This window comes from Phlebotomus papatasi, chromosome 3 (assembly GCF_024763615.1).
Source record: "Phlebotomus papatasi isolate M1 chromosome 3, Ppap_2.1, whole genome shotgun sequence".
Lineage (NCBI taxonomy): Eukaryota > Metazoa > Arthropoda > Insecta > Diptera > Psychodidae > Phlebotomus > Phlebotomus papatasi.
The window spans coordinates 67,720,544-67,864,722 of NC_077224.1; the positions used below are offsets into that span (position 1 = coordinate 67,720,544).

Here is a 144,179-nt window from a genome sequence, read left to right on the forward strand (position 1 = left end):
TGTTTAAAATTAAAATTTTGTACTTTTATCTTTTAAGTTTAAGTCCTTGAATTAAAAAATAAATATCATGCTGAAAAACAAATAGAGAGATTATGCTTTGGTGCTACTTAAGAAATTTTGACTCAAATTTTGAAATTTGCAACTGAGAAATTCATCTCATTTGCATCATAAAGCCTTAGAAAGCCCCAGAGAAGATGATTCGAACGAACCTAGCCCCTGCCTAGACTTTTTTATATGGAGTTGTTTGAAGCCAACTCATAAATTGCTTCCAAACTCAGCTTACACTTTGAGTTACGAAAAACTTTTTAGATGTAAATATAGAATATTTATCCATCTTTACAAGGCACAGAGTCCTGTGTACAAGGCACACCTCAATTTTGACATATATTGTGTAACGGTCACGAGTGCAGAAAAATTCCCATACGCATTTGTATGTGAATGTAAAAAATTGGCTTCCACGTTGAAGACCACTTGCTAGGGGGTAGATTCGAATCTTTAGAATTTAGAGATATTCATAAGGTATCAAAGATTTCGGAAGAAATTTATTAATACAATTTATAATTTGTTTAAAAATTGATTTAGAGGCGTGACCTAAAATTTTCTTTTGGGCGTGGCTTATTACAAGGAATATTAATTAATAATTATTAAGGGATTTTAATTACGAGATCACATAGTGATATAAAAATTTATGCACGTTTTTATACAATATGAAGCACCTTCTGATCTTGAAGATGGGAAATTTGTAATTAGTGGACGAGGTGAAAGAATATCTTGGAGCAGGAGGTGCGCAGAGGTGATGTAGAATTTCTAGCCATTCAAATGGTGAAAATAGGAGGAGTCGACCAGGGAAGAAAATTTATACAAGTGGTGATCGCCAAAGATTCTTCTTGAGAGATTAGTCTCTCTCCTGATGCCACAAGGTTGCGATCATTAGAAATACGGGAAGTCCATCATGTGTCAAATGGTATCATCGGAGTCATTTAGTGGTTTTTGATTTATACTGACATATTAGAATTTTTCCTCCCATCCTCCAACATCGATCGTGCGTTATCGGGGGGCTTTCATCATTCAAATGCCCCATCGGAGTGGCGATCGAACTAATTGTAGAGGCACTAAGAGCAAATTTTAACCAGGCACACGCAAATTTCTCAGCACGAGGATTAGTGGGCAGTACGGACTTGTGGTGAAAGCATCGTGAAGTGGACAGTGTTGGCAATTTGTGCGAGAATCCCTTTTTCAATAAGGATACAAAATCTAAGTGTGGGAAATACCTTTAAGATCATTTTGTAAAGTGTTAGAGATCATCAAGATCAAATTTATTGCCCAGGATCATGGCCACAGAAGCTAAAGTTCTATCTGGAACGCAAGTTGCCAAGTGAGTGTCTTCTTTCTACCATAATATATTACAATTTTCTTTTCTTGCCACGACGATCGTGATCGTGAAACAGGTGATCTCTCCAAATTCAGACATGATCGTGAGAGTGATAGATATCCTCAAGCACAGAAAAGTCTCATGGATCTCAGCCAAAAGGGAATTTTATCATATTGTGGGGAAGATTAAGAAGTGCTCTCGAGATCATTCATTTTAAATTATCCACAACGGTTTACCCAGACGCTCGTTGGACAATTAAAATGATCACTCATCCCCCTTGGCTTCTTGCGGGACATTGTGAGATCTTGGAAAATTTGTGCCCTCAGTGAAATTTATCAGTGACGGCTGCAATTAATTGTGGGCCTCTGTGAAAATTAGATGAGAAAATTAAGATGAATTTACCATGTTAATCCTCATTTTTCTCATTTTAAAACCAGTTAAAATCTGCACTTAAGTAGTTTCAATCGTTTTCTCACCCAAAAGTGCTTCAATTAATTCGGACCTCTTTGTCAGGTGTGAATAATGAATATCATCTCATTAGAAAGGAATTCAATAAAATTAAATTTTATGAAAATTCCTGTGCAAAGATTTTCCTTTGAGAAGCAGAGCTCAAATCTACCAATTTTCCATTTGGAAGACATTAAAATCATAGTTAATGTATTCACTTCATAGTCTGATAATTGTAGTGTTTAGTGGTTTAAATTGGTTTCTTTGGCGCGGGGATGTTTGTACGATAGTAATTAATAATTATGATTTATAACTGCAAAAATTCATGGCAATAAATATCTGCAGATGCTAAGAAATTCACAATATTTCACATATTTTCCCCCCAAAGAAACTCCTCCCATTGCTATTTCTATGCTTCTTGGCAATTTTTGTCAAATAATTCTCATTGGGACCTTCCAGAAATAATTTTGAATTGAAAAAAAATACGCCTTTTATCAAAAATTATCTCAATGTTCTGCGTTTGCGAAAATTCTCACACTCAAAGCACAATTCATGAAATATAGATATTGTGGTGTCAAATAATTTCAGCTGCAAAACGCAAAGTGAAATGATATTTTCAAAATACTAGGATTAATTGTGATAAATTAATATATAGGTATATTTCTGATTAAACTTAATGGATTCTGTGCGGGATTTGTGCGAATTTCTTGAATAATTTCCGTCCTTATTTTAATCTTGTTTAATTAATAGAATAATTTGTAACTTTGTGAAATTTTCTCGTACGAGATATCTAGGGGAATGTAGGCATGGTTCGGACTAAGTGAACCTTCAAACGATGCGAATTTTCTCCTTGCTTATAAAGAGTTGACTTACTTCGTTTCATGAGCTTTATGATTATCTATCTTATGGCTAAGAAATGACGACCTAGCTCTTTGCAAACAAAAAGAAAATTTGCGTTGTTTGAAGGTTCAGTCTGTGCAAACCATGCCAACATTCCTCTAAATGTGTTTAGTGGTTCAGGATTGTAAAAGCTGAGGATTTCAGTGGTTTTAATCTATTACCATTCGCTAATAAGACTATTAAGTGATTTTATTTTGACCACGGAACTTGCATTGTGAGGCGGGAAATAAGAAAAGTTTATCGGGAGCAATTAGGAGTTAGAATACAAAGAACTGCATAATCGTTGATAAATAGTATATTCTTTGGTCAAATTTATGTTTCAACAAAAAGAAGCTCTTTGAAAAAATAAATCTTGATAAAATTTTTGATGTAACACTATAATTTTTATACCTTAATTAAAATTCTTAAAGTATTTTTAAAAAGAATTTGTTTTATGAAACACTTTTTACCAATAATATAACACATTTTATTATTTTAATAGAGAACATTTATAAATCTTCAACTTAGTTCTGTTTTCGAGACTATTTCGAGTAATTTTCTAAACTTTTTTATTTTTAACGAAATAAATTCGATATCGAAAGATATTCGAAGAATTTTGTACACAAATATTGATTGATTGATTTATTGTCGTCTCTGTTTTTTGTCCCCCCCATTCGGATATCGCTCACTTTTAGAAAAGTTTAGACATCATTAATAGTTAAATATAGTTCTTATAATATTAAAACATTTTACTCATAATAAATTTATTAGTAGTGTGAGAACATAAGGCAATATTTACGTGGATAAGTTGCAGCAATTATTTCATATAATTATATTTGCTTGTGTTAATTATTTGAAATCGATAGCCCAACTAATATTGGTCACTAATTCCTTTTAGTTCTCACAACTAAAGCAAATAAATGTGCCTATATTTTCATAAAGTTCTGACAACTTTTTCAATAGTAAAGAGTGGTATAGCTATATAGTAGCCACAACTAATATGATATTGTTATTGGAGCCAATAAGATGGGTATCAACCACATTTATTTAGTTATTGGAACTAATATGTTATAGTACCCGTTACTAATCGAATTTAGTTATGATAACTAAATGAATAAGATACTGTAACTAATATTGGTTAACTTTTTCATTTAGTTACCCTTATTTGAATGGGTCTATGCTTACTATATTTTATAGTTTCCATAACTGTATATGAGTTAGCTGGGACTAAATTTTTCTAAGTATGCCGTCTTAGCGTTGAGTCCAATCTCCAGGACTAAAATGATGGAAAGTCCCTGGGTATGCTCACAGAGAGAATTGAAAGAAAACCTAGCCATAAAAGCTGTTTGGCTTCTTGCATAGTACGTATGGTGAGGCTGGAGGATTGACATGGATTAAAACGATTAAAACTTGTAGCGCTAATCATTACAAAAAAAAAACTCTCCATAATTTCCTTATACTACTTGAGAGTAGATAAATATCATAATATATCTCTCTATTCTTCTCTATTCTTTCTGTATCGAGTGGCATCGATCGTTGCGGAGATCGGTGGTGTTCCACAGAAGTTCCGGTCCTTTCTAAAATACGCTTCTGCTTTCGTCACAAACTGTTTATAGACACGGTATAAAACACGAAGCATACATCGACTTCAGGGTTCCCTCGATATCCTCAGCACTCGCAGCATCAATCCAGGATCTGATATTCTCCATTGAGAGCACAGGAAATCTCAATGCCATATTATTGATAAAATGAATGGGGTTGAAAAATTCACTGATCGCACACATTCTGTAAATCTTGGTTGGGGCATGACACAAAGCACATATAAAACATTTTTGAACGAACTTTTGCTTCTTTTCACTCATATAATTTCAATATACATTTTTTTTATGAATGTTGTATGATTTATAGTATTATATTTAGCACAGTTATAAATATCATCAAATGCAATTTATTATTTTTAAACTGCAAATCTTTTAGAAAATTTTCCTTTTTGCATTTGAAGTATGCACAATTTCTGCGAACTAATATACATAGTAAATTCTCAAGGGGAAAATGAGGTAGTTTCCGGCAGCTGGCATTTTTTATTGAATAATTTGCCAAACGTTTATAAACTATATTTAAAAACTAATTAAATCCAGCTAGTTTTTCTTGGATGTGTTATTTTAAAATATACAGCGCATTTCCAGGATAAGGTGATTTCAAGCAGTTGAACTTTTTTCAGGATTCATTTGCTAAACAAATATTAGTTAGTTTTTCTTCGGTAGAAATCAACTAAAATAGGTGTGATTAGAAGGAATCACACCTAATATACAGAACAATTTCTAAATAATTATATTTCGTCATAAAAATCTCTATTTTCGAAAGTAATGCTTGCGCGAACTATCTCAGCCTGCCCTATTTATTATTTTTAAAAGTCATTAATTCCTGAAACTTCATTATCCTTCTAACATATTTCTAATGATTTACATTGCTACATTCTGGTATGTCAAATGTATCAATACATTTCAATCAAAGAATAATAAATTAGAAAATTCATGAGATGTTTTTAAGGCTAAATTTAACAGCTCTAGAAAACGTATTTCTCAACCAAACTGAATAATAGTAATAGGGGAAACTGGGACAGCTCCAAACACGGGGAAGAACCAACACTAATTTTTATTTCTAAACTACTGAGACTGTCTTCACTATTTCTTCAGTGGATAAGCATAGTGCCTATAAATTTCTATAAGTCTTATGCCCTGGACCCTGGACACACTTACGACTTAAGTAAAGAGACGACTTAACGTAATTATATTCAAAATAATGATTTGACAAAATTTCCATCAATTTCCCACTAAACCGTTTCTCGGTTTAAGCTGAGCAACGGTTTAGTCAAGAAACTGATGGAAATGTAATCTAAACATTATTTTTTTTTATAATACGTTAAGCCGTATGTTGGTTTAAATCGTAAGTGTGTCCAGGGCCTAGTCCTCCAAAGTTGAATATCTGATTAAAAAATTGCAGTGTTTGGTGTTACTCTCTGTTTGGTGGTTCCCCAATTTCTACTGATTATAATCTGATGATTTCCCGATTAAATATCATTTTTACCCGATTTTATTGTGCTAATATCATACTAGGATTTGACAAATTAAATTATTAAATCTTATTGCTCATTAAAATTTCTAGAGCAATACTTAAAATTTATCACAGCCATTATACACATTTTGCTGGAAATTTACTCAATAACGCGAGGAATGAATGACTCCGGAGTCTGGAAAAATGGGTATATTGTAAACAATTTGTTTCTGTTGTAGAAGAACCAAGCCAAGAGTTGTATACAACTTTGCCTATAGGCAAAGAAATGCCTTCTTATAAAGAGTCTATTGTTGAAAGTCTTTAGGAAGTATCTCCTATTAGAGATTGTTGATTTTCTCTCTCCTTCCCTAACCCCCTACCCCCGTTGTAGGTCATAAGACCTATTTTTACCAATTCCTGATACACAAAGCGATCATTTATAAAACTCAAGTCGTTTGACAAAATAAATAAAATTATATCATTCAGCACATTCACTGTCTTGTACAAAAAAAAACTGAAAAGAGAGTACCGACACAAAAACCTAACATATGATTTGCTGTACTCATTCGAGATTGTCCGTATAACTTTGGACGAAATTAACAAATTACTCCCGATACCCCTGAAACAAGGGCCTCACTTCCAACAAGTTTATGTCTAATTAAGTGCATTTCTTCTATTTCTCCTATTTCTTGATTACAAATAATACTCATTATGAGTAAACAAGTTTGATGAGAACAATTTGATTAAAAATTGAAATTAATGAGCAATCACATTTATGCTATTTTAGCATATTGTCGGCTTCAAACTAGAGCAGAGGTGTACAAGAACCGTTTGAAACCGAAAAAACGTCAAATCTAACTTGTACGTCAGTGGTCAAAACGCTACCTGAACAAACTTATTTTGACGTTTATTTCAACGGTTCTTGCACACCTCTGAACTAGAGTATTGTAAGACTAAAATGCAATTTTTCAGGAAAGAGGTTCATAGTTTGACAGCTGATATTGAGTTTTATTAATTTCACTGCAATTAGTATACTTTCAACTTTTAAAACTATTTTAACATTCTTAAGCCTTGAATATCTTCTGTTTGGCTGCTAAACTAAATTATTTAGGGGAAAGTGAAGAGCTACTGAATACAGAGGGTAGCACCGGACAATGTGATTTTTTTATTATAGATATTAGACTTCAGAGAACGAGACTTGCATAAATTGATAGATATACTATTAAGATGCTTTCCCATTGAAGAAATGTCCATTATAGTCAATAGTTTAGGGGTAAAAATCAGTGTTCTATGTTACCCTATGTTCAATGGTGCCCTAGTTTCCCCTACCCAGTAAAATTATGCCGTGTGATGTTCAATATTGTCCTCCTAACTTTTAGTTAGTTTATAAAGTTCTATTAGAATATTTACAGTTTTTTCTTTTAATTAATTAATTCAGTATAAGGAAAGAGCACCAGCGGTCGGCAGTGTTCCTCGGATCGTCAGGTCATTATCATACTGTCGCACCAATTCAAAAGAATTTTTAAAAATTAATAGCTCCTTTTTACAATTTAACTCTCACAAAAATGCAAAGCATTAGCTCAGATTTAATTTATAAAACCAATTTTCTGCGAGACACCTGAATAAATTTGTGACGATTCGAGGTATAGTGTACATAGTTGCAATTACATCTATTTTTTATTAATTTATTGTAAAAATTTAAAATTTAAATACGCAGATATAATTAAATGGATCACTAATATATCGATTAGCATTCAGAAAAATACCAAATAGTATTTTGAGGCTTATATTTTCAACTAAATATCGAGCATGTCTCTTAACATTCCGATCCGGGGTACTCTTCCCTTATTTCAATAAATTGTGAAGTGCAACTTCATTGTTCTGATGCCTATTTTTTGACTGTAAAACTCTAGTATATTATAATTTTTGAAGAAAAAGAAATATTAAGCGGAATATCATCTAATGAAATATTTTCTATAGTGTAAGTTAATCCCAAAAAGATAATTTTAAAATGAAAAATTGCAAAATATCCTGAAAGAATTTGCAATTTCCAATTATTTCAATTACAATTTATAAATGTTCTTAAAAACATTGGAATGATATAGTCCATGTTTTTTTCCTTCTGATCAATAAATATATAAAAGTGATGATATATGATACATCATTTATACCAAATTTTCTACTCGTAAGAGTAGAATGAATAAAAATCAAATAAGTAAAATGCATTTACAATAATTACTGATACAGCGACTTATTTTAATCAATTTTAAAATATTTAAAATAAGTAAGAAAAACATTTGAAATAAATTTTAGGTAACAAATAAATAGCGAAAATTGATCAGAAACAACTTTAAAGTTGCCAGGAAAACTTCTCAAATTTCCCTTTGCCTATCATATTTTACTATTTTTGAGTTTTTTTTTAATGTAATAATTTCCGTAATTATTATCCACTTTTTCATATTTATATTCTTATTTTTTTTTCTAAAAATACTCCCAAATTTTGTGTGGTCTGTTCTTAATATTTTTATATATCAAGGCTATAAAACTTTTAGTCACTTTTAGGTTGTTCTCTTCTAGTAAAATTCTAAAAGACAATGTAATATGTTGATGATGCAAAAGTCTGCCAAAAACATCATGCCTTCAGCCAGACACGCCTATTAGAAGAGTTATCCACCCCAAGAGAAGTTCAGTTGAGTTCTCGTGGTAGATTTATGTTGATGACAAAGCCCACACTTATGAGAATCCTCAAAGAAATTACATAACAATAAAATACACGATTGAAACGTGTACAAAAAGACTTCGTTGAGAAATCTTTCCTTCTCAAACAGCCAGAAATTTGTGATATTTTCCGTCACAATATTATTGCATTTGTAGAGATAAATTAATGTCATAGGTCATCACTTTTCGTCTTTTCATGTTGATTATATTTTCTTAAGTGTCTGAAATAATATTATTTTGTGTTGCATAACACAAATTTAGCGAGATTAAAATTTACAGCTTCATCGTCAACATCAACACTGTTTTGTCACAGCAGGAATTTTCTCAGTGAAATTTACGGTACTTTATTGAAAGGAAAGTCAGTCACATTTTGTGCTATTCCTAACACCCACTACACAAAAAGAATTATGAGAATAGCACGGACATTGCTGAGATTCTCCAAGGATCTCTCTGTCCATTTAGAAAGGTATTTGCGAGGGTGGGCATATGCCATAATATCATGATTGTGCTATGAGGAAGAGAATTTTATCTTAGCTTATTATTACCTAAAATTCGGTGGGCGTTTGTGAGTTAATTTCGGTTTAATCGTCTGAACGAGGAGAGATCATAAATTGATTTGTGTGGCCCCCTCATTGCCGCCATATAGTGAAAACATTGGTTGGGAGTTGGGATAAATTTGCCTTAATGTGAGCGTGTGTCTTTTCTTCCGCATCAGAGAAATACGGGATGCTCTGTGTCAGAAAGTGAGTCAATTCACCAAGAAATTGCCCGCCTTCAAGCCACGTCTAGCCATCGTTCAGGTGGGCTGTCGGGAGGATTCCAACGTCTACATTCGGATGAAACTGAAGGCCGCATCGGAAATTGGTATTGATGCTCAACATATTCAATATCCAGAAACAATAACAGAAAGGGAGCTCCTGATGAAGGTAAGATTTTACTTTTTTTTTACGTTTTTCCAAGGAATGACTCATTCGAGGTAACTTCAAACATTAATTTTAAACATTTTTGCGATCTAAAACAAAATCAATACACATTTTTTTTTAATTAAGAAGATCATAAAAATTTTCAGGAATTCTAAAAGTTTTCTAAACCTCAAAAAAAAAAACCTTATATTTTTTTCAAAATCCAATAAAGTTTTCGCTAAAAACGGGAATACTTAAAAAAAAAGTTTTGTAAAACTTGCGAAACCCATTGATATTTTACAGGACCTGAACATAAAGTTTTTACGAAACCCGAGAAACACAAAATATTTTAGAAGACACGGAAAATTCGTGAAAAATATTCAAACGTTTAAGGAAATCCGAATAGGGGAAACTGGGGCACCACCAAACACGGAGTACCACCAATCACTAATTTTTATTTCTAAACTACTTGAACTATTTCGACCATTCCTTCAGTGGATAAGCATCCCTATAGTGCCGAATTTATAAATACTGTTGAAATCTCACCTAATATCAGTATGTTTTCCTTGAAATTAAAATTGTTAGATTATTTTAATTAAATTTCCCCGCTTCACACATCTGTATCAGCCTATTGATCCAAATACTTACTTACTTACTTATCCGGCGCTACAACCAATTACTGGTCTTGGCCTGACTCAGGACCCGTCGCCACTCGAGCCTGTTACGCGCCACTGTTCTCCAATTCCGCACCCCTAATGAGTTGGCGTCCTGGTCCACGCCGTCGGTCCATCTGAGGCTGGGTCGGCCTCGTCTCCTCGTAGCATAAAGTCCGCCCCTAAAGACTTTCCAGGCTGGGTCGTCCTCATCCTTGCGAACCAGATGACCAGCCCACCGGAGCCTATTGAGGCGTATTTGCTTGACGACAGTTACCTCTCGGTAGCGCTCATACACCTCATAGTTGTATAGGCTCCGGAATCGTCCCTCCTCACATATGGGGCCAAAAATCCGTCGTAGGATCCTTCTCTCAAACGCGGCTAAGAGTTCGCAATTCTGTTTGCTGAGGACCCACGTCTCAGACGAATACGTGAGGACTGGCAGGATCATAGTCCTATACAGCAGTAGCTTAGTCTTTATGCTTAAGTTTCTGGACCGAAACACTCTTGATAGACTGAAATAGGCTTTGTTGGCTTTCAGCAGCCGTGCGCGGACTTCTGTTGAGATGTTGTTGTCGGCTGTGATTGTTTAAAATTGTTTTAAATTATTTAAATTAATTGTTTAAAATTAAAATTGTTAGATTATTTTAATTAAATTTCCCCGCTTCACACATCTATATCAGCCTATTGATCCAAATACTCATGCTAATTTTCTCAACTATAAAAAAAATTAATTTATACAGCCCAAAATAATGTACTTACAAATTGTACTGGGACATGAATCCATTAATAAATAATAATAATATAATAATAAACTCCTATCGGTCTTATCTTTTGATATCCAATATCCGATTAAAAAATCGCAGTGTTTGGTGGTACCCCGTGTTTGGTGGTACCCCAGTTTCCCCTAATCCAAAACATCAGAGAAATCTTTCATCAAATCTGCAAATCCCAAGAAAATCTTCGCGCACATAAAAAAAACTACAAAGGGTTTATTAGTGAAACTGAAGAAACCAGGATCCTTTGTCAATGAATTAAAGATAAGAGTAACCCCTTTATTAACTTTTCTAAAGGAAAATATGTAAAAATGCATTTTAAAGCAGTTTTACAAAACAAGATTTGATAAATCAGAGGATGTATTTAACTCTAACGAAGTTCTTAATTAAATTCCTTTTTTATCTTTAATGTTTTTATTTTTGTAGTATCTCACGGGCGTTTTACTTTATTATTGGATAAATTTAATTGCCCTATAATAATTGACCATGTCTTTTTAATTATTCGCGATAATCTATCAAAAACAATTTAATTGCATATTTTTGTTTTAATTGTAACAAAGGATTTTTTAGTTATTATACAACATTTTTACAAAATTATCACAAAAACTAAAATAGAGGTATAAATAGATATTAATTAAAAGATATGAATCAGATAGACAACAATGGGCTAGTAATTTCCATTTTTTTTAAATTGATATTGGTTTCTGATTTTTTGAGTTTCGCAATGCAGTTTTCGGACAATTTTGTGTTTATAGGATTTTACGATAAAATTTTCGGGTTTTTTGATTTCCACGACGGAATTTTTCAAGTACCTCGGGTTTTGTAATGCAATTTTCAGGTTTTTCGAATTTCACCGCGGTGTAATTTTTTGATGAGCCGAGTTTTGCGATGTATTTTTTGGGTTTCTCAAAAAAATTTGGGTTTTTTGGGTTTCTTGCATCTCATAAAGGTGCAAGTTTTAGGTGGGCATTTCGCAATGGAATTTTCAGATTTCTCGGGTTTCTCAATGCATTTTTTGGGGGTTTTGAGTTTCGCAGTGATGGAATTTAAGGCTTCTCGTATTTCGCTTTTGAATATCTCAAATTTTGCGATGGAATTTTCGGGTTTTGTGATAGAATTTTTGGGTACTCTGGTTTCCCAATGCAATTTTTGGGTTTTTGAAATTGTACCGCAATGCATTTTTTTTTTAAAAGATTTCTCGGGTTTTGCCCTGAAATGTTTGGATTTCCCGAGTTTGTCTATGCAATTTTGAGGTCTTTTCTTTTGAATTTCGTGATAAAGTTTTTAGTTTTTTCGGATTTTGCAATGGAATTTTCTAGTTTCTCGAAATTTGTAATGCAATTTTTGTAATGCATTTGTATTTTGTAATGCAATTTGTAATGCGAAATTTGTAATGCAATGATGATTCGAAGCGGTGCAATTTTTGAGTTTCTCAGATTTTACGATGGACTTTTTTTTGGATTTTTAAGATTTCTCAATAATTTTTTTTTTAATTTTTGAGTTTCGTAGCGGGGCATTTTTTAGGTTTCTTGAATTAAGCGATTTTTCCAATTTCGCGATGGTATTTCTGGGTTTCTCAGTTTCACGATGTTGCAATGCAATTTCTGGGTTTTTCGAATTTCACCAAGATGCAATTTTTGGGTTTCTCGGGTTCCAAAATGAAATTTTCAGATTTCCCGGCTTTTGTGAATCGGTTTTTGGTTTTTTAATATGAGCCGCCGAAAAAATTTAAAAACAAGATTTAATATTAATGCTGAGCATTTTAAGCGATAACTTCTGAAAAACTTCTCTTAATTTAACGTGACTGTGTGTAAAAAATGGATATTTGTGTATAGATTTTCATCTCGAGGGTTTAAAAATAGAAATGAATTATCCGAATTACCCCTTCTAAAAGCCTAAACAGACGCAGGCTGATCCTCGAGAATATTTAGCCTGTAAAAGTCAGCAGTAAAGATCTATCCCAAATTGTCATACACTGTGGACTTAGGATCATCAATTCGAACTCCTTTGTATAAAATTCCTTTATCGAGTCCTTTATTCCCAGATTTCGTATACTAAATATTCTCGAGGATCAGCCTGAGTCTATTTGGGCCCTAAGTGATCTTAACTATTAAAAATGGTTAGCCACATCCACCTTTCCATTAAAATTATGAAACTTCGGATATAAAAAATTTAGATGTGGGGCGATTACGTATGATTGGTCGTAACTTTAAAGGATGTGATATCTTTTGCTTAGGAATTTCTATTACTTCATACCCAAGAAGCATATTCTTCTCAATATTGTCTTGTACAATTCTTTTAGTAAGGCATTATAGAACGAAAATTCTTATAATCTGGCTTATACCGCCTTTGATTCCGTCTCTGTGACAACTAAAAGTAATGTGACTCACTTTTAAAGAGCTTAAGAGTTTCTACAGGAATTTATACTCAAAATTTTCCTTATAAGCCTATTAAAGGAGTAATAAAGGGCTTGTCTAAGTCTTGGTTCTATAAAGGCCTCTACACACTAGGAGCAACTTCTTTAAAAAATGCTTTTTTAAAGATAATTTCCCCTATCCTTGGGGGCAGAAACGTAAGATATTTTATTAAAAGGCAATTTTTGACGAAAATGGTTTCTAGTGTGTAGACACCATAAGGCAGCTATTTGGTGATCCTACCCTTTTATACAAAATTTCTCAAAATTTTACAAAAATAAAAATTAATAGTGTTTTTTTTATATATTAAATATGTACTATGGGGCGTGGCTATCGTCAGCTTTTAGGCCACGCCCATCAAAGCAACTTGCTAGTATTATTTTGCATTGTTTGCAGTATTATCAACTGTCTTTCTAAACCTAAAGTAACGCGCTAGGCAAAAGGATTCAGCGTGTTTCAAAAATTTTTGGACTATGTGAGATACGATGTTGCCCGTGTTCTCAATATAGGAAAATAGAAAAATCCTTGCTGCTTTTATAAATAAGGAATAAAATCTACAAATTTTCGATTTATTTTTTAAATAAGAAGAAATAATAATAGGGGAAAGCGCGCTACCTTCGGACGACTCACGCTTCGAACAATTCATTTTTTTCAATATGTTTTTAATGAATTTGACCCATTATTGTAATATTACATATTAATAGGTAGTCCAATTCCTTAAATTTCCTGAAAAGAGCCATAGATAAAATCCATTAAGAATATAGAAAAAAATTAAGTTGTCTGAAGCTTCAGTCGTCCGAAGGTAGCGTAGTTTCCCTTACAAGAACAGTTACATGCCTCCCATGTCTCTATTATAAAAAGTCATTTGGTATAAGGAGGAAATGAGTATTATTATTAGAGAAACAACTACTGTTTATATAAAATACCTTTTTATTTATATACACAACAAAATCAGTGATATATATTGTGTTGAGTATAACTTCCCATTGAGAGAATTTCTGTCACAATAAATCTCACACTACTAGAAACATTAAAGAGATTCTGGGCTGTAAGGCCGAGAAAGTGTTACTCCTGATAAAATTTAATTTACTGATCGATTTAACAGCTGCAACGGTTGAATAATGATCCAACGATTCATGGAATTATCGTGCAAATGCCACTAGACTGTGTCAATGAGATCGATGCTCATCTCATCACGGATTCTGTGTCCCCCAGCAAAGATGTCGATGGGTGAGTTGTGCGGGTAATGTTCTAGGCCCTGACCATGTTACTATATATCCAATTCTCATATCCTCCACAGACTCAATACAATCAACGAGGGACGCGTTTGCGTTGGCGAGATGACGGGCTTTCTCCCTTGCACACCAAACGGATGTATCGAGTTGATCAAGAGGACAGGTGTCCAGATTGCTGGGGCCAATGCTGTAGTCCTGGGACGCAGTAAGATTGTTGGCACTCCCGTGGCGGAGCTGCTGAAATGGAATCATGCCACAGTCACCGTGTGCCACTCCAAAACTGTTAATTTGAGCGAACAGGCAAGTCTGGCGGGCATAGGCTCGTCTTCATGCATCAACACTCACAGGAATGTCTCACTATGATATACTTAATTTATTGCATATCTAATTAGGCACCTTGAGGGATTTGTTTTTCAATTATGATCTTAAAGAATGTCCCATATTTTCAAACGGTATTTCACTAAGGCGGTTACTGTACAGTGTACACTCTTAACCCATTAGACATTAGACGAAAAAATTAGAAAGATACATTTAAATAAAATATTCGAACACTATCCGAATATTTATTTTTATAAAATTCTATCAATAAATAATTATAAATGAATTAAATAACTCAATTTGATCATGAAATACAGGATTTGTTATTAAACAATATTTGAATGTAATACGCACAAAATTTGGACCAGCGCAATTTGATTTCAGAGGGATATCTCCGGTGATGGACAATGACTTTTAGGGTAACCATCTTTTCACTGGCAATCACGGGAGATATCTTTCTGAAATTATTTGAATGAATTTGGAGTTCGATCTTGTTCTTAATCGGATGAGAAATATGGCATAGAAAAATCTGACCTTGTTGGACCTTGCAAGTAAAATTTCATGAAATCTAAATTCGCGTCCCTTTCTTTCTATAATGATTCGCATAAGTCTGTCCCGCTCTTTCAGACTCAAAATTGGACTGAACTAAATTTAATTCGGTGTGATGTTCAAAAGAAGAAGAAGAATGCGATTGAGTTTTTTAAGAAGCAATGAGTTTAAGAGTTTATGAGAATTTTTAAAGAAAGAAAGAGATGTAAATTTCGACTTTATGAAATTTTCCTGATCTACAAAGTCTACAGGAGCTATTAATATCTGAAGTGGTTGCAGGATTAAAGAAAAAACCTATTTATTTTCTTGTATCATAGTTTTACTGCTTTTAATGCCTCCTGTACACTGTGCACCTTTCAGATAATGAAATCAAAATTCACATCTCTTTCTTTCTCAAATGTTTTAAATACGTTTATCCAAACTCTATCACACTAAAAGTTCAATTGAACGAAATTGAATTTGTTGTGATATTAAAAATAAGAAGAGAGTGCAAGAAATGGGATAAGTATATGCAAAACGTTTAAGAAAGAAAGGGATGTGAAATTTGATTTCTGAAATTTCTCTGCAAATAATTTGATTTTTTGTTTGGCAAATTTATTTATTTTTTGGTTACAGCACATCTTTTAGTTTAAGAAAATTTCATGAAATCAAAATTCGCATCTTTTTCTTCCTTAAAGGATTGCATATATGTCTCTCACATTCTTTCGCACTTAAATTTAGATTAAATTTCGATCTCATTAAATTTTCCTGCTCTAAAAGGTGTACTGCATACCCTTACGTCAAAACAATTTCATCAAATCAAAATTCACATCCTTTTCTATATAAAAAGTTTGCCATTATAATTCCAGTCTTGATGGCTTCGGCACATCTTTTAGGTCAGGAAAATTTCATAAAGTCAAAATTGACATCCCTTTTTTTCTTAAAAGCTTTGAATATGTTTATTCTTCTCTTTTGCACGTTACTCCAAATTAAATTTAGTTGAGTTCAATTCTGGCCAGAAAGAGTGAGATAGACTTATGCAAAGCTTTTGAGAAAGAAATAGACCCCGATTTTAATTTCATGGAATTTTACCGATCTAAAAGGTGTGCTGGAAGCGTAAGCACTCAAATTGAATTGGAATAAATTGGATTTGGTGTGATATTTAAAAGAAGAAGAGTTCAAAAGAGTGAGATAGATATATGCGAAACATTTAAGAAAGAAACGATGGAAACGATGTGAAATTTGATTTCAGGAAATTTTCCTGATCTAAAAGGTGTGCCGGAAGCGTAAGCACTCAAATTCAATTTAGAATAAATTGGATTTGGTGTGATATTTAAAAGAAGAAGAGTGCAAAAGAGTGAGATAGATATATGCAAAACATTTGAGAAAGAAACGATGCGAAATTTAATTTCATGACATTTTCTTGATCTAGAAAGGTGTTCCGGAGCCAAGACGGACTAAAATAGCACAGCCTGCGAGTAGGATAAATCTGCGTAAATTTCAGAATCCGGTTTTGTCTTATAAAACGAACCTTTTAAAGTTTTATTTATTCCATTTCTGTGACCGTTAGTTAATTGATTTTATTTTGGCTAAATTTTACCTTTCTACACAAAAAATCCTAAAATTGTACGTAAATGTTCGTGAATTGTTCGTAAATGTTCGTGGAGACTACGAAATACTCATAAATTTTATAATCCACTAAAAAGTTCGTAAAAATTTGTGCTTTTCCACAAACATTGTTGGTAACATAATTAATTGACAAGCAGTTTTTGTTCTTTTACAAACAATTGTTCGTAAATGTTCGTAAAGATTTTTTCATTTGTTCGCAATATTTTTCCAGACAAAAATGTACGAACAAATGTTTGTAAAAAAACAATGGTCATCAAGTGATCAGGTTACGAACAATGTTTTTGAAAATATTACAAACTTTTACGAACTTTTTAGTAGGTTATACAATTTTCGAGCATTTCGTAAGTCTCCAAGGAATTTACAAACAATTACGAACAATTTTACTAAGTATTTTTTCTGTGTAGGGGAAAGTACTCTCCCTTCGAACGTTCATGCCTTTGAATAATGTGAATTTTCTTTTATTTTTCCTAAGAGACTTACACATTTCTATTAAATATTAGTTGGCGTATCATCAATTGTTGATAATTCCGTGGTAATTTTTTAGTGTAAGTTTCTTACGAAAAACACAAGAAATTCACATTATTCGAAGGCATGAAGGTTCGAAGGGAGAGCACTTTCTCCTACATCTTTGAGTAATAAAAACTCTAAGTTTCTGAGTGCTTTAATGAAATGTTTCTTCTTTGTATTGTCTTTAGACCAAAAATGCGGACATCCTTGTGGTGGCCATTGGGAAACCAGAATTCGTCCGTGGAGACTGGATCAAGCCGGGTGCCGTAGTGATAGATTGTGGCATCAACGCAGTTCAGGGTGAGACTTTCATTAGAAATTTTTTCCTCTCATCATTCCTCACAAGACACTTTCTCTTTTCATTTCTATTTCAATCTGTTGTCTCTTCTGAGATTTCCCAATTAAATTGTGCCCAGAACTGAAAACTCTTTCACTTTCATTCAGATGAGGTAGATGACGATGCACAAAGTGAGTTTTATGAGAAGGATTTTCTCACTAATCCCACTATGCTTGGCACTTTTCCATGGTTTTTTGGAAGTAGTATATTTACACAAAACTTCTTATCGCGACTAACAGAGTTATTTATTTGTATGTTTATTTTTCTTTTTTTTTAATATAATAAAAGAGTCCCAAACTAATTTCAACACACGAGATTATCACTTCAAGTATTCAGATATACTCAAGCAAAAAAAAAACATCAGTTAACGATGATTATTATAATTTAAATTGGTTCTTTTGAGGCTGATACTTGCCCTCGAATTCCTTATGCATCGTGCTGTAAATCCATGAGGAAAAATGACAAACAGATGGATGCACAAGAAGAGAAATAAAATAGATAACAGCAATTTCACGGCTGAATTTATTTTAATAACTAAATGTGCTACCCAAAGTCACATATTCGTTAAAATTGCACATTTTCGATTTATATTACATAGCAAATTTTCATGTTTTAGTACTTTGCCTAATTGCATTCACTTAATTGCCGTCAATATAATTGGAAGATGAGTGACGATTTTTCGTGCGTGATTGAAATCTTCCTGTCTTGTGGATGGTTGCACATTCCTAAACAGAACTGGTGCGATATATTTAGAATAATCAGTGACAAAAGCTGAAAAATTTACATCCCGAAATGTTTATTTAAACTAAATTATTCAAATAGCATCTTGAATGATTTTCATCGACATTAATAATGATTATTTTGGCGCGCAATAAAAAAAGCACTAATAGAACATTGATTCAACAATTTATCTTACCAGCATGTCGCTTTTTTACATACGCTATTATATATATTTTTTATGTACAATATATATTCTTCATAGTAAGATTAATTGGTGAATTTTTATAGAACAGAAATCCTCGAGTTGTTGGAAGTCTTCTGACTCTAAAATATGTTTTACAAGAACGTGTAGTCAATTGTATTTGACGTTAATTGTTATGAACTTGTTGAAAATGTTTTCTAAAATACATTTTTAAACCACAAAAAAATAATATTTGAAGATTTTCTTGTGGACTACTTAGCACTTTTAAGTTGGATCAAGTGCTAATCACAAAATCAAATTGTTGTAGGTTTATTGTATAGTTAAGCAGCCAATCATTTATCGCCGCTTTATCATTATTTGTCACCTTTCCTGTGAGAGATACATACAATTTTTCACAAAATTTTAAATTCCACTGAAAGAAAATTTGCAAAGTTTTCAATGGAAAATTAAAATTTATTGTCTCTTAAGTTACTTAGGCCTTTGACTTTTGACTTTTGAAAAACTGTTAACTTTTAATGCAATTTTACAAAATAAGTACCGATACTTTACTGATTCATTACCTATTGAGTTCTTTGCAGTCTGATTTGAAATTTAAAGACCTCTATTTCAATTTTATATAAATTTGATTAAATCCGTAGAAAAGTGGATCCTATAGGACCTAATAGGACCTTTACTTCATACAGTAGGTGTCAAAAGTTTATTGCCTCATATATGTTCGGGAAACCAGATGCAAAAAATAATAGAAAAAATTACTTTTTAAAATTTTTCTTTATGTAGATTAGTTGTCTGTAATCCGTCTATCTTATTTATGCATTTCGAAAAAATTATTTCATTTTACTTTATATAAAAAATAATTATTTCCCAAAAGTTGTTCAGTTTTCAAGCGTCAAAAGTTTGTTCCCTCATTTGAAAAGTTACTCACAATGGTCAAAAACATGCAACTAACTTAAAACAAACCGGCTATATTTTTAGTTTATGTCATTTGAGAGGTCAATGACGGGTTTGGACATTTCTAAAGTTATCTATGGTAAATATTATGTGTATAAAAGTTATGATAAATAACAAGAAATAATCTGTTTCTTGAAAATTCATTATTTAAGTTAAAATAGCAAGTTAGAAGAAGTGAAAAGGAGGGAAATCGTTTAGAGATACTGTCGGAATGAATCTTCGACGTCAATTGATTAATTTTAAGGAAAATCATGTCAAAATCATCAAAAGTTGTAGCGATGTGGCACGACCACATATAAAAAACGCTACTGGCAGGCCTAGGGTATCAACTCAGAGGTTCGATAACAGCATTATAAATATCTCTGATAGCGACCCAACAATGTCTGCTTCAAAAATTGAAAGACAGTTGGTTGCTGAAGGGACACAGGTCCCTACTGTTACAAAAACATGCCCATATTGAAAGAAAATGGTAAGAATGTTTTTGTGGCTCGCATTATAACCTATAAACTATAACCTTTTATTCAGATTAGACTAGTCAACCAATGGGATATTGCGAGCCACCCAAACATTCCAAGCATTTTCTCTTGATTTTTATAATAGTAAGGACCTGTATCCCTTCAGCAACCAACTGATTGTGAATTTTTGGAGTAGACATAATAGGGTCACTATCAGAGATACTTATAATGGAGTTATCGACCAGGAGTTGATAGTTATTGACCATGGAGCTGTTACCCTGGGTCTCCCAGTAGCGTTTTTTAGATATGGTTTTGCTCTATCATCATATAATTTGACGATTTTATGTATATCCTGTAGAGATTTTCCATAAAATTAAACAATTGATGACGAAGATTCGTTCCGGCAGTATATCTGGACGATTTCTCACCTTTTAAGTTTTTGTAATTTGCAATTTTTAACCTAAATTATAAATTAACAAGAAATAGATTATTTCTTCTTATTTATCAATACTAAAATGACATAAACTCAAAATGTAACCGGTTTACATAAAGTTGGTTGCATGTTTTATTACTTTTTCAAATTACGTTTTCAAATGAGGCAACAAACTTTTGACAAATCGACAATGATCAAGTTTTGGAAAATTATTTTTTTATATGAAATAAAATTAATTATTTTTTTTAATATATAAATAAGATCTATGGATTACAAGGAATTCATTTGCAAAAAGAAATATTTTAAAAAGTAATTTTTTCTATCATTTTTTGCACCTGATTTCCCGAACATACATGAGGCAACAAACTTTTGACACCTACTGTATATTTCGAAATGGCGATTTTTCTGCTAAAAGGCGTTAATGGACGAAAGGTCCAATTCAATTCAATAATATAGGGGAAAGCGCGCTATTTTCGGACGACTCAAGCTTCGGACAACTGTTTTTTTTCCTATGTTATTTATGGATTTCACCAAGACTTTTTTCTGAAAATCTGAGGCATTGGACTAGCTAATAGTGAAATAGACTTTGAAAGCATTCCGGAAGGGCAAGGAACTATGAGAATTAAGGTGGTCGAAATAACCCAAAGCTATATATGTATCTACATTTTTATTCATTATAAAATGTATTAACCATGATTTTAGAGAAAACAAAGACGATAACCTATGCGTAAGGTTCCAAGAAACACTCCTTAAAAAAGGGGTGGCAAAGCGTCCAAGGCTTTACGAGCTGCTCGAACTCCCAAGAAAGAGCTCTGTCTTATATTCCTTGTCGCAAATCTTTCTGGTGCTTATAAAATTATTGTCGAATTAAATTTGTCTATAAATCACCACAAAACCAGTTTGCAGTTGAAAATTGTTCAAGAAGAAGGGTTTCAAAAAATCATTACCATTTTAATTACTTAATTAACCAAATCGGGTGAAAATTAAACCTTTGACCTTGAATAATTCAAGATGGCGACTTTTCCGGTGAAAGGTGTCTAAGGACGAAATGTTCGTCTGGACTAACTACAAAAAATGTCCAAAAATCATTGAAATCGTTAGGGCTAATTTTCTGCAATGTTAGAAAAACCTAATTTTTGACGTATTTTAGGTATATAGGGAACGCATGAAAGGGGAGGGGGAAAAATAGAGAGATTACTTTCGGGATAATTTCATTTAAGGAAGGGTTGTCGAAGACCGGAAGTTGATATCTCTTACCGTTTGAATTTTATATGGGTCAAAAGACTGAAAATGTGCGAAAAACAGTATTTTTAAAATAGAACTATTACCGTTACTTTACCGATCCATCACCGATTGTGACCGATGCAGTTGGGTTCAGAATTAAAAAATCTTTCTAAAATGTCTAAATTTGTCCAAATCCGTTGAAAATCATGTTTTTGGAGGGGATGAAAGGGGTGGGGGGGTGATTCGGGTAAGTTCAATTTTCAATTCAATTTGAAGTTTACTTCATGCCTAAAGGATACAATGTTTTCCAAATATAAAATTCTGGGGGGGAGGGGTCACCGAAGACCGTAAGTCAATATCTCTTAGCGTTAGTAGCCAAGATGGTGAGAATTTGAGAAAAAAAAATTGGATTGTGAAAACTGCTTACTCTTACTCTAAAAGTAGCAAGAAAAAGTCAATGTGTATTAAAAATATTGCATTTTAAAAGTTGAGATTTTGGCGCTTCTATGCCGAAATTTAGTAGTTACCGTAAAAGTGACACTTTTGAAAAGTACATATGGTAAGTGTACCAAATTTTGACATAGTTGCATGCAAGCACCAAAGTCTTATGTACATTTCAATAATATTTTTAATACAAATTGAATTTATTTGTTACTTTTTTATGAGGAGTGTTCCTTGGAACCTTGTAGGCAGTCTATCTTCTTTATTTTCTCTAAATTCACTAAAATGCATAAAAATGTAGACATTACATTTGTGGCCTATTTCGGCCACCTTCATTTTCACAGTTCATTGCCCTTCTGGAATTCTTCTAATGTCTTTTTTAGATCATCTTGTTCGTCGAAGCGACATATTTTGTTATTTTTCTTTCATTGTATTATTTCTAGAGTATGCAAAAACTAAAAATTCAATGAAATTCGAGGAATAAAAAATGTGGCCGAAATTACAGGCTGGCCGGAATTTGGCACACTTTCCCTATACTCTGAAAAGCTAATCGGAATAATTTTTTTTAATTGTTATGAAAATTGTCAAAACAAGATAATTGAAATTTTTTTTTTTACAAATTAGAGTAAGTTTTTGGGAAATTATTAGTACAAAAAAATGGTTAATGTGATTAAAAGTTAAAGTGGTCAAGACCTTTACAATGATATCATATTTGTCAAGATCGGTTAAGCCATTTTTGAGAAATTTCCATAAACCTTTGAAAAAAAAAAATCTTTACAAAGCCACTATTTAACTATTTAGCAATCAATGACCATTTTTCTCTCTTATTGAAATTTATCTTTACTTTCTTTGCCTTACCTTCATTTGGAGAAGCAATTAAATTGGTTATCTTGGACCCAAAATTATCATTGCTTATTTTAATAAAAACATTTCAGGTAGAAATGTCTTGTGAAAGATGCTATTTGAATTTGAACAGCGGGTCAAAATATGGTACCTTTCTATTGTTAAAACTTGATGACGAATCTACTGTATTTTATAATATTTGTATTGGTATAAATTTAAGCTTTTATAATCAGTAAACCCCTTTGATATGTAAATTTACTATCTCAATTAATTCCACAAGTGTGAGTGATCTTCTGTCTCTAAAATTTATTATCGTTGCAAGCTTGAGAGCACAAGTTCAGTGTTATTGCCATTTGATCGATTTCTTTGCGTGTTTGTCTCAAGAGTGGCTTTATTAATGGAAAAAAAGAATCCCAGCACCAAGACGCTGAAAATTCATTGAGAAATTGTGGTCAAAGTTCGAGAGTAAACTAACCGGAGCAACGTCTTATGTAGATCCGACCAAGATCACAGGGCAGCGCCTGGTGGGGGACGTGTGCTACGCAGAGGCTCGTCAAGTAGCTTCTTACATCACTCCAGTGCCTGGTGGGGTTGGTCCCATGACTGTGGCTATGCTGATGCAGAACACTGTTCAGTCTGCTGAGAACGCCTACAAGAAGCTGTTGAAAATGTCTTGGGATCTCCAAGTGCTACCACTGAATCTCCAGAAACCCGTGCCGAGGTAAAAAATATCTTCTATATCAGTAAATTTTTGTGCTAAGTTCCTATCTCTAATTTCCATGTGATATTTGAACAGTGATATCGAAATTGCGAGATCTCAAGTGCCAAAAGATGTGTCTCTTCTCGCATCAGAAGTTGGAATTATTCCAGAAGAAGTCTCACTCTATGGCACGAAAAAGGCTAAAATCTCCTTGAGTGTCCTGGATCGTCTCAAGGTAAGATTTTTTTAATTTTATAATTTTTTTCAGGACATGAAACGAAGGTATTCTCAAAACAATTTGCTTGAAAAAAAAAGCTTGAAGTTTTTGCAGTTGTAGAAACAATCTCTCGGAATTGTAGTAAAAAATAAATAGGAATATAAACGAGTTAATTACGTCTTGTAAACACTTAAAGGGGTAAAGCATTGCGGAAAATTAATGATGATTTGTTGTCTTTAATTTTTTTTCAATGAAAACTTGTTATTTGTTCTATTTTAAAGGTGTTTTATTAAGAAATTATAATCTTTTTCCAGTGAAAAAGTAATTTTAAACCGTTTTTTAATGAACTGTCTTTCGAAAAACGTGTATACAGAAGTCAATCAAAGTTAAAAGTGGTATTTGACGCAATAATTAAAATTGAAAAGTTGCTAGGAAATTAAAGTTTTTTTACAATATTTTCTGGTTATATAATTCTGTTTTGATGACGATCATTCAACGCTTTTATTTCAACTTTTATTACCTACATTAATCTCTAAAGGTTCAAGAACATTATTTTAGAATTTTGGGTGTTTATAAAGAAAATAAAAACTAAAACTATTAAATATAATTTTTTTCAAAATACTGGGAAGACTTAGTATATGACCTTATTAATCGAATTCATGATAGAACATTATATTTATTTCCAGTTCTTTAGCGATGCATGTGTGACGGAATGATATTTGATTTCTTGTGTTTTTTTGTTAATTCTTTAATAGTTTTAAAAGATATCTTATATTAAGTGTCTAAAGAACCCCGAGAACCCTAATAGTTGTCAGTGTTTTTTTAGTCTGAAACTCTGAAACTTTCAGGCACATAATGGATAGTTGCAATGTGATACAAGTATCCTGGGTTCCAATCCCCTTTACGTAAAAATACAAGGTTCACCAGAATTTGTCGAAAAGAACCTTGACTAAAAAATTATGCCTTCCATTAAAGTACTTCAACAAAAATTATCCTTATTTAAAATACTACATCAGTGATCCGGATTCCAAACAGTGATTCTTCGAAAGATTTTTCAATTTAACCCTTTCAAAGATATTAACACGTTAGCGTATAGTTCGGGAGAGAAAACTATAAAGAAATAAGTGATAGTCTGTGAAGAGAGAAATTAATTGCGTAGTTTTCCATGGCCTACTAAGGACTATAAGAGTATACGGTAAAAACTTTTGGACACTGACCAAAATATTGGAACAAGTTTTCCTTGGAACAATTTTTTTTGGAATAAATTTGTACCTAGAGAAAATATTTATTTGTTCCAAAAGGTTTTCTTTACAGTTTTGTTACGAAATATAGTTACAATTTTGTTAGAGTTCTCAATGGGTCAAGTGGTAGAGCACTCGCTCCATGATGCAAGTGTCCCGGGTTCGAATCCCCTTTAGGCCACCAGGAATTTTTCTGGCTTTAAAGATGTTCGGATTGCATTCAGTCAGCTTCACTCACTGCACTTGATTCCACGGGCATGGGACTGACAACCTCATTCCGTACAGGAAAAAATAATAATGCATGTCCAGAAATCCCCTTGTGGGAAGGCCTTGTTTCTTCATGGAATGTTGTGCCAGCATTATTATTATTATTATTTCTTTTAAAACCGTTTTGATTTGGAACAGAATTTGTTGCACTCGGCTGTTTAGTTCCCACTGTCAGGAACAAATTGGTACATATTTTTTATATCAATATTACTCCTACAACTGTAACATATTTGTTCCGAAAATTTTTGGTGTCCGTGGACGAGTTAATTTTTGGAACGAAATTGTTACTCGTATGGGGAATCTTTTTGTTCCCATTCCCGAATTCGTGTGATTTCGTCTTACAGTTAAGGCCTATACTTCAGTCGAGATGGATTTCGATGGCGAAAGTTCATAAGGAACATCAAATAAGAATCAACTTAAGACTGTTCTATACAGACGCGTGCATGACGAAATCATATGCGAGTGCTGGCAGCAGGAGAGGAAGGGAAACTCGAATCAAAAAAGTGAAACCATGTAGAATGAAAATTGCCACAGATTTGGCGTCCTCTTCGCTGCGGTGACGGGTGATTGAGTGTGAGAGGAGGGATACGATTTTATACTAGACGAGCTATTTTTTCACTGAGAGAAATCCGAAAAAGTTAAAATAACATTCCGTAAATGTTAATTTTACCCTGCAGTATTGATCTAAAATCGGTGTAAATATTACCCTTTTTAGGTGTATTAGGAGTTACATTTACCCTTTTTCATGTTAATTTTATCCTTAAAAAGGTGTAAAATTAACATTAAAAAATGTTGATATATTTTTACACCTAAAAAGTGTTAAAGTTCTGAGGAAAAAAGTTAATCGCACCCTTTTTCTCAGTGTTGGAACAAATTCGTTACTAATATTAGGTATCTTTTTGTTCCTCCTAGAAGGTACAAATTTGTTCCAAAAATTTTCGGTGTCCGTGGACGAGCTATATTTTGGAACAAATATGTGCCGAAATTTTTTACCGTGAGATAACTGGTCACAGCAGACCCAGGATCTTGTTAAAAGTTTGTCAAAATGGTGTTTCTTCATATAAAATGTAAGAAAAGTTTTGTCAAACTGAACAAATTTGAACAAGATCTATTTGCCCGTTTAACAGGACATTGTTTTTTAGAGTATAACGCAGAAAAACTCCTATCAGTCCAATACATTTTCTTATTTAGAGATCAAAAATCTTTTAAATAACAACATGATAAGGAAAATGTTGCCAAATTACATCAATGTTGGTGGAGCAGTGGGCTAGATAATGATATCTGACCGAAATGTTTCTGGTTCAATCCTAGTTCAGTGTCATTTTTTTTTCTTTTTTATTATCATGATAATGATTTTATAACGTGCACGTTATAAAATTATTAAATAACAAACCCTGCCTTTTCCAGAACAACGTCGATGGCAAATACATCGTTGTGGCCGGAATTACTCCGACTCCTTTGGGAGAAGGCAAGAGTACAACTCTCGTGGGTTTGGCTCAGGCCTTAACAGCCCATAAGAAGAAGAAAGCATTTGCATGTCTTCGGCAGCCATCCCAGGGCCCCACTTTTGGTATCAAGGGCGGAGCCGCTGGCGGTGGATACTCCCAAGTAATCCCAATGGAAGACTTCAATCTCCATCTTACTGGAGATATTCATGCCATTACTGCGGCTAACAATCTTCTAGCCGCTCAGCTTGATGCCAGAATCTTCCATGAGGCTACGCAAACTGATGCTGCTCTTTATGAGAGACTCGTGCCAAAGATTAAGGGCGAGAGGAAGTTCTCAAAGATTCAAAGACGTCGTCTTGACCGTTTGGGAATCACCAAGACAGATCCGGACACCCTGACGTCAGAGGAAGTGGCCAAATTTGTGCGTCTCAACATTGATCCGACAAATGTTGTGTGGACACGTGTAGTGGACATCAATGATCGCTACTTGCGTAGGATCACCATTGGTCAGGCGTCCACAGAGAAGGGCTTTATGCGCGAGACTAGCTTTTCGATTTCCGTAGCCAGTGAGCTTATGGCAATTCTGGCCCTCTGTACGAGTCTTGAGGACATGAAGCAGCGCATTGCCAAAATCGTTGTAGCCTTCGATAAGTCCGGGAATCCCGTGACTGCTGACGATTTGGGCATGACTGGAGCAATGATGGTGTTGTTGAAGGATACTTTGGAGCCAACTCTAATGCAGACCTTGGAGGGAACACCAGTTTTTGTCCATGCTGGACCCTTTGCCAATATTGCTCACGGTTGCAATTCCATCATTGCAGATAACATTGCTCTGAAACTTGTGGGCAAGGATGGCTATGTGGTGACCGAAGCGGGCTTTGGATCTGACATTGGCATGGAGAAATTCTTTAATATCAAGTGTCGTACTTCCAAGAAGGTTCCCAGTGCTATTGTCCTTGTGGCGACTGTTAGGGCTCTCAAGATGCACGGAGGAGGGCCACCAGTGTCAGCCGGAAGTTCCCGCAAGGAGTACACGGAGGAAAATCTGGAGTTGCTTAAGAAGGGCTTACCGAATCTGCTGAAACATGTGAGCAATGGGGTCAAATATGGAATCCCAGTACTAGTGTCCATCAATGCTCATGCCTATGATACTCCAGCTGAGCATACGATGATCCGTGAGGCTGCCCTCAAGCAGGGTGCTCTAGCAGCTGTAGTTTCGAAGCACTGGAGCGAGGGAGGGGCAGGAGCAGTGCCTCTGGCCGAAGCTGTGATCAAAGCTTGCTCCAATAGGTCAAAGTTCAAATTCCTCTACGATCTGGGAATCTCTATTGAGGAGAAGATCATTCTGATTGCCAAGGAAATGTACGGAGCTGGAAGTGTGGACTTCAATACAAAAGTCAGGGAGATGATGAGACTCCTAACTGAGAAGGTAAGTCCTACAAAATTGTTTTCTTTTCATGGTTTTACTGGTTTTACTCCTTTATTTTTTCTTCATTCCATCCAAATTTTTGTTTTCGAATCAGATGCATTTTTATTCTAGATCTAGATCTTTTTTTATCAACCAAAATTTCCACCTTCCACCCCCCAATGACTAATTTTCTCAGCTTATCTTGGCTTTTCTAAGGATTTCTGAGAAATTACGTTAAGCTGTTTGTCCGTTCGTCTGTATGCTACTACATCTCTAAGCTAAACGGTTAAAGATAGAGACTTAGGACCTTCTGGTGACCCATAAGTCGATCAAATTATCGTTAGCAGGCTTATCATTTTCCCCCTACCCCTCCCCTTTTCTGTTTTGGGGATTATCAGGCAGACATTTGGCCAATATACGAAAATCCCGTTGAAACATTCCTAGTCAAGGTCAAAAGTTAAAAAGACCCTAGAGGACGTATTTATTAACCAAAATGGTTCATAAATGGATTCGTTGGAAAGGTCTTGGAAATCCAAAATAAGACTAAATCGGTTTCAATCGGTTACGAACCGATAACAATATGTTTATGAACCGTTATTTAATTTTTATTCGAAATTCAATTGTCGCTTCTTAAGCTTTTTGGTTGACCTTTTGAGTGATTTATAAATTGGTTCAAATCGCTTGTGAACCGAAAATGATGCGAAAGTGCTTTTTGAAGTATAGCATCTAAAAGTGTAGGAAGCCAGAGTGTACGAAGCTTGTAAGCATTCCCCTACATATTGGTACAGTAGACTCTCGCTCAATCGGGCGCAAAATTTTGTTGACAATTTTCACGTTTAATTATGAAGCAAATTTGTTCAAATTCGCTGTATTTCCCCTTGTTTTATCATGATTCTTAAAATTTGAGCACTTTTTGTGGAATTTATAATGATTTTGATGCCCAAATCTCTTAATAATTTGGATGACATTTTGCCCCATATGCCCGATTGAGAGAGAGTCTACTGTACTTTCTTAATCGTATATAACAGCCATAACAGCTATGAAATGGAATCCAATGCCTTTGATGGCATTTATGACGTGCTTTAAAGTTTGGACTACCTCTTATGCGTTTGCTTCGTTGCCGTAAAAATTCACGCTTACTTCCAGATTGTATTTAAAAATACCGCAGATGCATTAGGGGAGACTGGGGCAAAAAGTCACAAATCGAAATTTTTTTCCAGATAGCTTCCATAGACCTTCTTCGATGTTGTATGTTTCTTAGAATTTGAAGATGGAATTGTATGTAATGTATGGTTCAAATTTAGAAAACAAAAAATATCAAAATTTTTAGAGCTATTTTTGAAATATTTTCCTTGGAGAATATATCAATTATCACCTACCTATTATTCAAAATTTATCAACTGGTGGATATTTCCTAAATGATTTGGATTCTTTGAATTCGAAGCCGCTATCTATTTTAGAATTTTACAAAGATTCTTCTCTCAACAAATCTTTTTACTAAGAACGACAATTTGGGGTAAAAAGTAACAAAAGGTATGGAGCAAAAAGTAAGAAAAACCGAAACAATTTATGATGAATTTTAGTTCGAGTTAGGAATTATTTGCAATGACAGGGATCTATGTATGTAGGGGAAAGTGGCCTGCCTTTGAATGCGACAGACTTTGATTGCTTCAATTTTTCTCTTATTTCACAAAGCTAAAATTCCATTTTAATAATCGAAGTTAATAGAAAATAGTTAATAGTATTAACTGTAGTTCGCAAAATAGGATTTTTTTTTGAAAAATAAGAGAAAAATTGAAACATTCAAAGGCTGCCGCATTCAAAGGTAGACCACTTTCCCTTAAGTGTTAAAATAATACTATTCCGGTAATATTAAATTTATCAATTGGATTAGGGTCAAAAGTAGTGTACAGCTGAAAATGAAGTGTTTGGAAGTCTTTGGAAGTGGGAGTGCTCAAATATAAAATATTTTCTATCTAATTTCGCAAATTTCAGAAGACTACGTTACTTTTAGTTGAGATTTTTAATTCGAACCGCAGTATAATTTTTAAATGTTTGTTGACATTTTCAAGTTTTTTTTATGACAATGAAATTGAGTAAATACGCTCATCTTAAATTGTGTTGTAATTTTTTCGAGGAAATATTCAGTTGAATAATAATTTTCCTCTAAATTTTACAGTAAGTTCCAATAATGTAGTGCCTTTTAAATAATGACATAAACTTTTGCAGTTGACTTTAAATCAATTTGATATTTTTTTTCTCTAAATTATCTTAAATATGTGACTTTATCGCGAATATTTTTAAGGGGTTAATTGTTACCTCCACCGCTTCCACCATTTTTTTTTGTTTACCTTTTTGCATATTACTGGAAAGGTTTTAGTGACGCAGAAGTGCATTTGTAATATTTAACGTTAGACTAATTTTGGAAAGGTTTAAGTGATGGACTTCCAACACTTTCATCAAAAAAAACATTTTATGAGTTTATTTAGCAAAATGTTAAAAATGTGTAAAAAAAAAATTCGTGAGATTTTTTTCAAAGTTATCCTAATATTAAATTTTTCATCAGATTAAATAAATTATTGATTTCTAAGTATGAGAAATACAGGAAGTGCTGGAAGTATTGCAACATTTTCGAGAGTGTTGCGAAGTTTTTGAAGTGTGAAGACTTCTTCCATACAAATATTGGAAGTGCCTGGAAGTGGTGTACACATTTTCACCCAAATATCTCCCCCTTGAATTGGGTAAATTTTGGAAATTTTACCCTTTATGAAGGCTTCAGACTTAAGGCTTATCCATAAGGCTTAAAACTTCTTTAGATTCTTATAGGTCGACAATTTTTGGATAATTTTGACTTAGAAATATACTATTAAGAGGATTTAATCTATTTGAATCAGAAGAACGAATTAAATTGGATGCCATTTAGGATTTTGAGACCTTCGGAAAGTAGGCTAAACCAGAACTAGCCCAGTTCCCGAGGGTCTCAAAACCTTAAACAGCAACCGATTTTATTGATTTTTCAAAATGTAATACACGCACGGCTCTTCGTTATCCGACACTTCGTTATCCGGGTGACAGCTGCCAAACACTGGCGGTTGATGTAATCAAAATTATTTTTACTAAACATGAAGTTTCTCCAGAGTGAATTGAAGTACTATTATCATTGTATCGAAGTTTTTAATACATAATTGTGATAAAAAAAAATGAAACATAAGCACACCATGAAGAAAATTCTCTTGTTCTTTGACAGACAGAAAATAAATTCACACAGCACAAAATATAAAAAACAGTTGATCAATGATCATTCAAAAAACCTAAATGTCATTTTGTCCCCCAGTCAGCCGGATAACGAAGAGCCGTGTGCATTTGCCCTTAATAATCCAATCCTAAGTCAAGATTTTCCAAAAAATCTTGACTGATAAGATATTAGAGAAGTTAAGCCATATGGTTAAGGCTTAGGTCTGAAGTCCGTATTACGGTAGTCCATCTTCCGAGCTTTTGATCTAACATCCCTGCTATTTGATAAGCATCTAAAAATGCCCATTTGAATTGCTGTAACTGCTGTTCTAATTGTCCGAATTTGATAATTGATATCGCAAATGAAAAACCTTGTAAACGTAAAGTATTATACAGATTTTCACAACTTTATATGACAACAAAATTTTCAAAATTCTCAAGTTAATTCTCCATTTTCGGATTTTAGAGCTAGTCCAGGCGAACATTTAGCCCACGCATATACCTATGACCGGAAAATTCGCCATTTTGAATTATTAAAGATCAAAGATCAACTACTTTGAAGGGCTTATTTTTCAACCGATTTGGTTAAATTTGGATTTTTTGGAAAGGTATTGTAATTTCGAACCCATCTGCATCGGTCTTCATCGGTAATGAACCGATTAAGTACCGATTTTTGAATAATTTTACATCCCCTGTAAGTAAAATTCCCTAAAAGCAATGTTTTTTTTGGTTTTTCTCAAAATTGGCCCAAGCTTTTTCAATGATTTTCGGATATGTTTTAGAGGTAGTTCAGGCGAACATTTCGACCAAACATACCTATGACCGGAAAATTCGCCATTTTGAATCATTAAAGGTCAAAGGTCAACTACTTTGGAGGGGCCATTTTTCAACCGATTGGTTAAATTTGATTTTTTTTGGAAAGGCATTGAAATTTTGAACCCGGTTGCATCGGTCTTTATCGGTAATTAACCGGTTAAGTACCGATTTTTGAATAATTTTACATCCCCTATAAGTAAAGTTCCCAAAAAACAATCTTTTTTCGGTTTTTCTCAAAATTGGCCCAAGCTTTTTCAATGATTTTCGGATATGTTTTAGAGCTAGTCCAGGTGAACATTTCGCCCAAACCTATGATCGGAAAATTCTCCATTTTGAATTATTAAAGGTTAATCAGAAGTTTATCTGGCTTTGCCAGTGTTTTTTTCGCTCCTCTCTTTTCATTATCTTTTCTAATACTTCCTTGGCAGGATGGAGATGCACAGTTATTTCTTTTGTATTTGCAGGGCTACAAGAATCTGCCAATCTGCATGGCTAAGACACAGCTATCCCTTTCGGGCAATCCCGAGCTCAAAGGAGCTCCCACTGACTTCAAATTGCCCGTAACAGATCTCTACTTGTCCGCCGGAGCTGGATTTATCGTGGCGATAGCTGGAGATATCTCAAAGATGCCAGGTCTTCCCACTCGACCCTGCGTCTACGACATCGACCTCAATACCGAAACCGGCGAGATTGAGGGACTTTTCTAATCATCTTACCCCGGGAATACCATTTTTTTCTTTTTGTAGTTTTATAGGAATAAATTCTTCTCGAGGAGAATAAAGAAAAACCACGGAAAAATTGGATTTTGAGCAAATAAAGTGACTCCAAATGGCTAAAAGACTCTTTTATTATTTTTCGATAAATACAGGATTAGGTGATTTTGAGGGCGGCTCGGAGTTTGGCTGAGCGAGATCTTGGGTTCTGCTCGACCTCTTCGGACTGAGGAGTCAAGACGTGCTTGTGCAGGGGCAGCCATCCGGTATCTGTGAGGGTTTCTACGGTGTCCTTGTCGTAGATCAGAGTATGACTGACGTACTTCAGAGGCAGAGGATTGGCCAGGTTCTCCGTGACATTTCCCATTATGTGTCGCTTGACTATCTTGTCTTCCAGCGAATGGAAAGTGATTGTGACCAAGCGTCCTCCGACTTTGAGGTATCTCTGAGCCAGGATCATGCCGTAGTTGATTTCATTGAGTTCGTTATTGACAAAGATTCTGAGAGCCTGGAAAATTTTCGTGGCCACATTTGTCGGTCTCTGGAGCATATCCAGACGAAATTCTTCTTCACAGCAAGCCGAAACCAAGTCCACTAATTCCTTCGTCGTTTCGATCTTCTTAATGGAATACCTGGCCTGGACAATAGCTCGAGCGATTTTTCTCGAATACTTCTCCTCACCGTAAATCTTGAAGATTTTGTACAGATCCATCTCACTAGCTCTGGCAAGGACATCAGCTGCCGTTGGAATCCCTTCCAATCTTCCACCATCCATCCTCATGTCCAGAGGAGCATTTTTATCAACGGAAAATCCTCTCTCGGCAACGTCAAATTGCATTGAAGAACACCCAAAATCAAAGAGAATCCCATCTACTGTGCCCTGATCAACTCCCTGAGCTTCCAGTATTGCTGGAAGCTCAGAAAATCGCCCCAGGAGAGGAATCACCCGTTCAGGGAATTCCTTTTGCAATTCTTTGGCATATTCATAAGCTACGGGATCTCTGTCCAGAGCCAGAACCTTGACATTTTCCGCACTCTGGAGAATATGCCGAGAATGCCCTCCAGCCCCAAAAGTCATGTCTAGAATTATCTGATTCTCACCCGGCTGAAGATTCTCCAGCACTTCTTGCACCATAACGGGCTTATGGGGCACAGATTCCTGGACATTTTTGCTAATTTGAGCATTTAAAAGTCTACGTACTTGAAAAATTGGTTGAACTATACACTTCCTTAACATCCTACTTGGTGTTCATGTACTCCAGGAATTCCGACGAGAGAACTTGGTTGCACTGCTCCCCTGTCAATCCGGTTGCGGTTGTCCTTGAGTTTCTCGAGTAACTCTTGCCGTGAATGTTGTTAGAGATCCTCGATAGTGCGTCGAGTTGCTTGGCAAAATCCTCTGGATTGAACCCTGATTGTTGCTCACGCTGCAGGAGATTTTTCAACTGTTCCCGGAGATCTTCACCCAAGTCCCTGCAACATTGAGGTTATGTTGTTTACATATGGGGAATATTTTGCATTGAAGAATTTCTCACCTTCCGGCTTTTGATTTATCAACAGGCCACTTCTCCAGTATCTTGAGGAAACGTCTGTAGTTAGCAGACATAGTTTTGAACACCAGAAACTCTTATTTAACCGTGAAAAGCGGAAAGAAAAACATCAACACATTTTTCAATTGATAAACCCGGTGGACATACTGCAGCTTTAGCTTTACATTACAAATAAGTGTTCTGTATAACTTATTCTAGGACTGATCGTTCGTTAGGTGAGGTTGGGGCAATTTCAATATTCATGCTTTCCATGGGATGGGGGACCTTTATATTTTACGACGGAACATCTTTTTCCGACCACACAATCGGGGTAGGTTAAGTAGGGTAAAATAAGAAATAAGCCAATTCAAAACCTACTCTAAATGGAAATTTTTCGTTACTCCAAATGGAAACATCAATTTTTCCCATGATTAAATACAGTACTAAATTATTATATTTATATATTTTCTATACCACAGTTTTGAGCCTCGAGTGGGTAGATAGAGTAGTAGCTCCATGACTGCGAGGTCGTGGGTTCAAAGCTGAGCAGCAGCAGAAAGAGATTCCTCATGCCATATCGTCTTTGAATTCGTCCAGTGAATGAATGAATACAGTAGACTCTCGCTAATTCGGCTCTTTTAAGATCGGGGTACTTTTTAATTCGGGCAGCGGTTACATTTGAAAAAAGTTTGTTGTCATTTTTCAAGTTTGATTATGATTATCAAATGAAGTAAATATGCTCAAATTTGCCATGGTTTGTCTTAGTTTTGATGTGATTTTGCATTATTGAGGGATTTTCATGCAATTTACGTTATATATGAGTGTGTAAACACAATATCTATATGCACATTAATAAAAAATCGTTGCATTTCGAAAAGTTTGTCGCCCGAATTTCTATCTAATTCGGCTGACATTTCGGTCCCATATGCCCGAATTTGAGAGAGTCTACTGTAGTAATCTCAATGGTGCATATTGGCAAAAAAAAGTGAACCGCCTAAACAATAGAGGCTGGTACGAAAACCAGTTTCGATGTGAAAGTGGTACTTCAGTCGATACAAATATTCGCTGACACTGATCTCAAACACACACCGAGAAGGGAAGCTGTGATATAGTAGCGGCACTGATTGCCCCGCTGCCAAACACTGACGGTTGATATAGTGCCTGCTTCGTAATCCGGATGGATTTTTAAAAATTTTTTCAACGTCTCGGAAATATAATACGAGTTTTTTCTAGAATTAGACTAAAAATTTTAAAGCTTAAAAAGACATAATTAGAGAATTCTATGCTATTATACTTCATTTACTAAACAAAAACATCACAGGATAATTCATTTTCATTGCTGAACACACATGCATACATGACCTCAAAATTATTTTAAATGTAACCGTCGATAACTCGTCCGGATTACGGCGATCTGGATTAGAGAGCGGTCACTGTATATTGAAAACTGTTTTTTACTAAACATGCAATTTGTCCACTGTGAAATAATGTGTGTTTTTTCATTTTATCAAAGTTTTAGGTGTGATTCTTACATAATCACACCTATTTATTTGATATATAATTGTACATATTGTTACGAAGAAAATTCTCTTGTTCATCGACAGACAATCAATTCACACAGCACCCACAGCACAAAATATAAAAATCGTTGATCAGATTTAAAAAACCTATGCCCTAAATGCAATTTTGTCCTGGATAACGAAGAGTGCTGATTGTATATAAATAAATCGAATTTTCTCACAAGACCAGTTAAACCAATTTGATTTCAAAATGAATAAAGAAATATTTTTGTTACGCATACATTTAAAAAATTAAATTTTATAATTGTGAACAAAATTAAATATAATAATATATAGAAATTGTGCAAATGAAATTAAATGAAACACAAAACATCTCAAAAAAGTCACTAAATTTATATTTAAAAAATAAATATTACCTTAAATTTCTTTGGGATTTTCCATCTGAAAGTTGGAATTTTCCACCTGGAACTTTCTACCAAAAACCTTTGGACTTCCCATGGTGATATCCATTCATCACCGAAGAAATTTTCACGGTAATTCCACTCATAAAACCACGGTGAAAAACCAGAGAATTGCCAGTGGGAATTTCTGGGGGTATCACTGAAAAATGCCTTGGGAAATCCTATAGACTGCCACTATGGGAATATACCTCTGGTATTTCTCAGGGAAACTCCATTGGATTAACCCTGATGTTTTCCATCCATATCCAGGGAAAATTCCATCTTTAATTTTCGCGGAAGACTAGGGGTAGGGGAAACTGGGGCACCACCAAACACGGGGTACCACCAAACACTAATTTTTATTTCTAAACTACTTGGACTATCTCGACCATTCCTTCAGTGGACAAGCATCCCTATAGTGCCAATAAATTCCTATAGGTCTTATCCTCTGAAGTCGAATATCCGATTAAAAAATCGCGATGTTTGGAGGTACCCCGTGTTTGGTGGTGCCCCAGTTTCCCCTAAGAATCCAGAAGGAAAGCTCAGGGATTTCCAGTGGTTATTTCCATGGGCACTCATAGAAATATCCGGTCTTACATCCCGGGTGGAACCATTTCTTATAGGGACACACTAAAGGCTTCAACACTGGAAGCAATCTTCATCAAAAATTGTATTTTTGACAGAATTTTGACGTTCTAAGGCAGTCAGTGCTCACGATTTTCTTCAAAGAGGTAATTTTTGACGAAAATTGTTCTCGATGTTCAGCAGAGGCCTTAAGTTAAAGAGAATTCTCTCTATGGAAAGAGAGTATTTGTGGTCCTGAGTTTAACTTGTTACTCCAAGGAACTTTCACACGAAGAAACTAGAGTTCAATTCCCAGTAACGGCAGGAATTTTCTCCGTTCTCTGACCAACGATTTCCTACTAACATTCTACTTTCCTCCTAGGGTAAATGTCCTAATTCAGAACCATTTCCAGACTCTTTAACTTTGACAGAGGATTCACCACATTAAGCTCAATTTTTTCTGAAGAAAAATTACATAAATTTGGTCCTTAACTCTTCTATAACGCTACTGTTTAGTGAAAATGCTTTAAATATAAAAAAACTTCCTAAAAACAGGAAAAATACGCGAGTGTAAAACGCTACTATTGGAAGTAAATTCATCCAAATGGAAACACGGGAAATTTTCTAATTGGAGACGAACAGTTTAAGAGAAAAACCGCGACGAAGAGCTTCCAAAGCCTTGTTGAGTTGCTTTTGTGTGCAGGATTTGTTTTTATTCCTGGTCTTTTCTCCTTTCCGATCTAAAATATTAAGAAAATCACTCCAACAAAGTCATGTTTTGGGGTGTTTCCTATTGAAGCATTTGCAGACACTTCAGAAAAAACGGATTTTGTTCACGAAATAGGTAATTATTTCAATTGAAAACTCAACGTTCCGTTAACCTCATTGTGTTTTTCATTGGAAAACATGGTCAATCTATGAAAAATTCGGTGGTGAAAAGGTACACTTAATTTTTCTGAGAAATTAACTACTTAAAATTTGTAGACGAATTTGTTCACGACATAAGTAATTATTTTCTTTGGAAACTTCACCTACTGATAACAATAAAGATTAACACTTAATTTAAACAAAATTATCCAAAAATATGACATTTTTTGGTAAAAAAAACGAACAAACAAGAGTCATCTTAATGTGTTCTTCATTGGAAAACATTGTCGATCGATGCAAAATTCGATGATAAAAAGGCACACTTTTAATTTTTTCTAAGAAATTAGCAAATTAAAATTTGTGATTATGAGTGGGTTTTCGCTTTTATTTGGAGCAAAATTAACTAAATAATGAAACTGTGGTATAAGATACAGTAGAGTCTCCTAAATTCGAACGCTCGGGGGGTATTTTTGACATTTCTCACCTCCCAAATTCGAACGATTTTTTCAAAACTAACGAAATTTGTGTGAGATTAAATTGTACTTTGAATCAAATTCCCGTACTTTCTCGCAAGTTTTAGTGGTAACATACTTCCTTTTCATTTTACACGACCATAATGTATGTAAACATTCAGGAAGAAGCACATAAATATGATTTTCATTCACCAAGAATACGAACTTTCTAACATAACCTCACAATTGACATTTTGAATCCAAACGGCGTTCGAATTTGAGAGATTCAGATTTGAGAGACTCTACTGTATAAGATTTTGCCAGGGGTCAGTTCTCCATTTCGGATATTCTGATGCATCCAGGCCACCAATTTGGCCACTTATGCTTCCTCACTCCTATTCTTTCTATCTTATTCAACGATACGGGTAGCTGCTCTATATCACAGCTCTGTGGGCAATCCTTGGCAGCTGTCACCCGGATAAGTAACTGGAAAACAAAGAGCTGGGGTTATTCTTACTTTGGAACAACAGCAATATTTACTTTTACTTTTAATTTCATATTTTTTCGAAGTTTGGGCACTTTTATACATTTCTTTTTTTTGTAATTTTGTCTGTTATTATAATTAAGGTAAATGAAAAAATTAAAATAACAATTGGTCATGCATTTAGAAGGACTTTGCGAGCACTACAATTTGCCAACCGGGTAACCGAAATGTCAACTGGACTGGCATGTCAGTCCCCCGACCGAGTTTTTCACGTTTTGGTTTGGAAGTTGCGAGTGGAGGAAAAAATTCTCCTAAAATAATTTACGTACGCTTGCGATGGCTGGATTACTGTCCATATCGTCGCGGAATGTACCGCGGAGTGTTCTGAGATTGACAGTGAAGCCGCTCACGGAAAATCCTGGTCAGCAGGTGAGTTTTTCTCTCGGGCAACCGTGTTTGTCAGCCTATTTGGTTATGTAATAAGCCGAAAAGATTTTTCCAGTGCCCCACTTTTGTGCTGCCGCATAGATTCTTGTTCACCTGTATCAGAATTTTCTCCACCGACACTATCCTGTGTTCTATAAATTTAATTTTCATTGATTTTCTCTCCCATTTCTTCCCCCTGCAGTTTGCCAGAAGTTCCAGGGCCTACCACCAGGGGCGTGTTCTGCAGAGATTTCCCCGCCTTGTCGGGACTTTCGAGAGTGAGAAAAAGTAAGTTTTTTGGTGCCCCCAATTGATCTATTCACTGATTTGCAAGTGAAAGTGTATCGAGCTGATTGCCAGTTGCCTCGGAATACTTTCAATTTTGTCGTGAATATTGCGCAAACTGCTTTATTTGTTGACTAATCGCAATCTCACGACCAGCTTTTGATAAGAGAACATTGATTCCGGAAGGTGATTGTGGGGCAACAATGTAAACAATGTGGGTATTTTGGCTTCTTTCAGGACACTCGTGGACTCACAATGGATAAGCCAACGCACCTTCCGCACGAGTTTCATCCTCAGGAACTCGGAAATTGTGACTGTTCCTCCCTTTGCGGACTCTGTCTCCGAAGGAGATATCAGGTGAGTCCAAGAAAAAATCAATAGAGGCACGGAGAGGGGCTCCCTAGGTCAGGGATTATTTTTCAAGAAGTATTCTTTAGTCAGAAACATATAGAGATCTGAATTTTAAAGGGGAGAAGTGATTTTTTAAGGGACTTGCCTAATTGACTGTAGATTCTTCCGAAGAGTTTTTCTAAAGAATATTCTAAAATCCTTTATAGGAAGTTTCGAAAAATCTATTGATTAGGATGGCTAGAATAGAGCTGTAATAATTTTTAAAAGCTTCTTGCTTACTGAAAATTTTCTTCCAGTTTGAAAAAAAAAAATTATATTGAAATATTAGAAATAATCTTGTTAGCAAGAGTTCTGGGTCAAGACAAGGAGGGTCTAAGTATCTTGGTATACTTTCTTCTTTTCACAGATTTTTTTTTGAGAACGTATCAATTTGAAAACTAGCTTTAAAGAACCTCTTTCATAATCAAGAAAATACTTTTCATAATCTCAATTGGTTATAATCCCAATTGAAATTCCTAAGAACGTGCAAATAGATAGATTCCTGTATAATTCTTTTACGAACTTCGAAATCTATGCTCCTCAAGAGCTAGATACCCAAGACAGAAATTTACGATCTCGAATTTTAAGAACATCAAAACATTTTGAGTTGTGTAATGGATTTTCTACGAATGAAATGGGTAAAATGGGCTCGACCGACACGATACTTTACCTCCAAAATTCAACTTAGAAAGTATCACAGCTACCTTAAGCTTATCAAGCAGCTTATCATGTGTATTTTTTTTTGTTTTTATGACCAAATAAAGAAACTCATTTAGAACTTTTTATTGTCCTTATCAAACGGAGCTTGAGAAATGCTACGAAAACCGTGAACAAATATTAAAAAAAAATATTGTAGAAGTTACATTAAAAAAAGTAGAAGCTGCTCATTTGAGTTCAAGAGGATTTATTAGATTTATTAATAAATTGGTAAAAAAGAGTGTGAGAGTATTTCAGTCTTGGGAAATACTCGACTTTGAGACTTTTATGAATAAAAAAAAAAGATTTCGAACCATCTGACTACGAACATTTTGCATTTTTTCCATTAAACTAATTGTTATGGTTACTGGAGTATAACCACTTCATAACTGAAACTAAAAGATATTTTTGGGCTATCAAAAATTTATAGTGATACAATTGAATTTCAGACAGATAGAAATGAATTATTATTGGTAAGGATAAATATTTTTCGATTTGTTCTGGAGGTTGGTCTTGATGCTAAGACGGCGATGGTTGTATGAGGATGGCGGGGCGGTGGGTTAGAAGAAAGAGATGAATTTATATTTTATTCTATTTATTTAATCAACAATGTATAATTAGCATAATTTGATGAAAAACAAAGGTGATGCAGTTTTTAGCAACCATCGCCGTCTTAGCTTAGGTGACTATTTGCATCTTCTGTTCATAATCAATTGAAAACCGTTCGGACTTGTCAGGGATTTTAAAAGATCTTTCCATACTTGCTTCTGTTTGAGAACTGGGCTCATCAGAGTTAATTAATCTTTAATTTTGAAAATCCAGTAAAAAGAAGAAGTAGGAAAAATTCGGGGCAAAATGTTGCAAAATAGATATATCGTCGGTTGCCTCTACCTCTGTCGTAGCTGCATTTCTTTTGTGTCAGTATTTCACGCAAGAGGGTACATCTGTATCTGTATTGTAGCTTGCACAAAATGCAGATTACAAAACAAATGCAGATACGATAGAGGTAGCCGCAATCAACGATATGACGATCACACTCGCATTTAGGAGTCATTTTGAATACTCGAACTCGAGGTAGCCGCAACCGACGATATTTTGTACAAGAGCTTCCAGAAGGCTTGAGAGGATTTTCTATTTTCTAGACCATTTTTCTCTATTCCGAAAGAATTTATCTATCCAATTGATTAGATCATTCACTCTTATTTACACATTATTCACACATATTTACAAAACAAGAGTTATTGTGCGTTGGACATATATATATATTTTTTTAAATTTTAGTGTATATCTTACGCTGTTTTAGAACCACTCATTAATATATAGATTTCGGAAAATAAGTTGGTAAAAAATGATATCTTCTTCAAGGAAAATCTCTTAGAACCTTGGGCGATTAACCCTTTAAGGACGATTGGGTCACCGGTGACCCAAAAATGAACTTCTACGATAATACGGGCTTCAGACTAGAGATTTAGCCCAATTCCCGAAAGTCTCAAAATCCTAAATAGGAACAAATTTTATTAATTTTGCAAAAGCTAGTTATTGATCATTTGCCCTTAATAATCCAATCCTAAGAAAAATTTTCCAAAAAAAATTGACTGATAAGGAATTACAGTAGACTCTCGCTCAATCGGATCTTTTTTATTCGGGCGAAAAATTTTTCTTAACAATTTTTACATTTTATTTCAAAGCAAAATTACTCAAATTCGCAGTAGTTCCTCTCGTTTTATCGTGATTCTTTATTATTGAGCGCTCTTTGTGAAATTTACAATAACTTTGACCCCCGAATCTCAATAATTTGGATGACATTTTGCCCCATATGCCCGATTGAGAGAGAGAGAGTTTACTGTATAGGAGCTAAGCCATATGGCTAAACCTTAGGTCTGAAGTCTGTAGGGTAAGGTACTTTTGGTCATCTAATTTAAATGATGTTGTGAATTTATCGATGACGATGAACTGGTACAATGTACACAGGAATTTCTACCAGTATTCCTCAGTGGAAAGAGACCACTAAAGAAAGTCCATATTAGGACCAAAAGCTATAAAAGAGAAAAAAAAATAGTGATAGGAAAGAGATGCCAAAGTGTTCTAACTTTGCGGAATGCTCAAGCTCATAAGTTCAAGTTCTTCATGAAATTAATTTTTCACACAATTATAAGGGTCATAAATTAGCAGAAAACCATCCCAAGATTGATTAATTGACTAACTAGGGTGTATTTCGAAATCAATATTGCCTGTGTAGTAACTTTGAAGAACATTAACATTTGACATTGAAAAATTGATAGAAGGAATAAATTGAGGTCATTGGCACATAATAAAACGAAATGTTCACATAGACAATTTTAAAATCATAAACGAAAATGAGAAAAATAAAACTTCTCCAGCTAACATCAACTCCTTTTGAGGGGGGGGGGGGTCACACAAAACCTCAAGTCGATATCTCATACCGCTTGGCCTTTATCAAAAGATAATACTTGAGACATTTACGGTTACTTAAATAGTTAATTTTTGAATGAAACCGATAATGTAGTCCGAATTAAAAATTTTAAATCTTAATAAGCCCGAGAGGGCAGTATTATAACTTTGAACTTGAAAATCTCTAAATTTTGAATTTTTCCGTTCTAGGCAAGGGGAGGGTCATCAAAGAATACAAGTTTATATAGCTTACCATTTCACCTCTAGCTCAAAAAGAAGTTAAAAAAAATGAGTTATAGCTCTCTCTTTATGTTTGATAAATACAATATGAGATTTTTAAGAAATAACCTTAAAAGAAACAGCTTAGTTTTTTTTTGTATAGGATAGGGTAAAGTGGTACAAGTTAAATGTAGTACTTCATTTTTATTTGCATATTTTTAATGCTTTAGTTTTATAATTTGGTTCCTTGTGCTTAAAAATAAATTTTGTACTGTATTTATCAAGAAAAAAAGCCATGTCCAACTTGCACCGGGAATTGTCCAACTTGTAACACTATGTCCGACTTGTATCACTTTACCCTACAGAGATGTATTAAACACCCATTTGAAAAACAAATCGTAGTTATTTTGATAAGAACAAGAATCCAGGACCTAAAATGTTATGACAGCTTGAAGTAAAAAGATGTGCTTTCTATCTTATATAATTTTTTTGTACAATACAATATTTTATTGCAAAATTATCTTTTAATGTATTCAAAATATATTTATTCGAAATTTCTAAGATTTCTTGGTCTTGTAGAATGGTGCAGAATTTTTCTTTAGAATTCCTTAGATTTATTAAACAAATTTGGTTAAAATAAATAAGAATACGGGAAATATTTATACCAAAACAGAATAACAATTATGATCATTCATAACATATTTTTTTCTTTGAATTTAAAAATACATTTCCTTACTAAAACCTTTATAATATAAATTTTAACGTGTCAATTGGGTTCTGAGAGAGAAAATCGAGGAGGGCAAATTCAATTTACAAATTTATTTACTCAATAATTCCATGGAAAAATGTAAATTGATTCTTCATGGGATTTGTCAACAGAAAAAAAAGAGCAATCCATTGGCGATTAAATTGCTCAAGATTGATTTTTTTTGCTCACGGAAACCATGGCCAGAAATAGAATTGTGTCATTTCTTCTGCAGATTCACGAAGAAAGTGGGCGATTTTGTGGCCGTGGACGAAGTTGTGATGGAAATTGAGACGGATAAGACAACTGTGGGAGTTCCTGCACCGTTCAATGGTATCATTGAGGAAATCTTTGTGACGGACGGTGATACAGTTCAGGCCAAGCAGAAGCTGTTTAGTCTTAAGCCTGCCGAAGGTGGTGCACCAGCTGCAGCAGCTTCCAAGCCAGCTGAGGCTCCAGCAGCAGCAGCTCCACCTCCTCCTCCTCCGCCACCTCCTCCATCTCCAGCAGCTGCTCCCAAAGCTGCAGCTCCATCACCTCCACCAGCTGCAGTTCCTCCTCCAGCAGCAACGCCTCCGCCACCGCCACCAAAACCATCTGGGCCTGCTAGTCAGATGCCCGTGGCTGCCATTAGGCATGCCCAGGCCATTGAGGCGTCAGTGAAGGTGCCCCCGGAGGATTACACGAAGGAAATTACGGGTACGCGGACGGAACAGAGAGTCAAGATGAATAGGATGCGACTGAAGATTGCATCGAGGCTGAAGGATGCCCAAAATACAAATGCAATGCTAACCACGTTCAATGAGATTGACATGAGTATGATTATGGAATTCCGGAAGATGCATCTGGAGGCTTTTGTGAAGAAGTACGGCATCAAGCTGGGCTTCATGTCGGCCTTTGCAAAGGCAGCTGCCTATGCTCTGCAAGATCAACCCGTTGTGAATGCCGTGATCGAAGGCCAGGAGATCATCTACAGGGATTATGTGGATATTTCTGTGGCTGTGGCGACGCCAAAGGGTTTAGTTGTTCCGGTGATCAGGAATGTGGAGAGTATGAACTATGCGGATATTGAATTGGCGATTGCAGCATTGGGAGAGAAGGCAAAGAAGGGGGCTCTGGCTGTTGAAGATATGGACGGAGGAACCTTTACGATTAGCAATGGAGGGGTTTTTGGATCACTCATGGGAACACCCATCATCAATCCGCCCCAGAGTTCTATTCTTGGAATGCACGGAATCTTCGATAGGCCGATAGCGGTGAAGGGACAGGTGAGTTAAAAAAAAGAAAAAAAGACGTTGCGATTAACCTTTTTTACTCGTAACTTTAACACTTTAGGTGTAAAAATATATCAACATTTTTTAATGTTAATTTTACACCTTTTTAAGGGTAAAATTAACATGAAAAAGGCTAACTTTAACCCCTAATACACCTAAAAAGGGTAATATTTACACCGATTTCTGATCAATAATGCAGGGTAAAATTAACATTTCCGGAATCAGGGGGGTGACAATATCTCTGAAAAATGCGACCAGTTTTAGAGTAAATTCTTTCCTGTTTCCGTACACATTTCACGAGTTATCTTCAAAACTACGTGGGTTGCCTATTTGAGGTTTTCGGTTGCCTATTCTTTATTAAATTGGCTTGTATTTTGTATTTGTATTATTTGCTAATTCATTCTACAATGACAGAAAACAGCTAATAAACTCAAAAGTTTTTTCGGCTCGCTAGAAACATATGGGAAACATGGGAAACTTCATGTCCCTGTCCGGAATGTTATTTTAACTTTTTCGGATTTCTCTCAGTGAAGATTCACGATAAAATGCATTTAAAGTGATACTTTTCAGCACTTTGTCGTAAGATCTTAAGAGGGAAATAATGCACTTAGAGAAATCAAAGGGGATTAATTGAGGCTCAAAGAGAATTTCGTAATGATAAAGTGATAAGGCGATGTGATAATAAGATTTTAGACATTAATCTTTATCGCGCTGGAATGGGCTTTCGGAAGATAATAGTTGGTTTAGAGTAAGTTTACCAAATTCCGGCCAGCTTGCAATTCCGGCCACCTTTTTTGTTCCTCTAATTTCCATGAATTTCAAGTTTTTACTTACTCTAAAGATTATACAATGCAAAAGAAAAACAGAAAATATAATTTCGACAAACGAGATGACGTGAAACAGACATGGAAGAATTCCCGAAGGGAAAGGAACTATGAGAATGAAGGTGGCCGTAATAGGCTACCAAAGCTATGTCTATATTTTTATTCATTTTAAAATGTATTAAGAATGATTTTAGAGTAAATAAAGACGATAAATTGTCTACAAGGTTCCAAGCAATACTCTTTAAGAAGCAAGAATAAAAAAAATCAATTTGTATTAAAAATATTACATTTCAAACTTGAGACTTTGCAATTTGCACGCAACTATGCCGAAATTTGGCATACTTACCATATTCTTTTTTTTTGAACACTTAAGAACAATTGGGAACTAAAGTGTGTGCACGAAAAGATTTCCCATTCGCTTGACATAAAGTTTAGTAATAGTAGGCTTTTGTTTAGTTCTTCATTGACTTTCCAAGAGAATTTACCCCATAGCAAAAGAAAGCAGAATAGGAATAACAAGAGAAAAATTCCTCTGAATTTTCCAGTATTTTTCCTTGAAAAATTCCATAGGAATTTTCCATAATAGGTTCCAAGGAAATTTTCATGGATTTATACTGGATTTTTTTCTGTGAAATACATCCATGGAAATGTTCGTGGAATTTATGTGGATTTTTCCACCTAAATAAAATGGAGAAAAAATGAAGGTGTCACATGCACCTCGTGATTTTACTTCCGAATATTAAAGGAATAGCAAAGATTACGAGGATTAAAATATGTTTTACTAAACCAGCAATAACGAATTAACACTTTATGCAATAAAACAATATTTTATAAAAAAAGAAAAATATTTCCTAAAATATATAGGGGAAGGTTTTGCACCTTTCTGATGTTGCAGCTTCGTAAAAGTTGTTTTTTTTCCAAGTTACTAAATGAATTTCATCCATGGACATATAATCAAAAAGCTAGTTCTACATCTCACATTTCCTGACAAACTTGGAAGCCTAGGCCTTTTTTCCTGGGTCCAAAAGGCAAAATTAAAAAATGGGCCTAAAATCGTAATTCTGATGTGGAATATTTTATACATTTTTGCACTCTGCAAGTGTCTTTTCGAAAAAGCAACTATTCTAAGTTATAGAGGGTTTATTAGGGTTAATATTTACCGTGAAAATCTTTTGCTTGAAGGGGGTCGTTTTTGTGGGTGGAGGAAAATTCATAAAAATTACCATGTGTCCGGTGTAAGGGCCTTGACAGACCTAAGGATTAGTTGAGAGACGGCTTAGCATAATTATATTCAAAATAATGGTTAAACGTCATTTCCATAATTTTCCACTAAGTCGTCTCTCGGCTTAAGTCGCAAGTGTGTCTAGGGCATGATGTTTTCGGGGAAAATGAGGCCTACAGAGGTGGGAAAAAGTGGTACGAAGCTGAGTTAACCAGGGTGCCTTCGTAAAAAATGCCGCTATATTTTCATTTTCCTGCAGAGGAAAATCCAAAGACTTCCGGGAATTTTGTGAGGCAGAATTATGAACCCAATAAGCAAGAGATTTTTTTGATATAATTGATTCGATGTGTGTGACATTCAATAAAAAATCTTAAATCTTGGACTCCTTTTTTAATACGAACCTTCAAATCCTTCCCCTATTAACCCTTTAACGACGAGACACTTTTTACGAACTGAAAATCAACAATAAAAATTAAACTGAGAAACATAATCAATGATAAGTCTTACATCTAACCTTGGAAAGTCCAACAGAGTCTGATTCGGTGTATTTTGTGCTTCTATGAACGATAGGGACAAAAATAGCCCAAAAATTTAAATAATTTTTCTGACAATATCAATGAATAATATTTTTCGCTTTAATGAAAAATATTACGTATGAGTATTCTAGTTTTTATTGCCAAAAAGGTTTTGCTTAAAAAAAAATTGGAAGTATAAAAAATAAATAAAATCAATTATGAATTTAAGAATTTAAAAATTCTCCGTTTTTGAGCTTAAATATTTACTGCATAGCAAATAGCTAAAGACTTGCAAAAATATTCTAGATTCCTTTAACCTTCTACTTTACAATTATGTACAGATATCAGAAAAAAATAACTTTAGGTAGTCAGGAAAAATTATTTTCTTTATGGGACACCGGTGTTCCAATCGTCCTTAAAGGGTTAAATGACATAAAAACAGTATTATTTTAGGTTGGCGAGCTATTTAATGTAATCACTTCACTATTATCCACACGGAACGCAGTGTTGCATAATTAATTATAATAAAATTGCCACATGAGTCACTAAAAATGTTTGCGGAAGGTTTGGAAATAACCCAGCAAAACTTCGTTCTGCAATTCCGCAGTTTTTCTTCTTCTTCCTTTTTTAACGGCCATCATTCAAAACCCGCACTAGTGATCGTAACGGCAAATAACCAAAGCTATCAAAATTTGTCTCGAGTAAGCGAAGTCTCACACCCGTTACCTAATGGCTGCTTCAGAGACGGTTATTTCAAATTTGTACATTTTATTAGAAAAATTTATGAAAAGATCCTTAATGAAATGAAAAGAATATTTTTTTTTATAAATAATAAATAATTTTAAAGGCCTCAGCTGAAAATTACATCGTAAGTTTTTTTTGTTCTCAATAAATTTATTTTATAATTTATCAAAAAATGCAGAATTTTCGGTTGGGAGTATGTTTATTACTGCCATTTAATCATTCTCTATAGACAACATACTCTCGCAGTATTTATATATATAAAATATATAATCAAAATCGGGATTATAAATTCTACCAAGTTGATAAATAATTTCAGAGAAAATATTCCAAGACCATTTTGTTTTTTTTGTGTTTTTTTTTTTTTGAAAATTCATAAAATTTTCTGTAGAAATTCTGCAGAATATTCGGCAGTTACATTTTCAAATCTGACGATTTTCTGCAGAATTTACCGGGTGGGAAATTATCCATGTTGTCACAACACCATTTTATTTGTTTGACATTAGAGAAAAATAGGGGAAAAAACCTTGGAAAACCCTGTGGAAAGATAGTGAGATTTTCCATAGGATTTTCCAGCTTATTCCGCGGACGCTTCACATGTGAGTTTCCATATAAATCTTCCGCGGAACACCGCGGAATTCAATGCTGGAATTCCAGTGGATCGTACTTGAAATTCCGTGGAGAGTTAAGATTCCAATGGAATTTCCGACTCAAAATTCTATGGAAAACTTAGTGGAATTTAGCGTCGAATTCTGGGGAATTTTGTAATTTGGACACTAGTTTTCCTCTGGAATTTCCGCGGAATTTTGCTATGGGGGTCGCTATCTGGATCGTTTATGACTAATCCAATTAAAATGATATTTTTATTTTTATTATCGTAATATAGTTACTATAGTAACATAATATAACTATTCAAGTTTGAGAAAAAGCAAAAATAATATTTTTATCTATTAAATAAGTCAGTGTAATCGACTCATTTCAATCTTGTGCCAGCTGGGGGTTCTTCACTAAAAATTTTCCAACAGTGATATTTTCGCTAACGGCAGCTGATTGTTTGAAAACGTTTATTGTTTTTTTCCTTGTGAAAAAAAGTATTTTAAATCCAAAGGTTTAATTTAAAGTGAATTAGCGAAAAGGTGACCCAGTTAGAGCATGCTGACTCATTTCAGTATTATCATTATTTTATTTTATTATCTTTAATATTTTTGATAATTTTTTTATATTATGTTTGTGAATGAAACTGTGAATAATTCTATGGATTTAGAAGAAGTAAAAAAGAATTTCATCAGTTCAAAAACAAGCGTTTAAGTATCACTCTTCGGAAAATGACCCAGTTACCCCACCTTACTATATATGCTAAACTTTTAAGAAAGAAAGGATGTGAATTTTGATTTTATGAAATTTTCCTGATTTAAATGTTGTGCCGGAGCCATTACCCCCAAAATTCAACTCACAATCGAATTTTTACGCATTCTGAGTTCAAGTCCCTGAGGTCACCTGTAAAGAATCTCAGCTACGATAAGCTTATTTGGGCTTATCACTAGTTTTTTTTAACTCAACTTTTGGCGTTCAATTAACATAAATCTTACGTCAAATCTCTCGTGCTGAGAAATATTGCGTTATCTTGCGAAATAATGCTATTCAACGCAGTTCAAGAATTTATTAGTGTCACTTTTTTTTATAAAGACATAAGATAATATTTTAGCAAGTTTTTGCTAAATAAAAATTGTTATTTATGTCTGAAAACTTGCTAATTTGGATGAGAAGTATATTTTTGTAAAATTATTTTTTTTTTTAGGTTGTTATTCGACCAATGATGTATGTGGCTCTGACTTATGATCACCGTTTGATTGATGGACGTGAGGCCGTGATGTTCTTGCGCAAAATTAAGGCGGCCGTTGAGGATCCAAGGATCATTTTAGCTGGAATCTAAAATAATAAAAAAGAAATATATTGTTAAAGAGAGAAAGAAAAAATCGAGAAAAGAAGCAACATGAAATTTGTGTGTTATAGAAATGGGTAAAGATGATTTCGCATGATATTCGAACGATTTTAGTGCTAAAAAAAAATTATTAATGAGAAAGAAGTCATTAAAGAAGAAAAGAATTAATTGACTACACTTAAAAGAGCGTGCAACAGTGAACTTCTCATGGCATCGATTAGTGGTGAGATGTTTTTAATTTAATTTTGCAAATTTTAATTTAATGTGGCGTTCCTTTTGAATTTAGTGAAGTTGAGTGTAAAAAAAAACGACTATTCAAAATTGTAATTTCTTTTAATCATTTTTTGTTTCAACATCTGATTTTCAATCTGTGTCTTGAGGAAATGCCGAGGCGGGGAGTCACAAGTGAATCTGTAAAAATGCAAATATCTGAGGGAATATCAAATGACCATACAAGAATACAGTATGAAATTAATTAAAGTATTTATTTAGTTCTCTTTCTGTGGCGCTGTAATTAAAGGTTCTGTTTGAACAGAGAAGTTTGAAATGTTGAAGTTTTATTCCTTGCGAGCATAATGGTAATGTTTTTTCTTTATTACAGAATTTTTTGTGTTCCAGAAATAACATTGGCTTTTATATTTTAAACATATTTTTTTCAGGAAGATGTCTTGCAAGATTCTTTCAAAGTTTTCGTTTGCAATGGTCTCTTATTTTAAGAGAATTTATCGATTTTTAAATTAAAGACGTATAAGAATCCAAATAGACTCAGGCTGATCGTCGAGAACGTCGAGAATATTTGGCCTTGAAGATTGAAAGCATTTGGGATAAGTTGCCGAATGATGTGAAAGTGTTTTTCCAAGCGCAACTCTTTCATAAATCACTTTCATAAATTCTAGCATTTGATGGTAGTCTTTGCCGATCCTATCTAGCCCTTTCCGATTGGTGAAGACCGTCCCTAAGTACTAGAATTAAGGAAAATTTAACGAAGAACAGGGTGACTAATGCCCTAGACACATTTACGACTTAAGCCGAGAGACGACTTAACGTAATTATAATCAAAATAATGATTTCAGTCGGAATGATTAGTCAAAAAACTTATGGAAATAAGGTAAAGTATATCCTCGAATCGACCGGCGGAGATATTTATTCAATTTATTTAAATTTACAATAAATAGTAGGTAATTTACCTGATAAGGTAAAAAAAGTCAGGCTGAAATTTTCAAAAATAAATATTTTCTATACAATCAAAAGAAGATTGTTTTTTTTTATCATAAGTAATCATTATCATCAACATGTAATTTCCAAATTTTGGCAAAATTTGAGGAAGAACACAATTTCTTAAAAATATTAGAAAATTTTGGGTTAAAAAAATTCTTCATTCGAGATATCGAGTTTGGAAATTGTTGGGGAAACTGCATTTCCCTTGGAGATAGAGGAAAGTGGTTTTCGGCAAAATGGAAGAGCAAGAAATTTGCTATCCTGACCCTATGATGTCATTAGGGATTTTCGAAAGATCCACGAAACTTGCGAAAAATTAAATATTAATTATTAATTTTCCTACCCCATCTTCTTCTATTTATTCGAACAATGCAAATCTATAGAAGACAGACTTCCTTGAATATTAACGGAAATTACGCAGGATTATTGTTGTCGTGAGGGCCTCGAGTGGGTCAGTGGATAGAGTAGTAGCTCTATGACTGCGAGGTCTGGGGTTCAAAGCTGAGCAGCAGCAGAAAAAGATTTCTCATGCCATATCGGCTTTGAATTCGTCCAGTGAATGAATGAATAGTAATGTCAATGGTGCATATTGGCAAAAAAAGTGAACCGCCTAAACAATAGAGGCTGGTACGAGAACTAGTTTGATGTGAAAGTGGTACTTCAATCGATACAAATATTCGCTGTCACTGATCCCAAACACACACCGAGAAGGGATGCTGTGACATAGTAACGGCACTGACTGCTCACAGAGCTGTGATATAGAGCGGCTACCCGTATCGGGGGATAAGATAGAATAGGAGTGGGGAAGCATAAGGGGCCCAATTGGTGGCCTGGATGCATCGGAATATCCGAAATGGAGAACTGACCCCTGGCAAAATCTTATCTTATCTTATTGTTGTTATATTTTTATTGAATTAACGAGAGACTACTTTATTAGAAAGTAAAGAGTTTCATGGAGGGAGGAAAGGCTTTTTCAACATTAACAATAATCCATTTCTGCAATATTATTTGTTTTTCCAAAGTAATGCAGGGTAATCGTACATCTTGCGCATTTGATATAGTGGAGTTTTCCACAATCTCCTTGACAATTCTCAAATTGCGTCGTCGGGAAACAAAGATCTGAAGGTGTTTGGAATTGTGGTGGTCGCTCCAGGGTATAAATGCACTTGGAGTTTTGACCTTGAAATTTTGACAGTTGTAATTTTCCAAATTTTATGATTTTCGTGTCTGTTACAGAGCTCGTTGGGACCTTTCCAACGACTACTTACTCATCAAAATCGAATAAAAAATGGCAGAGATATGAACAAAAGACAAAAATTTTTATAATAAAAAAAATAGAAGACGAAAAAGTATGCAATGTGGATCTTACCAGAAGAAAAAGAAATTTTTCCCATTCGCTATTTTTAAACAATCAGAAAGAAAAATTCGCTGATATTAAAAATATTATTTTCCTTGAAGAAGTATAATATGTCTACTCGGATGACCTATGACATTACCATGAAGGTGTATCCCATGAAAGGCTTTTGACGTTCATCATTAACTCATAAACCAAGCTTGAACATAATTAAATCGCATTTTCAGGTCAAATAAAAATAGCAACAAATGTTAAAAGGAACTTTCATATATAAGAAAATCATGACTACCAATAGTCACAATGACTACTTCTAATGGCCGCACAGTAAAAAGCCAGTGGCTGGTTAACTTTCTACATGGACCCTACTTACATGCCAACTTTCGTCCCGATCCGCGGGAGACAGTTGGGCTCCTCTAAGTTAAAGATTAATTTTATGTTCTAAAATTGAAAGTGCTTTTCATATAATATAATGTTCCTCAATTCGACCGGTCGACGAATCATAGTAAGTGAAGCTTTTTTCACTTGAATGTTGTTCTACTTCTGAATGAATTCATAAAAGTGAGTTTCTCTATTTATTTCAATGATTAACTAAATTTTAAGTGCTATTCATGATGTGTTGAACAAGCCAAAGTTAAATCCGTGACTTTATAGTTCTGTGATTTGTTTAATTTTAAGAAAAAATGGTGGTCGAGTAGAGGAATATTGATATTGAAGTGGTCAAGTAGAGGAACACTTCGCATTTTTAAAACATTTTAATTTTTTTTATAATTTAAAATTATATTATGACTAAATGGTCCACAATTAAATAGATAAGGATCTATTCTATAGTTTTAGGCAAAAACCATATTAAAAAACACAAATTATAACAGTTTTTTCATAAGTTTTTTTACAAAATCTATCCTTAAGTGGTCGACATAGGGTACTTTACCTTAAGTGGAGATTTTATGTTTTACTCATAATTTATAATTGAAGTCGAACCTAAGTAAATGTGACTTTTGGCATAGTAACTCAGTTCTTATGCTTCCATTGGGCGGTCATTGTTTCACTTACTAAATATATAGGTAATGCTAAAACTTGAAATATTGTGCCTTGGTCTGTGGTCCTGTGCAGAAGTCTCTCTCTTTCGCGGCTTTAATGGCCTGGTACAGCTGAGCTTATACGGTGTTTTCCGGTCATAGCTATGTATTGAAGATCGTCTGACCTACCTCTTAGATTTAGAAAATCTAAGTTGTGGGGAGACTTTGGGGGGGGGGAGGAGGTCACCGAAGACAGGAAGTCGATATCTCTTACTGTTTGTGCTCTAGTTTAAGAACAATGACGTGTACCGTGTAGGTACGGATGACTTTGCCATCCTGCTGTTCGCAAGCTTTTCTTTAATTCTAGGGTATGAAGATGGTATCTACCAATCTTAATTAAGTACTAGAATTAAAGAAAAGTTTACTAACAGCAAGGTAGAAAATCACCCATGAAAGCAGTCACTCGTATCTACGCTAGATAATCGAGAAATATAAATCAATTGTCAGAACTATGTCGCATTATTAATTATTTGGAGTCAATGCAGCCGGGTTGAAATTTCAAGATCTTTTAATCCTTTTAATCAATTCTCAATTCTATCACATTAATTGGAAAATGTACTCTTCAGAGAGGTTTAATTTTGCCTATTTTATAAATGAAATGTTCTTTTGTGAAAATTAAAAAAAAGTTTTGGGTTAAAAGGAGTTGAAAATGAGGGATGGGGAGTCTTTGAAGACCGGAAGTTGATATCTCTCACCGTTAGAACTCAAACTCCAAATCAGTGACGAATTTAAAAAGGTCTAATTTTCACCCGTTTTGGTCAATTAATTAACTAAAAGGTTAATGATTTTTTGAAACCCTCTTCTTGAACAATTTTCAAGTTCAAGATGGTTTTGTGGTGATTTATAGATAAATTTAATTCGACAATAATTTTGTGTGCACCAGAAAATTTGCGTAAAGGCGTCTACACATTGGGAGCAATTTTCGTCAAAAATTGCGTTTTTGACAGAAATTTGACGTTTCCCCGTACAGCGCTGCAGGGAATTTCCTTCAAAAAAGCAATTTTTGACAAAAATTGCTCCCAATGTGTAGAGGCCATAAAGGAATATAACGCAGAGCTCTTTCTCGGGAGTTCGAGCAGCTCGCAAAGCCTCGGATGCTTTGCCACCCCTTTTTTCATTTTGCTGAAAAAAATAGCTCTTTTCTGTTATGCTAAAAGATAGCAAAACTGATGACTTTAAAATTTGATATATCTACCATTTAATTTTTTTTTTGGATCTCAAAAAACCTAATTGAAAGCAAATGACAATATCTAAATTCAGGGGGGTGACATTAGGTCTGAAAAATGCGACTAGTTTTAGTGTAAATTTTTCCCTGTTTTCGTACTCATTTCACGAGATATCTTTAAAACTACGTTGGTTGCCAATTTGGGGTTTTCGGTTGCGTCTTCGTTATTAAATTGGCTTTCATTCTGTATTTGTATTATTTGCTAATTCATTTTACAATGACAGAAAACAGCTAATAAACTCAAAAATTTTTTCGGCATGTTAGAAACATATGGGGAACATACGAAACCTCATGCCTCTGCCCAAATCTGTAGAATCTCCAGGATCTAATTGCAGAACTGTGACTTAAATAGTGAAGCGCAGAGAATGTAAAATTTTAACAAAATGATAGTAAAAAAAACAATCACCTTTTCCTTTCAATTACTTCTCAATTTTATTCATTACAAATTCATTACAATTAATCTTTTTTTTTATTACAATCAACGAAATTCCGTACTTGGTACATTTTTGATCATGGTACAAATTTGATTTTTTCTATACAAAAGTTTGGTTTTTTTGCTTGGCTAAAAACTCAATTATACAGTATAAAAGTGTCTCAAATGCTATGTAAAGTTTCTTCTGCAAAATTGACATTCTGTGGGGGTTTTCTCGCCCTCATTCCTTGGTATTACATTAGTAGTTAGTATGACATTGTTTTTTTTTTACTTGGCTGGCAAATTCAATACAGTTTCCCAACAGGAAGTAATTTGCTAGTTAATATTTAATGCAGTGTTTCTCATTCATAAATTGTATTTGGCTGAAATTGTCGTGAAAGACGAGGCGGGAGAAAGTTGGGGACTTTAGGGGTTTGTAGAGACGATACATCATATTTTGGGGCAAGCCACAAGAGTGAAGAACTATTGCCATATCTTGTGCATTTTGCGGGAAACATTAATGTCGCAAGTTTTATCATAACTATAAATTATTGTGGCCAATGATTTTATTATATTTGTTTCTTTATCCTCTTTTTTGTTGTTGTATTTTCTGCAGAATTGTTCTTTTTTTTTGGAGGGCCAGGGGTTGTCTTTTTTAAAATTGAATTTGGCAGTGGACTTCTTATGTTTCTCTCGCATTCATCTTTCAGAATTGACTATATTCTTGGTTTTTTTTAAATATAATTTTTCTTTCGGGTGTGTCTTTTTTTTTATTTTAAGCGTGCCGTGTTAATTGCATTTAGAGCGAATATAATGACTAAAAGAATATCTAGAATATTACATTTTATAAGAATTATAATTAAAATATTGGAACTTTTGGTAGATATTGCAAATTGATGAGACTGACGCTTTTTTTTTTATTAAAAAAAGTTGTTATGGGATTTGTTTCTTCTTTTTATTTTGGGGTTCTTGGCAGAATATATTGCAATTAATTGGGATTTTTCGCTGAACTTTTGTCGTTCGAATGCTGAACTTCTTGCCAAACAGCCATCCCTCGGGATATGCCGAGAAGAATGCCTGAAAAGCGGGGTAGGGGGACGGATTTTTGCAGTAAATTTGATGAGGGAGAATAATGTGATTTTGAGATACTCGAGGGGTTGCAGAAGGAAGATGGCTGATGGCGTCTTTTTTTGTTGTTGTTGTATTTCAGTAAAGAAGAGGGTCGTTTTGTTTGCTTATTCTTGCATCAACTGCTTACTCTATAATTTATAGCTATTTGTGCTGTATTTTTTCCCATTTTTTTCTTTCTTAACATTTCCTCTATGATTCTACGATATTTTTCTTAATGTGCTTAATTCTTTTGCCATCGTATTCTTGCAACAGTTTGTGTTAATTTTCCCTCAAACGGCCAATTATTTGAATTTTAGCAATGGGCAAATTTAAACACACTTTAGGACATTTTATATATACAAGAATAGTGTTTAAGAAAAAAAAGTCGAAGAAAATTTAATTTTCTTCGTTTTTTAAAAAAAAAATAGCACTTAAGATATGGAGTTTTGGGGGAAATTTGTCGCTTCTGTGGAACATTCAATGTTGTGGTCGAAAGGGTTGTTGATGGCTACGATACAGAAGGGTGGTCATCAATGATTTTTGCACTATTGAATTATTTTTTTATATTCTGCTTATCACATTCTTTTTAGCTATTTCTTTGTTGGCCTAAATGCAGACTCTACGATAAATGTTCCACAGAATCCAGAAATTCCCACCAAAAAACCATTCACAATGATTTTGAATTGTTTTCTTCACTCCAATTAATCCTTTTTGATTTTTATTTCTTTTTTTTTTTAATGAATTTTGGATTTAAAATAAATTTTAGAAAAGAGCAAAAGAAGTTGCCAATTGTGCGCCAATTTGTTAAATACATGAAACTTTTCAACCGAGGAAGAAAACAATTCAAAACACAAAAGACAAAATACAAAAAAAAAACACGTTAATTATAAGACAAAAATAATTTATAAAAAAAATGAAAATTTCAAATTTTCATTAAATACGCACCTACGAAAATTTCCGTTTGAAGACATTCAGGGCCTAGTTTTGTTTCGATGTCAAAAGCTGTTTTTGTTTTTTAATTTTCGGATTTCGTGTTTAGATTTCTCAAACGGAACATTCCCCTAAAAGATATTTTTTGACTATTTTTTAAATTCGTCTTTTTTGGCTATTTATAGTTTTTGAATATTATTTTTTTTTGGATAATTTTGAGCTATTGCTTGGTTTTTGTTTTCAAGACAATTTTTTTGCTATAGTTTTTGACTTTTTTTTCTAAAATCGCTTTTTTGAGTAGTAGGTTTGCCACCCCCAAATCCCAAAATCTGTTAATTGAGTCAAAGTTGCAAAACAATTTTTTTATTACTTTTTTTCTGCTAAACTTGTAAATGATCTAGGCAAAATATTGACAAAAAGTGCTTTAAACAATTGGGGGGATTTCTTGTTAAATTTCTATGTCGAGTTTTGTGCATAGGGGAGATTGAGGGTCCAATTAACGGACTTGTCTCTAAACTCCTTGAGATTACGTGTAAGGTTGGTGGATTGAGAAAAGATGATGTCTGGTCGAACAAGAACACATTTCAAGGGGGTCTTTTTTTGGGGGGTTCATCAGGGGGTGGTTTTGTCTTTATGAATTTTTTGGGGGGCGATTTTTTTGCTTCCTGGTTCCAGAATGAAAGACAAAGTGGGGCTTGAATTTAAGGGTTGTCCCGCGGTATTTTTTGGTTTAATTTTTTCTTTCAAGTTTCAGGGTGCCCTTTTGGGGCTTTTCGCAATTGCTTTTTTTGGTGATGTAGTTTCAGCAGTAGACTATTTTCGGAAATGTTTCTGACTTGCTTCTGAAATGGGTTTCATTTTGAATTTTGATTCGGGTATATCACTTTTTTTGCGCGTTTCATTTTTGGTCGAGACTTCTGAATGTTGCAGACAAAATGAATGGTGACAAATAGGGGGTGAATTTTCTTATTTTTTTCTTTTTATTCGAAATTACTTCGAAATGTTGCATCCTCCTCTTGATTTTTTTTTTTTGGTGAACAAATTTATCAGGAATAGTGTTTGATGTGGCTTTTTGAGATTTTGGCTTGGGTGCTTTTACATTTGAATGGCCGGGAAAGTGCTTCTGTATGAAGAAGAGAAAATTGGTCAAAGGGGGTGTAAAGGTTGATGTCTACAAGACACCCTAATTGTATTTATGTTGTGAATACTAAAATGGTCAAACTATCGATGGTATTTCAAGTTTCTCTCAAGTAATTTTCAAGTGGCGTCTTCATAATTCTCCATTTCTCATACCCCCAAGAAAATCCTTCAATTTATTAAATACATTGTGAAATATTAATCAAAGTCCACCCTACTTTTCCTCGGTGGAAGACTTTTGTTGGGGAGTCGAGGCGAATGGCATGTCTGATGGTATATTTAGAATTTTGCAAGGGACCTACAGCAATTTTACCCTTCTTGCACCCATCCAAGGAATTTTCCTATAATTTGATTTACAAGAAAAAATCATTTTGGTCTTTCGAGATGTACCAATATTTTTTTTTGTTTCTTTTGGCTGAAAAAACCCCAAATAAACCAAAATTTTGCAAGAGTTGATGAGAAAATGAGATTTTGCCGGTAATCTACTTATTTTTGTCGTTGATTTCTTGGTTTTTTTTGGGGGGATAGGTAGGATGGGTTTGAAAACCATAAGGCCAACCCCTTTTAGCACTATTCGTCCAAATCTATTTCCGTTCGAAATTACTTCTTCGAGATTATGTATGTAAACCCTTTCCGATGAAGAGATATTTCAATATGAATTTCCGCCCTTTGGATGGGGTGTGCAATTTTCCAGCTTGAAGAAGGGTGTCCCTGCTGTGTCTCAAATGCGAGAAATCTCAAGATTCTCCAGGATTAAGCTAAAGGGGCCTGAGGTATGGGTTATTCCGCCGTAGACAAAGAACGATATTTAGAGACAAAGATTGAGGGGATTGCAACGTTTTGTATGTCTTTTTCTTCCCGAGGAAAGGTTTTGCCGAAAAGACAGGGGTCGGGAACTTGAGGGACTCGAGATTGGTCCGGGCCAGATAAAGATTTGATAGACCAGAGAGAAAAGGGGAGAAGGTGGGCTGATAATCAGAACATCAAAACTTCGCGGTTCAGTGTGTTGTTTAATGTTGGTAAATGGAAATTCGATGGATGGCTCGAGCCGCAATTTGTGGTCTAAGGGGGCCGAAAATAGGGGACCATTGAGAGCCGGTGAAGCATTATCAAAAGACATTACTTTTTGTCCAATATGTATGGGCCAAATTCTCCATTTGAGGATTAATATATTTCTATGAAAAGTCCGCATGGAAGACAACCGATTGTGAGACGCAATTTCAATTAACGTCTTTAGATCTATAATCGTATTTTTTTTGGATGAAGAAATTACAAATGATTGTTTTTGGTATCAAAATTTATCAAAACGAAAACCAATAATACCAGTTCTAAACATTCATCCGAAAGTTAATCGGAAACACAAATTCTATTTTATCTTTTATTTTTTTTTTGCTTTTTTATTGGCAAATTTTGCTGTGGTTTTTGAGATTTCGCTTGGGAGTTTTGTAAAACTCAATTTTGGCGGGAACAGTAGTGAGGTTAGAGGAATTTTTATACAAGCTCTGCAGAATATCCGCGGCTAAACCTCTATCCACTACCAATGTTCGTAATTCAAGTTTTTGCAGTATACCTAAATATTTCTTCAATTTGTAATTTCTTCTTTAGTTTTTTTTTTAAATCCAAATTTCCTCAATTATTAGGCAAAATTTCCGCCTGTTTTTTGTTTAGGTTATTTCTTTTCTAACCTCATTTTTGTTATTTTTGATACTTTTGATAATAATTTTGCAATTGCAGCTCTAGTTTTTTTTTGGTAACTATTTTTCTAACTACATCACCGTTGATATATCTTGACTTTACGAATGCCAAAATGGTATAATACTTTTTTTGCAGTGGTAGAATGCAATCGGAGTATAATTAAAGCTATAAAATAAAATCCGCACGCAATATAAATTCTGGAAGAGATAAAATTGTATTAGTTTGAGCATTAATGAGCTTAAGAAAAAGTAAAAGAAAAAGAATAGTGAAAACTATAATCACTTATTAATACGAAAACTAAATTAAATGCTATTTTTATTATTCAACTTTATTAAATCTGACCACTTTTTTTTCCAAGTGATTGAATTTTGGCGGAATTTTGGTTTTGACTTTTGTTTTTTTATTTTAGACTCTTTTTTTAAATTCTGTTTTGCTTTCAGTGTGAGAAATTTCCTACCCGTTTTTATTTTTAACTCTTAATCCCTTCGAGTCCATTGAGAAATTGGATGGGTTAGTTCGCCTAGTTTCTTTTTTGTTTTATTATTTGATTGCATGTTAGTCGGATGTGCAACAAAACTCTGTCTATTTCTTCATTACAACAAATATATAATTTTATTTTATAAAAAATATCTACTATTTTTTTTCTTAATATATTCTTTGTCCAACTTTGCATAAATATGTTTCTCTCGAAAATTCCTAGCACCAGTGAGTTTCATGAAGAGATTTTTTTGCTTTTGCTCTTTGATTAAATTAGGATGATTATTAGTCATTTGTCATTCGTTTGGCGGTTTTTTTCTTTTAGGTTTGCGATTTTGAATTTTTTACAATATTTTTTAGGTTTATTTTTTTAAGCCGCTTTATTGAATAATAAATTGAATTTTCCGTTAATTCTTTTTGAATCTTTTCCTATATTTCTTAATTTGTTTTTCGTTTTTTTTTAAACTCATCTCGCGAGATGGACTGAAAGGGATTAGGAATTATCTATGAAGTTTTGTTAAATACAAGATAGTTTCTTTTTGGTTGTTTTTAGCGATCTAAACAGACAAATATTGAAAAGTTCTCTAAATAACTACAAGTTTGGTTTTTCTGAGTGATTTTTTTTCTGCCCCATTTTTTGCGAGAAACACTGCCAAATAAAGTGTGGTCAGTATTTTCTGATGGAATAATAAAAATATCTATCTTTTATGCATTATGCTGTTTTTCAAAATCACTTAATATGCTTGGCATTTTCTGTACTTAATAATTCTCTCATTTCTATGTGGTTTTGACGCTTAATTTTTTGGAAATTTTGACACATTCCAAAAATAAGCTTTTTCTTGAAGAATTTTCAATTTTGTCTGATCATTTTTTTTTGGGATATTTTGATTGGCTTCTCTGCTCAGGTACAATTCCACCAAATTTTGTTTTGTTTTGTTTTTGGTCGAAATTTTCTTTTGCAAAATTTGATTTTGAGGTGTTTTTTTTGTCTATCGTCAAATTCAATAAATCCTGAATGTATGGCGTCATATTGGTTTTTAAAATAAAATGATGTTATTTAAAAAAAAAAGAAAAAGAGATATTAAAGTAAAAAGAAAATGTTTGCGACAAAGTAAATGGTTTAGCAAAAGGCTTATATAAGGTTGGGGATTTAAAGTAAAAGCTCTGAAGCACAAGTGAAAGGTGATAGAGGCAATTAATAAAAAAAAAGAATAGTAAGTATAAAGATGATCCTTGTGAGGATGATACTTAGCATGGGGCATGTAAATGCCCTTTGGAATCCTGCTGCTGGGTAGAAGAGTTTCCGGCATGAGCTTTTCCGATGAATGAGGATTCGAAGGGGAAATTTTTCCCCTTACTGTGATCCTGATGTGTCCCGCTGATTTTCTCCTTGGCTTGATGTATGGTTGTATTGGTGAAAGTTGTGTTTTTTTCCGGAATTTCTCCTTCGGCTGCTGGTTGCTCCTTCTGAAGATACTTGGGTTGATTTGTTGCATCTCCTCCCCAGGATACACTCATCTTTTATTTCCAAATGTGATTTAGTCTTGGTGGCTGTGAGAATTTCTCCTCCAAGGGTTTTTTTTATCCTTCTCCTCCTGAACCTTCTCAACTGTGTGTGTTTTGGTCCTTTGCTCTCCAGGAAAAGTGTTTTGTTTGCGAATGTGTTGACTGTGCGTGAAAGTATTGGAAGGGTATTTTGTCGGTTATCCTCATGCATTCCTTTTTTTCCATCTAAGGGGGGGCTTGGTTTTTCTCTTTTTGCTCTGTGGGCCGTGTTTTCCGATTTGACGACGTCGCTGGGAAAATTTGTGATATTTCAGTCGGTGCTGCTGTATGGGTTTTTCTCCCCTTATTTTTTTTTGGCGTGATTTTGTAAAAGGGGGCCTTGTGAATTTTCCATCCTTTTCCTCCTTGGCTATTCTCCTTCTGCCTAAATTGCCCTTTTTGCTGGCGAAGAAAGTGATGTTCTGGTTTATCGATCCATTTTCTCACATTTTCTCTCAAGTGTCTCGTGTGTCCTTTTTTTTCGTGTAATATCTTGATATTTTCTTTGCCTCTTCTGTGAGCACTGTGAACACAAGATGGCGACTTGGTTAGAACTCTATATGCGACTATTTCAAAAAATCCTTAAGTTTAGAGTGTTCTAGAGTTAGTTATTCAATCTTGGCTCTTAGTTCCAATTGCATTGGACCTGTGTGGCTTGACTTCATCATCCACAAATTCTCTTGGCCATTGCTTTTATTTTTAGCTAAACAAATTATAAACTAAATTGTTAAAATGTGTTTAAACTTTATCATCTCCGGCTAAAATTCACTCTCTATGCGCCAATTCTGTGCCAATTGCATTTTTTTTAAATCATTTCTGTGCTTCACAAATTGCGCAACAATTCCTGTTGCGTGCTCCAATTGTTGATTTTTTCTGAATTTTCTGAGATTTTTCGATCTATCAGAAAATTAACACAAACTCTTTTCGAGAATATCCTATTTTTTCTGAGAGATTTTGGTGTGATGATTTTGCTGTTTCAAAGATGAATTTCGATGTGAATTTGACCGGATCCTTGTCTGCAAAGAAAGAAGATTTGGCTAAGTTCCTGATGGTGGATTATTTAGAGGATTCATTGCCATCCAAAAGATGGACCCAACACTCACCGCACAACACTAGTCCAAAAATTTAATTAAAAAAATTGACTAAAATGTTCTTTTTGTTTCTTCCAGATGATGATTTGGCAGGACACTTCTTTATTACAACACTCTTGTGAACTTCTGAAATGATGACTAATATTTTCTTCAACACTTTGGCACTTTAGTGATTTGGTATGAATTTTGGGATTTGGAGATCGGCTGCGGACTTGAGATGTTGAACGAGGCAAGGATCCGATCAAACTGACGATGTTGAGTGACTGTTGCAGCCAGCAAACGTTCCATCCGGCCAAAAAAGGATGAGAAGGATGATCAAACCACAAACCAGATCCACCGGTTCTCCCTACCAATCTCAAATCCCGGTAGCTGCACACCTGGACCATACCTGGATGCTGCCGCGTAAACGAGTTTTTCCAGCTCTACCAAAATGACCGTTGTCCATTCAATCAGCACCGGTGATGCTGTGCAAATCTCCCAGGACAATTCATCGCACAGAACAATTGACAAGATGATTCAACCGTTTTACAGTCTCAGGAAAATTCCACTCGATGCTCCCGAGAACCACCAAGGGTGAGAACAATGTGGTGTCTGGTGAGAATAAAACTGGAATGTGATTTCTATTGAAATCATCGATTCTCACACGCTCTTTTGATATCTTTCAGAAATTCATCAGCAACTTCTTCTCAAGCTGAAAATCTTTTGTCTCCTGCGGGGACAGAACACGTCTCCCTGATACTCCTTTTTCCCGCGCTTTTTCCCATAAATGCCTGCATATAGCATTTCAAATGCACAAATCTCCAGGGTACTCAAAGTTTCATCATTAGAGTTTGGCAAACAGTATTACTTCTTCAGCTAAAAACTAAACATTTGTCCAGAAATGACCAAAGTTCCAATTGGTTTGAGATTTTGCCCATTTTCTACGACTTTGTTTCATGGTGGAAAATGCAAGGTTTGCCCTAGGTGGGGGTGATAGGGAAACTAATAACAAGTTGCAGTAACTATTTTCATTTCCATTTCATTGGGTTTCTGCAGCATTTTATCATTCTAAAATACATTTCTATATAAATAGAACTACTTTTCTCTCTAATGCAAGTTTCTCAATTTTCCCAGAGACTTAAAGTTCTTCTTTTTTTCTAGCCATTGAATAGGGTAGGGTCTGTAGGGGGGGATAGGTCATTTTGCCAGAAATCACAAAACTTTTAATACACCAATTTGTTCCTTTCATTGCTTCTTGTGCTATTTATTGAAATTTTCAACAGCCCTGCATGAAATACAGGGCGACTCATTGAGGGGCGGTTACAAGGTCTCACAACCCTTCAAAGGACGATACTGTGAAATCCTCTTGGCTGCAGGAGGAAGGGTTCACACTCAATCCAATAAACGGCTGTCGATGGAATTATTATGTAGCGCAACGGATACACAGAGTTTCGATATATATGGCTCATCTCTTCAGTTCAATATGAGATTTTCACTTTCACTATTCAAATTCGTCCTGATCTCAATTGCAGATGCCATACCTCCACCCACCAATGGAAATCACCTCATTGTTCTGAATTGTTGTATGCTGAGGAATTATTGGGAAATTAACGGACAGTTGTGGGGTCAGGGTTGCATTCAGGAATATAAAATTAGCATTGATTTTCACCTTATTGAATTTCAAAGGGCTTTTAAAGACTGATATCGTCGTTTTCATCACCAGCTGTCTTACTTGAAATAATGCATTTTGTGCACAGCTTACAAATTTTAATATTAATAATATACTTTATTCGCAAAAATAGGACCATCCCTTTTACAATTGTGAAAGAAAAAAAAAGAAAAAAAAATAAAGTATTGAAAAATATAAATGTACAGAAAGAATTAAAAATGAAAAGAAAGAAGTATCAAGTGAAAAAAGAAACAAACGAAAAAGAGTCATCCTCAGGCCTCTATTCTTACTTGTATTTCACTCACCTCTTCGGTATCAGGCTTTTCGATATTCGTGTGATAGTTGCTAAACACTGACGGTTGATGTTTTCAAAACTTTTTTATTACGAAACATGTAGTTTGTCCAAGGTGAATTAAAATTAAAGTGTTACTTTCATTTTATCAAAGGTTTTGATACATAATTGTGATAAAAAATGAAACATAACATACTACGAAGAAAATGGCAAAAAGCAGTAAAAAATTCGAAATGGGCAGTAAAGGGCAGTAAAAAACTTAAATCTTTACAAAAATGGGCCTAATATATATATATATATATATATATATATATATATATATATATATATATATATATATATATACACTCGTCTAGTTAACGAGAGGTCTCCAGTTCGATTCTGGGTGGAGGCAGGAATTTTTCCTGTCTCCACTGAGAAAAAAAATTGGATGATTTGAGTGTCATTTGCTCTGATTGACGATTTCTCTGTACATAAATACAATTAACATTGAACTAAAGTTCGTAAAATTCTCACAATAAACCAAAATTCATGGACACCATGAGCTGCCGGCTCAATTGTACGCACCACATCGTTTCCAAATCTCGCAATCCCGAGAGTAAGCGATTGCAGTGCATAATGCAATTGTCTAAAGGTCGTGTAGCAAGTCAAGCAGAGCATGTGGCCTCTAATAGCTCAGTTGGTAGAGCACTCGTCTAGTTAACGAGAGGTCTCCAGTTCGATTCTGGGTGGAGGCAGGAATTTTTCCTGTCTCCACTGAGAAAAAAATTGGATGATTTGAGTGTCATTTGCTCTGATTGACGATTTCTCTGTACATAAATACAATTAACATTGAACTAAAGTTCGTAAAATTCTCACTATATATATATATATATATATATATATATATTTAATATTTAAAATTGTTGCAGATAGAAGGAAAAGCCCTTTATTTTGCCTTTGCAAAAATTTGGATGATAACATCATTGTTTCATTTTTTTTTTACAATAAATACAATAAAGACAATAAATTTACACAGCAAAACATATAAAAAAATCGTTGCCCGGACTCAAGAAACAATGTCATTTTGTTCCCCTTCAGCCGCATAACGAAGAGTTGAGTGTAGGTGCGAGTGGGGCACCATTAAAATGGTTTTTTTTGTATTATTTGTAAATAGAACCGAGCCTAATTATAATGTAATTTAGTTTGAAAATTGGTTTGTGGAGCTAAATTATATCAAGATATGGTTCAGTTCTATTTGAAAATGAAAGAAAGAACCCTATTTCAAAGTTGCCTCACTTCCCCTTACATTATTTTATCACATTCTACTGAACAAGAATCAGAACTAAATAAAATTTAAAATAGGATAAAACCTTTCATGGCAATAGCAACTCATTTTTATAATAAATTTAAAATTATACCAGAAATGTTATTTTAAATTGACCTTTATTCTGTTGTCTTTTGAATGTACTTACATCTTTTATTTGTTTACTTTAAGTTTTTTTAACCTATCAGTACTCCTACCAACGAAGTCTACCGACCAAGTCTATTTCACATTATAATTTAGAAAAGTAGTTTTGCAAATTTGAAATATATTTTGATATTTGTTATTAGTTTGCTAACAATGAAAAAGAGAGGTATTTAATTGGTTAATGAAATATCAATAGGGGAAAGTGGTCTGCCTTTGAACGAAAAATGATGTTCAAAATTTGAGATTTTTTTCAGAGTAAACTACAACATGAGTTTTACTTTGCACTACACCAAAAAATTCTCTTGTTCATTAAGCTTCTATGCTTACCCCATTCAGGACTCGCAAGTCCTCAGTTTTTCCTCGTGAGGAACTTGAAAATGTGATGTCGATATATTCAAAGGCAGCCTGCATGGTCTGCGTTTGAATGTGGTTGGGCAGCCTTTGAATCTTAATTTTTCACTGAGAATATTAGGCCTGTAACATTAAACGGCCCATAATTGATTAGCATGAACCTTAATGATTTAGATTTAGATTTAGATTTATTCAATATATTGCTTTTGAGCTTGCACTCTTGAAAGCTTAATACACAAAAAAATTCCAGAGATACATATAAATAATAAATAAATAAATGAATGTGGTCAGGAAGTATTCTATTGCGCCCACCGGCGTCTGAGTGTTGGTGACCAACCTACTCCAGAGTAAAACGGTGGAAAACTCCTTCTCAGGTTGTATAAGCCATCTGCATCATTAAAGAGAAAAAAAAATCTTCCTGACCAGAAAACGAGAAAAAAAATCAAAGTAAGAAAGCAAGACTACGGCGCCAAAAAGGTTTGGATAAGCCGCCGTTTCTCTTCTTTAGGAAGTTCATTCCAGAGAATAACTCCCTCAACAAAGAGGGAATTGTGAAGAATGCGGCTCCCCGATCTCGGCACGGCGAGGCACGAAGACCTAACAGAAGGACCCGGCACTAGGAACTCCGTCAGATAACCAGGTTGACGACTCAATAAAACCACCACTGTAGTCAAAAGTCATTATACAACAACATTTTTTACACTTTTCTAAAGCACTGTTTTTCACTTGAAAATTTGTAATAAAACGCCATTGAAGTTGACAATTGTCAGTTTGAAACATCCCGGCCGGAGCAAGATAGCATTTTATAAGTATTTGTATGACATTCGTCAGACCCAAGTAGGAGTTCTATTCTGCTCCCGAACAGGAAGCTGTAAGATGTTTTAATTATTTAAAGATAGGATTCAAAGGCACATAACATTAAGATTCAAAGGCTGGCGCAGAGCAATATTTGCAAACTTTTATCATCCACAAAATTTGTCTCATTTGAATCAAAATGTATTTGGAGAAATACCATCCAAGAATAACCTTCTATGACTCACAATAGACGATTTGTTCGAAAAATTATTTTGATTATGAAAAAACACATGAATTGTAGAACACCAAAATTACAGTTTAGAGCTCAGTTTCGTTTTTTGCCATAGCACCTAGAAAATAAGAGCTAGGGTCTGCATTTTTTTTATCACTTGTGAGGATTATGAATAGCTATCTAATAGTTAATAGAAAAAAATTTATGCTTTAAAGAAAAATTAAAAAAATTACAATATTCAAAGGCTGCCGCATTCAAAGGCAGACCACTTTCCCCTAAGATGTTAAAATTTATATTGTTATAAATACCTTTAAGAAAAAGATTAAGCAAAAGGAACAAATATCTATTCTTAAATTTCTCCTGCACGTATTTTTAAAGCTCCATTATATTTTAAATATTTACTTTCTATAATATTTTTTGTTATATTGTCACTTGACAATCTTTGTAATTGCTGAAAAACTAAATATTTTTAAAATACAATATTTCTTATTATTACAATATTACAGTATTAATTATAAATAAACTTAATTTTTTTTTATGTTTCAGAATTGAAGTAAATATTCCAAAAAATTACTGATTATAGACTTTATTATTATATTTAAATAGAGTAATAACTACATCAGTACAGGAGTAGAATTGCAACTCATATTTTGGACTTCTTTAAGCATAGAAATTTCCTTTCCCTAAATTATCTGTTACTGACTAATTCGTAGAGATTGTTATGCTTACAGATCATTTAACATTTTTAAATTCTAATATTTAAAAAGTTTTTGAAATTATAAACAATAGAAAACCTTAAAAAAATTTTTTTTTGCTAAACTCAGAATGATAAAAAAATCTTTTAGAAATTATTCTAGTATATCAATATGACAAATTTATTATATTATAAGGATCTGTTTTATGTAAGGTGTATGGAATGCGATAACTGTTTTGTAATATTGTTATTTAGTTTATGAGAATTTTTCACTATTTTTTAATTGTATACCAATGTAACTAAGGCTTTTAAATATTGTCTTTTATTTATTAAAAAATGTTTTTTTTGTTTGTAAATTTTCTTTTGTAGAGATAAAATATTGTTTTAAATGAAACATAAGTTAAATAAGGGGTCGTAATAATTAAAATTTTTATTAAGTTTTATTTAAAAATATTTTTGTAAATAGTTAACGCCCAATTAATAAAATCTCAATACATACAGATCTTTTTCTCATAGATCCATAGAGAGGGTTTTAGTAAGTTTAGTAAAATTCGTTTGAATGTGGGGCAGCTTTGAAATTGGGATTTTTCACCTATTTTTTAATAAAATTGAGCGTTTTCATGATATATAATTTAGCTGCACAAACAGACTGAGAAGCAAAATTATTTAATATTTATTTAATATATTTAATAATTATTTTATGTTATTCGATAATTTATTTATTTAAAATAATTAAGCTTCTCAATCTGTTTGTGCAGCTAAATTATTTATTATGATAACAGTAAAAAATTTTCAGCCACTTTACCATGATTTTCATTGAAAATTTTACATATACATATAATCGTGCGTACTGATACATATTTGTGTAATTTGTACACATTTTGTCTGAAAACTGTGTAATTTTATGCGAAATATGTAAGAAAATGTACAGAACTGTGTAATCATTCACCAGTTGGTTGCACAGTTTACCTTTACATAAATTTTATCTTACTAAATTTCAGATTACAAGTTTTGCTGAAATATATATTTGAGTAACTTTACAAGAACAATCGTTGTAAAAAACCAAACCAACGATTATCTTTGTAATCTTTTTTACTGTGTACACTATGATATTTCTCAGTTCAATTAAACATTGGAGAAAAATCCCAATTTCAAAGCTGCCCTACTCTAAGTTTGCCATCTCTAAGGCAATATGTAGACACCACATCGACCGGTGTCTTTTTTGGACCGAAACCATTTATCATCAGTTATTATCAGTTACAATATTCATTTACAGTTTCAGCAGCTTGTATTGTATGATTCCCCTTTGATCTTACCAATCGCAGAGAATGCTAAATGTTTTTCAGATAGTTAATATTCAAGAGATACGAATATAGTAAGAGAGTTGGGAAAAAAATTAACTGTGTAAGTCTACCCTACCCTCCCCTATTATATTCATATTTTATTTTCAACGCTAGCCAGAATTTCAATGCCTTTCATATACAAAAAAAATTCAAAATTTGCAGTTTAGGATCACTCTTCTACTTAGTCAAAAGAATCACTTTAATTAATTAAACTTAAGGAGTTTCTCATTCATCTTTTTGATGGGCAGAAGAAGGAGAAAAATGCCACAATCCTACACATAACAAATGTCTCTTGAAAATTTAAATCTTCTTACACGGCATAAACCCTAAGTTTGGGATATACCACTGCTTTGGGGCGTGAGATGATGGAATGGGGGGCATGGCCAGAAGAAAAGGGTGTCTCTGTGGTTTTCCTTACTAAAACACAGCACTATACCCAATTCGGACAGTTACCAACAGGAAGATATACATATAAATATGCCCATAAGAGGGAATACAATGAATTGGGGATGTCATCTTGGCCAATTTGTAATAGGGGCAAAACCCTTGGCAGTTGTTGGGGTACGAGAGAAGGGCTCCCAGATAGCAGTTGGATCTGTATTTTATCTCAGTGTGATATCATAATCCTTATAGATGGTTTGTAAACACCAAATAAAAGTCCTCCCACTGGGATGTTCAGTTATCATCCTACTCAGCCATTTGTTGTATTTTGCAAATGTTCTTGCCAAGGAGAAACGGTCTACAAAATATAACAAGAGAAAAGTTTCCATTGCTGGACCATAGTGAGAAAATTTTCTCCATCGTCCCACTTGAGTTTCCCGCGACTACTGATACAATGTATTCCCCACCTTCTTCTTGTCAGTGCCCCCAAAAGTTGATGATACTCTAGCCATTTATATTTTGTATGTTTATTATTTGCAAATACAATATAATAATAAATATTGCAATTGCTGAAGGAGAAAAGGAAATGGTCAACGAAACAATAAACACCAACAATCTAATACACAAATATTCTCTTTCTGGTGTCCCATTCTCTGTGAGATTTTTGCACTTCCCCCCAAAAATCTCACCCATTCTCTTTTGCGGTAGTCTAGGGGTATTTTGTCCGAATGGGAAAGCTACATAGGAAAATTGTATATTCGCAGAAGAGAAGTCCATTGTTCAATTTGTGTGATGAGTCCCTTTTCTGCTGTGGCATCGCAACACTCGTTAGATATATCAGCACTAAAGTCCACTGCTGCTACTTTGCTATAATCCACCCGTACCTTTCTCCCGAGATGAGGATTCGCTTGAGGTGAGGTCCTTCTTGGCTCACCCTTTAGACCATGGACTCATTCTCAGCAGGAGAGACTGAGAAGGAAGATGTTTTATGGCGCCAAAAGTGAGAAAACGTGATAATAAACGACTATTTGCAGCAACTCATAATCCCCAAAAAGAGATAAAGACAAAAACCAGTAGAATTCACTGAAACTAGATCTTTGAAAGACGAGAATGATAAAATTTTATATCAGAGAATTACCAGTGAAAGGATTGAAAGGGATGTATCTTCATCTATTTGACGGTATAATATTCAAGATAAGTAGGAGAGGGTTGGTCAGCTTCACTCTCCATGATCTTTGACATACAATTTAAGACTGTTTTACAAAATAATGTTATAGGGGGAAGTGGAGCATCTTTGAATTGGGGAACTTTTGAAGTTGGACTTTTTCTCCTATTTTTAAAACGAATTGAAATTTATTTTAAAGTAATTCAGCTTTACAATTGGTTTGTGGATAAATTATATCTCAATAAAGTTCAGTTCCATTTAAAAAGGGACAGATAATCCTAACCGGCTTATGTAGGTGAGATTCTTAACGTGAGCTAACTCGGAGTGCATGCAAATTCGATTTGGAGCTGAAGTTGGGAGACGCCATTCAGTTATCTTGAATCAAATTCGTGAAATTATACAAATTTTGTATTTAAACCAAAATATCAAGGATTTGGATGAACTGACAGAAAAGTGTTATATGGGTGAAATGTAGACCAGAATGTTCTCTATAATTTTGCCGTAGAACTTGAACTCATCGATTACTCAGAAGCCAAGATAAGCGAGGTTTTTTGTTTCTTAACTCGTTTTTTCATCCAGAGTGCCCCAAGTAGTCATTTGTTGAACTTCAACTATATCAAAGAATTGTTGTATTTTGCGGGACTTTCCATTTAAACCCCTATTTTAAGTGTCTTGGTGGAGTAGAGGCAGTCAAATTGGCATCTGAGTGATTTCAAAGCGTTATTATGGGAAAAATCAATTTTTTCACACTTAAACGGCAAAATCGGAGTGATAGCGTAGTCTGAGTGGAAAATGATGTATGGACGAAATGTAGAGACAAATGTGCTCTACAATTATGTTGAAGTAATCATCAAAATCGGTTCAGCGACAGTCGAGATAATTGAGGTTATGTGATATTGAAATTGGTTTTTCGACTGTGGCGCCCCTGGTGTTGGTCCCACGAAGTTCAAATATTCTAGAAAGTTGTAGCATTTGGTGAGATCTTTCGTTTAAGCCCTCATTCATCAAAATCGGTCACATAGAACCGGAGATATGATTTTTTGAATTTTGTGAACTTTGACCCCTCATATCTCCGGTTCTATTGAAACCACAGCGCACATACGCACCATTTTAGAAACGTCCTAGACTGGACTACAACATACTAAAATTTCATTAACTTGCACATTGCCGTTTTTGAGAAAAGTGACTTTGAATTTCGATGAATTTTGACGCTATCACAGCGCCACCTGTGGTGACTTTTTGAACTTCCATCTGAAAGTGCTCATTGAGACGAAACCAAAAAGGTAAAATTTAGGTCGCTATGTTAGTTAGAACCGGAGATAGAGGCCGGTCAATGTTCGAACTTTGACCCCTTATAGCTCGGGTCAGGGGTTATGGATCGACTTAAGTTTTTTTTTGTTTGATAGGTATAATCAACGGCTACAACATACTAAAATTTCAGCCCGATGCACAATGGAATTTTTGAGTTATTTAACTTATAAGATTTAAAAATTTTCTTTTTAATAATAGCGCCCCTAGCGGTGGTTTTATGAACTTGCGATGTTAGAAGGGGAAGTGGAATTTAACGAGAGCTTTCCAAAAAGCCCTCACTTTTTAAATTCTGACAATTAGAACCGGAGTTATGGTCATTTTAAGAAATTTTTTTTGGACCCTTATAGCTCGGGTCAGGGGGGTCGAGGGACCTTAAGTTGGGTATTGATGGAAAGCTCTAAGGCCCAGCTATAACATACTAAAATTTGAGCCCGCTCGATGCCATAGGGGCGGAGCTATTGAGAAAACAAAAAAAGGGGGGTCTTCAAAATGGCGGATGGAGGGGTGGGGGGTGGGGGGTCAATGCACCAAGTTGCAATTTTCACCCGATATATAACCTTTGCCGCAAACCGCAAGTCGATATCTTTTTTAGTTTAGGAGCTATTAAGCTCCAAAGAGCGGCCGGCCGGCCGGCCGGGAACGTAAAATAGCCACATATATATTCGTGATCAGGAAGTGCTGAAACACATTTTGGCCAAGTTTGAGGTCGATCGGACGACATGAAATTTTGTTAGGATTATAGTAGGTGAGATTGTTAAGAATCTCACCTAATAGAAGAAAAAAAATCACAATTTTAAAGCTGCACCAATTCAAAGGTGCCTCACTTCCCCCTATAGAAGCAAAACTGACTATATTTTGTATAAGCTACAGTTATGATTTAAAAGCGTGAAAAACATTTTTGAATATTTGTTTTTTAAATTTATTTTTAAATAAATTTTTATTTTGAAGGAAACAACGTGCCAATGCCAAGCTATTTGAATATTAAAATAAGTTGTTTTTCAGTTAGATTTATTAAAAACACATGAAACTATCCATTAAAGGTGCTTGAATCGGGGATTTCTTTGTTGTTCGTCGTTGGGTACCTTCAGTTACGACTAGGTCGTCTAGCTTGGAGGCATGCGTTGGAACTCTCGGCTTAATCGAGTTCTTTACCTCCAAATTGTGAAACTCGGGCTTCCGATGACTGGGCGGGGTACCTAGTGGCGGGAATGTTCCTGAAGCATGTGGCCCGGTGAGATCGGGCGGTGCAGGGCTTCGGAGAGTGAGAGTAAGCTTTTTATTTTAGTATTTATTTAATTATTTATTTATTCTTGGTATATTGTTCATATTAAATACTGTGCACTAGTTGGAATTTTCATTATGTATGTATGCTAGTGCCTTTTGGCAGTGTCACGGTCCGAAATCAGCTCTTAGAGCTGAGGACCTGTAGGTGGAGGAGGGCAAAAGAAGGTGCTTGAATCTTAAAAGTTGAATCTTAAAAGATAAATGGCTACACGGGATATGTGCTGTATTTTTCAAGTAGTCAGTATCCACGAGAAACTTGCTGGACTTTAATACTTTAAGGACGATAGGGACACCGGTGTCCCAAAAAAAGTTCTATGGCCTTCTATAGTTATATTTTGCACTATAAAATCAGAAAAGTGATTTTTTCTGACCTTCTTACAATATTCACGTCCTTAAAGGGTTAATTAGCTTAAATGTGTTTTGTATTTGTTTGGAAGAAAAAATTCTAAAAACAAACTTCAGCTGCATGAACTGCCCTACATTCTTCTATTCAAATAATCATGCGTATTGAGCATTCATATATAATAATATTGTGCCACAACAATCCATAAAACTGGGCTCTATTACTGAAACTCATTGGATTTGCATGCCTTCGAAATTCAGAAAAAGAATTTCTTGTTATCTAAAATCTAGAGATTTGAACCCAAGTAATTTGCTTTGTAGATCAAGTGTTCTACCACTTCATCTATTGCCTTAAAAAAAAAAACAAATTTTAAATTAAAAAACTTAAATTTACTTTAAAAATAATATTTAATAATATTCAAAATTAAAAAGAAACATATGATTGAATTATGACAATATTTTGCTTGTTATTTTAATCAAAATTCTCAATGCTTTGTATAGTAAGGGAAGAGCACCAGCCATCGGCAATGTTCCTCGGATCGTCAGGGTATTACCGTATTGTTGTTGCTCCAAATCAAATGAATTTTTAAAAATTATTTAAATTTAATTTAATTTAACTGTCACAAGAATTCATCGTATTAGCTTAGATTTTAATTTATAAATCCTATTCTCGGAGAGACACCTGATTAAATTAGTGACAATCCGAGGTTCAGAATGTAAATTTGCAATTTCACCTAATTTTTATTAATTTATTCTAAATATTGAAAGTTAAAATGCCTAAATATAGTAAAATCAATCATTAATGTACGAACTACCACACACAAAAATACCAAACAGTATTTTGAGGCTTATGTTTTAAAAATTAAATGTGGAGCAAGTCTCTTGGCATTCCGATCCTTGTTCTTCTGTTATGCTTTTTAAGAAAAACAGCGAAAATCCATATTGGATACTTGTACGATATTGTGCCCGCTAAATTGATAGAGGAGACTGGGGCAAAACTTGTCCAAACGCATATTTAATTCTTTCACGAGATCTGAGAAAACTTAAACGTCTTATAATGAGCATATTCTTATACGAAATTTACTGCTCTACAACATTGCAGAAGACTATTTTCCTCTATCTCGAAAGAAATGTGATTTTCGAATCATTTGCGAAAAGGGGATTTTGTGGAGATTCTCAAAATTGTTTGGGCAAATTTTGTCAGTCTTCGAATAATTTGTGACATTTTACTCTCACAAACGTTAAAAATATCAAATAGACATATTTTCATAGGAAATTTATTCCTCTACAACTTTGTCGAAGATAATTTTTCTCTATCTTAACGAGAAATATGCTTAAATTGAGCTAATCAGTATTGATATTTTCTGTAAGCAAAATATTCCAAAAATAGGGCTCAAAATTTCATTATTTTTTATTTTACATAATCCTTCCTCGAACCCTTAAAAATTTGTAAGTTTAAGAAGGTCCATGAAAGGTATCTATGATAAAAATTTCAAGCCTCAGTCTCTTTAATTTTAGAAAATAAGTGAATATTGAAATTTTCGTTTTGGAATATTTACCCCAATCTCCCCTATTTCTCAGCCAGCTTACACTTAGAAAAAAAAGAGGGTGCGATTAACATTTTTTCCTCATAACATTAACACTTTTTAGGTGTAAAAATATATCAACATTTTTTAATGTTAATTTTACACCTTTTTAAGGGTAAAATGGGTAAAATTAACATGAAAAAAGGATAACTTTAACCCCTAATACACCTAAAAAGGGTATTATTTACACTGATTTCGGATCAATACTGCAGGGTAAAATTAACATTTCCGGAATGTTATTTTAACTTTTTCGGATTTCTCTCAGTGTAATTTGATTTGATTAAATTTGGATATTTTTGTAAGATCTTTTAATTCTGAACACGACTGCATCGGTCACGATCGGTGATGGATCGGTAACGTAACAGTAATAGCCTTTTTTTTAAAAATACTGTTTTCCGTATTTTTTTCAATCTTTTGACCCATATAAAATTCAAACGGTAAGAGATATCAACTTCCGGTCTTCGATGACCCCTACTCAAATGACATTATCACGAAAGTAATCTCTTTATTTTTCCCCCTCCCCTTTCATGCGTTCCCTATATACCTAAAATACGTCAAAAATTAGGTTTTTCTAACTTTGGAAAAAATTGGCCCTAACCATTTTAAAGATTTTTGGATATGTTTTGTAGTTAGTCCTGCTGAACATTTCGTTCTTAGGCTCCTTTCACCGGAAAAACCTCCATCTTAGATTATTCAGGTCAAAGGCCTAATTTTCACCCGATTTGGTCCATTAATTAATTAAAAGGTTAATGATTTTTTGAAATCCTTCTTCTTGAACAATTTTCAACTTCAATATGGTTTTATGATGATTTATAGACAAATTTAATTTTACAGTAATTATATATGCACCCGAAAAAATTGTGAAATGGAATATAAGGCAGAGCTCCTTCTCGGGAGTTTGAGCAGCTTGCAAAGCCTCAGACGCTTTGCCACTCCTTTAGTTAGAGTATTCAATGCTTTAAGTTCCAGAAATTCACTTTTAATCCAACATTTCATGCAAATATCTACATATTATATTCTTTATTATTTTTATGTTTCTTTGAACATTCATCGTACTTCCAATCTTGCCAACCTTTAAGAAGATGATACATTTACGATTTTAATCATTTTCCTAAAACCGATATTCTTACAGTTTGTTGGATACCAAAAAAATTAAATAAAAATTAGTTTTCAAGTTTATTGAGAAGTAATTAAGTTAATTTTCCGTTAATCTCAGTACGTACCGTAACTTTGCTTTTAGCAGAGACACAAACATGGTGCTATAAAAATCGCTGTCTGACAAATAAAATTTTCTTGTGTCTGTGCTTTTATCTGCAATTATATTCTTTACGTAAAAAAGAGAAAGTTAAATACAATTTTTAATTTTGGACAGTAAAACTATTAGAAACAAGTGTTAGTGGATTGATTAATTACGTATTTCATATCGATTTCTATAGTAGGGGGAGGCGGGACACCTTTGAAATTGGGATTTTTCACCAAATTTTAAATAAAATTGAGCCTTATCATGATATAATTTAGCTGCACAAACAGATTAAGAAGCTAAATTACATTATGATATGGCTCAGTTCCACTTAAACATAGGAGAAATATCTCAATTTTAAAGGTGCCCCACTTCCCCCTACCAGTTTATGTGTCTTCGCTTAATGTTTTTAGTTTTGGCTCAGCAGATTGGTCAGTATTTTTGTAAAAAGGAAAATTTATTGAAATATTATTGGCAACGAGAAAATTAAGAAGTTATGAACTTCTTTAACATTTTATTATATATTTTACCGAGTTTTTCTTTAGTTTTCATAGATAATGCACCTTTTGAAATACATTGTATTGAATGTTACCGTATTTTTTTTTGAATAGTTTCCAGGATATACGTATATATATAACAATCCTTAAATGTCCTATAGTAAAAGTTTTGCTGAAATGAGAGAAATATTGGCTCTTTTGCCTTTTGTCCAGAGTGTATAGAGGAAATCGATATAGAGACGAGTGATTGTGAGAACCCCAATTTAGATTTTCTTCCGACAGGATCCTTAAATGGAATTTTCCCCCATAGTGTCCCCAAAGTATGACTGTGGGTTGTGGACGATGTGGGTGGGTTCTCTAGAAAAGCAGAGTTCACCATAATTTTGAGATTTGATTTTAGTGCTTGGGTTGGGTGACTTTTGGATTGGCAAATTCAGAGACACTCATGGTGCAAAATCCAACAAAAGATATGAAATGATGTGGGTTGCTGTAGGATAGGGAATGGGGGTGTTGTGTGGTTTGGGGTCCTAAAACTAAAATAGTCAAAGTTTGAAATTGAACTGGCGATATATGAATTTTCCTCGGTATTATCGCAGAAACTAAGGAACAGGGATGATGGGGGATTGGGGAGGAGTTGTTGGGGATGAAGTGCATGAGAGTTTCAGCAACTCTAAAGGGAAGATGTGAATCTACTTAATTTGTAAATGCAAATATTAGACTGCTTCTGGCTGGTGTTGTCAGTGGTGAAACTATTTTGTATCTCTGCTGCACTATATAAATGAGACTTTGTAATCAAATTTATTTCTATTGCTGTGGAATATAATGCTTAAGAATACACTGTGTTTATTTGTCTATTCTTCATTCAATATTCTGCTTTTGGGGTGGAGAATAATATTTCTAGAAGAAATTAAATAAATTGTATAAATAAATTTATGAAATTTGAAAAATTCAATTGAAGTTAAAAATGTATAAGGATTATGGAAGCTAAGGAAAGATTTGCTATTTTGAATAAAACGACCCACATTAAATATGCAGAATTATCATTTGAGGAGTCTTTTATGTCCATTGCCATCACCCTAACTTCATATGGCATTCAACACTGAAGAATAATTAATCCACATCCCACACTCTTAGGGAGCATTCAGCAAAACTTAATATGTAAACGACTAAGAATATCGCATTATTTCCCATCAGGAGGAGGAGGTTGGGGGATTTTCAGGGTGAGACTAGAGCTTTTAGAGACATGCACAATAAAATGAAATGAAATTCCATTTTCTCATATATATGAGAACGCTTTAGAGCTAGGGTTTGTTGGGGTGGTTGGGTGCTGTAAGAGGGGAATATGAAATTCCGTTTCCTTAGAACGTGATTATTTCGTCGACTCATCTTTATGCAAAATAACACACAACGAAGAATAAAATGACAGTCAGACCAAGGACTTATATATCTCTTCACTCTCATTATGCCCACCTACCCCTCCTCATTCTCATCCAAACAAACTTCCTCTGGCACCAGAATTCTCAGAGAAGCACCAAGTGTGGATTCTATGTGAAATAGAATAAGGATTTTATGGTACCAGGGGTTGAAACTTTGCAAACCACGCCTTGCTTAGTAACCCCTAAATAATAACTACACACCACCCCATCCAAAATATCTATGTAAGTTTCACAGCTATTGCGTCTGAAGATGGAGATATAAGACCCTCTTTCTTCTATTCGCTACTCAGCCACTCCGAACGACTTTTGCCACACACCCTTCGTCAGCCTGAATAGCTGAAGGGATATCCCGTATGTCTTTAATCTCTTTCTGGGTACTTTTTCTTTCCTCACCAACTGGGACATTTAAGGTGAAAGAAACCCTTCGTTCGATTCACCCTCTCTGAAAGCAGACGCAATGTCCGGGATATTAATCGAGGGGTATTTAACATGCAAATAAGGAGGCACAAAGAATTAATGTTGATTTCAAGCAACACCAAAATTATTTGCAAACAGTTTTATTTTTATCTCATTAATAAGCAAGAGATGTCAAGCAGAAATTTCTTTTTAATCCATAATAGTAATTAATATGCTAAGACAACTATTGGAATTTACATGATATTATTTATTTAAAATATAAAGATTTGGCTAAAGTTTAAAGGTTTCAAATTATTTAGTACGACAAATGTTTTTATAAAATCAATTTTTAACGAATGTCATATCATTTTAAAACGAAATGATCCCATGAAGACTCTCTCTTTTAATTAGCTAAATAATTCAAGATTGTTTCTGACATAACTTAAGGTTTAAGAGTCTGTACAGACCGGAGGATCATCCAACAGAAGTCTTAGCGTAATTCTAAGCAATAAATTATTAAACAATTTTTTCTATAAATAGGGGAGACTGGGGCAATAAGTCACAAAACGGATATTTCTTTTTTAAGCTACCCCAGTGCCCCAGAAATTTCTAATTAGCGCAGTTTTATAGAAAATTTACTGCTCTACAATTTTGTTTAAGTAATTTTCCTATATTTTGTAAGGAAATACATTTATCAAACTGTTGTTTAAAAGATAATTTTGTGACTATTTCTCAAAAATGCTGGGGAAAATAGTACCAGGCATAGAGTATTATCACATTTTGATTTGTTTTATTACGGGCTTCCCTAAATTAAACAAAAAATTACAAGATGATATATATTCATAGGAAATTTATTCCTTTACAACTTTGTAAAATACCGTTTTCTCTATCTGAATGAGAAAAGCGCTTTTCAAGCTATTTCAGAATAAATCACACAAGAGGCTGAAAATTGTTTAATCAATGCAAACAACAAGCGGTGAGACATGGCAATAACGTTTTTTCCAAAACTTTTGTTACTTTGGCCCCAACTGGCCATTTAATAAAAGTATTTCTAGAGAAAAGAATCTTTGTAAAATTCTAAAATAGTGGCTTCGTATTCAAAGAATCAAAATCATTTAGGAAATATTCATCATTGCTTAAATTTTGGAAAATAAGTAAGTAAAAATTGATATCTGCTGTAAGGAAAATATTTCAAAAATAGGGCTTAAAAATTTCATTTTTTTTAATTTTTGCCCCAGTCTCCCCTATTCCTTAGAAACCGTCTTCTGGTTAAACCTTAGGATCATACAGATTCTTACGTTCTAACATATAAATTTTATAAATAACTTTCTCACATGAATTTTACATTTTTAAGCTGACAGTCGTTAATTTTCTGTAAATTAAACCACTGATTAATTCAGAATATCGACAGTTAAATCAGCATTTGTTATAACCTCCTTATGACAGTTTTTCAGGAAACAAAAATTTAGTTCAGCTTTATTTTTATTAAAAATGAGCTCTGAATGCGTTACTTGTGAATCAAAATAAAGAGGAAGGTAATACCGTAGATGCGAGTGACTTTGTCCCTCCACTGTTCGTAAGCTCTTCTTTAATTCTAATAATTCAGAATGGTTCTCATCGATCGGACATGGTAGATTGCATTGATAAAAACAATGCTTAAGTGCTAAAATTAAATAAAAGGCTTACGAACAGGAGGGGGACAAAGTCATCCACAGAGGATGAAGTCATCAGTATCTATGGTACTAATAAACTGTGAGTTAACTCGAGAAAATATTTATAAAATTATTTAAAAGCTAAGATATAAGAGATATGTCAGAAAAAAACACAATAAGATTTAATCGTATCTTCTATCGTTTATAAAACCGTAACTTCAAATGTATGGAAATTTTGATAGTCACAATATATCAAAATGCACAATATCAATTTTAATTATTCTAGTGATAAAAAGAACATTTATTAAATAAAATTAGCTAAATAAAATATTATCTATCCTAAAAGCTAATATTTTACGAGTTGTGTTGCATAAATTTTGTGTTCCGTGTCTTTGTTTCGTTTTGAATTTGTGAAAGATGGGAAGGGAGTATATGTACGCATTTTTGTTACAAATTAATATTCAATTAAAATGATTTACTTCTGCATTATTCACAGTGTCTTTGCATATTTGAAAAATATGTATGTGTTATTAATAAATACAATATTATAATTTTTCTGAAAATTACAAGAAAAACAAGTGAGCTAAAGAAGTTACGACTAATGCTGATTATTGAAAATTTTGTATGAAAATTTGTCGTAACTGTACTAAAAATGTAAGTTACGACAAAAACTGATAAATTTTTATTTAATTGCACTTATGATATTTTTATTTAAAATATTTTCTATTAGGATTAAAAGAGTTTCTTTTTCTTTAGTGTATTAATAAGCAAAATTACGTAGATTCCAAATATGTATATATCTAAAAATCGCAAAAATGAAGTTACGACAAATGCTTATTTAACTGACGATAAGTCTTTAATATTCGTTATCAGGGAAATGAAATATGTAGAAATATTGTTATATTTGATTGTTAAAAACGTATAATAATGTCAAGAAGTCCCTGACAAGTGGCCTGCAGAGTTGAAGCCATATTTACATACTTATGAGTTGGCTTCAATTAGCTCCAATAAAGTCAACTTGTAATGGACTTGAATGTGTATAATAAAATTTTAAGCATTTAATAAAAAATCTTGTATGTAATATAAACAAGTACCAAAAATTAAGATTTTTAAAAATGCGCTAATTTGGTTCAAAATAGAGGAAAGTGCCCATGCTTGATACCATTGGAAGCTTTGTAATGACTAAATTTTTCCTTTGTTTTTCAATAAATGTGACTCAGCAATATATTTTAAAAACTGGACACTTTCCCATAGTTTTTAAAATATGGTTTCAATGAGTCACATATTATATTGTGAAACATAGAAAATTTAGTCATTACGAAGCTTCTAATGGTATCAAGCATGGGCACTGGGCACCTTCCCCTAAATATTGACGCTTTGGAAACTTAAAAATTTTGCGCTGTTAACCCCTCGTTGAAATGTTACTTAATGAAATTAAACAAATAAGCTGAGCGAAATCGAGTGATGTCACCTTAAATCTATTTTAATTAAACATCCCTTTTGTTGGGTATTTTCTCAAAATCAAGTTAATTCAATATTACGAGCGGACAAGAAGAATATGGGACAAATGGGATTCAAATACTAAAATATATTAATGAAATTTTGCGGTGAGACTGGCAATTAGGTGATGTCTTGTCAGTGCATCATTTTGTATTTTGATTTAGTGGCAATTTTACTCAGCACAGAATCACATTTTGTGTCCTCTCAGGGACTTGTGGGTTGAATTGAAAGGGTTCTGACAAGTGGAAAGAGGGGGAAGAAAGGTACTGGAAGCAGAAGACGCTGGTGCTGAAAGTGCTGGAGAGACTCTTATTGAACCGTTCGTCCTGATTCTTGGAAGCAAGAGGGAGAAAAGCTCTGCAAGAGACGAAGCGGTTTGTGTGAAGGAGGGGAAAGAACGTCCAAGCCACCCAGGACGCTTCGAGAGGGTAAGTGGATGGGCGTGTGAGCTGCTGGCATTCCTCAGAAAGGCGATCGATATTCTGGGAAACGAGTGGAGAAGAACGAAGCAAGAAGACTGTGTGGCGCAGGAGAAAACGTCTCTGAGGCGGTCAGCATCCAACACCCAACTCCGGATTCGTTCTTCACCGAACCCCAGGCATGTGAGATGCTCATGTGGCCATCTATAAATTTATACATGAGCATCTCTGAGACAAGGGGTGGACCGGGAACGAGGACCAGGGGTATATTGAGTGTTGGAAAGTTTCACTATTGTAGTCAACTCTACGCTATAAGGAATCCCTCAAGGATTGCGAAAATTTAACTCAGTGTTGGACACTTGAGGATGGCATGGGGGGATGGAAGTTTTCCATTGTATGGTGAATCCCTCGACCCAGAGTGGGAGGGTTTTCTCCAGTTGCCTGAGTATAGATGTGAGGATCCGGAGAATGCTGTGGGACTTCTTCTCTTCATCCACTTTCGGTTTGCTGAACATAATAAACGCCAGAACATTTGCTTTTTGCCCAAAGTGAAAGGATTTGATTTATGCTTTTTGATACCTACTCAATAAGAACTTCGTTTTCCTTTACCTTTCTTGGGTCAATTGATTAATTGGTTTGTGATGCTTCTCACTTCGTCTGTTCTTTCCTCTAGCATCACCAAAGCTTCCCAAATCCTAAACCTTTCATCAAAATGTTCTTTTTCTTGCATCGCTATAATGTGGAAACAATTAAGTTTTTAATTATGTAATTTACAGAACATCGTAAAGGGTAGGGGAATCTGGGGCAGTAATTAGTAGGGTAGATGTAAACACTGAAATTTTTTTAAATTAAATATTGGACTACAGAAGATCATACCTATATGAACTCGTAGATACTATAGGGATCCTTGTCCACTTTAGTAGTCGAAATAAGACTAAGTAGTGTAGAAATAAAAATTAGTGTTTACAACCAGTGCTGACCAAAATTCCGAAAGCCTAATTCCGAAAACGTAAGATCCAAAAAGCCAAAGTGCTGTACGCCAAAATCTAGAAAGCTCAAATCCTGAATGGTCAAAAGCTTGAAAGGGGCGAAATTATATTAAGAACAATGTTTGGAATAATTTCTCCAAACGCAGGAAATTCCCTTGGCTTTCAGTAAGTTCGGGTACGTATGTTCGGGAGTAGCTATTACACTTTAAAGAATTAGGGATTTTGGCTTTCGGAATTTGGTCCCTTCACGATTTTTGCGTTATGGGTTTTGGCTTTTACGGATTTTGATCCAGTCGGGATATTGGCTATTCGGTATTTTAGCCTTTTCGAGATTTTGGTCTTCGGGACTTTGACCGGGACCCGTTTTCAACTATCCCATGTCTTACTTTTGCCCCAGTTTCCTCTATATTATTAGGCAGTTTATATATTCTTATTTTTTTATTCAAAAATTTCAGATTAAATAATTTAAATTGAAATTAATTGCAGTTATTAATATTTATCGAGAAGAATTTCCATTAAGGGTAATTGAAAACTGGAAATTGATATTTCTAACCGTTTTAGTGTCAATCCGGTAACAAGTAGAGTGCGAAACGGATAAACACCTCAGAAACTATAGAAATCTAAAATTCTACTGAAATCTGTTTTTTTGAAGTGTGATGACTCTTTTTGAACCATACACTGAGAAAAAATACTTTTTTCCTCATAATTTTTACACTTTTTAGGTGTAAAAATATATCAACATTTTTTAATGTTAATTTTACACCTTTTTTAAGTGTAAAATTAACATGAAAAAGGATAACTTTAACCCCTAATACACCTAAAAAGCATAATATTTACACCGATTATGGATCAATACTGCAGGGTAAAATTACCATTTCCGCAATGTTATTTTAACTTTTTCGGATTTTTCTCAGCGCAGCAATTAAATATTATGAGCCTACTTTTTGTACTGTAGTTGCGGATGACTTTGATAGCCCCCTGTTAGTACACTGAGAGAAACCCGAAAAAGTTAAAATAACATTCCGGAAATGTTTATTTCATCCTGCAGTATTGATCCGAAATCGTTGTAAATATTATGCTTTTTAGGTGTATTAGGTATTAAAGTTACCCTTTTCATGTTAATTTTACCCCTAAAAAGGTGTAAAATTAACATAAAAAAATGTTGATATATTTTTTACACCTAAAAAGTGTTAAAGTTATGAGGAAAAAAAGTTAATCGCACCCTTGTTTTTTTCTCAGTGTAAGCTTTTCTTCATTTCTAGAACTTAAAGATGGTTTTTACCGATCAGACATGGTATATTTGATCGGTAAAGACCATCTTTGAGTTCTAGAAATAAAGAAAAGCTTACGAACAGGGGATGTCAAAGTCACCCGCACTTACAGTATTTTGTATTTGTCAATTTAATTATTTTTGAATGTAATAAATGCTTTGTTTTTAATATAACACATTCAGAACACATTTTTGTATGGTAGAATTTCTTACTATAACATTTTTTAAAAAGAATTTGATTATTAAGCATTTATTAAAATACAGCTTAAATTAAATCTCAATTGTCTAACAAATAAAAGAGTAAAATCGCCGCAGACAAGAGGGGTTGATATGAATAAATCGTAAATAAATCAAGAAAAGAATATAGGGTAAATCGTCTTACACACCTTTAATTTGAATTGCAAAATATTCCTCAACTCACAATTGCACGGTTTGAATTGTTACAGCATTTCATATATCTCTCTATTTTTAGGGCTGAGACGGGGGTATAACCCTTAATAGACGACTAACCCCCATTTGGCGATAAGTTCCAGCCTCTTTTTAAATTAAGCCATTATTCGTTAGCAAATTGCCATGTCATTTCCGTTTAATCGAAATTACTTTTCCATCCATGAGCATAGAAGTTTTCCTCGGTGCTTGGGAGGAAATATTGTGAATGTCACTACATGATTCATATTATAATGGTATACACTTTACATTGGAAAATTGGAAAAGATGGTTTGAGGTAAAATTCAGCGAAACGTGAAAAAGATAGCGCAAAATGATACACTCTCTGAAGAAAGTGACAGATGATTAATAGCATGGTGAGCTTTGGCCTTTCCCAGTACATAATAAAAGCTTCCTCCTTCAATGGCTCCTGGACGTGTAAAGCGTATGCATTGTGGAAGTTTTTGAGCTTGAACTGGACCATTCTATATCCTGGCTTCGGTAGGATACACGTGATGGGAAAAAGGATCCCACACTCTGGCTCTTTGGGTTTTCTAACCGGTGTATTCATGACTATATAGAGATATTTATTTACAGCAACACACATAAATTGTGGATTCATCAATGTCACTCGTATTTAGTGAGATATACGGCTTCGGGAGGATGGTGAATGAGGTTTTCGTAAATGTACACCATTGATGTTAAATCAGAAAGTGTACAAAACTCACACAATATCCGGTAATTAACGAAGAAAAGACATGTAATCAGTTTATGACGTAGTGGCTTTTTCCTTCCACCCACCATGGACCCTGAAAAAGAACCATCATTCGCCAAGATACGAGCAATCACAGGAAATTTGCCCGGGCATAGTCCTACAACTCCCCATCCCATACTACATATCTTTGGCATGGAAAATTTTCAGCATGTGGGTTTTGGGTCTTGAAAGGCTTTCCCATCCTCCCGGTTCCTACATTTATTATACTGGGAGAATATTCGGAAACCGAGAGGATTTCAGGCTTCTTCCTCAAACATTCTGACACTATAGCGAATTTCTCAACTATTTCATTTTCCTCCGAAAAATATTCATATTGCCGCAATAGATAAAAGTTTTTCTCTTGGCTTTTCATTATATTCTTAGTGTGATTTAAGAGTTAGAAATTGTTAAATTGATAAAATAGATGTATTCAAAGTTTATGAGGCTAAAAATCGATATTTTGAACATTTATTTAATTCTTAATAATATAATTGCAATTACAGTATAACAATTCTAATGAGTAAGACGGATTTTGAAAATTAGATGAAATTAACTAGTTAGACTTCTAACACTGAGAGAAATCCGACAAAGTTAAAGTTATATTCAGGAAATGTTTTTTTTTACCCTGCAGTATTGATCCGAAATCGGTGTAAATATTATGCTTTTAAGGTGTATTAGGGGTTAAAGCTACCTTTTTCATGTTAATTTTACCCGTAAAAACTGTAAAATTAACATTAAAAAATGTTGATATATTTTTACACCTAAAAAGTGTTAAAGTTATGAGGAAAAAAGGTTAATCGCACCCCCGATTTTCTGAGAGAAAAACGGGGGTGCGATAAACATTTTTTCCTCATAACTTTAACTCTTTTAAGGTGTAAAAATATATCAACATTTTTTAATGTTAATTTTACATCTTTTTAAGGGTAAAATTAATATGAAAACGGGTAACTTTAATCCCAAATACACCTAAAAAGCATAATATTTACACTGTTTTCGGATCAATACTGCAGTGTAAAATTAACATTTCCGGAATGTTATTTTAACTTTCTCTGATTTCTCTCAGTGAAGTTATATGGATAAACCTTAGGGGAAGTCTTTCAGGGGATGTGTGACTTAAGACTGGCTATTAAAATATATTGTTATAGATATATATTCATTAAAGGAATATGAAAAAAAAGCTGTGAAGCGTTCGAAGTCTGAATGTGTGCGAGACCTGAACGCCTTCCTTTAGGTCTAAATACTGTAATTTAAGGTTTTAAACACTTAACTATTGATTGATTGATTGATTTTTAGTATAGGAGAGATCTGGGCAGAATTATGTAGGGGTAGAACTGGATAGTGAGATCTTAAAGTTTTCTATAACAAGAATATTGAGCAAACCGGTAATTACTAAGAGTAAGAACTGTTCTTCATAGTATTTGAGATACTTATCAATCTGATTCAAAGGTTTTTTTCTTGTAAAAATTATACGCAAAGAAAAATTTTATTTCTGGCTAATTTGCCCCGGTTTTCCGTAAATTCTATTTTTCTTATTATTTTGCGCCATATAAAAATTCGTTTTTAAGTTGAATAAAATTTGGCTATGGATTTCAACTGTCTTGGAAATTGAAGGCAAATTATTTTCGAACATTTACTCTATAAAAATTGGGAAATAACTAAAAAGCAGTAAATTGTGTTAAAAATATTAATTTTGTTATTAAATGTCTTATATAATAAAATATATTTCTGTATTTAAATTTCATTTTCACAATGGCTAAAATAATAAAAAAATTAGAATAATAAGAGGATACGATTCAACTAAAATATTAGATCCAAATATTTATTACATGTTTACAAGTCATTTATTGTCAGGTAATTTCTGGTATTTTTTCGTCATTGACCTAGAGTAAATTAAGCTAATTCAAAACCTGCTTCAAATGGAAATTTTTCGCTACTCCAAATGGAAACGTCACTGTTTTCCTAATAAATACAGTACTAAATTGCTATATTTATATATTTTCTATACCTCAGTTTCATTATTTAGTTAATTTTGCTCTAAATAAAGTGAAAACCATTCATATTCACAAATTTTAATTTGCTAATTTCTCAGAAAAATTAAAAGTGTACCTTTTCACCATCCAATTTTTCATCGATCGACCATGTTTTCCAATTAAAAACACAATGAGGTGATTGTTGTTTATTCGTCTTGTTTAACATTTATATCATATTTCTGGCTAATTTTAGTTAAATTAAGTGCTAATCTTTATTGTTAACGGTACGTGAAGTTTTCAAATAAAATAATTACCTATTTCGTGAACAAAAAGGGTTTTTCTGAAGTATCTGCAAATGCTTCAATAAGGAAACCCCGGAAATATGATTTTTTTGGAGAGATTTTCTTATTTTTTTTAGATGGGAAAGGAGAAAAGACCAGGAATAAGAACAAATCCTGCACTCAAGAGCAACACAACAAGGTGTTGGAAGCCTTTCGTCGCGGTTTTACTTACATTGTTTGTCTCCAATTAGAAACATTCCCTTGTCTCCATTTGGATTAATATGTTTCCTATAGAAGCATTTTACGCTAGCGTATTTTTATTGTATTTAAGAAGTTTTCAAATCATATCTGAAGAATTTTCACTAAACAGTAACGACAGTAACATTCTAAAAGAGTCAAGGTGCAAATTTATGTAATGCTCTTCAGAAAAAAAATGAACTTAATGTGTTGAATCTTCTGTCAAAGTTAAAGCGTCTTGAAATGGTTTTGAATTAGGACATTTACTCTAATTCTTAGAAAATTAATAAAATATTATTAAACCTTTTATTAATGAGTGAAAAACTTTGAAAAGAAAAAAGAGAAAGTTAAGTTTGTGAAGAATAATTACTAAGAATTTAACTGCAGCTATCGTGCCACTAAAGAAATTTCACAAGTATAATATTTAAGTTTAAGGAGTTTCGCTATTATACCGGCTTCAGACCTAAGGCTTAGTTATATGGAATAATTGCTCTAATTTCTTATCAATCAAAATTTGTTGGAAAAATTTTACTTATGGCGCTAGCACACCTTTTCAATTGAGTGAAATTCAAAAGATTGAAATTCTACCTCTTACTCTTTCAAACTGAAATCAGATATAGCTGTCTCTTTACGTCAAATGAAATTTCAAATTGAAATTGAAATTTTCATTTGTCAGAAAGAGACAAACATATCTTATTTCAGTTTGAAAGAGTAAGAGGTAAAATTTCAATCGATTGAATTTCACTAAATTGAAAAGGTGTGCCAGCGCCATTGGAATTGGATTATTAAAGGTGAATGACCTATTAGGCTCCCAAAAAGCAATGAAATTGCTCGCTATTTAGTATTTTGAGACTTTCGGGAACTGGGCTAAACCTCTAGTCTGAAGACCGCTTTACAGAAGTAACTATACTTGGGGATCACTAAAAGGGGGCCAGTTGAAGTCTTAAGAGGTCTATATTTCGGTAGTAATATTGAGAAGACTGAGAACGTGTTTCCCAATCTATAGGGAATGGTTGAATTTGTTGGAAAAATTATCGAATACTGGACAAGTGTGAACCGGTTCCAAGAGGTTTAGAATTGGTTATGAACCGGTGTTTAATTGTCATACATTCTTCTTTATTCAATTGCATTAATCTTTCTATATTTTTGACTAATTTTCTGGGTGATATATGAATTGTTTTAGAAATGCTTTTATTTGGTGGACGTAGCTTTAAAATCATGAGTTCGAGCAATCGTCGAAGCTGCGATGCTTTGTCTCTACTTTTGATCTGTTCTTCCTTTTTTTCTAAGTTACCTTCATGCGTTTCAAACTTTATGTTAAATGTGTTAAGCAACGTGCTTAGAAAAGACATCCAATCATGTTTGGGTTTAAAGACGTGATAATTCATTTATCCCTTAACTGTTCCATCTACTCATAATCCTATTTACTGTCTTCCATGGATGTACTTTGAAAACAGCCACCTTCATTCGTGGGGTTCAGGTAATAAGTATAGGGCTCGTCAAAGTGATGTGGCGTCTAATCAACCATATTTACAAGCTATACCATCAACCCCAAAGACTCCTTCTCCCTTGTACTTGTGTACTTGTTACTAAAGGGAACCATTTCGTATGTACGGGAGCTTATAGCTTGGGTTGTAGTCATTATTGACTATCCTCCACCAATCCACACTCCCCAGTCCCTCCATAAACTGACAGATAACCGCTGGGTAAATGGAGGTAGGTAACAAACTATGTTACATGAAGTTTTATAGTTTATGCTGTATTATAGTTTATCGTTTCACTCCACCCGAAAGAACCAACGATGGGTACAAGATCCTTGGACCCTTCCAATTCCCCCATTATAACCAAATGGCCAAAATCTACAACCCCTTCCCCATAATGTATATAACACAATACGGATCCGATGGGCAAAATGGGTGGGTGGGTGCTGTTGTATAAGAGAGTTTATAAACCTCAATTGAAGCGACCATTTTCCTCCTCTTCGGCACTTCTTCTTTATACCAAAAACCCTTCTCGTCCGAAAGTGGAAGGAAATAAACCCTGCGGGTGTTTTCTGGAAGATACTCTTCGGGAGAAACACTAAGCCGGTACCATACCATCCCCCTTTTCTGCCTTTCTATCGTCTAAGTTTGTGTTTGCTCTATTCACAGTCCATCTCACTCTGTTTTTCAGGCATCTCAGGCTCCTTCATGCACGCAATTTATTATGCCCAGAGTGCTTCAAGATAGCTGACGTGGGTGTACTGACCCACCCCTTACCCTTATCTCAACTCTTAGATTTTAGTCGTGGTCTCCATGGTAACCCCGACCAAGACGAAACCCCTAAGCATATCTAAAGCAGGCAAAAGGGGTTGAAATGGATGGGAGAAGGACTGAAGGATTTAATTAATATCGGGGCATTTCAAACAAATTTCATTTGGTTATCGTTCTAGAGAAACTCAATGAGACACAATTTCATCAAAATACACGCCTGTATGCCTTTTATGATCTCTCTGTGCTTATAATTGAAAATTTTCCTTCAACTATCACCCTCAGAATTCCCTTTTGAGATGTGCAGAGTTTCCAGGCTTGAGAGATTTCTAACGACATCTCACAAGGAATTTGGCCAAAGTGCAGGGGATGCTAACAACTGGACACTGTGGGAAATGTGTATAAAGAAACGAGTTTTTTTTTGGTCCATAAGACTAGCGTATCAATATTAAATGGACAGTTGAGATTTTTCTGTAATGCGAATAAATTACACATGGCACAGAATCCTTTTGTCTGCCTCTCCTTGAGCATCCCTTTAAGACTGACCAGGGAGGGTGAAAAATTTCTTGAATTACGAGTTCTTGGCACATGTGAAATCTCACCCCTTACAAGCAATAATTTACTTTTAGGTTTCTTGGGATATATTCATCTCTATAAATATTTCTGCCTACGTAACAATTTATTATTTATTAACATTTTATACAATTTTCGATAAATAAGACAAATTTAGAATAATTTTCTTTAAAATTGATTGTATTGTACGACTGTTTCTACAAGACAATTAAAGTGCTTTAAAAATGTGAAAGTGTTAGAATTAATTGTCGTATTAAATTTGTGGAATCCAAAATTTCATTACAAATGTACAAAAAAATTTAACGAAATTAAAATATATTAATACACTGAGAAAAAAGAGGCTGCGATTAACTTTTTTCCTCATAACTTTTACACTTTTTGGGTGTAAAAATATATCAATATTTTTTAATGTTAATTTTACACTTTTTTAAGTGTAAAATTAAAATGAAAGAAGGGTAACTTTAACCCATAATACACATAAAAAGGGTAATATTTACACCGTTTTCGGATCAATACTGCAGGGTAAAATTAACATTTCTGGAATGTTATTTTGACTTTTCGGATTTCTCTCAGTGTAATCAAATTATTATAAATTAGTATAAATTATTTTTATTTAAAAATTACTAATTTTTTTGTATACTAAACTGAAAAACCAGGGAGAGTAATTTCCATAATTTCTATTATTAAAGACTAATAAATAGTATTTTTTAATTTATTTACTTATTTGAATAATATTCCCTTCAAGATTGAGTTTTAATTAAAGATTTGCATGGATAATGCAGATGATTCTTACAGACTGAGAAAGAGTTTTCTACTATTTCTATTCTGGGGGCTAGTTTCCAAAGATAAGACGATGATAGCCGCTATTAATCAAACTTGAGTTATCCAGTTAAATTGAGATTGATTTAATTGTGAATTTAGAATTTTCGTCTTGCAATTTTAAATTTTCTTTGAATTAATTTAAGGTTAATAATAATAATAATAATGCTGGCACAACATTCCATGAAGGAACTAGGCCTTCCCACAAGGGGATTTCTAAACATGCATTATTATTTTATTTTTTTCTTGTACAGGATGAGGTTGTCAGTCCCATGACCGTGGAATCAAGTGCACTGAAGCTCACTGGATGCAATCCGAACACCTTTAATACCAGAAAAATTCCTGGTGACATAAAGGGGATTCGAACCTGGGACACTTGCATCATAGAGCGAGTCCTCTACCACTTGACCCATTGAGTGCCTAATTTAAGGTTAAACTGTCCAAAATCATTTACATACTGATCGAATTTACATTTTTTGTTAAAAAAGTCTAAGTGTTTAACTCTTTCGCGTCTTTAGGGTCATATATGACCCGGGGAAAAAAGTTTCTTTTTGGCTATTTACATTAATTGAAATCTAACTGGAGTCTTGAGAAAATGAGCCAAGAATCTTACATCTTTCTATTATGATGTCGTGCACGAACAGATAGATTTCAATTAATGTAAATACCCAAAAAAAAACTTATTTCCCCGAGTCATGACATTACCCTAAAGACGCGAAAGAGTTAAAGACCACTTTTATCAAAATTCTGCCCATCGCTCTGGATATGTTTCAATTGGTTTCATAAGATAGCTTTTTTACTTCTTGGGCAGTCTGCTGTGAGGCATCTTGTCTTGTATGCTTTACTATAAATTTTCCTGGGAATGAATTATTGATTTTCAAAGGGGATGCTTGAGGAAACTTTCACTTATACCCTCCTGTTGGACCACCCTCATTTTGGGCTGCACCTCAAACCCCTTGGTGAAGAGTTTCCCAAGGCTCAGGGTTGATTAATATTCACTTGCCGATACAAAACCCCATCGCATAAATCATAACTGTCAATTGGGCTTTTTGCTGTAATTTAGGATTATGTGTATACCCCCTTTCAACCACCCTCTGGGTCCAGTCCATATCCCAATGAAATACATTAGATGAAAGATTCTGGCCTGGACAAAAGAGGGAAGAGCTGAAGAAGAATCCTAAATTCGATTCTCGTCTCACATAAAATATGTAAATGGAAAATCACTACCCAACAACTTCTACACTGATTTCCATTAAAGTTTTTCTTCCTAGAACCAACCCCACACCCTCCTCCGAGCTCACACATCCAACGTTTTTCCCCAGATCTCTTGGAAGTTCTTTCACATGAATTTGTTTTCCAATTGGCTCGTCCTTTTCTCACATCTCCTTTCCTCCTGCTCGATTTATGCACAGAAATGCTTAAATGGATTTGTGGCGGGCTCGGATGAAGGATTTTTTATCTGGTCAGCACCTCACCCATTCTTAGTTAATTCTTCCATCCACGTCGGGAGAGCTGATTGGTCTTTTTGCACAACTGTCGCTATGATTTTATTTGATTATTTATCGTTTATTGAAGAAAAATTGCAAAAATTCTTACAGAGAGACAACCGTTTGTGGAGTTGAAAGTACGCCTAATTGAATTATAACAGTTGAACGCTCTTCACATAACACCTTTTTTTATCTCTCTAATTGTTAGTCATAATCTACATTCGTTTTTCCCTTTTTCCCTATTCATATTCCTTTTTTTCCCATGCTCTTCGTGGTGGGCCTTCTAAGCAAAACAAGGTCTAGCATATGTTTTTGCAAAGAGACCGTGTTGGTTTTCAAGGGGTTTTTGTATAGAGAAAAGATTCGTTTTTATAAAATTTTATATTCACTTTTAAAAATAACTTGAAGGTACTACCCAAGAAACAAAATAGCTGCCTTATAGAACCAAGTATAAAACAAGTCTTTTAGTGCATTTTTAAAAGCCTTAAAGTGAGAATTTTCTTTTGAAATTCTTATAGAAGCTCTTAAGATCCTTAAGAGTGCGCCACTATACTTATAATAATCTCATTAATGGAACCAAGAGCGTTATAGGCAAATAAAAAGATTTTTTGGTTCTATAGTGTCTTACTTAAGGAATCCTACAAGACTATATTAAGAAAAAATTGCTTCTTGGGTAATCAACTTATAACTTAATCATGATCGTTTTGAAAAATGGAATATTTTTTAATCTTTATTTCTCTTATATGGTCTCTACACACTAAAGAAAATTATGTCCATATTCAACAGTTTTTTCTATACAAGTATAGGCAATTTGCTTCAATATGGACATAAATTTCTCCAGTGTGTAGAGGCCATTAAAGTTGTTTTAGTTGTAAATTTTATTTCTAAATAAGTTATTTCGTTATTAAATAACAAGTTAGTAACTTTGTAACTCAAAAAACAAGAAATACATTAATTTTTAACAAATAATTATAATTAGGGGATGGTAGTCAGCCTGCGAATGCTGTTTTCTTCTTGATAAAAAAAAACAATTCTAGTATTTATTAATTTTATTACATTTTTTGTATCTCACTTCCCTTAAGCCTTCTTTCTCAGGTTTTAGGTCTTAGGCCTTTTTGACAGAATTCCACTTAAAAAAAAATAATTTAAGAACTTATATATCAATAGAGTAAGTGTGCCAAATTTCGGCATAGTTGAATGCAAGCGACAAAGTCTCAAGTTTGAAATGTAATATTTTTTTAATATAAATTGAATATTTTTGTTACTCTTTTAAAAGGAGTGTTGCTTGGAACCTTGCAGACAGTTTATCATTTTTATTTTCTCTAAAATCATTTTTAGTGCATTTTAAAATGAATAAAAATGTAGACATAGCATTAGTGGCATATTTTGGCCACCTTCATTTTCATAGTTCCTTGCCCTTCCAGAATTCTTTCAATATCTTTTTCAGATCATCTTGCTCGTCGAAGCGACATTTGTTGTTATTTTTTTTGCATTGTACAATCTCAAGAGTATCCAAAAACTAAAATTTCATGGAAATTCGAGGAACAAAAAATATGGCCGAAATTGCAAGCTGGCCGGAATTTGGCACACTTACCCTAACCAAATAACTTTAAAGATAAATAATCAATAAATAACAGAAATAGAATCTTATTTCATTTTATATTCTTAATAGAATTCAAATGTTGTTTCTAGATTAAAGAAAAAAGTGCAATATTCAATGGTTAACGATATTCTAGGGTTGACCTTCCCTTACAAAAAATTTTATTTTTTTTTAATTGCGATTCAACGCTCCTGACTTTAGAAACTTAAACATTTCTAAATAATTATCAGTCCTTTAACCTATTCAGTCAATGTACCAGAAATACTTGAGATAGAATGTTCATATTTTGGGATTAGTTGCCTACAGATTAGTAGATGAATTTTTTGAAAAGAAAAAATTTTTATCTCATATGGGTGCGCGGGGAGCCCCTGTCAAACACACGTCTTAACGGTCACTGAATTTAAATTCTGTGCATTAATTCATTACAAACTCTATTGCTTTAGATAGAGTTACTATCTAAGAAAACAAATTGGCAACTAGAATTCAAATCAGGAGGCTTATTTTAACAAATTTGACGGGATGTCGTATTTTCCGTCCGCCATTTTGAGCAAAAATTTTGCATAACCTTCTGCGAAGCAAAAAAGCAATAACAAAATGTAATTTCATCTCTGTGGAACTATTTTTTATAAGTAATTGAAGAACTAAAGTTATTAAAAATCCATTCCCGACAGCAATTCGGATGAAAATTTCCCAGGAATAAATCATCAAAAATCACTCAATTTGCGTATAATGTATAATACCATGTAAGGAATGGGTTAAAGATCTTTAACGTTTTCATACAACAAAAATGGTTAAGCAGATTCAGAGTTATAACTAAGTATTTTCTAAAAAAAACAACAAAAATAGTTCGGTCTATATCACGTAAAAAAGTAATTGAAAATCAAAATGATATGCATTTCCATTTTGACATTAAGAGGTTACATTGGTCACGCAGACTACCAGCATCTCTTTTTTTCAAGATAATAAAAATTTATTTAATTCAAGCTATTAAGATTATAAAAGTACAACATTTCAACCATATTTTTTGAATTTTTTATTTAAAAATTTTAAACATTTAGCCATTGGGACCTGATTTTTGAAGGCATTTACTTTGCGGTGACAAGATTACTCCAGGGGACATCAATATGTAAACAATCTCAGCTAAAACTTAATATTTCCTGTTGGCCTATAATGTTAAATTCGTATTTGAATAGTGGGGATTTTTTGTTTCCTTGATCACTACTTATTTTACAAGACAAAAGTGGTGTTAAATATGTCGATAATGGTAATTTTTTGTATAAAAAACCTTATAAAAATTCAAATTTTCTTTTCCTTTCAAAAATTCACTGTTCAAATAGAAATTTAACTCGTCAGCTATGAGAAAGTATTTTGATTTTATGAATTCAGAGAATTTACTTTGAATTATATCTTGCCACCACATCAAAGTAAATTTTTCTTTTTTTTTTTCAAAAAAAAGAAACGTCTGAAAAGCAGGAGTGACATGTTAAATTATTTTCGATACTATCGACTGTCGATTCTGAGAACTTTAAACGATAGTTGCACTTCCTGTAATTAATATAAATGTTTATCAACAGTCTCATTCTTTTCAGAATGTCGAAATTAATGGCCCAATAATCCGTAATAAGTCGACATTCACTTAATCTGACAGAAATAGATTTATCGATACTATCGATTCGACAGTGTCGAAAACTTATCATTTCACCCCAGGTCCCAACGGCTGAATTTTTTAAATTTTCTGATGAAAATTTGAGAAAATATTGTTTGAATTTTGTACTGTTTGTTCTTTTATTTTGGTACTTTAGTGCTCGAATAAAACAGTTTTTTTATTATGTTGTAAAAAAATAAAAAAGGCTGTTTTTCAGTCTTAACCCATGTTACCCCAGAATAAATTTAAACTATTCAAACAATAAGAAAAAAATTTAGAGGAAAAAGTTCAAAATTGGACAAAAACAACGAACGGACAAAGAAATCGCTTTGGATAATAACTTTTTGGAAAATTTATTCCATCTATTAAATTTAAAGGCTTAACTATCTTACGTATTTAAGATAAAACTCTATTTAGGATTAGGTCCTAATTAGGTTTTACTTGCGAAATCTTCATAGTCGCATCAATTTTAATTCCAAACCAAATTTCTGTGTATTTCGACTTAGTTTAGAACAGAGGCGTGCAAGAACCGTTGAAACCGAATTAACGTCAAATGAAACATGTAACGTCAATGGTTAAAACGCTACTAATAAACTTATTTTGACGTTAATTCGGTTTCAACGGTTTTTGCACACCTCTGGTTTAGAATAAGAATCTCATGCGCCACATGATTAAAGAGATTATCCTACTCATTTAAGCGAGCATACTTCTTACACCTCGTTCTTTTAAAACCTCTTAAAGAAAATACGTGAATTTAAGGTTATATTCCTTGCTACTGGATACAGGACATCATTTTTTGGCAACTACTTGACTTTGTGTTTTGAACGTTTATGGAAATTCTCAGAACTAAATTGTTTCAATTAAATTTGGTGATTGTAGAACAGCTCAATTGTCACTTCCTGCCCCGTTTTGACCACTTCATATAAATAGATGAGCTAAAATTTCAAATTTTCCTCTATAACAACCTCATCGCCATTTTCCTTTCCCACTCTCCCTAAGCCCAGGGGTGCCTGGAAGGGTGCGAAATTTTCCTGTGATGGATAATGTAGTTGAGAAACCGTTCACGTTCAAAGGAAATTTGAATTACGAAAGGTCTAATTATAATCTGTATTGATGAGAGAGAGGACAACCATTGAATCTTATGGAGAAAGTATGGATAAATTCCTCATCATCATTGGGTGCGCTATTGGGGGATCCAATGGAGGTGAAGCAACTAAATAAAGGGAGGTCCGGTGTGGTTGTTTTAAGAGGATGAGCTTCTCTATACCGAAGAGCTGAAGGGCGGGGGGTATATCTTGCTATTTTGGGTGTATGAAATTGGACACTCGAGCTGATATGCGGGGGAGAAATATAAGTATGAAAATCATCCTTCCCCAAATCCCTTATTTATTCCGGAAAATTCATATATAAGTAATTTTAAGGTGTCGTACAAGGATGAAAATTATCTTAATTAAAATGTGATTTTCAAGTGAAATCGATTTGTAATTGTTAAATAATTCCCAATCACCATTTTCCCACTTTTACAAGTCCACAACACAGCTCGGCTTTTCTTTTTGGACCGGAAGGACGGTTTGGTATTTGAGGGAATGGGTTCTGCAGACTTTTATGCAAATTTCCTCAAAATAGCTCTGGTGCTGTCTTGTTGGTGAAATATTTTACCTCCAACAATTTTTCTTCATAAACTTTTGGGGTGTCTGGCTAGTTATCTACCATGCACTAATTCACCTGGTCAACTTCCACCTCCTGCAGTGTATCTTTTTCCCAGCTTCATCCCCCCCCCCATTCCGTTCCCTTGGCCACTACTGCGACTACATCATTCGAGAACTTAAGTACTCGGTCTCTACCTTGTGGCGGTTTGGGGTCTATGCTTATATACGGAAATTTTCTGCCTGGGACATCCATGAACAGGCCAGATGTGGAAGGGGATGAACCAAGTAAAGTGCACTGTATAAAATTGGCGTGTTATTAAATTCACCATAGAGATGAATAATTTACCATCGTCTCCTATCCGAAGCATTCTCTGCTTCCCAACTGCCTCCAGGAGTATCCGGAGCCACCCACTCTGGACACTGGATGTCCAAGAGTTTCACAGAATGGAATGAGGAAAGAAAAAATGCCAGCTTCGTCTATGAGACACCCATTATAGGGTGACTCAAGCCACAGCTAAAATTTCTCCAAACAAGCAAGATTTGTGGAGCATTTTGGATTTTGCTTAGATATTGGGAATATTGGCATTTTCTGCAAATTCTGCAGATTATTTGAAAATATGCAAATGAATTGTAATAAATATTGATTAAATTTCAATGATATTAACTGGGATGGGAGCATTATCTTGCTTTTTCAGAGAATCGTGCAGAATAGTCTTGAGGTCATGATTTTTAAAGAAATTTTGGCAAAATTTAGTTAGTAAAAAATTAAATTTGGTTAATAAAGTATATTAATAAAGTATTCCACGGGCATGGGACTGACAACCTCATCCCGTACAAGAAAAAATAATAATGCATATCTAGAAATCCTCTCGCGGGAAGGCCTTGTTCCTTCATGGAATGACGTGCCAGCATTATTATTGTTATTATTGTTATTAATAAAGCATATATTACATTTTGGTTAATAAAAAAACTATCTTTAGAAAAACTGTTTTATAATTAAAATAAATTATTTGCATTTAAGATAAGTTGCAGATCTACTTTTGCTTAACGAAAGGTATTCTAAATCTTTAGTTTTTATTTTAAATAAATTGTTGTATTTATTATTGCTATTTTTCCTCCTAGAGGATAAACGGTTAGAGATTATGACTTAGAGTTCTCGAAGTATCTCTTGACAAAATAATTTTGAAAGTTGAAATCTTCATTTTTTCATAACCGCATTTCCTTCAAACCTAGCGTTTGATTTTTTTCAAGACTTGTTTTATTAAAATTTTTATTCTGATCCTCCGTAATCCGAGAAAGAACGTAAACTCATTTTATCTGGTTCACATTTATAGGAAACCATCGTTTTTCTATACCCTGGCTGCAGAATAACGGGCAGTGATTTTAGTAAGAGGTCTGTAGAAATGAAATTTGATTAGTACATATACATATACGTATAAATTAAACGAAAAAAGTAAATTGTAAAACCATAAAATCAGTGAAATATTATGGGAATTGAAGGAGTTACGAACGACTTGCGAGTCTAATACGGGATTTAGACCTAATGCCAAAGACAGATTGACGGATTAAGTCGAGAGACGGTTTAATTGGAAACTGATGGGAATGTAGTCTAATCTTTATGCTCTCAATTCTTCCGGTGTTCGTCAGAAAGATATTGTTCTTTCAAATTAAAAGAATATGGTTTTTCTCCAAATGGTTTTTCTAACGCTTTGTCTACAAAGCGTAGAAGGTAAACAAAGCGACAGCGAAAGATCCAACTCACTAGAGTAGCGAGAAAGTATTAGAAATAAAAAAAAAAACAGTGAATATCCCCAGGAAATTTAGAGCGAATGTGGCGAAACGTAGATATTAATCAGACGATAGACGTTTTCAAATTTTCAAAAGTTTATAAATTGACCAACTGAGGAAGACCCATACCAAGGGTTGAAAACTTTGGAGAAAAACTAGATTCTGTTAATTTGAAATAGGAATATCTTTCTGACGAACACCGGAAGAATTGAGAGCATAAAGTTAGCCGTCAGACTCTAAAAGAAAAAAAGTCAAATGTTTATTTTGATGATAATTCCGTTAAGTCATATCTAGGCTTAAGCTGTAGGTTCGTGCAGCATATAAGGCTTAGCTATATGGCTTAACCTCCCTAATTTCAAATTAAGCATCATTTTCAGGAAAATTTTGCCTTAAAATTAGATATCAAAGGCAAATGAACTCCGAATACTAAGCCAATACGGGCTTCGGTCCTAAGGTTTCACCATGTGGCTCAACTGCTCTAATTTCTTATCAATCACGATTTTTTTGAAAAATTTAACTTTGGATTGGATTATTAAACATAAATAATCTATTAGCTTTCAAAAAGCAATGAAATTACTCTCTATTTAGGATTTTCGAACCTTCGGGAACTGGGTTAAACCTTTAGTCTGAAGACCGTTTAAATCTCCAGTCTAAAGCCCGCAATAATGACCCGAGATTTGGGTTGTCCAAGAACAAATACTAAAATAAATCTCTTTCTAATTGTGATTATTTAATCAATAATGGCGGTAAATCGAAGGTCTTGTGAAATTATAAACTTTTTAATATGTACGTAAAAACGATTTACATCGCATCACTACTTTGGGTATTACAATTGATTTTCGAAATTTTTATGTCGTAATGAAAGCTAGACTGTGTTTTCAGTTGTTTTAAACTCAAAGTAAAAGATCATAATTCCACTAAACCATATCCCCAACACGATTTATCCATTTTCTTTTTTTACAAATTCACTGCTTCACAATTTTGGTACGTTTAGAGCGGTTAATAAAGGTTACGATAAAAAAATTGAAGCCTCAGTCTCTTTTATCTTATAAGGTATTGTACTATTTTAAAATTTTAACTTATACTTGTTCTTTAACTTTTAAAGAAATCTAGCGAAAAAGATTTTTTATCTAATTTATTAAATTTGTTTAGTTTAGAATATTTGGTTGAAAATGTACAATATCGCTGTGAAATTCTTCATGTGTTGTGGGACTTAGAATTCGTGTATTGCAGGTTCCCATTAAAGACATTCTTTAGTCCCCAAGATAGTCAAGGTCCCGGAAATCCGACAATTTCGACCATTTAAAGAAGTGCGTAGTGCACCGAAAGCTCTGGGAAGGAAAATTTCTATTTTTTTTAATTTTAGGGATCCTATTCTAGCCGTGTATCCAAAGGGGATGGAGACATCCATTAGTCCCCAAGAGAAGCAAGGCTCCGGAAACCCGATATTTTCGACCATTGAAAAAGATACGTAGTGCACCGAAAGCTCTGGGAAGGAAATTTTTTTCCGGACTGAACTATCCCAACGAATGATTATTGGATTATCTTTTTGACTATTTATTACGGCGGGCGGTTAGTCTCTTCATGTTGGCTGGCGGTTCTATTCTACCCTATGTAGCATTATAGAGTAGAATAGAACCGCCAGCCAACCATCGCCGGCTTAGCGCTGAGACCAACCTTCACAACATAACGATATGTTTGTTAGATAATTTTTGAAGATTAAACAATTGTGTCGAACTAAAGATTTTTTTTAAATATCTCCTGTCATGCTAGAGATGCAGTATTTTGCTGATTTATTTTCATGTTAGAACCAGTAAGGTATTTGAGAAACACCCTGTGTAGGTTCTCAGGTTGTACGGTGACTTCAGAAAGCTCGAGGGAGGACAAGGTAATATATGATTCATGACGAGGTGCTCTTATGTATGGAAATATGTGGCCAGAAGGTGTTTAATCTCACACACTAGCGCGCGGCAATGTTATGCTTAGAGGCACAATATTGATAGTTTGTCTCGAAGTATAACGCCATAGGCCAATCTCCGCTACCATCCCCAATATATACCTTAAGATAAATGGTATCTTATGCAAAATGAAACAATGTTAAGGATGCCCAAAGTACCCAATATATTTTCCCGCAATGTTGCATATTTTATTATTTATATGCAAAATAGGAAAACGAACACTGTAACTTGTGCTGCTGGCGATTTTCTTATAGTATCAAAATTCATAATTTATTGGTGTATTTGCGAAAACGTGGCCAGAGTAAAGGGTTTGTACACTATGGTGCTTTTGGCTGAAGCATTATTTCAAGTTTATTATTGAACAACATATCTCTCATCTACCATCACCCTTCTTCTAATATTCATTTCGAAATATTGCGATAGCTGGCTAATAAAGTTTCTGGCAAAATTTGGTCGTGCGGTTTTTGCACTTTGCAAATTGTCTAAATTTATTTAGTATTCCAAATTCTATATAAAACTATATATTGCATGTGTACTTTTTGCCCATTAATGTTTGATTTACAGTCCGTGAGCGATAGTCTCATGCTAAGCTTACGTCATTAGATATTTAAAGGAGAACTTATACTAATTTTGATATGGGATAAGAATCATGATAAATGTGTCATTGACATTCTTAGAATATGCTTCAAAGGCAAATGGATAACTCTTGTGAAAAGTGTCCCTTTTTTCTATGGTTTTACCATTAAGTAAATTGAGATAAATGTGCTGGGTTCAGATGAAGTCTTATCGAAAATTGTGTCTTCAGCACATCACATAGAACAGAAATTTTATTTGAGTTTTCTCTCCGCATTTTGGTGTGAGTTGGACCATTTCTGAGTTGCAATGTTGCATTTTAGTACAAATTTGATGCCTTTCATGGAGAATTTTGCCTTGAATACAGAAAAGTGGTTATTTGATGGCGACACAGAACTTGAAGAGATGCGGCCGATGAAAAGGAATGAGATGGCTCTTCTAGGATTGGATGGCATATGGTTAGTGACCAGGGGACGGGCTCTGATGCTGAACAATCCTCAAACTATTGGGGCAAATGGTGCGGGGTAAGGGGGCAGAAGTAGAGGACACACCACCCATATCTGAGGGAGAGAAACTCTCGAGTGTTGAATAGTTTTAAAGGCTAAGGATAAAATGGAATGACTCTGGAGAATGCCTCATAGAAGCTCCTCCACAATATCCCGTTGGGTACCCAGGCCATATATATGTATGGGGTATGTTTAGAAGACATATAAGGCATGTGGGTATAAAATATATTTGTAGATGCGAAGTTGGGAACTAGAAGAGGTCAGAGGAATGGTGAGATGATGATGGTTTGAGCATAGCACACGAAACTATTTTGCTAACTACTGACTATGAAACTTCAAGTACTAACATGTACCCCATTATCTATACACTCTTTCGTCCCCCTACCACCCCTTGACTTCCATCTTTCTCACTCAACTATCTAAACATATATGTCGTGATATAGCAATGAAAGGAGGTTGGAAAAGAGTTTTGTGAGAATAGGGGCGGGGGAGGCAAAGAGGATGGTGAAAACTATAAGGTCCAAACTCTGATCTAGCAGAAAGTCCAACTTTGCCAACTGACCAACGTTCATTATATAAGCAAGATAATTACGGAAAACTTTATACACATACAACTTACCACATGGACCTACATATTCCACACATAAAAGCTCTTCCTCACCATCTACTTCCGAGCTTTATATAAATATATATGTAGCTGCTATACGACATAGAAGTATTTCTACTATCCTCAGCAAATTCTATTTTCTTCTTCTTCAGCACATCCAATGAAGTATTTCTCCACCTTCTCCTGGGTCTTGCATTTTCACATCTCACCACCTCATTCAACGTATCACCAGAGAGAGGTAGAGAATAGGATAGAACTTTTCTGTAAAAAGTAGATTGATTTCCCTGGAATACAATTTTTCACTGAGTTCTGAGTTGTGTTCATTACATTTATTCCGTTGAAAATTTGCACTTAAAAAAACAGATAAGCTTAGAGTAAGTATCTGAGATTCTTTAAATGTGACCTCGGAATACTTGGAATTCGGAATGTGTCCAAATTTGATTCTGAGTTGAAGTTTGAGAGTAATAATGTCTAATGCCAGCTTCAGACTTAAGGTTTAGCCCAGTTCCCGAAGGTCTCAAAAATCTAAATAACAAGAAATTTTATTGATTTTTCAAAATCTATTGGATCATTTGCCCTTAATATCCAATTCTAAGTTAAGCCAGATAGCAAAGCCTTAGGTCTGAAGCCCGTATAAGGCAAATCCTTCATTATATCGAAATTTACATCATTTTCTTTCTCTAAAGTTTTGCATATGTCTATCTCACTCTCTTGCACTCCAAATTAGATTGAATGAAATTGAATTTGTTGTGATGTTCAGAAGAAGAAGATGAAATTTTTGAATGAATGAACATTTTATAGAATGTTCTTTATCTAGAACATAAGGGAAACTGGGGCACTACTAAGCACGGGGTAGCACCAAACACTGCGATTTTTTCATCAGATTTTCGACTTCTGAGGATAAGACCTATAGAAATTTATAGGCATTTTAGGGATGCTTGTCTACTGAAGAAATGCTCCAGATACACAAAGTAGTTTAAAAATAAAAATTAGTGTTTGATGGTACCCCGTGTTTGGTGGTGCCCCAGTTTCCCCTATGCTGGAGGCACAATGAATCGAGTTGAGCAAACCGATTTTGATGGTCTAATTAAATAAAATTGATTCGATGGCTCTTTCCATAGACGATTTCACCGGACGCTTCCACCAAATTGTCCACTGGATGGTCCACTTGTAATTTTTCCTGTGTAAGGTCTATCTTCTTTTTTTATCATACAGAAAATTCATTCGAATTTAGGGATGTAAGAATTCTAAACTCATCAGCATCAGTCATTCCAATGAAACCGTAAGATAACTTTTAGAGTTTTCGATGAATAACTTAATTCCATTAACAAATAACAATAATCAACAAATTAAACGGCACATGACGAATAAATTTTAAATAAATTTTTAGGTTTAATGAATATATAAATATACATTATTAAATTCGACACTATTTTGTCACAAGTGGAGGCCTGGAAGGAGAATTCTGTAACAGTATGACAATGTCATATGACAAATTCTCGTGGTAAAATTCGGGATCAGGACTATATTAAAGCCCAGTGAGCATTTAGTGGCCATTGCAAGGAGATGCATGTAGTCCTTAGTAACTGATATAAATCAGATTTTTGATTAGTTCTTCCGAATTTACCACATAAAAAATTTTAAATTTGTCTTATGACATTATCATAACACAGAAAAAATATTTTGTAAAAATTTTCATAAATGTTTGTGAATTCCTATGGGAGAGTTACGAAATGCTCGTGAATCGTGTAACCCACAAACAAGTTCGTAAAAGTTTGTACTTTTTTCACGAACATTGTTCCTAACATGATCACTTGACGAGCATTTTTTGTACTTTTACAAACATTTCTTCGTAAATGTTCGTAAACACACAAAAAATGTTCGTAAAATTTTGTCATTTGTTCGTAAATATTCGTATAATATTCGTCATATAAATAAAAATTTACGAACAAATGACAAAATTTTACGAACATTTTTTGTGTGTTTACGAACATTTACGAACAGATGTTTGTAAAAGTATAAAAAATGCTCGTCAAGTGATCATGTTACGAACAATATTTGTGAAAAAGTACAAAATTTTACGAACTTGTTTGTGGGTTATACGATTCACGAGCATTTCGTAACACCCCCATAGGAATTCACAAACATTTACGAACATTTTTACAATTTTTTTTCTGTGTCCTGCTACAGAATTCCCCTACTGGATGCAGCGGGTGAGTCGGCGAGGACATGATGCACGAGGAGGGTGCAGCGGCTGAAGCTGAGGCTGGGGCCGGAAGCGGAAAAGGAGCTGGCAGTGTATGGATGCACGCCACTTGCTGCCCCCAAAATGAATCTATCTATCTATCTATCTTTTCAGAAGACCTTCTCTTATAGTGAATCTTGTGTAGTTTACATACTTTTCTCTACAAAACTTTTATATTTTAGGAGGCGTGGTCTAACTTTAAGACACTCCTGCAATAGAAAATGCGGCAATATTTTTTTTCACTGGGGTTACTGTTTATAAACATTATTTATCAGTAATTCAAATTTTACCTTTGAGTTATACATCTAAATAATGCCATTTGCCAACAGATTTACAGTAAGAAAAACATATTCCAAACCATTTTTTTGCAGTGTTAAAACATGGAAAAAGTTGTGTGGAAAATTTATCAGAAGCACTTCCCGAAAACAAAATTGCAGAAACTTTCTGAAAATATCTTTCAGCACTAAAAGTTTTTGTTTGGTAGAAAAAAATGTTTTCTCTCTTCTTCTGCAATATTGCTATTACAATCTTAATGGGTTCAGGTCATATGAAATAACAAAACATCAAGGAAAATATTCTGCATCAATTCCAAAACCAGCAAAATTATCCCCATTCTAGGAGTTGTATCCATTAAAAGAGGCCCATAATACAACTTTTCGGTCTTATAAATATATGAAGCGTTGAACAATGTTTCCATGCAATTTCACTTTGAAGTTTTCGCCTGTTGGGTGTTGTAGTCCTCCTTCCAAAAATGCTTTAGGGAGAGTGAAAGAGCTCAAATATACACACACGCTTAAAATCCTCCCTTTCCATTGCTTTCCTCTGTTTCTACGTTACAATATGTAAGTATGGAAATTTTCTGAGAGAAGGATTTAATTTAATATGAAGATTCATCGCGATGTTCTATTTTGCAATTGAATGTTGTGGATTAGTTTTTAGAAACAAAGGATCAGTTCATTTAATTTCATTATTGAATAATACAAAAAAAGTATTTACAAAAGTAGGTCTAACTCATGAAATCATCACCAAAGTTGGTCGCAATGACAATCAAATCTCCTTGTTTTCCTTTTGCAAAAAAAAAATAATTTCCTTAATTCCTAAATTGATCGCTGATCACATTTAATTTTTTGCTGCTTAATAGCATTATTCTTTTTTAAATGTTTTACTATAAGTATCATCACTCTGCATCATATTTGAGCCGCTCCGATCAAGAACTCAATTGTTGAGAAGCTAAATTACATTATAATATGGCTCAGTTCCATTTAAATATGGGAGAAAAATCCCAATTGCAAAGCCCCACATTTAAAGGTGCCCCACTTCCCCTTAATATCATGTCTAAAATGTCAAATGTTTTTTTATTTAATCGCGAATTAATTTTATAGAAGATGTGGAAAAACACCATAATTTTACGAATCGTTCGAACTTGTGACCTAGATGCTATATCCAAGTGGCAATTGAAGATATGGCTTTAGATGATGCAGTTGTCTTTTTAATGTCACTAAAACTACGCCAATAGAATGATTTAAATGTTGTAATTATGACAGCTTTTAAAATATTGCCTGTTTCCTAAATAAACAAATTGCTGAGACCAAATAGGGGAGACTGGGACAAAATTTTCCAAAACGAGAATTTCAATATTCACTATTTTCTAAAATAAAAGAGACTGAGGCTTGAAATTTTTATTATGGATAGCCTTCATGAACCTTCTTAAACTTACAAAGTTTCAAGGGATTAGAGGAAAGATTAAAAGATTATGTATAATAAAAAATAATGAAATTTTGAGCCCTATTTTTGGAATATTTGGCTTACAGAAAATATTAATACTGATTAGCGCAATTTAAGCACATTTCTCGTTAAGATAGAGAAAAATTATCTTCGACAAAGTTGTAGAGGAATAAATTTCCTATAAAAATATGTCTATTTGATATTTTTAACGTTTGCGAGAGTAAAACGTCACAAATTATCCGAAGACTGACAAAATTTGCCCCAGAAATTTTGAGAATCTCCAAAAAATCGACTTTTAGAAAATGATTCGAGAATCACATTTCTTTCGAGATAGAGGAAAATTGTCTTCTGCAATGTTGTAGAGCAGTAAATTTCGTATAAGAATATGCTCATTATAAGACGTTTAAGTTTTCTCAGATCTCGTGAAAGGATTAAATATGCGTTTGGACAAGTATTGCCCCAGTCTCCCCTAGTTAAAACATTTATGAAATCCATTGAAAGTTAAGAAATTTTGTCACTGGTTGTGTAATACATATTTTCTTTTTTTTTGTTAAGAAAATGAATATATCGCTACTCGAACATTTAATGCTCATCATAAGGCTTTTATTATTTAAAGAGACCGGGCAGCATTAGCCTCAGATAAGATTAGGCGGTTGGATATCGATCTTGTCTTAGAAGGTAAATTCATATAAACACACGGCAATATCTTTCAATTTAACGTAATATTTATCAGTCTTATTCAAAAAAATTTACAATAATTATACCCAAAGAAAATTGTATTCCCTGATGGATTTGTACCGGTCTCCTCTATAGAACTGTAGTACTATAACATACAACATTAGATTTGTCTATGGGTTTGTTAGGGTAAGTGTGCCAAATTTCGGCATAGCTACGAATAAACACCGAAGTCCTAAGTTTGAAATGCAATATTTTTAATACATATTGAAATTTCTTGTTATTCCTTTTCGGGATGGTTGTATGGAACCTTGAAAACTAGTTTATCATCTTTGTTTTCTTTAAATAAGTTCCTAAAATATTGAAAAATTAATAAAAATATAGACATTGCTTTGGGCAGTATTCCGACTACTTTGAGTATAATGCCGGCCACCTTGTTTGTGACCACTTTTCGTGAACCAACGGATAGAACATTCCAAAACGTCATACGGAACGAGTTTAAAAATATTTACTTTAATACTTTTATATGACCCAAAATCCCTTAAGATCTTCCGTGTAATTTGTCCTGAAGATCTTAAGAGTTTATTTTGGGATCCCAAATTTACGAGCAGATTCCCGTAGCAGTTTGCCCTTCCTGAACTCTTCCAAGGCCTATTTCACATTATAGAGGCGATGCTTTCTTTCTATGAGTATTTGTACAACTCAGAAATTGAAAAAAAAAAATAAAATGAATAAGAAATTTATGAAAGCAAATGATGTTGCCGGAATAGGCAACATTATCTCACTGGAGAGACGCTCACAAAGTAATCTACTTTTTTATGAGAAATACAGGATCAACCTGGGAAATTTTATCCGAAATTTAGAAATTGATCTGCACTTCACCAGAAATCACAAGACTGCTAGAAACAAAAGCGATCTGTCACATTTTTTGTAAGACTCTTCCCACACTGAGTTTCTACAATACAATTTAAATTCAAATTATACCTAATTTTTTAAGATTTTTGTGTTAATACATCCTAAAATGAATAAATATTTAAAAGCAAAATAAATTCATTGATTATTCGAAGATTAAATCCATAATTGTAATTCATTTAATTGCTTGACCGAAATTACACTCAAAGTGGTCGAAATATAAAGCTGGCCTAAATTTGACACACTTACCCTATATTCCTTTCGGAATCGCTGCACCTATGTTACTTATTTGGGCCCATTATGCACTCCCCATTCTCCTGTACTATCTTTACCCGCGAGGCCGTAAACCTGTTCTATATCACAGCCTTAATCTTAACATATAATATTAGGGGAAGGCTTTCAACATTCTGGCTTTAAACAAACATTTCATATTTTTCTTATATTCCTTCAATAAATCTGGCCTAATTTTTTCATGAAATATAATATTTCACTTCAGCTATTAAAATATGCTAAAGATAGCTCAGATTCATTAAAGAAGTTTAGGGAAAATATAAAGTGTTTGAGTTCAGAGTGTGTGCGAAGCCAGAAAGCCTTTCCCTACTTTGAATAAAACTTTTCTAAGTCAACTTATGTATATTAGTATGTGCAGCAGCTTTTGATATCTATTCTCTTTGTAAGGTTTGAGCAATTACAATGAAATTTTAAATTAATATACGATAACGTTGGTAATGTATTGATTTTTATTTATATAAACATTATATTTTCATAGTTGTCTTTTACTAGTTTTTGGTATTAATAAACATAATTGAAAAATTATTAGTAATTTGTGTGTTTAAAAGTTTGTTTTGACATCAGTAATTATTTCGTTTTGGACAATTGGAGTTTATATGCTAAATTTTAGGTATATTCACACAATAAACAATAAAATTTATTTTCACTCAAACTTTTATTGATACCATTAAATCGTTATATATATATATATACATATATATATATATATATATATATATAAAAGTATATAGTGTATATGGTATTTTAACCCTGGAAACTCTTTAATGGTCCAACACCCTGGTTTAAAAAAAAAGGAAGGAAAGAAGAAGCAATTCTCGGGGGTGATTTGCAATTAGCCCCAAAGGGGAAAAACACGAAATAACATCCTCGAGGCAAAGAAAAGTGAGAAAAAGTAAAACAGAGCACAAACGTGTTAATTATTCTTTACACACTGTATAAATTAATACAAATTTCATACAATTCTCTAGTGGTGGGTGGGTTTTCATCCAGTCCAAAACTCCCTCACAGCACTGCAGAGTACAATAGTTGAATAAAACCGCAATATTTCATCTTGTCTAGGTCCATCCGCGCCATCTATTGTTCCTTGTTGCATCCACCACAGACAATACAATTTCTGGATGCTATATGTGCACATATGAGTTTTCGGAGGAAAATGAAGAAATGACTTGTTCTTCCTTTCACCAGCTCATTCCCCTGTGGCTAGTACACAGCAGACAAGGAAATGGTCACTGCCCAATATATTTCCATATTACGAGCACACAAGTTGAAAACCAAATAGACAAAGTAGAAGACGGAAACCAAGGCAGGACTCATGAAGCAAGAGTTCTAATAGGAATATTTCATTTCGAGAGATAAAGTTTTTGGAAGGGTATCCAGTGGAGATATCCAAAGTACTTTGTTCTGGTAAAATTTTACTATTATTTTTTTATACAAATTTTTTGCTTAGTGCTGAAGTAAAGAATAAGTGTTAATACTATTTTTAAGATTTTATTTTCTGGGTAATAAAAATGGGTTTTGTACCTTGAAAATTAATCTTTAAAATCTTAAAAAATCGTTTCTTTCTATATTTCTAGAAAGTAAACAATTTTAATGAAAACTTAATTTTTGAATTCGGATGGATCGGTTGGAGTGACACATTAGAAACTACATCACTGTATTAAAACCTTGTGAAAATTTTATAGAAAATTGAATGTTTTCACATAAAACTTTCTCAAAGAATTAAAATATTGAGGTTTTTTTGGACCCTTTGATTTATCTCGAGCTATATTAACATTAACCTTTCTAATACGGTATTTTCCAAAGCACTTATGGAAGTCAGATCTCAACGGTTGAGGTTTAAATTTTTTTTTAATGTAAATAAAAAAAAAGTAGACAAATTTCATAACTTTGTTTTCAAAATACCCTTCAGTTTGCCTGAAAAATTGTATATAGAAAATAAATAAAATATGATTTAAAGTCTTCACTTCTATTATCCTTAAATTTCCTTAAGTAGGGTAAGACGAGGTAATTTGGAAACATGTCTACAGTCGAGTTTGAAAATTTGAGATTACGTGAGCAATGTTTTGCATGGAGTCTGAAACAGAACCATTTTTCTGGGATGGTTCCTCAATATTATCGTATTATATTAATTACCTCAGCAAATTCCATTTATTTAACAATAAATTACATTAATATATTTTTTGAAGTTATTTTTCTTAATTTAGGGAAAGTGCATTTCACATGAATTTCGTTACGTTTTTGAAAATATTGTTCAAGAGGAGTGGGAAATGTTATCTATACTCCCCAAATATTCAAAATTGTGGAATTTTACTGTATTTTGGAATTTGAAGATTTTAAAAGAAAAAGAAATCCAAGAAGTACAGGTCTTTACTTTTTAAAGTAATTCTTTGTTAGCTTTTCCTTTTGCCATCTAAAACTGTTAGAAAATCTTAAAGTTCCAAATTAAACATGATTCCAAATTACCCAATCTTCTTACGCTAAACAGATCAACAGAAAGTGGTCAGTGTTTCATTCGATTCGATAAGTGAGATTTATTTTTAAATAAAAATAAATAAAATTGTTAGTCAGCTTAGGGAATTGCGGGATAGTTTCAGACATGAATTTTAAATTAGATTTTGAGGTTCTTTTATAGAAAAAATAAACAAGAATATTGAACTTACTTGCTGGGAGTTAGAGTTGGGATTAGATTTAGAAAAAATAGAGACAAAGACGGGAACAAACACCTTCTAATTTCAGAAACGATTTCACTACAGAATTTTAATACTTTGTTATAAATATGAAAACTTAAAATATAATCATACAGTGGGACCTCGATAGAGTCAACCCCCGATAGAGTCAGTAATATAATAGAGTAAACAACTTTTTTTTTACTCTACGGACTCTGATAAAGTCAACTTGGACTCAAATTGACTCCGATAGAGTCAACTTTTCCTTTATTATTGAACTAAAAATATTATATGATTTTATTACGATTTGATACACCAAATCAGTGATTTGGTGTATCAATGTAACGTTTTTTTACACAAGAAAAATATTTAAGTGCATGGCAATATTACAATAAAATTAGTAAATTAACCGTGTAATCATTTTACAATAAAATAATTTTCTTTTCATGATTTTAAGCGCTTTGATTGAAGTTCTCTTGTTTTAAGATTTTTTTTGATTAAGCCTATGATCGCAATGTAAGGAATTTTGAACCATTATTAATTTAAGATGTAAGTGCTGAACGGTTAAAGATATTGACTTGGAGTCTTCGGACAACCCCCCATAAGTCAACTTGAAGATTATTAATACAACCGTCTTTCCACCTCACCCTTGCCTGAAAAAAACCCGTATGACGTGATTTCCTATAATCATAAAATAACGATTTTGATGGTAAAGGGGTGGGGTAGGAAGGAAATGAGGATCATTAATCCTCAGGTTGACTTATTAGGGAGTCAACTGAAAACTCCAACTCGATATCTCAAACCATTCAGTGCCCATATTACAGAACAAGAAGAAAATTAGAAAAAAATCGGTTTTATTGCTCTTTTTGTGAAGTTCAGAGCCATAGTTATGTCGTAACGAAAAGAACAACTATCAATATCTTCTTTCATACACTAAAAGTTAAAAAAATATCTAGTTAATAACGTCAGTTGGATTAGAATTTTGAATAATTAAATATTATCTCAGCTCTTCTAAAAAAATTGAAAAAAGAAATTAACATTAACTATTAACAAAAACATTCCGTAAAATCATCTCTTAATCTTCAACTTTTGCCCAAACATACGACTTTTTTGGGCCAGAGGGTGTAGAATTTATGGATTATTTAAATAATATTCGACTATTCGTTTTAAATTTATCAATGATCTAGTACAAACATTAAATAATATCCCTTTCTATCAAAATGTCACATTTTAATTGATTTTTTCGGACTCCAATAGAGTCAACAGCCTGGAAATAATTAGTTTACTCTATCGAGGTCCTACTGTAATTCCTTTTCAAGGACCAAAATTAAAAGACCAAAATTCAGTTGTTTTTCGCGATTTTTTAGGAAGGAAACGACGAAATTTCTTGAAATTTTTAAAACATTATTTATACATTTTTAAAGTTCCTGAATACATTTTTCTTAATCAAATAAATTTAGGGTCAAAATATTCTTATTTTAAGGTGATGATGATTTTAGGTCTTATCAATTTGACTAATGAGATCTTGATAATGGCATATTTTTCGACACTCTGATATTCATGTGACCTTCTCTGTTTTCAATGAGGATATTTTTGTGAAGAATACCAATCGTCTTAAGCATCCTTGAACAGTGAAGAGAAAGGGGTATGGTATGTCCTAGGAAAAATGTTCTTAGAGTCCTGTTTTGCAAATCATCCTTTAACCACAACATAATAGGATGTCTCGTATTAAGATAAAACAAGTTTTATATAATATTTCTACCAAATTCTTATTATTTTTATATTATTTTTACTGATTTAAAAAAAAACCTTTCTCTTATAGTAATATTTTGTACAAAAAGTTTTGAGCAAGCAGCTTTCTCAGGTATTCAATGCTTTGGGTTTTGGCAAAATTAGAACAGGTAACATCTCAATTGGAATGAAGAGAAACAATTTACTGAGTTTCAGTGTTTGACGATAATTATTATCACAATCAACTTCACACGGGTACATCTTTTCGGGGGTGTCTCTTTCGGATGCCATGTTCTGTGTCCCGTCCATTTGAGTCCTGAATGTGGGTGGGATTAGATTATTCAGATTTAGAATATATCCACTTAACGTAACACCCCAGCCTCGAATAGCCACTATAAATGACACGAGGGGTAGCTGGGCCAAAAAGAAGCAATATCCTCCTGCCGAAGGTATAGAAAATGGTAGCAGTTACATACAGCTTAGGGGTAATAAAAGTAAAATGAGAGACGAATAAATGCAAAAGCAACCCGTCACGTAGATTATTTCATTGAGATAACAATCATCAAGCTCAACAACGAGTATCCATATCTCTGGCTTCTATGTACTTTGGCAAAATCTTCATTTCCAGCACTAACACTGGAAGATGGGGGACGCTTCTAAATGACGGTGATTCTGTACTAACTACTGGGTACTCTTTGGCATTAGTATTCTTCAAATTTCTCAATTTTGCCTGAATGGTCGGGATTGAGGATGATATCTCTAGGTCCAGGATGTCTCCAACTATCTCCAATTAAAGTGACAAGAATCTCGGGTAGTTGATTTATCAACAGCCAACAGAGTCCACGAAATTACTTTCATCAGCCATGGTCAATTTTCCCACAGAATCTCTATTAAAAATCTCGCATCCGTTGACCCCCGGAGCGTTATAAGATCATGAGAAAGGCTATCGGGTCGTGTGAGCTAAAAGGGATGCTGGCTCATCATCGGTGAATAAGTTTTATCCACGAAATGTGGACAAACTCGTTCTCCATGCCAATTTCTCTGCTTCACCCTTCCATGTCCATCACCCTTCCATCGTCTTCACATTATGCGCTTCATAGTCTTCATGCGTGCTTCTGGATGAGACAATTCTTCCACGAAATTTCCTCTGCACATCCATAAAATTAACAATTTTCGCACAGATACTCACCATTCGCTGGCTATGCCATTAAACTCATCTTCATCACCCCTTAAGAGATTCTCTCTGTGCAGGGAAATATAAATAATGAAGCACACAAAAGGTGGATGAGGGGCTTCCATTGGGGATGGAATTCTAAGGGAGATTTTACTGTCACCTCTTTTAACTTGAATATACTCAGAGAAATTCTTGGTCCATGTAAACTGTTTTAATATTAAATTTTAATTAATATTATTATGAAAATTTCACTTTCAATTTATTTAATACTCACTCCAAAATTATTACATGGTACTAGCTGGTAAAAAAAATACAATGTTTGACTATGTAATCACATTTCAATCATAGAAAATTGAATGATAAATTCCAAATTGAAGATTTCCCTGAGATTGCCTAAAGTAAAAATCATAATAAATTTATTCAAATGAATTTATTTATTCATTACCTATCTTACAATATTACCCTGTATAAAAAAAGGAAATATGAAAAATGTTTTCAGCCCCATATTCAATAAAAACGCTTCTATCTTGAGGACATACGCGCAATCAATGGAAATATGATAAAACTGATTTATTCTATAAAAATGCAAAACTTTGCGACATCTTGAGCACTATCTTAATAAATCTGAACACTTAGAAACATATCTGATTAAAATTTCAAATGGAAGCGTTTTGTTTATTATTTGAAATTAAATATTTAAAATTCTATACATATATGTGTTTTTTAATGAAACAATTTGGAATATAATGTTAGAAATTTTGGATATAATTTGAATTATTTTCTGCTATCAAGTTTATTTATTTTTTTGTGAATTTGAGTTTTATAGCCAAAATGTATATTTGCTGACAAAAAAATGTATAAGCGTATGGATTGCAAAAGAAACATACCTTACTTTAAAATTTTAGATTGGGAATAATTTACTTAATTACTTGTTTTAGTGAATAAAATTATAATACAAATTAAAAGGGTTTATTGAAATTATACTACTGAAGTGGCATTATAGAAAAATATTTTCATTTGAAATTTCTATCCCGTAGGAGCATCCTGTAACAGTATGACAATGTCATGTGACAAATTAAAAAAAACATGTGGGAAAAATTAATTGAAAATTAGATTTATATTAGTTACTAAGAGCTTCATAGAGGTTTTTGCAATGGCCATTCGATGCTCATAGGCTTCTAATGTTGTCCAGTCCTCAAATATATCACGAAAATTTGTCATATGACATTCTCATATCGTTACTGGGATATAACAATGGCTCCTCTGACAGTCATCAGAATATTATATTACGAAAAATGGCCAGTAATACACGGGTAATTATGTGAGTAATTTTTCGTCACACTTATTACTTTAAAATCCTCCATTAATGACTTAAAAATGGGCTGCAGCAAAATGGTAAGTATTTTGGTAAAATGGTAAGTAAATAATCAAAAATGGTAAGTAAAAAATGACAAATTTGGTAAGTAGAAAATCAAAATTGGTAAATAAAAATTCAAAATTATTAAGTAAAAAATCAAAATTGGTACAGTGCCCGTTTTCTAATCCGGATCGCCGTAATCCAGACGAGTATCGACAGTGACATTTAAAATAATTTTGCGGTCATGTATGCATGTGTGTTCAGAAATGAGAATGAATTATCTTGTGATGTTTTTTCATAATAAATTAATGTAGTTATAATAGCATAGAATTCTCTAATTATGTCTTTTTAATCTTCTCTAAAACTTTTATTCTAATTCTACAAAATTATATTTTCGAGACGTTGAACAAATTAAAAAAATCCATCCGGATTACGAAGCGGACATCTGTCATATTGTCTCCCAATCATCCGGATTACAAAACGGGCACTGTATAAGTAAAACAGAAAAATTGGTAAGTAAAAATCAAGATTGTTAAGTAAAACATAAAAATTGGTAAGTAAAATAATCAAAAATGGTAAGTAAATAAATCAAATTTGGTAAGTAAAAAATCGAAAATGGTGTGAAAAAATCAAAACTGGTAAGTAGAAAAAATTAAAATGGTAAGTAAAAATATCTAAAATGGTAAGTAAGAAAATCTAAAATGGTAAGTAAAAAAATACAAAATTGGTAGGTAAGAAAATCAAAAATGGTAAAATGTTTCACTGTTAGGACAATGGAAAATTTTCTGTTTAGGAATTTATCAGTAACACCTGTTGGAGCAAAGGGAAATTATCTGTATTTTGGAAAGTTATTTGTTCTGCCCCTTGGTGCATAGGGGAAATTATCTGTGTTTTAGAAAAATATTAGTTCTGTTCTTTGGGGCAAAGGGAAATTTTCTGTGTTAAGTTCTGCCCTTTGAAGAAAAGGGAAATTTTCTATGTTTTGGGAAATTATTAGTTCTGTCCTTTCGGGCAAAGAGAAATTTCCGTGTTTTTGGGAAGTTATTATAGTTCTGTCCTTTGGGGCAAAGGGAAATTTTCTTTGTTTTGGGAATTTATGAATTTTGCTCTTCTATGTTTTGGGAAGTTATCAGTGTCACTTGTTGAGGCAAAGGAAAATATTCTATGTCTTTGGAAATTATTTGGAAAATTCTCTGTGTTTTGAGAAATTATTAGTTTCACCCTGTGGAGCAAAAGCAAATTTCCTGGACAAAGGGAAATTTTTGGAAAGTTATAAAATATACTTGTACCATTTGTATCATTTTTGGTTTTTTTTACTTACTATTTTTGATATTTTTACTTACCATTTTTGATTTTTTACTTTCCAATTTGATTTATTTTCCTTAACAATTTTGATTTTTTATTTACCATTTTTGATTTTTTTACTTATCAAATTTCTCCTTTTTACTTACCAATTTTGACTTTTTACTTACCATTCCAACATTTTACTTACTGAGCTTAATTTTTACTTACCAAAATTGATTTTTTTACTTACCAATTTTGATGTTTTACTTATCAAGTGAATTTTTTACTTACCGTTTTTACCAAAATACTTACCAAAAGTGTTTTAGCTATTTAGCCTTAAAAATAACGTATCTTTGTAGCACTATATAGTTGTTTCTAGTTTAAGTTAGAATTGTTAATGGATGCCGAAATATCAGTGTAGGGGAAACCGAGGAGTTTGGGACAGGAGTAGCGTAGGACAAGGTAATTTTTTCATTATTATTATTAGCTGGAAATACTGAATTATCGGAATTATGTTAGAAAAAACATGTTCCCAACATATCCGTTGTTGTCCCACGGTGCCCCCGATCGGGGATGTTAGGGACAGGACGACAGATTAAAAATTTTTCTTTGACCAAGAAAGTACATTTATTTTCTGAGCTCAATCGAGTGCTTTTATTAAAGTCAATAGGGGGAGGTGGGGCTACTTTGAGCTATGGGGTTACATTGTTATACGATTTTTTCGCATTTTTCAATAGACAAAACAATTGTGAATCTAAATAAAATACTTGAAAGAACTAGCATAATTTAGAAACGGGTGAAAAAATCAAATATCAAAGTAGCCCCACAGCTCAAAATAGCTCCACTTCCCCCTACCTGTAGGGCCTGTGGGTATACCATGAGCCATATAAAATTCTAAAATCATTTCTTGGTTCTTTGGAAAAATGTCACAAAATCCAAACACGAAAAAGTGTCTTAAACCTCCCCAGTCTCCCCTAATGACTTTGTAAATTTGTGATGGGTTTCCCATTTAGAGTTTTTTTTAGTTTTTTTTTATTATTGTTTTTTTTTTTTAATATTTTTATTTATTTATTTTATTTTATTTTATTTATTATTATATGATATTATTATATATCGAATTTTAGTTTATTTCTAATGAAAATTGGATTTTTACTTTTACACTGACAATTTAAAATTATTCTTGAATTGTTTTACGAAAAATTTGATTATTTTACTCACCAAAAATTTGATTTTCCGCATTTTCCCTAATAAATGAGAAATTTTAAAAATTTCAAGATTATAAGTAATAGTATGAAAGGTAAAAAAACGTTCTATTAATTGCATTTAAATTTTTTTTCCTAAATTGCACATGATTAGAGACAAAAGATTTCTCTGAGTGCACTTCTCCAAACGCGTATACCGCAAAAGCTATAAATATCCCCAGTGCGTCTAAATTTATCACAACTCACTGATAAAGTGTTTGCAAGGGTGTTGTGCGAAATCCCTCTCAGAATCTTCTTCATCACTGATGCTCCTTTGAGTGTTCAGGATGTTGGAAAAAAGATCCCATCCCTCTTCCAAGTGTGAATACCACCTCTCGATGCAATTAACAGGCACTTGGTTGGAAGCTTCGAGGCAGAGCGGAGAGCCCTGGGTCTGGGTATAATCTTCATGAATGCATTTTGATGAAAATTTAGCGTGAGAAAGAAAAGCTCAGTGGGGAATTTATTATGATGAATAATTCAGACACTTAATTACTGCCACTTTCACATATCCTTTCCACACTCAGACTCAACATTCACCTGGAATTACATTCCGAACATGTTTATTTCCACCTTTTGGGGCACTTTAAGGGGTAAGGCGGGATATTTTAGGGTGGTTATAGCGTGGGTGAATGTTGATGCTCAAGTGGAAGCAACAGAAAACATGTCGGCGTGTGCAGCAATGATGGAATAATTTGAAATTCCACTCTGAACTTTGTGTTGTATACCCTGGCATTACAACACTCCCTATTTTCTCGTTCTTGTATTGAGCATCAAATACTGGACCATGTTAGGGGATGTGGGGGTGTTCTTTGTACCAAAATATCCAGCTCTAATCTTTCCTTTCTTCATTCACACATACAGCCATAAACTGGATATTTTATCAAGAGAAATAACAGCATAGTTGGTTGTGGTGATGAAGGAAAAGAGTTTTGTATATAATGTTGATGGAAATAAATACTTGCAGTATGGGTGCAAAATGCACTGTAAATCTTTGAAATGTGCAAAATTGTATTCAGAAAATTTAGGATTCACACCCTCAGTTTATTGGATAGGGGGTTTGTGGGCATTGGGGATGGTTTTGCTGTGTATTTTTGGGGGTGCTTGATGAAGAGAATTGTTATAATGTGCAGAATGTCAGCATAAAATATACACTTGTGGAATAAGCTTCATTCACACCCACCAATTGCATAACGTCTCTTGGCTACCCAGAGAGTGAGTTATTTGAGATGCAAAATTTCAATTCGAAAACTTTTAATAAAACGAAATTTGATGGTAAATTAACATTTATTCAACACAACTCACACACATTTTATACACCACCGAAAATGTCCCACCACCCATCCAATCAGGTTTGCAATCAAACATTCAGACAAGTCCTAGATGGAAACAAAGTTTTCCATCATCTGTAGATCCTGGGACTATACAAACTTATATTGCTGTTCGGAAAATTTAGACATATAGTTTTTGAGCCTTTTCAAATTCAACCTTGTTGAGTTTTTGATTTTCGGTTGCTGAAGAAGTTGGTTCTGTGTTTGATTCATCAGTGTGAGAATTGTCGTCAGAGGAATTTTAATGGAAATAGTCATGAAAGTCATCTAAAAAAGCATTGAGCTTTATGGAAATATATGAAAAAGTTAAATGATCGATAATATGGTGATATCTGCTATATTAATTACTTAAAAGCTATTTTATTACTTGGAAATTCGTATAAAGCTTTAATTTATGTGATATACAAAGTAACACTTGGAAGTTCACAAACTAGTATTTTTGGGTTTCTTTTAGTTTTATTTAAGACTAGTTTTAGATTTAGAAAATTACGTTATCATGAGGTTAAAGCCTATAATTGTAGGAAAAACTTCCAAAGAATAATAAAAAATTGAATTTAAAAAAAAGGCTTTAATGCAGAGTTCTCCATGTATAACTGATATGTAAAAGGTAAAATAGATGCTTATTGATTATAAAACATAAATTTAATAAGAAGTATTTATAATTATGCAATATTCAATTAATATGCCTTTTTTGTAATAATTTTTTTAACATTTAAGTAAGACTGAAATCTATAGTGACTACAGATATTGTTTGAGTTATTAACACAATTTATAAAACAGCAAATATGATTAAAGTTCTTTGTTAAAAAAAAGTTAAAGAAATAGTCTGGATTTTCTAAATTTGAAAAGAAAAAGTCAAAATATGTGAAATAGTTAAGATTTTATCTAGTTGGCTAAGTGTTCGATTTTCGTTTGAACCTCAATTTCGAGGTTAAAAATCAATCTGACAGAAAAGTTATACATGGATGAAAATGTAGCTAACAACATTCTCTATCAAACACACTAAAGATATTGTTGGGGCAGTCCTAATTTTTGAGATATTTTTGATTAAAGTTGCTAAAAAGCTCGATTTTTCTATGTTTTCTGACATATATAAGACTACAGCGCCCCTGGTGTCAGTTGTACGAACTCCATTTGTCCAGAGGATTATCGGGCATGTAAAGGAGAACACATGTTCCCATACTAAGAAATAAATCGGTTCAGCAGAATCGGAGATATAAGCACCCAAGTATCAAAAAAACGGCAAAAACGGTTTTGCCTAGATTCCAGGCGCAAAAACAAAATGAAATCATAATCATATATCTTTTCGTAAATCATTTGACCCTAGCAATAGAAAAAATAGCATGATAAGAAAGGGGTTCAACACAATTCAATTCAACTTAAAATCTATTAAATGTGTTTGAATGGTAATTCTAAACTTCTTTAAACTATCTCTATTTCAAAACTTGTTTCGAGGATCTTTTAAATTCTCAGAAAAAGAAAATATGTATGTAAACTTGTGAAATACAATAATTCAATAATTAGGTTCATTTTGTATTAGAGTTTAAGGGTAAAGTTTTACAGATTATTAAATATTAAGATTTTTATTTCAGAGAATCGTGAGTTCGACAAGTTTATTTTAATTCTAATATTAAGCATTACCTCGGTAATGTATTTTTTCTTTCGAAAAGTTTTCCTTATAGTATCTCAAATTATTCAGATGAATTAGTCGGTTAAATTTCATATCTTCATCAAAATATTCTATTCTAATATTAAGTAGGGAGACTGGGGCAAAAAGTCACGAATGTGACTTTTAAATTTCAATATCTTCCAAGATAAATAAGAAAGCGGCTTAAAATTTTTTCCATAGATAGCCTCTATAAGTCTTCTTCAATGTCGTAAGTTTGTTAGAATTTGAACCAGGAATTTAGAAAATAAAAAATAACGACATTTTTATCATATTTAATTATTATTATTTATTTTAATTATTAGCTACTTATATTAAATTTGATGCACTGGTGAATATTTCTTAAATTATCTGTATATTCTTTGAATACGAATCCGCTATCTATTTTAGAATTTTACAAAGATTCTTTTCTTCAGAAATCCTTTCATTAAAAACGACCACTTGGGGTAAAAAGTAACAAAAGCTATGGAGCAAAAAGTAACAAAACCGAAACAATTTCTGATGTCCCACGCTTAAAAGAAACGTCAATGCTATGTGTCGCCGCTTGTTGTTTGTATTGGTCAAACGATTTGCAGTCTTTTGTGTGTTTTTTTTGTAAAATAGCTTAAAATGCGGTTTTCTCGCTCAGGTAGAGAAAACGGTGTTTTATAGAAGAATAAATTTCCTATGAAAATATGTAATCTAGGTATTTTACTTAAATTTACGGAATCCCGTAATAAAGCGAATCAAAATGTGATATTATCTTATGCCTGATACTATTTGCCCTAGAATTTTTGAGAATGATCACAAAATTACCTTTTAGAAAACAGCTCGATAAATATATTTCCTAACAAAATAGAAGAAAATGACTTTCATCGAGTTGTAGAGTGGTAAATTTCCTATAAAACTGTGATAATTAGAAATTTTGGAGATGCTAGGGTAGCTTGTAAAAAAATAAAATATCCGTTTTGTGACTTTTTGCCTCAGTCTCCCCTACCCTTGTTCTTTCTTCTATTGAAGAAGAAAAACCATTTGTAAAAAGAGGGAAGTGAGTTATTTTTAATATCGAGCTTTTTTCTTCGATTTTTATATGAAACTGAACCTTGCCATGATACAATTTAGCTCTACAAACTATAAATCAATTGTGAAGCTATATATTATGAGGCTCAATTCCATTTAAAAATAGATGAAGAAGCCAAAATTCAAACGGACCCCAATTTAAAGGCGCTTGTGCAAAACATATTTTCTTAAATAAATAAAAAATTTTAAAAATAAAAACAAAAAACAAACAAACTAAAATCACTTATTTTGTGGAAAGCATTTTTCGTAATTTATTCGGTTGATGTAAAGGTGTTTCAAAATTCCCGGCTCTCCCTTATTAATAGCAGTCTAATATAGAGTTATTGGCTTTTACTTCGTATTTGTCACTTCAACTCGTATTTTTGCAGCGAGATTTTTGCTTTAAGGTTTCTAGATTTCAAAAATCAGACACGAACTTGTAGTAAAACTGAATATCGCTCTCCTAAATATACTATATTATATTAGCCGACAACATATTGCGCCATGTATAGTTTTATTGGCAATAAACTTCTTCCCTGAGATTTCTATACTACACACATCCCATGAAAGTTTCTACATCTCAACTCTCTAGCTCTCTAAAATTCAGTTTGTGCTACAGACATTTCTGTTGTGATAGTTTTGAATGCCAAATGGAATACCCACCTCAACTTTATATTTGCATGTATCCCCAGATATAACTAATGCCACCATCCTTGTTCGCCATATGCAACTTTGTAACTGAATAATAACTGAAACTCTCTGGCCAAAGTTTTACCATAGATTTGTAAATAAGCTCTTCTGGGGACGGAAGATGAGGAGCTTTCGTCCTCAATCTCTGTCACAAACAGGACTCACCCATAACCGGGTATCCTGGTTAAGTAGGACTTCCTCCTCTTGCTCCCCTGGGGTCAAGATGAGAAAGAGATTTCATGGAGGGTGATTTGAATTGAAGATTTTCAATTTCCTTACAGGATTCAGTTGGAATATTTCAAATTGGCTCTATTGGATTGTTGATTTCAAACCCTTATGCTGTGCGCAACCCCTGATACAACTCCATCTGTCAGGGTTCGGGTTGAACCTATAGGGGTGCAAGTGGAATGTTTTCGACTCTTGTGGATAGATGCCAGACTGGGTATCATGTTTTGGTAGATTCATCATGTACATTCCTTATCAAAAGCAATTAAATCATATCTTTAATTGAGCTATTGATAGGGATTGATTACAAGTTCTATAGCTTTAAGTTTGCACATAAGAGGAGCTTTGATACTTGAAGCTGTTCTCTTTGGGGGATTTTGGGATAGGGTAATTTAAAAAGTTTTGCAGCATAACGATGAGAAATTGTATAGGAAAGGGATTTAGTATCAGGCAATAGATTATAGTGTAACATCTTAACTTCCGTCTAAGGGATAATTTTCTCCTGTCCAGATATTATTAATCACCGGGTGCTATCCACCAGTTCCACTCATTTGAAAATAAATCCCCATAAATTGTGAACTTGGTGTCCGTGTGCGTGCCTTTAAGAATGGTATTTTGGGTGATTGAGTCACCACCTGACCTCAACCTCCTACGGCCGATACCCGGGGAACACACGTGGAAGCGAGAAGAAGAACTATTAAGGGTGGCTGGAGGGAAAAGATGAGATTATTGAGCTTCAGTGGGAGAGAGAATGAGACAGAAGGAGAATAGACAAAAATTCCCGACATTCGGCCACTCCTCTGGATGTTTGTTTTTCCCAGACTTTTCCCAGCACACACTCTCAGGGATCCCACTCCCTGTCCGGCAGAGATGGTGCACCGGCCGGGGAAAATAGTGTGAAAAACCTGCCGTACCGATATACACCATCACCAAGGGAGCAGTTTTTAGGCGGAGCCAGGAAAGCTACAGATGGAAAAATGTGGGTGTGTGAGAGAAAAAGCTCTAATGAAAGTGGTGGGAAAAGGTTAGACAAAAAAAAGCTCATACCCTACATCTTTCTGCTGCACTTGTATGTGTGCCGAGGGTTTTTTGAACTCCCATCAACGCGGTTTACGATGAGATACCAGCGCCCAGAGTTTTTGGAATCTGCGCACAGAGCACAATACAAAAAGCACAAAAAAAAGCTTCGCTGGTACAAAATGACCAAAGAGAGCAAAAAAAAAACGACCACCCCGAAAAGTGGAGGAAAAATCGGTATTTCGGGGCGGAGTTTTCCTTTCTCATTTCATCCCTCTGCTGCACCATGTTTCCCCGGACTTTTTGTGCGTTTTTACACAGGGATATGGCATATATTATAAGGGGTCACACTGATACAGTATATTGACAGCAAAAAAAAAGCTGAATCGGCACTCAAACTCACATCATATACCTATAGTGTCTATATAGCCCTGTAGCATCCCCTTAGCTAAAGGGTGATTTTTTTTTCAACTGAAATTCGTGCGTTTGAGACCAAAATTTGCATGTACATAACCCTCGAGGGACACACATTTCGCCAGAGACTCCAAAGAGGTAGAAAAAACATTTTCGTGTATTGGAGTTCCTCTGTAGAGAACACTGGGGCAGTTTCAAGCAGCAATTACAAATGTGATAACCCCAAAATTAATTGTACTTTGTAGTGATTTCATAAAATAATCAAGAAGATAAAAGACAGCACTATTATACATATATAAAGCATAATTCGATCATGCGAGTGATTCATTGCAAACAAAAACTTTTTTTACACCCTGGTGTAGATCTTTTTACATATTCTTATTTTTAAAAATATTCTGAGTTGAAATTTCTGGAAACTATGTAGGTAGAAGAAACAGACTTACGCTCATGCAGTTTCTATAAACTAACAGCTTAGGGAAGACCGGGACAGCTTCGCCAGCAAATAAAATTTTTCATTGTATATAATCACAGCGAACAGACTGGGCTTTTTTACATGGTCATTGCTTTTTTACTCCTTCATTGCTTTTTTACACGTGGAAAAAATATTCAAAAAATTGGGGCACTAAACCAATTTTTGCACCGATTTGATATTTTTCCGTTCTCTGAGACAATATTCTTTAATAAGAAAACGATTTATTAGTAAAATTTGCCAAATTTAAAAACCTCGAATTAAGAGCAAAAAGCAATTGACCGGTTAATTGCACTTTGCTTTTTTCTCAAGGTACTTATAATTGGAAAATTTTACAAATATATCATTTTTGTTAAAGAATATTGTCTCATAAGGCGTAAAAAATATCAAATTAGTACAAAAATTGGTTTGGTGCCGCAATTTTTTGATTATTTTTTCCACTTGTAAAAAAGCAATGAAGGCGTAAAAAGGCAATGAGCCCAGTCTGTTCGCTGTGAATTTGCAAAAAAAATGTTTGTATCAGGCTGACAAATATTTCAATGAATAGGAAAGGAGGTGTTTACTTTTAATAATGGGTTCTTCAATATTCCTTTTTAGACAAATAATAATAATCCACAGTCTAATTGTCTCCGTGGCTAATCTGACCCGGTCTCCCCTAAATAGATGTCTTTAACAAAGCGAATATACGATTTTATGAGAATTCTATGATAGCAAACTATGATGACGATGGACATTTGTAGCAAAAATTGTCCACACTAGAACATGCTGGAGCACCCTTCATCGCTTGGCTCCAGGAGTGAACCCCAGTGCACATTCCGAGAGAGCCACGAATCTGGCGTCCTCTCGCTTCACTGGTGAAGACCGACTGAGAAGCAGATTCGATTTTGCCTTCGGAATAACTCACCGAGTATTCATAACGCCATCTAGCGGTAGTATAGCGATATCGTAACTTGAAATTAGCCGCCGGTATAGCACCCCTAAAAGTTACAACCCCAGCTGAACAGTGATTGGTTCCGTTGGCTTAGAAGAGTCTTCATCAGGACGGGCTTTCTCCTTCTAACTCCTCTAAGTTCAACAGTCCTACTACATATTTAAGTTTTAGGTTTAGATATTTTTTTTCCTAAATTCTGTAATAATTTTTACCTTAATTTTTAATTTTTTAACCTTAAATAAGTATTAAAGAAGAAACACTAAAGGGAACTAATTTTCATATAAAATAAGTCTAAGTTGTTCTAAGTTACCTATACATTTACAAACCATAATTTTCTAATTTACTTTAATAAAAATAAAAAAAAATATAATTTTTATTAAAGTAATTTTTTAAATTTTTTTATTTAAAAATTTTATTTATTTTTTGTGAATTTTATTACTCTTCACTGGATTTCTGTCTAATGTATCGTGTAATTAATTAACAATATAGACGGTTTCAGGCTATCTCAGTGGTGCAATAGGCAAGACAGTTGGTCTTGGGCGAACGAGATCTCTGACTCGACTCTCAAAGTTGTGAGTTCGAGTCCCGCCCGGTGCAAACAACTGAATGTCAGAAAAATACATTTTCACTGTGATAAAACGTAATATAATGCACCGCCTCTGCCCACAAAAAAAAAAAACTCTGGGAACATGGAAGAAGCATCCACACTACGGGGCAGGCGCTCCTGGGCGGTCTACACATGTACTTAGCGGATTATTCCACCACGGAATGCAACAGCAATATAATATGATTACATTGTAACAAAGTATTTCGATATGATTAATAATTCTGAATCAAGCTACCTCTGAGCCTGGTATATGCAGAATGGTGGAGGAGAGCCATTTGAAGAAGGAATATTTCTATACTAGTTGTGTAATTATTTTCTAAGTCGACTTAGAATGGAATAGGACCGACAATACATATTATAATTATTTTACTGATAATATGAAATTTTGCTTTATCATTTTTTTAATCAAATTCATTTTGACCAAATACAATTTTTCGATTTTCTTGTTAAAAGTTGTATGATAGTATTTTACACTGACAGGTCCCCTAAACCTGCTACCATAGTCCCATAATTTGCACATGTTTTGCATCTATCCTCTTATTTTACCACGCAAAATAAGAGTATATTTTCTCACCCAGATTTTTACTGCTTTCCTAGAGAGACCGATCATACTAAGTCGGCGACACTTGCAAATAAAAACGCAGTTTATTGAAAGTAAATTGACAATAAAAAAATTTCCCAAAGTTAATTTCAGACTAAACTTCAAGGCATTCAGGCTAAGTGTTTTAGCTTATTTTTAAAGGTCTTCAACTTTTAAACAACAGCATGACTACCGAATATTGAGAGTCGTCTACGCTTGTGTACGAGAAACTGTCAAATATGGACATAAATTTCTCTAGTGTGTAGATGTCATAAGCCAAAATTTCTTTAGAAAATACAGCTTGTTACAACATAATTTATGGTGCTATTCCAATGAAAAATGAACATGTAATTTAGTATTTTATTTTTCTCAAGTACTTCTGCATTATCGACTATTCTTTGTGTTGGTTCATGTCTCGACTGATTTTTGTAGTCATTTATGTATTCCAAAACCACGAAACAGTTGTGACAGGAACTAACACAAATATAGCTTTAATGGTGCTATTCTATTGAAAAATGTAAAGCGGAACTACTTCCCTTGAATGTTGTTTAAATATATAAGTTATTTTCCTTTGCTTCTACTTTATCGACTTCACTATTGGTTTGTGTCACGACTGTTTTTTCCTGTTTTCGTCGTATTCCAATACCACCAAACAAAGGCAAAGAAAGGTTGATTAGGCAGAAGCCGATTCATTTTCATTGGAATAGGTGAAAAGGAGCACCTTGGAATTAGGGTACATTTAAAATTAGGTTTCTTCTCCTATTTTGAAAAAAAATTAAAACTTATCGTGATGTATTTTAGATACACAGTTGGCTTATGCAGTTAAATTATATCACGGTTAGGTCCAGTTCCATTCTAAAATAGAAGAAAAAAGCTCAATTTAAAGGTTCCCTATTTCAAATATGACCCACTTCACCATTGTATCGTAAGATCTGTATACCTTTAAACTATAATAAAAGAAAATGATCACCTAATGATAATCTAATAATAAATATTAATTTAGCGACTAGAAAGTAATTTTAATTTATTACTAAGAGTTGTTCTGCAATATTCCAGAAAGGTAATGCATGAGCGTTGAGCATAAAATTGCTGTATGAAATTACTCCACTGTCCCCTATTGAAGTTCCCCTGTTAGATTGAAAAAAAAAAACATTCTGATTCACTTTTTTCTGCTGTGGAATTTCTCCCTTGTAGTGTCTGTGTAAAAAATCATCCCCTCTGGTTACATACAAATACCCAGGAGACCTTTGAAACCATAGGAAATGCTCCTGGAGACCTGCGCCTGAGTAAAGATTTTTCCAAGCTGTCTCAAATACCCGACGCCATCGTGCTCTCTTCAAATGTCCTCAGGGGGGTGTCAAAATTTCCTTTAATTTTGTCACATTAGCTTGATCACGAGTAATTTTATGATTGACACTTTTCAACTACAACTAGATTATCTTAACGGATGTAATTTGCACTTTAAATTAGAAATTAGATCACTTAAGGGATTTGACTGGTATTGGAGAATTTTAATATCACACACCACTGATTTATTTTGGGATCAAAAAGGTTAGGCTAAAGAAGGGGGTTAAACCAAGGGATGTAGGCTTTCCTCAAAGTACACGATTGTACGTCTGCACTGCTGTGAACCTCTTACTTGTTAAACTGAATCATCAATGAAAATACAAATAGCCGAGACGTGGCATCATCCATTTATAGCGTGTGGGGATCGATGAAACAAAAATATCGCTGAATTTTTCCAGAAAAAAAGTAAAAAAAAAAACTGATTAAAAAAAGCTCCCAACATGGGAATCCCCCTACAATTGCGCCTCCCAGACAAAAAAAAAACTCGCTACATTGAAGCTGATTCTGGCCACACTCGAGAAATTATAATGTTTTCAGGGAGTATGACACATTGGGGGGTTGGGGTGGAACAAAAAAAAAGTTTGCCACATATAAAAATGTGCCAATAAAAATTGAGTTTTTATTTTGTGCAAACAAATACATTTGCAATTTTCACAATTGCCCAAAATCGAGTGGTAAGGATATTGCGCGCCAATCATCAGTTTATGTCCTTCAAAAAAAAAAATATTGCTCCTCTTTATAAAAAAAAATCTGACACATACATTCTCGCGACAGAGACAGGTGGATGATTTTTTAACCAACCCTTCACCCCGTAGGATGAAAAAAATAAAATGAATATATAAAATGATTAAATAAATGTTTTTATTTGAGCATGGAGAAGACAAAAAAGCATCACATAGGAGAAATGTTGTATAACATGGGCAGAGGATTTATTTGCGCGTAATTCAACAGGAGAAATCAAATGGAAGACCTAAAATACATTCACTTTATTTGTTTACATTGCCCTAGCAAAAAATTTATTGAAAGTTAAATTTTAAGTTAACCGGATTTTTCTTTGAAAAATATAAAGATTTTTAATACTTATTTATAGGCCTATGAATTTGGTAAAGTTAATAATTTATATTTCTTACAATGTGGAAGTTATTTTTGGATAGTAGTCTGGTGAAATCTGAAAAGAAAAAGAAAAATGGAAATTAAGAAAACAGTAATCAAAATGAAAAGAAGAGGGTAATACAACTCTTCGCTTTGCGAAATACTCAGACTTGTGACTGAGAGCTATACATTGCACATTATACTGGTAAAATCAATCAATATAATATCATCAAAATCAAAATCAAAATAAAAAAAAAACAAGAATATCAATAGGGTAAGTGTGCCAAATTTCGGCATAGTTGCACGCAAGCGTCAAAGTCTCAAGTTTGAAATGTAATATTTTAAATACAAATTGATTTTTTTCTTTCTTTTGTAAGAGTGTTGCTTGGAACCTTGTAAAGAGTTTACCGTCTTTATTTACTCTAAAATCATTTTTAATACATTTTAAAATTAATAAAAATGTAGACATAGCTTTTGTACCCTATTTCGGCCACCTTCATTCTCATAGTTCCTTGCCCTTCGGGAATTTTTCCAATGTCTTTTTCACGTCATCTCGTTTGTCGAAGTTACATTTTTTGTTATTCTTTTGCATTGTATAATCTCTAGAGTATGTAAAGACTAAAAATTCATGGAAATTCGAGGAACAAAAAAGGTGGCCGAAATTGCAAGCTGGCCGGAATTTTGCACACTTACCTTAAGCTTATAAATTTAAAGATTTTTCAAAGTTTTTTTTCTTTAATTATGTCATTAGTTTTTGATTTGTTGGCTTAGAATTCATTTGGAAAGATTTTTAAATTACTAACTTTACTTATTCGGACCCAAATTAGTTATCGGCTCGTTACTGATTGGAATAGGTTCAGAATTATCAGAGATTCCAAGACTTTTCTGAGACCAAACATAATCAATTCAGTTGGGAAATAAGCTCTCTAGAGTCTTTTTAATCTTTGGTTAAGAAAACACTTATTAAGAATGATTCAATGGTATTTTCGTATATGTATGCCAACATCTAAAATATCGGAGGCAGCCATAATCTCGAAAGCCAAAATCCCGAAAGCTAAAATCCAGAAAGCCAAAATGCCGAAGGCCAAAGTCCCGAAATCGAAAATCCCGAATGTTCAAAATCCTGAAAGGGATGGAATTATATTGAGGATAATGTATAGAATAATTTCCCAGGATACAGAAAATTTCCCTTTGCCTCCAGCAAACGTTTGTGCAATCGTGGGAAGCTATAAAACTTTTAACGATTTGGGATTTTGGCTTTCGGGATTTTAGCTTTCCGGATTTTGGCTTTCAGGATTTTGGCTTTCGAGATTTTGGCTTTCAAGATTTTAGCTTTCGAGATTTTGGCTGCCTCTCATATTTTAAATGTTGCCATACATATATGAAAATGCCTTTAAACCATTTTTAATAAGTGTTTTCTAAACCAAGATTCTAGATAGCATATTTCTTAACGAGGGTTATGGGATTTTTGCTTTCGGGATTCTGGACAATTCGGGATTTTGGTTTTCGGGATTATGAGGTTCGGGAATTTGGCTTTCAGGATTTTGACCGGGACCCCTTTTAAGAATTCGGAATTATGGTATACCATAATAGATTTTGGTTTTCGGGATTTTGGCTTTCGGGATTTTGGTTTTCGTGATTTTGACCGCGACCCCAAAGAATTATACATATATACTGCCCTCTCTGTGAAGTTCGAGCAGTAAAAGAATTAGGAACTCTAAAGATCTTAGATCTTAGAAGTCGGGCACCTATGAATTGGGGCAACTTTAAAATTGGGCCTTCTTCTCTTATTTTTAAATCTAACTGAGCCTTATTGTGATATAATTTGTGGAACTCAGAGCAAAAACGGCTATCCTATGGATATGTTCCATTTTTTTTTAAATTATGAAGAAAAATTACATTTAAAAAATCTCAATTCGTTTTAAAAATAGAAGAAAAGGTCTAATTTAAAAAGTACCCGAATTCAAAGGTGCCCCACTTCCCCCTACATATACGGTGCATTGTAGGATAGTCGCGCCGAAGAAAAATTACTCGGAAGGGGTCACGTAAGATTTTGGAATAAACTACAGTACGACCCCGGTAGAATCAACACATTTGATTCTCGTATATCAGCAATATTCTAATTTATTAATTGTTGTAGATACTATTTCACTCGTTTAAAATTTTCTGACTTTCTTAATTAACAAAATTGGATTAAAGGCTCGACATTAAACCTGGAATTTTACAGTTTTTATTACGGTGCTTGAATTTTTTAGGAGTTGACTCTATCGGAGTCGTACTGTATATCCATATCTCTTCATATTCATGTAATTCTCCAATTTTACTTTTTGAATTAATAAATATTCTCAAAATCTTAAAAAGGATTGTGTGTGATATCATGTCGTCCCTGTAAAAAATGCTCATTGTGTAAAAAATTATATTTATTCAAGATCATAAAGTGGAAAAATGATCCATTGTTCAGAATTTTTACTCTAATTGATCAGATTTAAAAAAAAAAAACTTATCATAAAATAAGGAGAAATACTCTTAAAATAAAAATATTTTGAGTCAGCAGCTTTTCGATTCACATTTTCCGAATAACGATATCTTTTAGATGTCAATGATGTTTTGAGACTCAAGCTCTGTTTTCAAGAAGAATATTTTAATTCAGGTGGGATATCCTTGTATGTAATCCTTTAAGGATTGTCAAAGTTTTGATTTAATGAAATTTCATTAATTTAATGAAAAGAATGAAGTGATAGGGATATGATTTATTGCAGGAAAAGACATCTACTAAAAGCAATACTACCCACTTTCTTTAGATTTTCATCTTAAGCTAGCTCAGAAACTATACGTGATCTAAAGTAAGTTTTTTCAGGAGATATACTCAAGAGATACCAACGAACTCTATAGTACCAGTCATTTGAAAATAAATGGAAAAAGTTTTAGCAGTTATTACCCTGAAGTATTTTGATCCTATAGTTTTCTGTCAAGAGCTTCGAAAGCTCTCAAGTTTTAACGCATCAGAGACCATGATTGGACTGTAATATTTTGTGAGATTGTATTAGGTGAGATTCTTAACAATCTCACCTACTATAATCCTAACAAAATCTCATGTCCTCCGATTGGCCCCAAACTTTGCCAGAATGTGTTTTGACACTTCCTGATCACGAATATATGGATGGCTAAAAACCGTTCCCGTCCGTCCGTCCGTCCGTCCGTCCGGCCGCTCTTTGGAGCTTATTAGCTCCTAGACTAAAAGAGATATCGACTTGCGGTTTTCGGCAAAGGTTATATATCGTATGAAAATTGCAACTTGGTGCATAGACCCCCCACCCCCCACCCCTCCTTCCGCCATTTTGAAGACCCCCCTTTTTTTGTTTTCTTAATGGCTCCGCCCCTATGGCATCGATCGGGCTCAAATTTTAGAATGTTATAGCTGGGCCTTAGGGCTTTCCATCAATACCAAACTTAAGGTCCCCCGACCCCCCTGACCCGAGCTATAAGGGTCCAAAAAAAATTTCTTAAAATGGCCATTACTCCGGTTCTAATTGTCAGAATTTAAAAAGTGAGGGCTTTTTGGAAAGCTCTCGTGAAATGCCACTTCCCCTTCTAACATCGCAAGTTCGTAAAACTACCGCTAGGGGCGCTATTATTAAAAAGAAAATTTTTAAATCTTAAAAGTTAAATAACTCATAAATTCCTTATGCAATCGGGCTAAAATTTGAGTATGTTGTAGCCGTTGATTGTACCTATTAAACAAAAAAAACCTTAAGTCGATCCATAACCCCTGACCCGAGCTATAAGGGGTCAAAGTTCGAATATTGACCGGCCTCTATCTCCGGTTCTAATTAACATAGCGACCTAAATTTTACCTTTTTGGTTTCGTATCGATGAGCACTTTCAGATGGCAGTTCAAAAAGTCCCCATAGGTGGCGCTGCGATAGCGTCAAAATTCATCGAAATTCAAAATCATTTTTCTCAAAAATGGCATTGTGCAAGTTAATGAAATTTTAGTATGTTGTAGCCCAGTCTAGGACGTTTCCAAAATGGTGCGTAAGTGCGCTGTGGTTTCAATAGAACCGGAGATATGAGGGGTCAAATTTCACGAAATTCAAAAAATCATATCTCCGGTTCTATGTGACCGATTTTGATGAATGAGGGCTTAAACGAAAGATCTCACCAAATGCTACAACTTTCTAGAATATTTGAACTTCGTGGGACCAACACCAGAGGCGCCACAGTTGAAAAACCAATTTTAATATCACATAACCTCAATTATCTCGACTGTCGCTAAACCGATTTTGATGATTACTTCGACACAATTGTAGAACACATTTGTCTCTACATTTCGTGCATACATCATTTTCCGCTCAGACTACGCTATCACTCCGATTTTGCCGTTTAAGTGTGAAAAAAATGATTTTTCCCATAAAAACGCTTTGAAATCACTCAGATGCCAATTTGACTGCCTCTACTCCACCAAGACACTTAAAATATGGTTTTAAATGGAAAGTCCCACAAAATACAACAATTCTTTGATATAGTTGAAGTTCAACAAATGACTACTTGGGGAACTCTGGATGAAAAAACGAGTTAAGAAACAAAAAACCTCGCTTATCTTGGCTTCTGAGTAATAGATGAGATCGTGTTCTATGGGAAAATTATAGAGAACATTCTGGTCTACATTTCACCCATATATCACTTTTGTGCCAGTTCATCCAAATCCTTGATATTTTGGTTTAAATACAAAATTTGTATAATTTCACGAATTTGATTCAAGATAACTGAATGGCGACTCACAATTTCAGCTCTAAATCGAATTTGCATGCACTCCGAGTTAGCTCACGTTAAGAATCTCACCTACATAAGCCGGTTAGGATTATCTGTCCCTTTTTAATTATCAGTTTTATTGGCTAATATTAGAATAAATAATATTAGAATATTTCATTTTTCATATTTCTATTAATATAAGTAAGTTATTAAAATCTTAAAAGAAAAATATACCTGAGGAAAGAATTTTCGATGCAACGTAGCTAATCTACTACCAATTGGTAGTAGTAGAAATTTTTTAATCAATTTTGTACATTGGCTGTTATAATTCTGGCAAAATCATTTATCCGAGAATACCTTATTCAATATAATTAAATAAATCGGCATAGCTAAAGCATTTCCCACGATTATTAATTATTAATTTTCTGGATTATCCTCTCAACTTTGACGAACATAAGTTACATTCGAATTACTTTCTTAACATGGACTGGATATAGTAGGGAGATTATTTTTTTTCAGTAAATTTAATTTGGTTTTAAATTTTAACTACCAGAAAATTCATGCTTTGATATTATTTAACATTTTTTCTTGTTATCTATTTCTCTCTTTTATGATATTTTGTTTATTGATTAAATAGGATGAAAAGTTACTATAAATTTTGTTATAAATTAAATATTGCTTTATAATTAGGCAGATGGAGGCGCCTGGTGATGTGACAAATTACCCATTTAGCTGTGGCATTTATAATGATATTTGTGTTTAACGAATTAAATCTTATTAAAATTGGAAAATGGGGTAAAAGTATGAAAATAGCATTTTAAGTAATAATTTTCATATGTCTTGTGTGGAAAATTAATTATCTGCACAGGAAATAAAATTGAGATGAAATTTATAATTAGAAATTCAAATTGTGTTTTTCATTATAAGGTATGCTTGTTAAGTTAAACTTTTCCATTTTCCATGATGCTTTTTTGAAGTATAGGAGGAGTTTTGGTGAGGGATTTTGTGTGGAGAAAATTTATTAAATTTTCCTCGCATTTCTCAATGAATTTCCCATTTATTATATGCACAATGCCAACAATTATATGTGGAAAATGTTGTGGAAACTTTCTCACAACATTATAGTTGGTAACATTATTAGTTTTTGAACAATTTTCCTCACATAATAATTTTTGTGGTGGTCCTTTCTCTAGCTGCCATTTCTCCTTGTGCAAATTACAATAACACAATTTATTTTCCAACGTCTAGTTTGGAAACATGTTTTCGCGATAAATGACGGTAAAAGAGGGGAAAACTATTTTATAATACGAAAAACGGATGTTGATAATCAAAATTACTTCGGCAGCATGAATAAATCAGAAACATTTTCAACAAATTTTCAACATTCGCGTCTCCATGTTGTCTGATGAAATTACAACTTTGAGAAAAGTGGATGGCAGGTTTGGTTGTTGGTTTATATGCATGAGACATTGGTAGGTACTTTGTCTTTTTTCTCTATGTTGTTACCTCCCTCCCCCCCGTGTGGGTGGAAATGGGGAATTTATCGAAAATTAGTGGTTTGAGTGGAAAAACTTTCACCACTATACCAACATCCACATGACTATGTTGTAGGTGCTTTTGTCTGCCAGAAAATATGCTATTTTCATAAAGTGGTAGAGGCATTTTCACTTCACAGAATAATTTGTGTTCTCCACTCCATTGTACCCACCAACATTTCCCTCACCATTAGAAAACTACCAGGGCAACATTCTCCAAACAATATATTGAGAAAATTTCCGAGAAAATTTTACACAATTTATCACGAAGTGAAATGTGGTTTTTCTCTGTTGAAAAGTTCCCTTTTACAGAGTTCCAATGGTAGCTAATGGCTGGTCCAACCCCAAAAAGCTCCACTCTCTCAATTTCCTAATTTGCTGCCGTCTGCAGAAATCATACATTTGCCACATAACCAGGATCTGCAGATTCGTGACAAAATTATCTGCTCACAGTATTATTTCACAGGATTATTTCAAAAATCTTTACATAATCTCCAAATTTCTTAAGGTTTAATAGAACTAAAAAAATGATTGTAAAAAGTTTTAAATTTAATTCTTTCGCCAAAAAAAATATAAAAAGCACTTGACAGATAGGCAGGAAATATGCTGTGTAGGAATTTTGCAGAACTCCATGTAGGATCCTCATTGCATAGAAGATCCATTGTATACAGGTTATCTGTTCGTGTGTAATAAATCGATCGCTCAGTATAAGAAACGAATAACTCCCAGTAGACAAATTTTACAGGAGAGCGATTTTAAGCTAAGATTTTACATGCAGAGTATAGGATTTTTGAGATTTTAAACTTCTATAACTTTGGAAATAATTATCTTTCAAGTATAATATGCACAGGGAAGGTTGAGAGTATAAAGAAGTATCCAAAAAGCGAATAAAACGATTTTTGTGACAAATCGAGTTGGTCGACTTATATTCTGAGTTGTCGAAATGAAAGTTACTTTAAATAATTCTAAAACCAAACAATTTTCTATAATTTCAACACACTTGACTCAATACTCCTCGAATAATCCTAAACCATTTCATAAATGTTTCCGAAAATTTTGCAAAATCTGTATGTTTCAGGGCTGCTATTAATTCTTTATTCGAATTAAACCGTTCGTCACGTAGGAATTTCTCTACGTGTTTTGACAAATATAAGTCCCTGTAAATAAAATCTACTGAATACGGTAGAGGTAGACAATCAACGAATTCGTATTTCGAATCTTTAAATTTCGCCATTTATTGTCGAAACGCCTTTGTTAGCAGGTGTTTCGTTTTCGTAAAACTGATATTTTTAAGCTGAAATTCATTTGGTTTTTTCGTAAATTTTTGGTGTTCAATTGATCCAGAAGTTTACAATAATATTGTTACGAATCTCTGGATGGTAGAAGCTACCATCCCTTCAAAAACACCCTCAAATAATTTGCAATTTTAATTTTTAAACTTTGAATTTTAATTTTTTCCTCTTTTCCAAGGAAAATTTGTTGAGTATCCTACATACCGTGGACTGTCATTTGACACAGCGCGCTGGGAAAACTACCAAAAACGGTCGGTAAGGTGTAGTGTTAATTGACGCTTAACTGGTCAAACACATTGAGAGAAATCCGAAAAAGTTAAAATAACATTGCGGAAATGTTTATTTTACCCTGCAGTATTGATCCGAAATCGGTGTAAATATTATGCATTTTAGGTGTATTAGGGGTTAAAGTTACCCATTTCCATGTTAATTTTACCCTTAAAAAGGTGTAAAATTAACATTAAAAAATGTTAATATATTTTTACACCAAAAAAGTGTTAAAGTTATGAGGAAAAAAAGTTAATCGAACCCCCGTTTTTTCTCAGTGCAGGAATTGTTTATTTAACAGAAAATTAATAATTCTGATATTTTGCTGAAGGAAGAAAAAATGGGAAACCCTTTGATTGACATAAGCAATCTGTTGCAACCTAAGGTTTTTTTCCTAGCGTTTTCACTAAATTTAAAAGCGTCCGAGGCTTTGTGAGCTACTCGAACTCCCGAAAAGGAGCTCTGCCTTATATTCTTTCTCGAAAATTTTTCTGATGTATATAAAATTACTGTAGAATTAAATTTGTCTATAAATCACCACAAAGTCCAGCTTTAAGTTGAAAATTGTTCAAGAAGAGTCTTTGACCTTGAATAATTCAAGATGGCGAATTTTCCGGTGATAGGTATCTAAGGACGAAATGTTCAGCTGGACTACCTCCATAACATATCCAAAAATGAAGGAAATCGTCAAGGCCAATTTTTTACAAGGTCATAAAACATGTTTTTTGGAGGAGATAGAAGGGGTGGGGGGTAATTTGAGTAAGTTAGTTAGATAGAATGTATTGACTTCTGGGGGGGGGGTCACCGAAAACCGGAAATCAATATCTCTTACCGTTTAGCAGCTAGGATGGTGAAAAGTTGAAAAAAAAGTCGATTGTGAAAACTGCTCTCTCTTGGAGTTCGAGCAGTTAAAAATATATCTTAAGTTTTTTTTAAAGTCTTTTGGCATATTAGGTTCTATTTTTCCGTATAATATGAATAAAATCAGTTAATTCTTTTAAATACTAAAATTTTTTAAAATTAGCAAACCCGTAAGTTTTTAAGAATGACAGAATTCTCAAAATTTATTATGTAACTAATATCTGAGATTTATTAATTTTATTGAAAAAGTATATATTGAAAATTAGATTGACATTGTTTTCTGGATTATGATCAGTTTTCTAAGTTTAAAGTTCAAAAAATGCCAATGCTTCGCTATTTGAAGTACGGATCTAGCCATACATTGAATTAGCTTTGGGAATGAGTTAGAGGAGGATGAAATGGAATAAATTCGTAAATCAACAAACTTTTTGGTGAATAGAGAAAAGTTACGTAATTGTTAGTGAAAATATAATTTGCCTTTGAACATCACCACGTTGTCTGGCTTTATTCATTGCGAAAAATTGCAAATTATTAGGAAATTTTCATTGAAATGTTAAAAAACTTATACAAAATTACAACATATTATTCACTATTTTACTAATTTCTCAATATTTGCAATATTTTCTGAATAATTGTAATAAAAAGTATAGATATTAAAGTTCAGGACTTGGTATCTCCACAGACAAATTGATTGAGCTTTAGGGAGAAATCAGAGAAGATGGGTTCAAAATCAATGAAAATTTAATGAAATGCTGATAAAATGTAAATGAATAAAATTAAAATTTGATGCTCTTTGTCACGATGCTGAGACCTTTTTGTAAATCATAATTATTCCGGAAATAATTGATGGTGAAAATGTTTGCTAGAGAGAATAATATCCCAGTGGCGGGGGGTATTACAGGAGGGTCATTAATCAAAGCTCCAGTGACAGTTTTTCCCTGAGCTATAAGCGTCATCATCAATTAAAAAGGAAAAATTTGTATTGTTGTGTATATATGGACCGTTGGTGGATGAATGTGCGCCGAGGGTGGTTTTATTTATGCCACAGAGATGTCCAAGGAAGATTCAGCGAAGGCAGCTTCAATGGTACTTAAAAGGAAAAGTACATACCAGCATCAAGGATGAGGAAAGGCATTAGAAATGTTCATTGGTGTATTTTCCCAACAAAAACTCCGCCCATTAAAATATTCATTTGGTTTTTCCTGGGGGCATCCTTTCCACACTCTTATCCTCCATGGAATTTATATTACAAGAGCATAGTATGATGTCCTCAGGGTATCTCCAAGAGAAGGGATTTGATGGTGCAAAGGTATATACCATCATAATTTATCTTTTATGTCATATACAATTTTACCTGGCTCTCAACATTCTGATATTTGTACCATTTTGATTACAAAATATTTATCTTTTTCTTCATTATCTTACCCTTTGTGCCAGCATTATATGTTGATGTTATGAAATTCTTTTCCATTTCCGTCTCTCTCTCTCTCTGATGAAACAAACTTGACTTCAAGATTAAAATCCTGATGCATTCTTTCACGCTTCTTGCTCCTTAATCCAGTTAAATCCACAAAAAAGTCTGGCATTCTCTCTTCTGTGTTCTGATGGTTTCCCAGAATCACCCCCGCATCTGGACGTCTCAGCATCTAGCAAAGGCCAGAAGTATGGCAAAATCTGAAAGCAGAACCAACAGGAAGAGAATGAGAGATTGGTATGGGAGACGGAAACTATGGCCTTAGGATTATTTTTTTCCCTAGCAACAATTTTAGCACTAATTCTCTCGACCGTGACGGCAAGTTTTAAATTAATTTGCAAAAGTTTGAGGCTATTTTGCCAAGAGGGAGCACTATAGAGGAGAATATTTTTACGTGACAATTTATTGTTGCAAAAGTTTGTAGCACAAAGTTGAGTAATCTATTGCAATTGCTCAAAACTTTCACGCCAATACTTTTTCCTGGCTCTCGAGGTAGAACTTGAGCCAACAGCACACTATCAAGATATTATATTCATGAATATTAGTTTGAAAGAGAGAATTACGTAAATTAAAAGTTTTGATGAATAAACTAAGTAGAATATGAGAGAATTATTTTTTTTAATTACATTTTAATACCTAAGTAATTATATACATATGTTGTTTATAATTGATAACATATATTACTTTATGTAACATAGAATAGATAATGAAACAGATTTATAATTTTTTTGTTTAATAGTTAAGCATGAAAGGTTGTATTAAATTTTGACATAAATATTTTTAACTATTTGCTTTTTGGTCTTAAAATATTACTAATTCTTGATTTTTTTTATTTTTTGTTCGAGCTTAATATATAATGCTTATACAAATAGTAAAAACTAGTCCCCATAACGTAAATTATTAGTAAGTCTGACTAAACGAATTAGATAAACCCGTGGTAATTAAAAGTCATGTGCTTGAAAGTAGAGTGTTCCAAGGAGAAAAACGATTGCAGACTTTTTAATCGGGAACCTTTACGAGGACCACCGATCTTAAGTATCGCCATACCACACATCGTACGATTCCAAGCTTCGTGATTATTTTTTCTATTGTTTTTCAATAAATATGACTTATTGCACATCTATTTTAAAAAACTAGGGGAAGTTGCCCAGTTTTTAAAATATATTGCCTAGTCACATTCATTCAGAAACATTGGAAAAATTTAGTTACTACGAAGCTTAGGATCGTATGAATCATAGGCACTTTCTTCTACGTATCTCTTTATTTAATTGGTAAAATGATGTTCCATTAATAAATTGCAAATTTCACTAATTACTTAGTTTAGTACAGAAGTGTACTAATTGGGGACACTCACTCAGTGGGTGAAATTGTAGAGTTAGTCGTTTTATAGTGGAAGTATCTCGATCGAGATTGAATTCCCTTTAGGTCACCAGGAAGTTTTCTGCCTTTAAAGATATTGGAATTGCATCCAGTGAGTTTAGGAATTCCACGGGTCATGAGATTGAAAAAATAAAGAAATAAAGAAAAATATATAATAAAAAAAAAATAAATAAATAAAGAAATAAAAAAAATAATAAATGCACGACTAAATCCATTTGCGGGAAGGCCTAGTTCTTCTATGTAAAGTTGTGTCAGAGGATTAATATATTATTATTATGTATTTATTGTGTTCCGCTCGGAATTGTTTTTTTTTAATTTTAATTTTCTAAACCTGTTTTTTCAATAGATAGGGGAAAGTGACCATGCTTGATACTGTAAAATGATGCCCAAGGTTTGTGATTATTTTCTGATTAACACACAAACCGAAGCGATTCTTGCACTATGACAAAAAAATGTCTCACTTATTAGGTTCATAATCCCACCTCAAAGAGTTCCTAGAAATCCTTAGATTTTCCTCAAGAAGAAAATGGAAATTCAGTAGCGATTTTTATACAAGTTGGGTCCGGGGCCTTCCTTTATAATAATTGATTCGACAATTCGGAGGCTCATTTTCACTGCA

At 33.6% G+C, this 144,179-nt stretch overlaps 4 protein-coding genes and 1 long non-coding RNA gene across 5 annotated transcripts; 2 read left to right on the forward strand and 3 right to left on the reverse strand.

Moving 5' to 3' along the window:
* Positions 1-902: 902 nt before the first annotated feature.
* Positions 903-33,204, forward strand: LOC129807285 (C-1-tetrahydrofolate synthase, cytoplasmic). Its single transcript, XM_055856452.1, has 9 exons — positions 903-1,375; positions 9,186-9,396; positions 14,321-14,445; positions 14,516-14,750; positions 17,621-17,732; positions 23,531-23,756; positions 23,832-23,970; positions 26,868-28,337; positions 32,831-33,204. Exons 1-9 carry the CDS (start codon positions 1,332-1,334, stop codon positions 33,071-33,073), a joined length of 2,805 nt encoding a protein of 934 aa, XP_055712427.1. The 5' UTR covers positions 903-1,331; the 3' UTR covers positions 33,074-33,204.
* Positions 33,196-34,316, reverse strand: LOC129807286 (probable methyltransferase-like protein 15 homolog). Its single transcript, XM_055856453.1, has one exon. It carries the CDS (start codon positions 34,314-34,316, stop codon positions 33,237-33,239), a length of 1,080 nt encoding a protein of 359 aa, XP_055712428.1. The 3' UTR covers positions 33,196-33,236.
* On the reverse strand, positions 33,196-34,788 carry LOC129807287 (ubiquinol-cytochrome-c reductase complex assembly factor 2). The gene is made up of 2 exons (XM_055856454.1): positions 34,615-34,788; positions 33,196-34,552 (listed from the first exon to the last, which is right to left on the reverse strand). The coding sequence occupies exons 1-2, from the start codon at positions 34,683-34,685 to the stop codon at positions 34,318-34,320; spliced, it is 306 nt and encodes a 101-aa protein (XP_055712429.1). The 5' UTR covers positions 34,686-34,788; the 3' UTR covers positions 33,196-34,317.
* Positions 34,789-39,169: 4,381 nt separating this feature from the next.
* On the forward strand, positions 39,170-51,173 carry LOC129807288 (dihydrolipoyllysine-residue succinyltransferase component of 2-oxoglutarate dehydrogenase complex, mitochondrial). Its single transcript, XM_055856456.1, has 5 exons — positions 39,170-39,364; positions 39,564-39,649; positions 39,884-40,003; positions 44,344-45,376; positions 50,483-51,173. The coding sequence occupies exons 1-5, from the start codon at positions 39,272-39,274 to the stop codon at positions 50,615-50,617; spliced, it is 1,467 nt and encodes a 488-aa protein (XP_055712431.1). The 5' UTR covers positions 39,170-39,271; the 3' UTR covers positions 50,618-51,173.
* A 4,733-nt stretch (positions 51,174-55,906) lies between these two features.
* Positions 55,907-63,973, reverse strand: LOC129807289 (uncharacterized). Its single transcript, XR_008752254.1, has 2 exons — positions 63,909-63,973; positions 55,907-63,821 (listed from the first exon to the last, which is right to left on the reverse strand). It is a non-coding gene; the product is annotated as an uncharacterized LOC129807289 (long non-coding RNA).
* Between the last annotated feature and the right edge of the window lie 80,206 nt (positions 63,974-144,179).

Excerpts from the sequence above, each read along its gene's own strand:
- LOC129807286 (XM_055856453.1), bottom strand. The coding sequence starts at position 34,316 with ATGTTAAGGAAGTGTATAGTTCAACCAATTTTTCAAGTACGTAGACTT.
- LOC129807288 (XM_055856456.1), top strand. The coding sequence starts at position 39,272 with ATGGCTGGATTACTGTCCATATCGTCGCGGAATGTACCGCGGAGTGTT. Across the intron at positions 39,650-39,883 it reads ACTTTCGAGAGTGAGAAAAA|GACACTCGTGGACTCACAAT; the intron begins GTAAGTTTTTTG and ends GGCTTCTTTCAG. Across the intron at positions 45,377-50,482 it reads CGATAGCGGTGAAGGGACAG|GTTGTTATTCGACCAATGAT; the intron begins GTGAGTTAAAAA and ends TTTTTTTTTTAG.
- LOC129807287 (XM_055856454.1), bottom strand. The coding sequence starts at position 34,685 with ATGTCTGCTAACTACAGACGTTTCCTCAAGATACTGGAGAAGTGGCCT. Across the intron at positions 34,553-34,614 it reads GATAAATCAAAAGCCGGAAG|GGACTTGGGTGAAGATCTCC; the intron begins GTGAGAAATTCT and ends TCAATGTTGCAG.
- LOC129807285 (XM_055856452.1), top strand. The coding sequence starts at position 1,332 with ATGGCCACAGAAGCTAAAGTTCTATCTGGAACGCAAGTTGCCAA. Across the intron at positions 14,446-14,515 it reads CCCAGCAAAGATGTCGATGG|ACTCAATACAATCAACGAGG; the intron begins GTGAGTTGTGCG and ends TATCCTCCACAG. Across the intron at positions 28,338-32,830 it reads TGAGACTCCTAACTGAGAAG|GGCTACAAGAATCTGCCAAT; the intron begins GTAAGTCCTACA and ends TTGTATTTGCAG.